Here is a 144,179-nt window from a genome sequence, read left to right as displayed (position 1 = left end):
CTACAACCTCCGTTCAGGTAGTTGTAGAGAGCAATAATGTCTCCCCTGAGCCTCCTCTTCTCCAGGCTAAACAATCCCAGCTCCCTCAGCCTCTCCTCGTAGGGCTTGTGCTCGAGGCCTCTCCAGCAGAAGAGCGAGGGTAACACAGAATCATGGAATAGCTTCATTCTCCAGTAGCCAAACTGAATTTGGATATGTAGATCTTCCTGGATTTAAATACACAGAGGACTTCATTTCTTGATAGTTTTGACTTTGAAAAATCTGATCTTGCTTACCCACTAATATTTGACAGATAGTTGTAAAGGATTGGAAAAGATTAAGAAACAAGATACAAATCCAGCTATGCTTAACTAATTGCAGTTATTCAACTTAACAAGAACCAGTAAGTGTTTTCCAAGAGGTGGATGGGTGTGTGACATACAAATCAAACAGCAGGTGAAAGCTAAGATTTCACCATGCAGAACAACAAAACTGAAAATGAGCTGCTGGGCTACCATGTGGTGCTGGAAAATCATCTGGCTTACTGTGAACAAGGCCTTGACACTGCAAAGTTAAAATCTCTAAGTGACTCTTACATGAGGGGGCCTAACTGTAGCTGACTGGCTTATGTGTTGAACAGGCTGACTTGGCACTATGGGAAAACTGCAGAAGGGTGTCCTCCCACCACAAAACATGAGTAACCACCCTGATGCTTTAGGATGACTACATGAGGGAAGTCATATGCCACAGTGAATTTTTATTTTGCTGAAAGTGATGTGTTAATTCACAAACACGTTTTCTGATAGTATCTCCTGTGTAACAAACATCTCTGCAATATCACCCAGTGAAAGACCTAAAATGTCACATGGAAACCGAGAATGAAGTAGGAGTTCAAAAAATGCCAGCTAATTGCAATTATGCAAAGTATTTGTTCTAACATTTCAGGGACAATACATTCTGAAAAAAACAAACATGAAAAAAAAAAAAAGAGAGAGAAAAAAACAGCAGAATAGAATAGAATAGACCAGACCAGACCAGGTTGGAAGAGACCTTGGTGATCATAGCGTCCAACCTATCATCCAACACCATCTAATCAACTAAACTATGGCACCAAGAACCCCATCAGGTCTCCTCCTAAACACCTCCAATGATGGCGACTCCACCACCTCCCTGGGCAGCCCATTCCAATGGGCAATCACTCTCTCTATGAAGAACTTCTTCCTAACATCCAGACTAAGCCTCCCCTGTCACAGCCTGAGACTGTGTCCTCTTATTCTGGTGCTGGTGTCCTGGGAGAAGAAACCAGCCCCCACCTGTCTATAACCTCCCTTCAGGTAGTTGTAGAGAGCAAGAAGGTCTCCCCTGAGCCTCCTCTTCTCCAGGCTAATCAACCCCAGCTCCCTTAGCCTCTCCTCACAGGTCTTGTGCTTCAAAACCCTCACCAGATTTGTTGCCCATCCTTGGACATGTTCCAGCAAGTCAAGATCTTTCCTAAATTGATGGGCCCAGGATAGGTGTTGATTATATTAAATTATTTTTGGCCATATATTATTGATACAAATATTTCAAGTTTAGGTATAATTAATTACATATGACCTGTATCCGGGCTTCCAACGTGTATTCTGATCTCAAAGGTCTCTTCTGACCTGGTTAAGTCTATTCTATTCTATTCTATTCTATTCTATTCTATTCTATTCTATTCTATTCTATTCTATTCTATTCTATTCTATTCTTATAGTTTCATAGTTTCATTCAGGATTGGAAGGGACCACAAGGATCATCTAGTTCCAACCCCCCTGCCATGGGCAGGGACACCCCACACAAGATCAGGCTGGCCACAGCCTCATCCAGCCTGCTCTTAAACACCCCCAGGGACGGGGCCTCGACCACCTCCCTGGACAACCCATTCCAGGGTTTCACCACTCTCATGGTGAAGAACCTCTTCCTCACATCTAGCCTGAATCTCCCCACCTCCAGCTTCATTCCATTCCCCCTATTCTATTCTATTCTATTCTATTCTATTCTATTCTATTCTATTCTATTCTATTCCTTTCCATTCCATTCCATTCCATTCCATTCCATTCCATTCCATTCCATTCCATTCCATTCCATTCCATTCCATTCCATTCCATGCAGTAGGTCTTGATACACAAAAATTCCTGACATGCAGCAAAATGTACACCTGCAAGAGATGTTTCACAGCTACTAAACTAGGGACATCATTCATTTTTTTGTTGATTCTGTGATTCATCCACACATTCCATGAAAACTCTACCTCTCCATTGCCTGACTCACACTGAAGTAGAATGACATTTTTTCCACACAAAAATTATTTCCACACCACAAATTATTTCAAGACAAAAAATGATTACTTGTTTTTCTTTATATCTTAAATTGCCTTCGGTTAAAGCCTGTCTATAAATGCCATAAAGCTATTAATTTCTCATTTTATCTATGGAAAGCTTCACATTTTCCAAACTTTCTTTGCTTCACCTGAAAGTGCGTGGCAAATTCGGCTAGCTTCAAAAACACTTTCATCCCTTCTGTGCAGCAAGCTTTCTTTCTCTGTAGCTCCAGCATGTTTTACAGCCATTAATTTAAAAACTTTTAGAGACCTACACATTGCCACCATGTAAATACCAGAAACAAATTAAATCACAGTCCCTTCTCGACACATTCATCAATATTTATTACATAATTTATATCCCCAAAGAATTTGTCTCCCAATTAGAAGAAAGCAAGTAATAAGCTCCTTTTATAAGGCCAGTATGTCATGATAGCTGAACTGTTTTCAAAGATTTGCACTTTTCATAAGCTTTCTGGTGCTTGTCTCATACTTCACCTGTTCTACACTGAGCTCCTACATATAGCTGTTTTATTACCTGCTAAGTATTTTGATTACAGATTCTAATCTTTAAAATAAAGCAGTCTCTCCTGATACCTTCTAGTCACAGTCTCCTAGCAACGAAGCTTCCTCTTACCTCCCTTGATTCTGAGTGCAGAATAATTTATGGGTACTTAAGCTTTTTTGTTTTATTTCATGAAGTCTGACTTTTTCTGAGGAAAGGCTTTGTCTCCTTAAAAGTGTAAATCAATACAAGAACATGATCAGGCAGCTTTAAACATTGTTCATTAAGCAAAGCAACACCTTAACACACTTGCAATCTCATTTGAATTCATCTGGGCAACACATACTAAGCTTTTATTCTCTGGATGTAAGTGTTAGAGTTTGAAACAAAAATTTAGTTGCAAACAGAGTTTTTCTGAGGTTTTGGACAGTTTGAGAGGGGTGGACTCCTCAGAGTTTACATTATAAGTATGATAGCTCCATCTAATTCAGTTGTTCTGAAGAATAATAACAATAGATAGGTTAATATCATTCCATAGGACTATTGAAAACCTTGCAGCAAAGTTGTTTTGTGCTCTCTTGTGTGCTGGATCTCGCTGCTTCGTTTGTGGGATTCAGGCTGTGCTATATTTCTTCTGACTTCAGGCATTTTCTCCTTGATTTCTGTACTCCTGTGTCCAGCTCTGGGCCCCTCAGTTTAGGAAAGATACTGAGTTGCTGGAATGCCTCCAGAGAAGGGCAACAAAGCTGGGGTGGGGGTTGGAGCACAAGCCCTATGAGGAGAGGCTGAGGGAGCTGGGGTTGCTTAACCTGCAGAAGAGGAGGCTCAGGGGAGACCTTATTGCTCTCTACAACTACCTGAAGGGAGGTTGTAGACAGGTGGGGGTTGGTCTTTTCTCCCAGGCAACCAGCACCAGAACAAGAGGACACAGTCTCAAGCTGCACCAGGGAAGGTTTAGGCTGGATGTTAGGAAGAAGTTCTTCACAGAAAGAGAGAGTGATTTGCCATTGGAATGGGCTGCCTAAAGGGGTGGTGGAGTCACCATCACTGGAGGTGTTTAGGAAGAGATTGGATGAGGCGCTTGGTGCCATGGTTTAGTTGCCTAGTGTTGGATTATAGATTGGACTTGATGATCTCGAAGGTCTTTTCCAACCTGGTTAATTTCTATTCTATTCTATTCTATTCTATTCTATTCTATTCTATTCTATTCTATTCTATTCTATTCTATTCTATTCTATTCTATTCTATTCTATAAGGGGAAGTGAGAGGCTGAGCTTTTCTTGGGGGCCCTTTGGCTCTGAAGTGGGGGACAAGGGGAATTTGTGTGAGCTGTTAAACTGTGTATGCCTGTTAATACATTTTGTACAAATTTGTTGCATTTTATATGGTTATATTTAGCTTCTTTTATAAATACAATTCCATTTTTACTTCCAAATTCTGAAGTGTGGTGGATTTGCTCTTTGGGGCAGATTTACCAAAAGATAAATGGTTGGGGGGATCTAATTCAGCTCATAACAGTAAGGCTGGCAGAATTACATAGCAAACGGTGAAAGAAATGTTCCATTCTTAAAAGCACAAGAGAAGATTGTAGTTGATAAAAGTAGTAACTCTCAAATTCCCATCTCCTTTGAAGCACAGCAAACATATATTTTTTTTAATTCATTAAATATTTTGTCATATAAGACACTCTACTAAACCTTTATTGATAAAATATTATTCACCATTCATCATCAAATATTTGGTTGAAGATTTGACTTCTTGAGTCTAAGACAAGGTCTTAAATGAAACATTTGGAAAACCCACAAACTGCTTTCTTCCTGTCTTGTGGCCTTCACAACAGCTCTGTGAATTCACACAACACTGAGCACTGTCCAGCTCATTAATTTTCTGTGCTTCTTCCTGCTACTGGGATTTAATACTAATACCTGAGAGATCAGTTCAGTAATTCTCATCCATTTATCAGATCAAGTTCATAACAGATTTGAGCTGTATTTGGTAAGCTTGAGGATATCAAATACTGTTATATTCATCTTGCAAGATCTTCCTGCTATCTACAGAAGGTGTATTTAATACATGGTAATCTCCCCTGTAATCTCAGTTCAAAGGCAGAAAGCTTCTCAACGCCTTTCTTTCTTAACGCTCAGGCATAGGGGGAGATGCCTAAAGAGTGGGACTGACAGTTTACCACAACTTTTACTTCATGTTCCCTCAAGTATGATTCTTTTGAGATTATTGTTCTTTGTTCTTCTAATGATCCAATCAAAGCAAAGCAAACTTGTGAATCTTCATTTAAGATTTATTTCATATACTGAAGATTTATTAAGTGTATGAGCTGAAGAAGGTTCTGTAATGTCTTTGTCTGATTTTCATATCTAAGTCACAGTAAACAATTTACTCTACCATATGAGAAAGAAAGACACCACATTTCTGTTAAGATTCTGTATTGACCATGTAACATTTTCATCCGTTCTGGTCAGGTGTGTGAACGTCTAAGATTTTTCCACATTAGTCTGGTGCCTTAGTAAAATACATAGGGACTTCAACTAGACTTAACCTCTGAACTTGTCAGAAGCAGAAGACAAGGCAATTTAAATATGGGTTCCATGATTCCATGGAGTATTGTGTCCAGTTTTGGGCCCCTTAGTTCAAGAAGGACAGGGAATTGCTTGAAAGAGTTCAGTGCAGAGCCACAAAAATGATTAAGGGAGTGGAACATCTTCCTTATGAGGAGACACTAAGGAAGCTGGGGCTCTTTAGCTTGGAGAAGAGCAGAATAAGTGGTGACCTCCTTAATATTTGTAAATAAGTGGGGAGTGAGTACAAAAATGATGGAGTCAGGTTCTTCTTGGGGATGCCCAATGACAGGAAAAGGGGCAATGGGTGGAAGTTTAGGAATAGGAAGTTCCATGCAAACATGAGGAAACAATTTTTCACTGTGAGGGTGATGGACCACTGGAACTGGCTCCTTCTTTCTAATAGAATAGAATAGAATAGAATAGAATAGAATAGAATAGAATAGAATAGAATAGAATAGAATAGAATAGAATAGAATAGAATAGACCAGACCAGACCAGACCAGACCAGACCAGGTTGGAAAAGACCTTTGAGATCATCAAGTCCAACCTATGACCCAATGCTATCTAATCAACTAAACCATGGCACCAAACACCCCATCCAGTCTCTTCCTAAACACCTTCAGTGATGGTGACTCCAGTAACTCTTCAGTGCTTTCTGGTAGTAATTTCTACCTTGTTTCCAGTATATACAACTGTTACCCTTCAAGGATGATCATCTGCCTCATGTGTCATCCAGGCCCAGGCTGGATTTGGGATTCCCCCTATACATGGACAGTGCCTGCCAGCACTGCAGAGCTCTGCCTGCACCCAGTGCCATGATGCAGGCATGTGCTCTTCACACTGCACAAGCTCAACAGAGTGTTCGCTTGTCAGAGGTGACTTGTTTCAACAACAAAATTGTTTACTTAAGCGTTGGGTGTAGATCCCACAATTAGACCTAGCTCTTAACAGCCCTTTCTGGAGGCACTAGAAAGAAGATGAATCAATTAACAATTGCCTGAAGCATTTTTTGAAAAGTCAATCTCATCAACAAAGTAGTGACCTGCATTTTGAAAGCTTCTGAATATTGTGATTAAGAATCTTACAACCACTCAAAAGTGGCTCATATAAAATGACAAACAATACATCACAGTACTTTCTTCTGCTAACTTTGATAGTCTGCTGGTTCTAACAATTCCACCTACAACTGCAGAATATAATGTTTTCTTGTTTTCTGCACCCAGAGATTCCTTGTTTCAATGGCAACCTTTGAACAATAAGAATAGAATAGAATAGAATAGAATAGAATAGAATAGAATAGAATAGAATAGAATAGACCAGACCAGACCAGACCAGACCAGGTTGGAAGAGACCTTCAAGATCACCACGTCCAACCTATCATCCAACTCCACCTAATCAAATAAACCATGCAACCAAGAACTCTATCAAGTCTCCTCCTAAATACCTCCAATGATGGTGACTCCACCACCTCTCTGAGCAGCCCATTCCAATGGGCAATCACTCTCTCTGTGTAGAATTTCTTCCTGACATTCTGTCTGAACCTCCTCTGGTGCAGCTTGAGACTGGGTCCTCTTGTTCTGGAGCTGGTTGCCTGGCAGAAGAGACCAGCCCCTGCCTGTCTACAACCTCCCTTCAGGTAGTTGTAGAGATCCATAAGGTCTGTCCTGAGCCTCCTCTTCTCCAGGCTAAGCAACCCCAGCTCCCTCAGTGTCTCCTCAGAGGGCTTGTGCTCCAAAACTCCTCACCGATTTTGTTGCCCTTCTCTAGACACACTCCAGCAAGTCAACATCTTTCCTAAACTGAGGGGCCCAGAACTGGACACAACAGACAAGGTGTGGCCTAACCAGTGCTGTGTACAGGGGCAGAATGACCTCCCTGCTCCTGCTGGCCACACTGTTCCTGACACAGGCCAGGATGCCATTGGCCCACTTGGCCCCCTGAGCACACTGCTGGCTCATGTTCAGCCTACCATCGACCAGTACCCCCACGTCCCTCTCTGCCTGGCTGCTCTCCAGCCACTCTGACCTCACCCTGCAGCACTGCATGGGGTTGCTGTGGCCAATGTGCAGAGTCTGGCACTTGGACTTGTTGAATGCCATCACATTGGACTCTGCCCATCTGTCCAGCCTGTCAAGGTCCCTCTGCAAAGCCTCTCTACCCTCCAGCAGATCAACTTCTGTCCCCAGCTTGTTGTCATCTGCAAACTTACTGATGATGGACTCAATGCCTTCATCCAGATCATCAATAAAGATATTAAAGAGCATGATATCTGTGAAAGGATCCTAGCCAACATAGTAGAGCCCAAATTAGATTTCTTTCCATTTATATACACTCAGAATGCTTCACAATATTTCAGATTTGTGTGGGTGCCAAAAAAAAAACAACAAACCCTGAGAAAATTATGTGAAAAAAGTTTTTCATTGTTTTCTTAATTGTTGAATACCATTTCAAGCTTTGTTTATGACGTCTTCTAAATGTATAATCTGTCCATTCTTGGGAGCTGGAATATATTTAAGGTTTAATGACATAATAAAGCACTTGACAGACTAGTTCTGTCTGTTTAATGCATTATCTTTTGTCACAATAAAATGCAATAAAAGAGCAAATCTTTCTTCAAGACAGTTTACATTTATGGAAAACGGTTGTTATATTCTTAATATTAGTGATTAGTGATGTAGGCTGTGACAGCTGAGCTATCAGTGAAGTTTAATGATGGTGTGATGTTGTTGTGTGACTGAACCTTAGCTATTTGTTCAAATTATATTCACAAAACTATGATTTTTTTTTTTTTCCATGCTGTGTGTAAGTGGAAAATGAGAAGTCTAGGAAACAAATCAATGAAAAGTGACAAAACCAAAATATGCTGCATACATCCCCCTAACATTTATGATGAGTTAAGCTCTGGTTTAATAAAAGTTCTACTGTGATATTCAAGCTGTTAAATCAAAGATCACAAAAATGCCATTCTGACCCATTACTTAACAGGAAACTCCTACTGCTGTGATTTCCAGCCACACCAGGGTATCATTAAACCACTGAGAGAATAGAAAATGACCTAAGCACTTGGGGACTATGTGAGATTAAGGGTCTTAGAAAGCACAGAGAGAACAGATTTTGGTCAGAAAGCCAGAGACAGAAATGAACAGCAAAACAGATCATGATACTGGAGTTGTGATGGATGACCACCAAGATTTGGACTGGAGGAAGAACAGTTGCTGTACTTTAAGAAAGACATACAAGAAGCAGTGGATTCCATCTGCTTTCTCCTTCAGGGGACTATTTTAGCACTATTTTAGCAGAAGCTGGTGACATATTTTTGTCTCCTGGAAATCAATTGGAAGAACAGCAACACAGGAGCAAGTGAAAGCAGAGGACACACTGAGATCTCCGTCATTCGGGTGACTGGTGTTATTTGCATTGTGTCTGCATTACATTGGATTGTTTCCTTGATCCTTACCTCTGGCAGAAAATAACTTAGAAACTTCTGATGCACACAGAACTTTAATAATTCCCACTGAAAGCTACAAGCACCCTACAGTTAAAGCAGAGGATGAAGAGTACATCCATATCTCTTACCACACAAGAAAGATTAAGACATTCTATATTCTTGAGGAAGCTTTTTAGTCCCTGTCAGTGAAATTATTGTTTAGCTTGGAGCTATTTAGTGTTGGAAATATATTTCATGTGAGACAGAAAGATTTCCAATAGCCACAACTGAATATATTTATTTTCACCCTATCCTGACATACTCAACAGTTCAGGGACAAGGCCTGAGAAGGGATGAGAAGCCTGGATGAAAATAAAAACCTGTCAAGCAAAGCAGCCACCTAAATCTAAGATGTCCTTAACCTCAGGAGTGCCCTAGATACAGAGCAATTGGCAGATGGGCAAGTTCACAGAAGTATTTTGGACTGAGACAGAGATCTTAGACTTGCTTTGAAAGGACCAAGCAGATGAGGCCCCGCAGGCAATAATATGATGAGTCTGGAGAGAGAGAGTCCTTTACCTTCTTCCAGGATCAGATGACATTTTAGCAAAGAAAGAGGGGTTAGAAGGATTAAGATAATGTATCCAGCTGAGATCCAGTCTGTTTGCATTTTGTTCAGTTTAGGACTGGCTTCGAAGCACCTGCTTAGGTAAGAGTGGATCAGTTTTCCAGCAATCCTGAACTGGTATTTTGGGTACTAAAATGTCTTCCTTGTGGAGTCCATCATAACACTTTCATATAGGTATTTAGTATAGGTGGCTTAGGTGGCTGCATAGTCATGACATTCAGTTCACTTTTAAAAACCTTATTTGAAAGAAAAAAGATTTTTAAAAATAATCAAGAAATAAAGTATTGGACATCAGATTTTTTCCCTGCCTGGCTGAACTACTAATTCCTAGTTGACTGGATCAGGCTATCTTTTCTTCAGGATCATCAGACTCTCCAATATGAATGTTAATGTGATGCTTTTAGCTCTAATCTGTGTCACTATTACAATCATAGAATAATAGAATCAATAAGGTTGGAAAAGACCTCACAGATCATCAAGTCCAAACTGTCACCCAACACCTCATGACTACTAAACCATGGCACCAAGTGCCACGTCCAATCCCCTCTTGAACACCTGCAGGGATGGTGACTCCACCACCTCCCTGGGCAGTCCATTCCAATGGCAGACAACTCTCTCTGTGAAGAACTTTCTCCTCACTTTGAACTAAATCTCCCCTGGTGCAGTTTGAGACTGTGTCCTCTTGTTCTTGTGCTGATTGCCTGGGAGAAGAGACCAACCTCCTCCTGGCTACAACCTCCCTTCAGGTAGTTGTAGACAGCAATAAGGTCTGGGAATTCACTTTTTATAAAGGCCAAATTTGGCCTTTTCAAGCAATTGCTGGAAATCTCATGGGACAGGGTACCAGAAGGCACAGGGGCCCATGATAGTTGGTTAATATTGAAGGACTTCCTCCAAGCTCAAGATCAGAGCATCCCAACAAGCAGGAAATCAAGAAAGGGAGCTAGGAGACCTACATGGTTAAGTAGGGAACTGCTAAGCAAGGTCAAGTGGAAGAAGAGACTCTACAGATCATGGAAGGAGGGGATGGGCACTTGGAAGGAGTATAAGAGAGATGTCAGAGGATGTAGGGAGGCTACTAGGAGGGCTAATGCCATGCTGGAATTCATCCTTGCAAGGAATACTAAGAAGGGCTAGTGAGATGGAAGGACCTGAGTGAGTCTTAGAGTGGGAGATAATGAATCAGCCCTGGAGTTAAGGAAGCTGGAGGACTGAACAACGAATCCAAAATGCAGGTTTTTCTTGCTGGGAACATTTATTGTGAAAGATTGTACATTCAGGTAAAGTAGATCAGCTCAAGGAATTGAATTGAAATTGAGCAAACTAACAGAGCTTTGATTGTTTCCCCATCTGAATAAAGCAGGAAAAGTGAGGCTGAGTATTTTCAGAATTCTCAGTCCTATAAGCAGAATAAAATTTGCAGCTATATCAGAAAGACACAACAGTGAGTTTTCTGAGCAAATGGAGTTTCTTGGATTTGGTGTTTGTTTTTTAATCACTGTGCAGTTCTGAAAAGTAAGCAAACCATTTTCAGAGACTAACAAACATCCGAGAAGAATCAAGCTGCAGTGTTGAGGAGAGATCAGTAATTTCTCTTTCAGTGTTAACTTTGCAAATCAAAATCTGGAGAGAACCTCATATTGTGTGGATTGTTCTCAGACAAACAGTAAGGCTAAATTGCAGCTCTGAACAGGGAGGTGGAGGTATTTAATTTGAAAAGAACTGTGAATGATTGCCTTATCTCCTTCAGAATCAGTAGGTGTTAGAACTAACTGCATATTTCAGATGACTCTACTGTTCCACTGCATAGTAAGTACATGGAAATACAGACTTAAACACTAAGATTTAACTGCTGTACTGTGGGGAATGGGGGTAGTTTAAATTCCAGTGGTAACCAGAGGACATTCCAACAGATGCTTAGTGTCTGTAATTAGTGTGGGAAGCAGGCTCTAAGCAAGAGTCTTTAAGGTTTAAATCTCACAAGGGAAATATAAAGACTTAATATGAGGGAGGAAAAAAAATTGTATAAAAGGGAAGATCTTACATGACATACTTTTTTTGTTGTTGTTAAATGTAAATCTGTCCTGGCTTAAATGTTCATGATGGGATTTTTGGTACCACAGTTTTACCTGAGAGAGATCTACATTTTTCTATGAAGCCTTGATTTCCTGTGGTGTGACTGTGTACTCTTGACAAAGAGGCATTTTGTGATGACTGAAAATGTATATTGCAATCGTTTTCATGGGCTTCAGACCTCTTGTACAGCATACCTCAGAAGATAAATTGGCCATTGTGCTATCTGAATGCAGTCTTAAGAACTCCAGAAACACTCTTGCAGGTGCCTCTGATAGCAGCCCTAGGCTCATCATTAAATAGCTGTTGTTGATAATGATGAATTTAGTGCTGCTGTCCAGCTCTTCAGAATCTGAACACCCTCCACATACAAAAGATGCCACTCAGCACTCAAATTCTTTTTCTCTAATCTTTTGGGGAGGCTTTTGGGTGGGGTTTTGGGGGATTTGGTTTTTCATTTGTTTGGGGTTTGGGTTGTTGTTTTTTTGTTTGTTTTGTCTTCATTTTGTTTTGTCTGCATTTTGTTTGATTTTGATCTTTGGGGTTTTTTGTTTGTTTTATACTGAATGGAATGGAATGGAATGGAATGGAATGGAATGGAATGGAATGGAATGGAATGGAATAGAATAGAATAGACCAGACCAGACCAGACCAGGTTGGAAGAGACCTTCAAGATCATCGTGTCCAACCTATCAACCAATCCAACCTACCTAATCAACTAAACCATGGCACCCAGCACCCCATCAAGTCTCCTCCTGAACACCTCCAATGATGGTGACTCCACCACCTCCCCAAGCAGCCCATTCCAATGAGCAATCACTCTCTCTGTATAGAACTTCTTCCTAACATCCAACCTAAACCTTCCCTGGTGCAGCCTGGGACTGTGTCCTCTTGTTCTGGTGCTGGCTGCCTGGAAGAGACCAACATCCACCTGTCTACAACCTCCATTCAGGTAGTTGTAGAGAGCAATAATGTCACCCCTTCATCTCCCCTTCTCCAGGCTAAGCAGCCCCAGCTCCCTCAGGGTAAAAGTCCAATGGGGGGTGGTGAGGTGGTGTTGACTGGTAGAAGCTTATTGTCAGCATGTAACTCAGTATCATTCCTGATCTGTTCCACTTACAAGGTTTCTGGCTTTGCCTGGCTTGATGTCCTTGACTGTGTCCTTGCTATCTTCCTCTTCCTGCTGGACATAATTTGAAATATTTAGGAGTTTAATGTTTTGGGTTTTTTTAACAGAGTATTCAAGGTTAATTTTTGGACCAGGATATGCATATCTGCAATACAAGATAGTTGCTTGGTCATAAGTCCTTTTGTTCAGTCATCTAAGGACTTGACTTAATTAAATACCATTAGTTTAGTACTTTATAAGAATAGAAAGATTATATTCATTGAATCTGCCCTGGCAAAAAATAATAGATTCTATTCAGCACTTTTTAACCTTCAGTTTGAAATAGCTTGTCGCAGATTTTTGACCACACTGCAGAGCTTTCATTTATGAGGTCCACTGCAGCAACCTCTATTCCTCTCTTCTGCTGTTTGAGCAGTATAATTTGGAAGAGCTTATACATTCCTTGAGTCCAGTCTGGAGGACAATGCATTTTCACAACAAAAAAGTTTTGATCCATCAAAGTATTTCAGTTTAAATAGGGCAAAGAGGAACAAAAATATGTGATATAAATAAAAGATTTGTACAAGAGGATGAAGAGGAAAACAAAAGTAGGATGAGTAAAGATCCAGTATTTCACATTCTATCATTCTGCCTTCAAAAATCTTCATCATTGCTACATGGTTTTGCTGCCCTTTCTGAAGTCTATCTGCAGAACCCTCCACCATCTGCCACTAACCTTCCTTCCCCCAGGGTCAGATTCTCAGCTGATGCAAACAAGTGCAACCCCAATGATTCCTTTACATGTGACCTAATTTTGATTCAGACTTTGCCTTAGGGTTGCTTTGTCTACTGTCATCACTCCTGTTGTCAGACCTGACACAGGCTGAATTTATCCCAGAGGCTTGGCAGTGAGTGACCTTGGCATCCTTGCAGAGTTCTATTAACTTCAAACCAGGCCACCCTGTAGGACCTGGTTGTAGTTCTGGGACTTAAGATGAAAGCTCTTCAAGAAAAATAGTTAATTTCTTTGTGTTTTGAGACTCCATCTACAGGAACTTCAAGGTTAAATGGAGGTTGCACTCACACAGCAGTGCTCATTGTTTCTGCAATGTTGTCATTTTCATGGCTGCCACTTCCAGAAAGTTTAGGCTACCCTAATCCTTGAAGAATGTTCAAGATACTGTGTGTAGAATTTTAACTCAATTTTCTAATGTATTCTTATCTTTCAAGCAATATGTTTTCTCAGGAGAAATCCACCTTTTGATAACATTGGTTTATTGCACTTAGTGGATCCATGGTTGCATCTATTTTTAGCCAAATTATAGATTTCCCTGTGAAATTTGCATTAACGAATGTATTCGCCAACATCCACTGCTTCAATATTCTTTTGCAAATACTATGCCCTAAAAATAGCACCTTCAAATATCTGTAAAGAGGAACTGAAATGTTTTCAATTTCTAAAATTCTCTCTGTTTCTTCACTCTTTCATCCCCTTCCTCTACCCTTAGGCTTTCCTTACCTCACACCATCCTGGTTTAGATTGTCCCTGGGAAGAAAAATGTTCCTGTGAGAAAAACCCCCTCCCATAGGTATCCTATTTGTAGGTGTCTGACTCAGAGCAGGAAGGTCCTCCATTCCCCCTGGAGGGGGCAAAGATGATACAACAGATGGTTCTCTCCCCTTTTTTTTTTTCCTTTTTGGACTATTTATTTGGTGAGATCTGCAGTTTCTTCTTGGAACTCCTTTTTGATGAGTTAGAAAAAAAAATGCCTTAAGTCTGCAATATGGTTTACTTTCTAAAGTGGGTTTTCTCTGACAACCCCAGCTGTAGCACTCATACTGCTTTTCTCCTTACTCAGTTTTAAAGAGATAAATCTTTTGGGTTTGGGTTTTTTTTGGGTTTGTTTTTTTTTGTGAAGTCAGCTTGGCAACAGTGCTTAGTCACCTTTCCTTCATTTGCTGGCTATTTCTCATTACTTGTCTGTCTCGGTCCGGAGAGGGAAAGAGACTCAGTTCTTTTGAATATTCCCGTGTTATGAAATTAAAGGCACAAACGAGGCCAAAATATCAGCAGCTAGACTATTTATTACACCAATAAAATGGATGGATCAGAAGGGGGGAGAGAGAAAATAGAGAGGGAGAAAGAGAAGGGGAAAGGAATTATATTACCACACCCCCCCACCCCCCTTCTGTGCAGGAAAGGTGCTGCAGCTTTGGATGTAGAGTAGATGTTGGGTCTGTAGAGGAAGGGTGCTGCAGCTTTGGTTGTAGAATAAGGGTGCTGCAGCTTTGGCTGTAGAAGAAGGGTGCTGCAGCTTTGGCTATGTGGTCCTCTGAGCAGCCTCTTCAGCTCCATGAGTTGCGGCAGGTGGAACTTAGGACGCAGAGAGAGGGTTCCTCTTGGTCTGCTTCTTCCAAGCTACACGGTGATGCCTCTGTCCTGGTATTCTCTCTGTTTTTCCCTCTTTGCAGCATTGTCCAGGTCTTTTCCTCCTGTGTTTTCCTTCTTGTGAGCTAGTAGTTGCTTAACTCCTTTTATACAGTTTTTTTTTTAGTCCTTAGGTATGTGTCCAAGTGTTGTCCCCCAGGAAATCATCCTTAGGTAAGTGTCCAGGTATTGTTCCCCAGGAAATCTTCTTGTGTATTCCTTTGTGTTTGGACAGGGGTCTGGAGGAAGGGGGTGGGGGGGGGGGGGGGGGGGGCTCCACCTCCTCCTTCTCCATTTACCTGCCCACACACCCAATATCCATTGTCTCACCATCCTCCCTTTCCAGGTTCCTGATGGGTGGAGATGATCTTGTCTTATGCGTATTCCTGAGGGTATTGATAACAGTGGCCTCAGTGCATTGTGGTCAGGACAGCTGCAGCCCAGTGAGCAATCCTTATCTATGCGCCTTCCGGAGAATCCTTCCAGTGGCTCTGCGCAATACACATCAGCTATTGTCTGGGCAAGCAGCAAAGGTGATTGTATCTTTGTTGAGTCATATCAGGAGAGACAAGCTTTAGTCTATCACATTCTCTCATTACAGAATGGTGAAGGCACACACAGCACCCTTCTTTGGTCAAAAAAACAGCAGCACTAACAAAAACACACCAGCAGGCTGGAAAAATTCTAATACTGACACCTTTCATTAGCAAGCAAACAAGAGACAAAGTAGTCACAGGAGCCATGAATACAAAGCAAGATGCACTATGAGAAACCTGGCAGTAGAGAGTCATTACCTATAGGCCCCAACCTCATAAATGAACAAGCATTTACTTACTACTGTTTGTAGTACACCTGAATTTGCTAAGTAGCAATAGTCATTCTCATACCTTTTTCTTTTCATTCTTCAATAACCATTAACATTGTATCTATCTGCTACCAGAAAACTCAAAACACAGATTTGATGCACACTGGAAGCAGAGAAGGGTAAGAGGGGCTTGCTGGCATGTCTTCAAATGAGCACTGGAGCATACAGCACTGTGTTTAACATCTTTTTATTCAGGCATGTAAGAAAACAGATAATACATTGAAACCTATTCCAAGAGAAAGCCTAAAAACCTCAAAGTTAGCGCAGCAACATCTTTTGAACAGAACTGACCATACAGAATGAGTTTATGTAGGCTTCCTTCTGTGCATCACAGAGTTTTCTTTTGATCTCATAGCACAAGACCTCAAGACAGATTTATTCTATGATCAAACTGGAGCCTTAATCCACTGACTAGTGGAGAGGTTGCAAGGATACTCTCCATTCTAGGAAGCCCTAATCTCCTGTGAACAACATAAAGAATTAATTTTCTGTGGATTTGTGAGGGAAGAAATCTTGCAAATTATCTTAGAAATATTGCCTTCTGGGTGTTAAGAGAGAATATTCCTCATGTACAGCATTTGGCACATTTTTGCCTTCAGTAGGCTTTGCCTCGCTTTCTTTATGTTCGGCTCCAACAGGTACCAGGGGATCAACTGAATATGCAATAAACAGCTTCACCTGGTTATATTCTTTCCACCTGAGCTTTCTCAATGAAAAGACTATTGACAAGTTACCCTTTTTGCAGAGAAACCTTTCTTAAGTTTTGAAATCAAAGAATAGTAGGGCTATGAAAGAGTTGAGCAATATTTTTGTTAAGGCACATTCTTTCCCCCTTTGCTGTTAAAAAGAAATATTTCTGAGACAATATTTTCTTCAACACACAGATTTTCATGATGCTAGCCATAGAAAGGCTTCTGCCTTCCAAAGCAGACCCTCTGATCATTTCTGGAGAGACAAGGAGGGGTCAAAATGAAAATGTGAAACAAAGTAAATGTTTAGACATCATTATTTTTTTCCAGAAAACCAGGAATTTTTTCCCTCACTCCGAACTTGAACAAATTGGAATGGCTGGAGAGCTGCCAAACAGAAAGGGACCTGGGGGAACTGATTGACAGGTGGCTGAATATGAGCCATCAGTGTGCCCAGGTGGCCAAGAAGGCCAATGGCATCCTAGCCTGCATCAAGAATAGTGTGGCCAGCAGGAGCAGGGAAGTCATTCTGCCCCTGTACTCAGCAATGGTTAGGCCACAACTTGAGTCCTGTGTCCAGTTCTGGGTCCCTCAGTTTAAGAAGGACATTGAGATACTTGAACGTGTCGAGAGAAGGGCAACAAGGCTGGGGAGAGGCCTCGAGCACAAGACCTGTGAGGACAGGCTGAAGGAGCTGGGGTTGTTTATCCTGGAGAAGAGGAGGCTCAGGGGAGACCTTATTGCTCTCTACAACTACCTGAAGGGAGGTTGTAGACAGGTGGGGGTTGGTCTCTTCTTCCAGGCAACCAGCACCAGAACAAGAGGACACAGTCTCAAGCTGCACCAGGGGAAATTTAGGCTCAAGGTGAGGAGAAAGTTCTTCCCAGAAAGAGTGATTGGCCATTGGAATGTGCTGCCCAGGGAGGTGGTGGAGTCACCATCCCTGGAGGTGTTCAAGAGGGGACTGGATGTGACACTTGGTGCCATGGTTTAGTTGACAAGATCGTGTTGGGTGATAGGTTGGACTTGATGATCTCAAAGGTCTTTTCCAACATGGTCTGGTCTATTCTATTCTATTCTATTCTATTCTATTCTATTCTATTCTATTCTATTCTATTCTATTCTATTCTAAAATATAAGATCCACTCAGTAACTAGTGTAGCTTAGGAACAGATGAGTAGCTCTTCCAAAATGTTCCTCACAACTCTTAGCCTCTGTGCTGACTTTTGTGGAGGCTTAACCGTTGTCTTTCTGCTCTGATCGGTTTGCTTATTCTCACAAAATAGAGGTCAGCAGACTGTAAGGTCAGGGATTTCTACCAATACCAAAGAACTGCGGAGACCTGAGCATAAAAATGACCAAACCAGCATCTGAGTTAGTGTTGTGCAGTTACAAGTATGTGGCAGTAATCCAATCACTCAGAAATCGTCTTGCTTCAGCTTCAGACTGCTTGGTGCACAGAAACAGTACTCTCAGTAAGACCTGGACACAAATACCTGTAGTCCTTTCCTAAAATTGCCATGCTGCAATCCTTCCCCAAGTGCTTACATTTGCAGTTGTGCAATGTCCTCTCTGGAGAATCAGCTTCAGCTCCTACTCTTATGGGAGCTATTCTTGTCACATGAATGCTTAGGCATTGCAAACTTTTGTACTGACTGTTGAAAGGCAATTGCAGGCAGTGCAAAACAAAGCTCTGATTAACACAGTTGCTATGATTTGAGCCAAGAAAGCCTTCTGGGAACTTTCCTCTTACATTTTGTTCAGTTTTGGACTCTGTTCTTAAAAGACACAATCACCATTTCCAGTATGTGCAGAGGAGACCTATATTTAACACTTCTGTCAAACTGCTGCATTGAGATCCCTACTCATTCTAATTGCTTACACAGCACACATTATTGGGCATTAGGTGCAAGATAATAGGTATTTTAAACAGATTAAAACAATACCATCTCCTTTTACTAAATAAAAACTCTGCAAAACAGCACTCACAAATGAGCTCTGAATCTCAGCTGCCTGATTTTTTCAATGCACAACCGTATATGCAATACGCCAACAGAGGTTCAAAATCAGCTGATGAAAATCTAAGCCAGCCAATTCTTTTGTAAGAAGTCTTCCTAAGAAAATTCCATTTAATGTCCTTTGCAGAAATAAAAAGCCAAAATGTTAACCACAGTCAGCAGGAAGAACAGCATTGACAAATCCTCTTCACCTGACGTTTTCTCAGTTTTGGATGCGGTAAGAAGAGAATCTAGCAGAGCGTCGAAGAACACAAGATTGATTTATTTCACAAGAATTGATTGAAATATTACACAGAGATCTCTGTAGCAATATATTATTGCAGTCATTTAGAAACATGAGACTAACAGGTTGTATCTAATGAGACTGAGACATCAGTGTGCTACCAAAGTGAATTTCCTGCTGTTCTCTGGATTCTGGTTCACATCACAGTGGTCTTGTGATCATGAACTGTGTACTCTTAGCTGAAACTAAACTGGCCAGGCAGCCTGAGGAAGAGGACTAGTGCACTCAATTAACCAATGGTCCCTCAATCTATGGAACAAAAGTAGAGTTAGTATAAAGTAATCAAACACACAAACACCAAAAAAAAACCTCACAACCTTCAGAACCACATCACCAATTGTTTTCTTATGGGTTGATTCAGGTCTTGAGTGCAGAACCTGTAGGCTTGAGGTGAGGAGAAAGTTCTTCACAGAGAGAGTTGTTAGCCATTGGAATGTGCTGCCCAGGGAGGTGGTGGAGTCATTTTCCCTGGAAGTGTTCAAAAAGGGATTGGATGTGGCACTTGAAGCCATGGTTTAGCAGTCATGAGGTGTTGGGTGACAGGTTGGACTTGATGATCTTTGAGGTCTTTTCCAACCTTATTGATTCTATGATTCTACGATTCTATGATTCTTACTGCAATTGGTCTACCACTACAGCCATAAAGAATCTATTGGAGTAGTAAGTTCAACTCCCTTCATGAGAGCCTTAAGGCACTTAGTACATTGCTTCGTACCTACATGGGATGTATTTTAACATTGATTTGATTTGGGCTAAATTAATAAAGCAGGAATTACAAAACTATAGTTATCTTTATTTTTCCCCAAAACCCCACTCTTCATCCTGCTTGGGTGGTCTACAACAGAGTCTCACCAAGATATCTGCCATGTTGGCCGTCCCTCTGACTCTTACCCATAAACACTCAACCCTCTCATCACCATCATTAATCTCAATGCAATCAAAACACTCCGTGACATAGAGGGCCACCCTACTGCCTCTCCTTCCTTGCCTATCTCTTCTGAGGAGTTTGTAGCCAGTGATCTCAACATGCTAGTTGTGTGAAACATCCCAATATGTTTCCATGATGGGTGCTATATTGTAGTTTTCCTGATGCAGAGCTGCTTCCACTTCCTCCTGTTTGTTTCCCATGCTGCATGTACTAATGTAGATGCACTGCAGCTGGCCAATGGTCCTGCCACATTTTTGCAGGGAGAATTCCTAATTCCTACCTGGCTGTTCTCAGATGCATGTAGTATACTGTTTGAGGAAGCACTTTCTTTTTTCCCTCTTATTTTCATTTCAGCAATCAAGCTCTAAATTGCAGCACTCAAATGGAAGTCAAGGAACTTGGCGTGTGATGGAGGAAGCAGTAATCACTTAGAAAAGTTGTTGAATCTCTGATGAGAGTTGAATATGTCAGATTAAATTATGTCCTAGAGAGGGAGGTTCCCCGAAAAACTGCCAGTCACTTTAAATTTTTCTGCATTTCAAACAGGAAATCATCCAATTAGGCTAACAGCTGCAGAGATTGGGATAAGCCTTACATATCAGAAAGAAAATGCATCTGAGTGCTATGTAAAGGAGCTAAGGTAAGTACTTGTGCCTCTGCTTTTCTGCAATAAACCTTAATTTCAAGGACTATTAGGACAAGGCAATGCCTGCTACATGTGATTAAAGCAGGGGGGAAAAAAACCATTTACCAATCATTGTACAGGATAATTTTAGCTGACCCTTCATATGAATGTACTATTTGGCCTAACCTATCCGCTGTTTCTTTCAAGGTGGGTGGAGTCTTCTGTATTTCTTCTTCCAGGTCAGTTCAAATACCATCACTATTCCTTCAAAAGTTTTAAATGAGGATGAGCAACACTATTACATTGGAATGACTCTCTACTTGAAGAGTCATCTACATCTGAGGACAGTACAAGACTGAACACTACAAACTGTCTAGAAAAGGAAAAAGCTGAGGTTAAGAGAAACAGTAACTCAGTGTTGTGGGTTTAAGACTGTTGTGGGTTTATGGTTAAGACAGGTTGTCTTAACCGTAGAGTAGAGTAGAGTAGAGTAGAGTAGAGTAGAGTAGAGTAGAGTAGAGTAGAATAGAATAGAATAGAATAGAATAGAATAGAATAGAATAGAATAGACCAGACCAGGTTGGAAGAGACCTTCCAAGGCACTAGATAAGCACAGGAAATGGTAATAATTTGTTTTTTTATCCCATAAGCCCTTCATTTACTATATAAATTGGTTGCAGAATAAATTAATCCCTTTTTTCAGCATCTCTCTCCCTTTCCAGTGCAGATTTCTTATCTCTTGCAATGTGCAGGAGGTTTGCTGCCTGGCTTGACCCTGGCAAAGCTAGTTTTGTAGCTGCACTATTTGGCTTATCTTGCAAGGATTGGGAGGAATGGTGGGAGGACTGGGAGGTGAGAAATTGAAGCCTGGGTTGTTGGAAGATTTTTGGCTTAATGAGGCTGTTGACAGCTGAAATGTGACTTTGAGTGTTTTGCATTAGTGTAAAAAGTGTAAATATTTGTAAATAATATTTCCATTTAAATTTACGATTCCGTGAGGAGTGTTTTTATTTTACTCCTTTTGGGAGGGGTGAATCATAGAATAGAATCACAGAATCAATAAGGTTGGAAGAGACCTCAAAGATCATCAAGTCCAACCTCCCACCCAACACCTCATGGCTACTAAACCATGGCACCAAGTGCCATGTCCAATCCCCACTTGAACACCTCCAGGGACAGTGACTCCACCACCTCCCTGGGCAGTCCATTCCAACAGCTAACAACTCTGTGAAGAACTTTCTCCTCACCTTGAGCCTAAACTTCCCCTGGCGCAGCTTGAGACTGTGTCCTCTTGTTGTGGTTGTCTGAGAGAAGAGACCAACCCCCTCCTGGCTACAGCCACCCTTCAGGTAGTTGTAGACAGCAATAAGACCTTCCCTGAGCCTCTTCTTCTCCAGGCTAAACAACCCCAGTTCCATCAGCCTCTCCTCATAGGGCTTGTGATCGAGTCTGCTCAAAAAACTAACATTAAGATGCTCAGCAGGTAGAAGTGAAATTTTATATTATAAAATATAAAATAATAATAATAAAAAAAAAATAGCAATCAGAATTTTGATGCCAGAACAAATAGGATGATAGAAGAAAATAATATTGAAAATGCAGCACACTGTTTATATAGTGTCCTATTAAAACATCTAGAGCATTTTAATCTGAGGAAAGAAATAAAAACAATATCCATTTGCCTAGGCATTCTTCATGTAGTTTCAGAATCAGAAGATGTAAATGTGCTGCCCAGGGAGGTGGTGGAGTCACCATCCCTGGAGGTGTTCCAGAGGGGACTGGATGTGGCACTTGGTGCCAAGGTTTAGTCATGAGGTCTGTGGTGACAGGTTGGACTTGGTGATCTTTGAGGTCTCTTCCAACCTTGGTGATTCTGTGATTCTGTAGGTCAAAATTCTATTTATGGTTTAATAACTAGGCTAATATTATATATCAGTCTCTAAAAGGACAAAACCAATGCAGTAGTGAAGTGTCAACCATAAATGAAACTGCAGTTATTTCTAGTTTATTTTTGTGATTATAAGTGTTTTAATCCAAGAAAAAAATATTTAGGTGGTAGAGTTTTATATTTCCCTAAGGAATCTTCTCGACACCTACAGATACCCCACTAGTGTTTTTGGCAGTGTACATCCCATAACTGGCCTTCCAGAGACATTCTACATTCCTGAAGATGTTGTTTGTTAAAGATCATCAGGTTAGATAAGGACTTTGCTTTTTTTTAAGCACTAAATGTCAGGGCACATTCTCCTGCTCTATGCACAGTTCTGCCTACAGATTTTGTTCCTAAGTGTTTTGCCTGGGGTCTCTGTACATTTAATACATAAACAACATCTTGTAACTTACCACAAGAGTTCATTGAAATCATCACTGTATCTCTAGCAGGCAGAGACAGAGCCTTAGAGTGCTGTAATTCTTCTTCGCTTGCTTTAAAATGTTTCATTCCCCTGATGCCTTTTAAATGAGCTTCAAACTATAATTAGGAGAAAGTTTGAAAATTGTCCTTAATATGTAATTTCAAATTGCTTTCTTCAGAAGATCTTTAACTAGTATTCAGGCTTTGAAGGTCTTGTTAGGATCAAAGACAAATTCATCAGGAGGAATACATAGAGGAAAGTGATTTATTGTATATTCACCTCACATCAAGATTTAGCTATATCGTAGTATCAGTATCAGTCAGGGATGGAAGGGACCACAAGGATTATCTAGTTCCAACCCCCCTGCCATGGGCAGGGACACCCCACACTAGATCAGCCTGGCCAGAGCCTCATCTGGTCTTAAACACCTTCAGGGACGGGGCCTCAACCACCTCTCTGGACAACCCATTCCAGGGCTTCACCACTCTCATGGTGAAGAACTTCCTCCTCACCTCCAGCCTGAATCTCCCCACCTCCAGCTTCATTCCATTACCCCTAGTCCTATCACTACCTGATATCCTAAGAAGTCCTTCCCCAGCCTTCTTGTAGGCCCCCTTCAGATATTGGAAGGCTACAATTAGGTAGCCTCGGAGCCTTCTCTTCTGCAGACTGAACAGCCCCAGCTCCTTCAGTCTGTCCTCATAGGAGAGGTGTTCCAGCCCTCTGATCATCCTCATGGCCCTTCTCTGGACATGTTCCAGCACATCCATATCCTTCTTGTAATAGGGGAAAGATTAGAACTGGATTTCAACTGAGGTTGTGTTTGGGCTTTTTTAAGTTAAAATTTATACTTTCACTATGAAAGTGGAATTAAAGGAAATTCAGGAGTCATTCTTATGCTTGCTGATAGACAAAGGATTCAAAGACTGAGTTGCTTCTAAGGAAAATAATTTCCCTAGTCCTACAGATGCAATCAGTCAAAAAAAAAAAAAACTATATCCAATTAATAATTCTCTAAGCCAGAATTGTGTTCAAAACAGATGGAATGGAAGTATGTATTGAAATGGTTGATGGAATCAAAGGTTGAAATATGCTCAGATGAAAGGTTCAGGTATAAAGCCTGTTGCTTTTAGTTTACACCTAAGATGCTTGTCCTTGGGAAAATCAAAATTTGCATTAAAATGTTGAGTTTAATATTCATCAATGTAGCAGAGTAATTATCTAATGTATTGGGACTGAAGATTAGCATAGCACTGCATTAACTCAGACTCAGGATTTTTCACCTCCTGTCAAAGACTGTTTCTTGTATTGCTTAATAAGGGTCACTTAATTCGACCGTAGCACATTTAGTGTATGAGAGCTGGTGTAATCATGATAAAAGGCTCATGGAAAATCAGATGTAAATTCTCTTGTGCCTTTTTTTTATAGCTCCTCATGCTCTGATTTGAAGGGACTAGTTACTGGAGAGGTTTTTTTTCCCCTCTGGTCACTAAATATTGATTTGATCTAGCAATTACAGTTTATATGCCCCATGTATCTTGGTGTGCTGGCTTTTTGTTGTATTCTCAGATATTTTAAACTGTTTCAATGACTGTTTCTTCTGACCAGTTGTATTAAAACTGTTTCTTTTAAGCACAGGAAAAGTAACTGCAATACTCAAATTTAATCTAATCTAATCTAATTTAATATCTAACCTAATCTCATCTCATCCCATCTCACACATACCAGGAGCCTAGACTTCTACAGGTGAGTCCCCAGCTTCACTTTAGTCATAGCATTTGAAAATAATATGCATTTCAGAGATCATCAAGTCCAACCTATTACCTAATACACAATACCTCATGACAACTAAACCATGGCTCCAAGTGCCACGTCCAATCCCCTTTTGAACACTTCCAGGGATAGTGACTCCACCACCTCCCTGGGCAGCACATTCCAATGGCAAATAACTCTTTCTGTGAAGAACTTTCTCCTCACCTCGAGCCTAAACTTCCCCTGGAGCAGTTTAAGAGTGTGTCCTCTTGTTCTGGTGCTGGTTGCCTGGGAAAGGAGACCAAATCCCACTTATCTGCAACCTCCTTTCAGGTAGTTTTAGAGAGCAATAAAGTCTCCCCTGAGCCTCCTCTTCTCCAGGCTAAGCAATCCCAGCTCCCTCAGCCTCTCCTCTAGGGCTTGTGCTCAAGGTCTCTCCCCAGCCTCATTGCCCTTCTCTGGACATGTTCAAGTGTCTCAATGTCCTTCATTGTTCCAGGATATTATTAGAGCGAGCAATTCCATATTTTAACTGGAATACATGTACAGATGTTCATTCTCTGAAAATTATCATAAATAATCCATAAAGCTGTAGGCAACTGTGTATTTTAAGAAACTGGTAAGCATTCTTAAGTAGTTCCCAATAATTATTCACGTTTTTCTCTTCAGTTTCTATTTACTGACTGACTAAGCCCAAAATTATCTGTGTGTGCGTGAAGCTAGCTCCTGGTATGCATTGGTTTCCACATACACGTAATGAAATCATGATCACTTGTAGTAATCACCATTCATTTTTAGGTTTGAATTAGTTCTTCATTGCCTCTGGAAAAATAAAAAGTAAAATTGGGAGACTAAACTAGAATTTACTCACTCAGAATGTTATTTTTTAAATACTAGAAAACTGTGACTAATAGGTTAAAGAAATTATTTTTCTCTTTATACTGAAGGAAAAAATTAACTCTGGTATGTTTCTGTTTAAAGTCCTTACTGTGGTTTGGAGGGGTTTTTTATTATTATTTGAAATCTTATTTTCTAGTCAAGTTTGACCATGTATCTTATTCTTCCTGTTCTGCTAATGCCTTCTTCAGCCGCCTTTAGAGAGTGCCTCATCTTTTTCTGTATTAGATTACTCTTAAGGCCAGCAGGATCATAGAATCAACAAGGTTGGAAAAGACCTCAAAGATCATCAAGTCCAACCTGTCACCCAAGACCTCAGGACTACCAGACCATTCACTTTCACCATGTCCTGGATTCAGAAAAAAAGGTCACAACACATTTGACTCCAGTTCTGGGCCCCTCAGTTTAGCAAGGACATTGAGACACTTGAACACATCCAGAGAAGGGCAACAAGGCTGGGGAGAGGCCTTGAGCACAAGCCCTATGAGGAGAGCCTGAGGGAGCTGGGATTGTTCAGCCTGGAGAAGAGGAGGCTCAGGGGTGACCTCATTGCCCTCTACAACTACCTGAAAGGTGGTTGTAGCCAGGAAGGGCTTGGTCCCGTCTCTCTAGCAACCAGCACCAGAATAAGGGGACACAGCCTCAAGCTGTGCCAGGGGAAATTTAGGCTCGAGGTGAGGAGAAAGTTTTTCACTGAGAGTCGTTCGCCATTGGAATGTGCTGCCCAGGGAGGTGGTGGAGTCACTGTCTCTGGAGGTGTTCAAGAGGGGATTGGATGTGGCACTTGGTGCCATGGTCTAGTCATGAGGTCTGTGGTGACAGGTTGGACTCGATCTTTGAGGTCTCTTCCAACCTTAGTGATACTGTGATACTGTGACTCCCTTTTGCCCTCTTGTATGTTTGACCCTTATTAAATGCATTTAAACCTAGTCATTTTGACATTCTAACTGAGGAAATCTTCCCACCAGGTTTCAGAAATATCAGCTAAATTACTGTGCATACATCAGCAATTCTAGCTTATTACCAATGATTCTGAAATCAGCGTATAAGCAAATAAGATTTTTTTTCTCCAAGGCCTTATTGCTGAAGATATCATTTTACTGACATTTTAATTTTCTACTGAATTAGTATTCTTTATCTCCTCCTTTTTTTTTTTCCTGTGCATGAACATAATTTTTAATCAAACCTATATGAGAAAATTACTTTACTGAGATGGAACCAATGTAAATTATTCTTTACATTGATATTTATTTGAGTGTGTTTGTCTATTTTATGCATTATTGCTCAGCACTGTCCTGATGCTGAGCTGTGGAGGAGCTCATGTGGGCCACTGCCACATCAGCAATAAGATGCAAAAGCCAAGAACTGAGTGGCAGAGAAGCTGCTCTCCACAACTTAGGAGGATGCTGATGGCTGTAGATCTCCAGCCACGTTGCTTGCTGTAGCGGATGCTTTGTTTTGCTTGCTTCTTCCAAAGCCATCAAGTTTTATATAGTGGACAATAAGAAACGGATACTTAGGGATGTTACTGCTGGGGCACCGCCCCTGGAGGTGTTCAAGAGGGGATCGGATGTGGCACTTGAAACCATAGTTTAGTTAGTCAGGAGGTGTTGGGTGGCAGGTTGGGCTTGATGATCTCTGAGGTCTTTTCCAATCTTATTGATTCTATGATTCTATGATTATTTTCCTATTTCACAATATCAGCATTTTTGATAAATTAAAGCTTTTGGGTGCCTTGTACACCTAACTGTTACAGTATTTCTTAGCTAAAATATATTTATCTATTTGCGTTGTTTTCTTCAGATACATTCAGAGAAAATTTTGCTCATGATTATACTTTTGCTTCTTTGTTTGTTTCTTAATTTGATAAGAAAGAAAACCACCAACTGAATTCAAGGTAGAGTTATTATTTATCACCCACTCTCACTTTTCAAATCAAAACTAACAAATCCTGACATTCAATGCTACGAAGAAAAGCTGAAAAGCTGCCCTCTTAAAAGTCCAAAATAAAAATGTGATCTTTTCCAAACAACCCCTATTAAAAAGTGATTGGGAAATTTCAGTGACCTCAACGCTGCAATTTTAGTGAATTAACTATTCATTTCATTATTCATCTTTGTTTCTGGAGCTTATCTGGATAGATTGCTCATTCCTCTTCCATGGGAAAAAAAAAAACCAAAAAAGACTTACTCATTTTTCTTGGCTGATGTTGCAATACATCTTTCCCTAAAAAGACTGTAGGACTGGCAGGAACAAAAAAGGGAAAGATTAACTGTCTTGAAGCTATACATTAATGCTTGGGATGCATGAGAAGAAAAATGGAATGTTTTTCTCTTCCCTGTAGGTCTTAAATTGGTTAGTATTAGTCAAGGTTGCTCACAAAAGTAATAACTTTTTTTTTTTATTCTCCCTGTCATAAATTATTTCTGTTTTGAAGGGGGTTACAGAAGGCACGGAAATTTGCTCTTTGACAAGACATGGTCTTTCGCAGAGCTTATTTTCACTGGGTCAGCTCTGGGAAACCATAGAAACTAGGAAACTATCCTGCAAAGTTGTTTTTCCTTGTTTTCCTCAACTTAGATGACTTTTTTTTTTCTCCTTTGGACCTTTAAAAATAATGTGAATTTAGCGGTCTTGTTGTGTTCATTATATTTTTGATCCAGATATAGTGTGAAAAGCATAATCGATTTGCTATCATTTAGTTGGATAACTGCAAATCTTAAACAGGATATCAAGAATGTGACCAACTATATGCACACAACTGTTGTAAGAAATTTTGCATGTTTATTCAGTAACAGAAATGAGAATGGTCTGGCTGGATCAGAGGCAGTGTCCTGGTTTGAGGCCAGGCAGATCCTCTCTTGCCCGTGAGAGGGGCAAATGAATGACACTCACACAAATGGATTGTGAAGTGATGGGAAGTTTAAATGGAAAAGCAATTAGTGTTTTATAGAAGCTACAAGCACAGTGGCAAAAGAATCCCAAAGCATACAGAGTCTCTTCCAGCACACCCAAAGGTCCTCAACCTTTCCCATCTGCCCACCTGAGGATATACCCAAAACCCCCAGGGCTCTTTCTTCCCTCCCCACTGCTAGGCTAGTCTCAGGCTGGCCAGGTCTGAGACTGCCCCTCTACCCTTCTCCTCCTGGCATTAGGCCACGGGAGCAGAGAAGGAAGAAAGAGGAAGAGAAAGACTTTGAAGATGGATTTATAGGGCACAGAATATTATGGGTATGAAATACACTAGTTCCAGTGTCCACATGCTGGGCTGGACACTCAGGACATGGAGATGTGACTTACGTGGCAGTAACAGGAGGCACCCAGCCTAAACTGTCACACGCAGACATTGCCTTTATCAGTGAGCAGCAAGGGCTAACTGCTCTGTAAAGTCAGGTGAGCTGAAACAGGTGTGTTCACGGTGCTGACAGGGCAAGGCATACTCTAACAAGGGCACAGTGTTGCAGTGCTTGAGCTGCAAAGAGCAGACCAGGCTAGAAACAGTGACCAAACCAGCCATGGTCAAATTTGCCAGGTGCATCTACAGGCAGGGCTGAGGTCAAGGCATAAATTCAGGGTCAAGATAATGGTACAGACATCACTCAGCGATTGCCATTATGGGCAAACAGACTCAGTTTAGGAAAATTAATTTAATTTATTGCTAATTAATCAGAGTAGAATAATGAGAAAAAAGAACAACCTTTAAAATACTTTTTCCCCACCCTCCCCAGGTCTAGCTTTGCTCCTGAACCTTCTACGACTTACCTTGAGCAATAGAGGAGGATGGGGAACAGAGAACTGCAGTTTTGAACACTTTGTTACTCCTTACTTCTTACACTCTTCTCTTGCTCTAGTGTGGGATCTCTCCCATGGGAGGCAGTCCATCATGAACTTCTCCAGTGTGGGCCTTTCCCATGCCCTGCTTCCCATGGGTTTGTAGTTCTTCACAAACTGTTTCATCTTAGGCCTTCTCCACAGGATACTTTCCTTCAGGAGTGGGCTCCTCCAGTGTGGTTCCCTCATTGGGTCAATAGAGCTGCAGAAAACCTGCTCCTGCATGTACTATTCTACAAGGGCCACAGGCTCTACCAGGAGCCTGTTCCAGCACAAGCTCTCCATGGGCTGCAGAGTGTGTATGTGTCCCAACATGAATGTCCATGCTCATCGTCACTCGCTGCAGATGAATCTTTACTCCAGTGGCAGAAGCACCTCCTCCCCTACTTCTTCACAGACCTTGGTGTCTAAAGGGCTGCTTCTCTCACGCTCCTCTCTCCTAGATGGTGTTGCTTAGCATTTTTTACCCTTTCTTAAATATGTCATCACAGGGATGCTACCAATGGGCTCATCTTTGGCCAGTGATGGGCATATCTTCGAGCCAGCTAACATTGGCTGTCTGACATGGCAGCAGCTTCTGGTTGAGTCACCAAACCTGGATGTGTTTAAAGGTTACTTAGATGTGGTGCTTGGGGATATGGTTTAGGGGTGAGCTTTGTAGAGTAGGGCTGTCAGTTGGACTTGATAATCCTGAGGGTCTTTTCCAACTTGACTGTTTCTATTATTCTGCAGTTCTGTGATTTCAGTTGATGTAAATGAACTGTAGCTATTTTTTCTAATCTGAGTTAAGACAATTGGAGACTTGAAAATCAGAAAGTGGTCAAACCCTCCATTAGAATCACATGACTGAAAAACCTTTGCTTTACTCATTTTCCAAGTCTTATTAAGAAATTCATGTGTTTGTTTCTTGGTTTGTCTTTTTGGGTTTTGTTTGTTTGTTTGTGGGGGTTTTTTGGTTCATTTTTTAACATGGAAAAATAAACTGTTTAAAAAATCTGCAGCTAAAACTTCCAATGCATTGAAAATTAACCTAACTTTTTCACAGTACGGTCACTCTTGCTTTTTACACTCCTTTGCTCTTTCTTCCTTAGGTTATGTTTTGCATATTAAAATGATGTCAGCACACTGCAGTGTCGCAATACAATTTATACTATTAACATTCAAGGGTCTCTTCAGATCTGGACCCCTTTGCACTCAACTGAATTTGCTCCAAAGCATTTCACAGTATCACAGTATAACTTAGGTTGGAAAGGACCTCGAGGATCCAACCTATCAACACAGACCCCATTTCCATCCTCCCTGAGCTCACCTTAGGACATTTGAAAGCTACAAGGAATAGTTATTATCTGCCTTTTACAAAAATGGGATACACTGTTAAGGTATTGCTATCTAGAGAGAATGCTTTGGCTCATTAAGTAAGATGAGGATAAATATAGGACCTTAAATCCAAGACAGCAATTCATGAAATTTCTCTGCTTTGAACAAAGCTTTATGGCAATGATTCATAGATTCACAGATTGTATCGCGTTAGAAAGCGCCCTCAAAGGTCACCTTGTCCAGCCCCCCTGCACTGAGCAGAGACTCAAACTAGATCAGACTGCCCATGGCCCATCAAGTCTAATTTTGAATGTCTCCAGGGATGGAACCTGAACCACATCTCTGGGCAACCTGTTCCAGTATTTTACTCTCATTGTAAAGAACTTCTTCCTTATGTCCGACCTGAATATACTCTGATCCAGTTTAAAACCATTGCCCCTCATCCTGTCTCTACATGCCTTTATAAACAGTCCTTCCCCAGCCTTCCTGTAGGTCCCCTTCAGATCTTGAAATATAATTTCAATTGTCTCCCTGGAGCCTTCTCTTCTCCAGGCTGAACAGCCCCAATTTTCTCAGCCTGTCTTTGTAGGAGAGGTGCTCCAGCTGCTCTGGTGATGTCTTTGCTTTGTCCATCTTCCTGTTCTGGAGGTTCTGGTATGTCCTCACTGTGCCTTTCTTTTATCAAGCAACTAACAATAGAAATATATAGCAGAATATCACAAATGCATAGTGGGAATATGAGAAAAGAAAAAATAAGGGCACAAAACTCTATTGAGAGAACGATCACGATCAAGAAGTGGTATCTGTCTCCTCACAGACCAGCAGTACATCTACTGGGCCATAGAACCTTCCTAATTCCTCTTTTTCAGACTGATTCAAGTGTTCTTCAGCTGTTAGGGTATTTTAACACATAACTCTGGCTTTATATTCTGAGTGTGCAAAGATCAGTGTAACACTGGATACAAAATTCAGTGCCAAACCACTATGCATGAAATGCTTCAAATGCTCCAGACGTGAGGAATGTTTTTAACATAAAACTATGCTTAGTGTCAAACTGCTCCAGGGAAAGCTTAGGCTTGAGGTGAGGAGAAAGTTCTTCACAGAGAGAGTTGTTAGCCATTGGAATGTGCTGCCCAGTTTGGTGGTGGAGTCACCATCCCTGGAGGTGTTTAAGAAGAGACTGGATGGGGCGCTTGGTGCCATGGTTTAGTTGATTAGATAGTGTTGGATGACAGGTTGGACTCGATGATCGCAAAGGTCTCTTCCAACCTGGTTAATTCTATTCTATTGTATTATAATGTTATCCTGAAAAGCAGTGACCAGATTGACCAAAACAAGGTAAAGAAGTCAATACCAGTGTCTGGAGATTAGTAACTGAAAGGTGTGACTCTGTGTGTGTATGTGTCTTGTTAGCATCCATTGCTGTTCCGTAAGTAGCGATAGTTTATTTTCATTATTTTACTAATTTCAGATGTTACTATTTGTTAAATATAGTTAGTTAAATAAGTATTATAAGCATTTAAATGAGTCAAAGCCTTTCTGTTTCTCTAGCATAACCATATCCAAGCTAATCAATCAACTTCCATAGAATACTGTATGAAATTTGATGAGAGGTGTGTGGGCAGAAAGCATTGGATTCACTGAGAACTGTGAATCTGTGTTTGAGCACCAAGCTCCTCTGTGACAAATTGCTGAAGAAGAGACAACATATGAAATCCTAAATCTGTTTTAAGTATTCTTGTAATGGTTATTTTAATTAATACCTTTATATCTCTTAACCAATCTTTCAAGTTATTTATTGCACTCAATCTCAAACAATTTATCTTAGTTCTGCATTTATTTTAGATTAATTATTTTTTAATAGAATTGCACATAGTTATGCCACAGCAGAGTGATATTGGTCTGATAAACAAATTCATAGAATCATAGAATCATTAAGGCTGGAAAAGACCTCAAAGATCATCAAGCCGAACCGGTCACTGAACACTTCATGACTACTAAACCATGGCTTCAAGTGCCATGTCCAATCCCTTTTTGAACACCTCCAGGGACAGTGACTCCACCACCTCCCTAGGCAGCACATTCCAATGGAAATAACTCTTTCTGTGAAGAACTTTCTCCTCACCTCCAGCCTAAACCTCCCCTGGTGCAGCTTGAGACCATGTCCTCCTGTTCTGGTGCTGGTTGCCTGGGAGAAGAGACCAACCCCCTCCTGGCTACAACCTCCCTTCAGGTAGTTGTAGACATTAATAATGTCTCCTCTGAGCCTCCTCTTCTCCAGGCTTTTCTACATGAAATTAAATTTCTTGAATTTCTATCTTTACAGATGGAGCAAAGAAAAAATTCTAGCAGCACTCTGACACTTGCATATTGTTTAAATCCATGTGTAACTCTGCACATCAATCTTAAAAATGTTGGGTATTGCTATTACTGAAAACACTAGAAAGTTTGGGTGGGAAGGCAAGGTTGGAAATCTTACATAGTTCATATAGATGTGTTTCAGTAGGGCAGCAGTTTGACCTGACCTCACTGTATGTTGCTGCAGAACAAGAGTAAATACTTCTTCTGAGTCATTCAGAGCTGCTAACCTTAAAACACTCAGAGAAGTGTTGGCAAAAAGAATGAGATTTTAACTTGAGTCGACATTGCCGTCGCAAGGCATGAAGAGATGACAGGTTAGCGTCCTTCTAAATGTACATAACCATATGCTTGAGTAGAGTTTTGTAGAGCTTTGTCTTCTTAGAGTCTTATGTTCAAATAATTCAACTGGATAGTTATGCCTGTTTATGTTATGGATCTGACTCATAACTGGTGCTTATATTAGCTGATTGCAGAATGAGGAAATCACAGCCCGGTTTCAAGTGAAAACCACAGAAGATTCTTTGAGAAAATGAATGTTAATCTCTTTTTAAAATGCATTATGTCTCCTATCTCTTTTAGAGTTGAATGGCCATTTCATTAGCAGGTGGCTTTAGCACTGTATAATTGATATCACACACATAAGGAACTGAAGTCTTATGATAAGAGAGTTTCCTAGAGGGAATTTCTGATTTTACTCTTTAACTACAAGTTAGGCATTTTCCCTGTATAAAGGCAGTACTGGTTGTAGGTACTATAAAGCACTAATTCAAATGCCATAGTGTTATTTCTATCACCAAGACCTTACCTTTTGCTACTAATTTTCCTCACAGACATTTCCAATTGAAATACCACAAAGAGAAGACACCAGGCTCCACTTTTCATTGAATGCAGTGCTGAAAAGCCAGCTGATCACAACAGCATGAGACAAGGCATTCTTTTTTGGGTACTGGTTGACAGTAGGCTGAACATGAGTCAGCAGTGTGCATAGGTGGTCAAGAAGGCCAATGACATCCTGGCCTGGATCAGGAACAGTGTGGCCAGCAGGAGCAGGGAGGTCATTCTCCCCCTGTACTCAGCACTGGTTAAGCCACACTTTGAGAGCTGTGTCCAATTCTGGGCCCCTCATTTTAGGAAAGATGTTGAGTTGCTGGAATGTGTCCAGAGAAAGGGAACAAAGCTGGGGAGGGCTTTGGAGCACAAGCCCTATGAGGAGAGGCTGAGGGAACTGGAGTTGCTTAGCCTGCAGAGGAGGAGGCTCAGGGGAGACCTTCTTGCTGTCTCCAACTACCTGAGGGGAGGTTGTAGCCAGGTGGGGGTTGGTCTCTTCTCCTAGGCAACCAACACCAGAACAAGAGGACACAGTCTCAAGCTGTGCCAGGGGAGGTTTAGGCTGGATGTTAGGAAGAAATTCTTCATAGAAAGAGTGATTTGCCATTGGAATGTGCTGCCCAGGGAGGTGGTGGAGTCACCATCACTGGAGGTGTTTAGGAAGAGACTGGATGAGGCACTTGGTGCCATGGTTTAGTTATTAGATTGTGTTGGGTGATAGCTTGGACTCAGTGATCTTGGAGGTCTATTCCAGCCTCGTTAATTCTGTATTCTTTTGCCATGCAACAGGAGGTATTTTGCATAGCCAAAAAGTCAATCTACCCTTGTCAAGCTGAAGAATTTTTTAATTATTAAAGCAGTGCAAACAAACAAAGTTTTGTGTATTAAGACCTGTCTGTCTGTATCTATACTCTCATTTTTTAAATTGCTGTGGCACTGCTTCATTTCTGCTTCTGGCTTCAAGATTTATTGCTTTGATCTAGTTGAAAGCTGTTCTTACTGCACTACAATGAAACCTGAAAAGCATGTCCTTTCACATTGTGCTGTCTCATTTTAGGTTTGTCTCATATTGTTAGCTGAGCTGATGCACATTCTACATACAAGAAAGCATCAGTTCATCAACTGTGTTATTTTTGTTCTGTGTGGCTAAAGTGCTGTAAATGTTCACAAACCAACCTTATTTTCCTACACTTTTATTTAGTTACATCTAAAGGACTAAAATTTTGCTCTCTAGGATACCAGAAACTCAGAATATCATAAATGTTTATTATAAGTATTAAATATGACAGCTAAACACAAACATTTTTGTTCAGGCTTCCAAATAACTGAAGATTTAAATACCTATAATTTCTTGAAGATTCTGGTCAAAAATCTCTTCTAGATTTATGAGTTTTAGTCACTAAATTTTTTGTATTTTAACTTGGTGGAACCAGAAAGCCCCCACTGTTACTCATACATATGAAGGGTGATTGTAGCCAGGTGGGGGTTGGTCTCTTCTCCCAGGCAACAAGAGGACACAGTCTCAAGCTGCACCAGGGGAGGTTTAGGCTGGATATTAGGAAGAAGTTTTTCTGGGAAAGAGAGATTGGCCATTGGAATGTGCTGCCCAGGGAGGTGGTGGAGTCACCATCCCTGGAAGTGTTAGAAAGAGGATTGGATGTAGCACTTGAAGCCATGGTTTAGTTGTCCTGAGGTGCTAGGTATTTGGCAATAGGTTGGACTTGCTGATCTCTGAGGTCTTTTCCAATCTGGTTGATTCTGGGATTCTATGAACCATGTCCCTTCTTTCACTTATCAGATTTATGCAACATGTGCCTTTTTTTTTTTTTTAACCTTTCTGCTGGTTTTGTAAGCATGTGGTCCCATTTCACCTCTATTAGCATGCATCCAAAGATTTCTCTCACTTCCTATCTTTAGAGACAGGGGAGTTTGCAGTCCTGAGAGACAGAAAGAGTAGACTAAGGATCTGGACTGCATCAAAAGTGTGACCAGCAAGATGAGGGAGGTGATTCTTCTCCTCTACGCTGCTTTCATGACACCCCACCTGGAGTACTGCATCTAGTTCTAGTGACCCCAGCATAAGGACATTGAACTGCTGTAGAGCACCAGAGCACTGCAAAAATGACCAAAGGACTGGAGCACCTTCTCTATGGCAACAGGCTGTGGGATTTGGGACTGTTCAGACAGCAGAAGAGAAGGCTCCAAGGAGACATTATAGCAGTCTTTCAGAATCTGAAGGGTACCTACAAGAAGCCTGGGCCAGGGCTCTTCACAAGGAATTAATTGAAGCTTGAGGAGTATAGATAATCTAAATATTAGGAAGAAATTCCTTACAGTAGGGGCAGCAAGACACTGAAACTTGTTGCCCAGGAAGGTCATAAATGCCCTCTCCCTGGAGGTGTTCAAGGGCAGATTGGATGAGCACTTGAGCAACCTGGTCTAGTGGAAAGTGGTCCTGCCCATGGCAGGGTGGTTGGAATTAGGTCACAGAACATTAGGGGTTGAAAGGGACCCCTAGAGATCATTGAGTCCAAACCCCCACAGGAACACATCCAGGTGGATTTTGAAAGTCTACAGAGAAGACTCCACAAACTCTCTGGACGGCTTGTTCCAGTGCTCCATCACCCCACAGTAAAGAACTGTCTCCTTGTATTGAGGTGGAACCTCCTGTGTTCTAGATTCTACCCATTGTTCCTGGTCCTATCACTGGGCACCACTGAAAAGGGACTGACATGTTCATCTTGACACTCACCCCCCAGATATTTATAGACTTTGATAAGATCCCCTGTCAGCCTTCTGTTCTCACAACTACACAGCCCCCAGATGCTCTTTGAGGTCCCTTCCAACCCAAACCATTCTATGACCTATTTGAAACCTTTGAAGCATTTGTGTTTTTCTTACTACTTTGAACCATGCATTCTTTAAAACTCACTGCCCTCAAATATGACAATGCCCCAAGAATCTACCAAACCTTTGGGGACAAAAAGACTTTATTGTAGTTGAAAGTATATTAGCTGTTATGCACAAATGCAGTGAAACCACCACCAAAAAAAACCCCAAACAAACAAAATGAACAAGTCTGTTCTATTAACTTAAAATATCATTATGTAGAAAGGCTTAAGAAAAAAAATAATCACATCTTGCTGAAAATCTGTGTAGAAATTAAATTCTTCCTGCACTATAATGACATTTCAAGACAGGAATTATCACTGATGCTAAAGTATTATAGTTCTGCAGCTTAATTCCTACAGATACCTCTCCATTTGGTTTTAATGTTAAGAGAGTTTTTGGTGCTGCCATAACTTATATCCAGCATTAGGAAGGTTCAGTGAGCTCTGTAGATATCCATTATTGAAGTGGGAAGTGAATAATCTGAACTTTGGACCTTGATGGGCTGAGCTGCATTTTGGTTATTCATAAATAATGCAGATCTGAACTCAGCTGTCATCAGCATTCACTCTATTACACATTTGTTTGAATGACCCACTGTGACCATCTAAATGAAAATACAAGCAGGCAAATATGAGCCTGTCTTGCACTATTTTCACTCTGAAGTATTTTGTAGATGAAGATCCATTCCCACACACCATGAAAACTTAAAACCTCTTCATTGACTTTCACATGCTCCTTTACACAAAGTCAGAAATAAACATCAGAATTACCACAATTATTATGATGAATAATCAACAGTGCTGTTGATTCCTGTATGCATATTCAGTTATTTGAATAGTATCAGTCAGGGTTGGAAGGGACCACAAGGATCATCCAGTTCCAAACCCCTGCCATGGGCAGGGACACCCCACACTAGATCAGGCTGGCCAGAGCCTCAGCCAGCCTGCTCTTAAACACCTCCAGGGATGGGGCCTCAACCACCTTCCTGGACAACTCATTCCAGGGCTTCACCACTCTCATGGTGAAGAACTTCCTCCTCACATCCAGCCTGAATCTCCCCACCTCCAGCTTCATTTCATTCCCCCTAGTCCTATCACTACCTGATATCCTGCTGTTTGAACACATCACTTGACTGCTCAAAGACTGGTGTAAGGACACTTGAAATCCTTACTTCCCTGCAGTATAGTAGGAAACACTTGAGGAATTCTATTGGAAACCATCTGGCAGCAAATAAGTAAGAAAAATTAAAGAGCCTATTTTCAGTCCTGGGTCCTCTTTTAGTGTCTGCTGTCTGTTCATGTTGTTCACCCAGCTGCCAAGTGGAACAAAATGTACTGCTGCTATTCTAGGGTTACAAACAGCATTTTTTTTGAGAGTACAGATAATATCATTCAAGGTTCTGCAGATAAAGTTTCTGGAAAATTTTAAGGCACATAACACTTTAACCTTCTTCTGTCAAAAAAAAAGCATTAAAGAAAAAAAAGTTAGAAAATAGTAAGTATTCCTGTTTCTGCAGAGATCTGTGAACAGTTATTAGCAAGAGTAATTCAGAGATTGAAAAGACAAAGTTTAATGAGGCAATCCAAAAGACCAGACCTAGATAAGTCACAACAACTTTGCTGAGGATTTAGAGGAACAGCAAGGTTTGTGACAGGATTGCTATCAGTTTGTTTTACTAGACATCACATTTACCCTAGGAGAAAACTTAGGGAAAATGTGTTTCAGGGAAAGAGGTGTTTCAAAAAGCAGTCAGTGTGCATTGTTTTGGAATACTGCAAGTCTGGAAAGATGTAGTCATCCCTTAGGTGAAACTTGCATTTGATTTATACATCTATGCAAGATCCAAAGATCTTTCTCACCCTCCTAATCATCCCCAGAGATACCAGACTTCAGGAAAACTCAGTCTTTCTGTTTACCTTGTAAAATGCTCCATGGGGAAATGCAGATGAGTGTGGATCTTGCTGAACATTCCTGAGTTCTAAGATAATGATTTATTTAGGATCTGATCCTTTATATCAATACTATCTCTATGTTAGTAAACAAAGTAGGCTGGGACCACCCTGAAGGCAAGTGGAGGACCACAGCACCAGCCTACATGATTAAACCCTCTCTTGTCCTCTAAGTAAGATGGCCTCATGTTTGCTGCTCATCAGGACCAGACCCCTTGGCCAGTATTATCCTTGGGTCTTTCTCTAAAGTACCCGGGCCAAAACCATACCAACATGTTGATACAACAGTGTTGCTACTCAAAGTGCTTAGTCTGATTTAGTTTTCAAACACAAGTATGGGATGTGAGTCCACGTTAATCCATCACAAAGGAGTCAGCATCCTGAAGAATGGGAAAGGGAAAAGGGGAAAAAAAAAAAGAATTAAAGTCAATCATAATACCTGGCATGAAGCCTGGAAGATCCATAAGGCTTGTCTGAACTAGCTGAACAGATTCCAGACTCAAGTGCTATTCTTGTATAAGTCAAGTAAATAGGATTAGGGAACCTGCCTGGGTACTGGAATTAGATCATCCACTCTGCACAATTGTTAGTGTGGACTCTGGCAAGCTTTGCTGATTTATACTCTTTCACACAGCCACAGAATTATTCTCAGGTGCAGTGAGAGGGCTAACAAGATTAAGGAATCATTCTCAACAGGTAAGAGGGTAGGTGCAGGCTTTTCTATTCCAGTTGGCCTCAACACTCAAGAGCAAACCAACATATGTCTAATTAGTTTAGATAAGACCAGGCTATCCTATTTTTAAAAATGGTAGAAAGGAGGACCCTGGGAACTACTGACCTGTCAGCCTCACCTCTGTGCCTGGGAACAGGCATGGAACAGACCACAAGGAGGACAGGGCGGTGATTCAACACAACCAAGCATGGCTTTCCTGGGGGCAGATGCTGCCTGACTAAACTTGTGGCTTTCTATGACAAAGGCAAAAAGGTACCCAGGGGTACTGATTGACAGTAGGCTGAGCATGAGTCAGCAGTGTGCCCGGGTGGCCAAGAAAGCCAATGGCATCCTGGCCTGGATCAGGAACAGTGTGGCCAGCAGGAGCAGGGAGGTCATTTTGCCCCGGTACTCAGCACTGGCTAAGCCACACCTTGAGTCCTGTGTCCCCTTCTGGGCCCCTCAGTTTAGAGAAGATGTGGAGTTCCTGGAATATGTCCAGAGAAGGGCAACAAAGCTGGGGAGGGGTTTGGAGCACAAGCCCTATGAGGAGAGGCTGAGGGAGTTGGGGTTGCTCAGCCTGGAGAAGAGGAGGCACAGGGGAGGCCTTATTGCTGTCTCCAACTACCTGAAAGGAGGTTGTAGCCAGGTGGGGGTTGGTCTCTTCTCCCAGACAACCTGTGACAGAATGAGAGGACACAGTTTCTATCTGCACCAGGAGAGGTTTAGGCTGGATTTTGGGAAGAAGTTCTTCCCAGAAAGAGTGATTGCCCATTGGAATGGGGTGCCCAGGAGTCACCATCACTGGGGGTGTTTAAGGAGAGACTGGATGAGGCACTTAGTGCCATGGTTTAGTTGATTAGATGGTGTTGGCTGATAAGTTGGACCCAGTGATCTTGAATGTCTTTTCCAACCTGGTTAATTCTGTATTCTGTAATTAGGATAATATCATATGGCTAAACAGCTGCTGCTGCTGCTCCACCACCACTTTTGCTCCCATCCCAGAGCCAGAGGCAGAACCTTCACCAGCCAAGATACCATTCAGAGAAGCTCAGCCCCAGTAAGGAAGCCCAGCCAGCACCTGTGGATGATATTGAAGTGGTCATCAACTGTCTTCCTACCTAACCGGGGGGCCACCAGGCCCCCCGGCCTTTGTTGTCACCACCACCAACACCCAGTGTGCACCATGGGCACTCACCAGAGATGAGAGGAGGATCCTCAGCCCAGATGGGCTCAGCTTGGAACTAGTGCCTTTCCTGAGGGGGATTAAATAGGAGAGTGGGTGGGTAGGGCCAAGTGGCCACACCTGGGATGGGAGGAGACTCCAACAGAGCCCAGGTGCTCTGGGGAGGGGGAAAAGGGAGGAAATGGGGCAGGTGAGGGACTTTAGGGTGTCAAGTAATGATAGGACTAGGGGGAATGGAAAAAAAAATAGAAATGGGCTGATTCAGATTGGATGTTAAGAAGTTCTTCAGCATTAGTGTGGTGAGTCTCTGAAATGGCTTGCCCAGGGAGATGGTAGAATCCCCACCCCCAGGTGTTTTTAAGGGCAGGCTGGATGTGGCTCTGGGCAACCTGATGTAGTGTGAAGAGTAACTGCCCATGACAGGGCAGTTGGAACTGGATGATCTTTGAGGTCCCCTCCAACCCCAACAATTCTATGATTCTAAACCAATTTTACAGTTTAGGCTAAATGTTAGGAAGAAATTTTTAACAGAAAGAGTGATTGGCCATTTGAATGGGCTGCTCAGGGAAGTGGTGGAGTCACTGTCCTTGGAAGTGTTGAAAATAAGACTGGATGAGACACTTAGTGTCTTACTTTAGTTGATTAGATGGTGTTGGGTGATAGGTTGGACTTGATGATCTTGAAGGTCTTTTCCAACCTGGTTAATTCTGTGATTCTGTGATTCTGACCTTTGGAAGTTTCTTACAGCCTGGACCATTCTATGATCCTTACAAATAATCTCTCTAATCTCTTAGAGTAATTTAAACCACAAAGAAGTCCTGTGATTCAAGGTGAGGCTTGATAGGGCTCTGGGCAACCTGATCTAGTTGAGGATGGCCCTGCTTACTGCAGAGGGGGTTGGACCTTTGGAGGTCCCTTCCAGCCCAGACTATTTTATGATTCTATGATACTATAATTTGGTTTTGCTCAGAGTAGATACAGATGCATCAGGCTTCTCAGGGACTTGTTTAATGGAGTTTTTCATACCTTCACAGATGGTAATATACCTATACTGTTAAATGAAAGACTGAATTGGAATATTAGGCCTTCATCATCCAGATGATTGACCTAACAGCTCATCTCCAGGTTTCCACAATATAGCTTTTTCACTTCTGGACAAATGCCGTAATTATTATGGTCACAGGCTAGGTAACACACTTGGCTGTGGTAGTTATCAGTCCCAATCAGCCTTTCTTTAGCAGTGTAGACATAATCAATATGGTCACATATGCCCAGTCTGTTGCCCAACCTAAATGGGTCTTACAGACATGAGATACATAGAGCCCACTGTAGTGTCTGCATCCATGCCATTACAAAACAGTAAACTCAATAAATCAACAGGGAATTAGCAAAGGAGCTCATTGTGTTTATTTATTCATTTCAGTTTAATATAATAAAGACATTATATAAGGCTCTAGGCAGTCTAATATTTAATTATACATTAAATATGACTAAATTATATCTCATCATCATTTAAATAGGTTCCCAAAGCAGGTAAACACTTATTCCCTCTGTGTACCTCCTACTCACATTCAGCTTTCTCCAGAGTATAAATGCAAAGAAAATTTGAGCATCTAAGAAATGCTGTGGGAAATGTTCTTCTGGGTGTAGTCTTTCCTTTAGAGTAGAATAAACCAGGTTGGAAGAGACCTGCAAGATCATCACGTCCAACCCATCATCCAACACCATCTAATCAACTAAACCATGGCAAAAAGCACCCCATCAAGTCTCCTCCTAAACACCTCCAGCGATGGCAACTCCACCACATCCCTGAGCAGCCCATTCCAATGGCCAATCACTCTTTCTATGAAGAATTGCTTCCTAACATCCATTATGAACCTCCCCTGGTGCAGCTTGAGACTGTGTCCTCTTGTTCTGGTGCTGGTTGCCTGGGAGAAGAGACCAACTCCCGCCTGTCTACAAACTCCCTTCAGGTAGTTGTAAACAGCAATAATGTCTCCCCTGAACCTTCTCTTCTCCAGACTAAGCAACCCCAGCTCCTTCAGCCTCTCCTCATAAGGCTTGTGCTCCAGACCCTAAAAGGCGTGGGAAACAGCTTAATCATTGCTGCCACACATACCAATAGCAGGGAGGGTGCCATAGTCTCTCAAGTGAATTGGTCACAAGCCCTGTAAGATTTTATAAGCCACAATTAATACCTTACATTTCAGTAGGTCATCTAATGAATTGGATTTCCACAGATACTCCCCTGTGTAAAAATCTTCAAATCCTGAATAATTTCTATGTCTCTCATTCAGACACTATCATGCAACTGTGTTATAAAATGACTAAAGTAGGGGTAATAATAGTATTCTTTGCCCCTGAAACTAAAAGTTAGAAGATGAAAACTGTATGAAAGAAAAGGATTTAATGGAAATTAAACTTGTAAAGGATGAGCAGTGTTTCAATAGGATTTCAGGTTTGGTTGTGATCAAGTTCTCTGTCCTTGTTCTCTGCAATTCCAGTTTCAAATGGAAGACTATGTGATAGTGTATTTGATTAAACATGAAACCTCTCAGGGCTTTACATAGTAGGCACATTTGATTATTTATTTTTTTTAGGGTGGATTTTTGTTGCTGGGGGTTTATATTGTTTATACCTTCTGCCATCTTCAGCCACCTAATGAGAACCGGACTCTTCTCATATGTGTATCATGAGAGGACAAGAGACAGCAGACAAAGCAAAAATTTCAATAAGATATTAGAGAAGAGAAGAGAAGAGAAGAGAAGAGAAGAGAAGAGAAGAGAAGAGAAGAGAAGGAGAAGGAGAAGAGAAGAGAAGAGAAGAGAAGAGAAGAGAAGAGAAGAGAAGAGAAGAGAAGAGAAGAGAAGAGAAGAGAAGAGAAGAGAAGAGAAGAGAAGAGAAGAGAAGAGAAGAGAAGAGAAGAGAGGAGAAGAGAGGAGAAGAGAAGAGAAGAGAAGAGGAGTAGAATAGAGAAGAATAGAAGAGTAGAATAGAATAGAATAGAATAGAATAGAAGAGAACAGAACAGAACAGAATAGACCAGACCAGACCAGGTAGGAAAAGACCTTCGAGATCATCGTGTCCAAATATGATCCAACACCTTCTAATCAACTAAACTATGGCGCCAAGCACCACATCAAGACTCTTCCTAATCACCTGCAGTGATGGTGACTCCACCACCTCCCTGGGCAACCCATTCCAATGGCCAATCACTCTTTCTATGAAGAATTTCATCCTAACATCCAGACTAAACCTCACCTGGCACAGCTTGATACTGTGTCCTCTTGTTCTGGTGCTGGTTGCCTAGGAGAAGAGACCAACCCCCACTTGCCTACAACCTCCCTTCAGGTAGTTGGAGACAGCAATAAGGTCTCCCCTGAGCTTCCTCTTCTCCAGGCTAAGCAACCCCAGCTCCCTCAGCCTCTTCTCATAAGGCTTGTGCTCCAAACCCCTCCCCAGCTTTGTTGCCCCCCTCTAGACACGTTCCAGCAACTCAACATCATTCCTAGACTGAGGGGCCCAGAACTGGACACAAGACTCAAGGTGTGGCCTAACCAGTGCTGGGTCCAGGGACAGAAAATCCTCCCTGCTCCTACTGGCCACAGTGTTTCTGATACAGGCCAGGATGCCACTGGCTTTCTTGGCCACCTTCTAGGCCATCTTCTTGGGCACACTGTAAGCTCATGTTCAGCCTACTGTCAACCAGTACCCCCCAGTCCCTTTCTGCCTGGCTGTTCTCCAGCCACTCTGACCCCAGCCTGTAGCACTGCATGGGGTTGTTGTGGCCAACGTGTAGAACACTTTGCTACAATTAAAATAATCAGATACTGGGAAAACTTGCTGTGAATATTCAAGTATTCAAAACTCCTCTGAACATTCCCCTGAGGAACTTGGTCTCATATGGCCCTGCTTTGGGAAGAGAAAAATATCAAGTGGCCCCTAAAGGTCTAATCGAACTAAAATAATCTATGATTCTGTGATTTAATTGTTTTGTTCCTTGTGGGGGTTTAAAAATTATTTTTATGCTATATGCTTTATTATTTATGTGATACATGAGGAAATAAATTATAAATGGAACATCATGATAAATCTGTAGAAGAATATTATAGCCCATTAAAAATACATAACTGTTACTTCTAAAACTTCTCAGTAATTTCAAAATATGGTGGAGTCACAAGCAGCCATGGGCACAGGGCTGTGTTAGACTGGCTGGATCATTTGGCCAGATAGAGTTATGGACATAAATCTAGAAGTGAAGAATGTAAATCTCATAGGTAAGGAAGGATCATGCTCTGGAAATGAGTGATACTGAAGAGGATCCATTGTATCTAGATATGTGGTAAATACTAAGGTAATAATGATAAGATAGGAAAATTATTCCCTTATATATATATATAAGAAGAAAATTACCCAGTGTGAGCAGAGCAGCAGAGGGGTCATTATTAATGAGATATCAATAGAATATGGAATATCCTATTTAAGCAAGACTGTCACAAATTGAGAAGGGCAACGAGGCTGGTGAGCGGCCTCAAGCACAAGCCCTACGAGGAGAGGCTGAGGGAGCTGAGATTGTTTAGCCTGGAGAAGAGGAGGCTCAGGGAAGACCTTATTGCTCTCTACAACTACCTGAAGGGAGGTTGTAGCCAGGAGGGGGCTGGTCTCTTCTCCCAAGCAACCAGCACCAGAACAAGAAGACACAGTCTCAAGCTGGGCCAGGGGAAGTTTAGGCTCGAGGTGAGGAGAAAGTTCTTCACTGAGAGAGTCATTAGCCATGCTAATGCTGCCCAGGGAGGTGGTGGAGTCACCATCCCTGGAGGTGTTCAAAAGGGGATTGGATGTGGCACTTGGTGCCACGGTTTAGTCATGAGGTCTGTGGTGACAGGTTGGACTTGGTGACCTTTGAGGTCTCTTCCAACCTTGGTGATTGTGTGTGATTCTGTGAGAAAGAATTATAAGAACAGTAGATTTTTATATATCTATAGCTATAGCTATAGCTATAGCTATATCTTGTCTGGGTAGTACATTTATTTTTTTGTGGGAAATTTGAAAAAGAAAGCTTTTTAATAACCTTCAAAGAAATTATTTTAATTCATTTTGCACCTGAAAATTATTCTCCCTGAATTCTACGATCTATCACACTGCAATTTTCAGACTTTATAGACTATAACGGTACATAAACTCCACTCTCCTGCAAAGGAATAAGGTTTGATTGTACACACGAAAATCCACCAAACTGCAGCAAAGACTTTTCATTTATGACATGACTCCACTGACTTCTTAATCTTGTCTTATGTCAGTGCTGCATTTCTTGACAAATTCCTTTGTGTTGTAAAACATCATTTTGTGCAAACCAAAACAAAGCAATTATTTCTGTCAGGCAAGACAAAAGTTTTGGTTAATAATATTTTTTTTTTCTCAGTTTGTAAAGGCTGCTAAAGTAATCACTTCCTATGCAGACATTCTGCTGCAGAATCTTTGAGTGAAGCATCTTACAAATGGGGGCAGCACCCATGAGAATATCAATCAGGAGTACATGTTTCTATAAACACCTTTAGCACTTTGCTTGCATTTGATTTTAGCTTAACTGTGGGATGGCAGAGCTCCAATGGTTTCATTAGTGGGGACTTTGAGACCTGAGCCCATATTTATTTTATTATCTGTGTTTTCTCCACCTTCAGTCAGCATGTCATAAGCACTTCATAAGCACTCCTGGCTTGTGGCAATCCATGAGACGCACATGACTCTCTCTGTTAACATCCATAAATCCAATATCTGCCTGAACTTGAATTCGTTAAACTCACGCTTGCAGCTAACCCTTGAGCCTTGTACCAATCTTATTGATGTTTAAATAACATCATGTGTCTTTACTTTTTCCCCTGGTGCTTGCAAAAAGTTTTCATTTCAGTCATTATGGCAGGTAAGGTGAAAGCAGCAATTGCAGAGGATCTAAAGGTGCCAGATAACAGCCTATTCCTTAATGCTTTCCAACTCAATGTTTGTCTTAATTTTCAGTGACTCCCCAACATTGTATAAATCTGTTTTAATCTCAGTTATCATTATAAATCAAAACCACATTTACTCAAACCATTGTTGAGATATTCTAGAATATCCTTTCAAGGTAAAACAGCCTAGGGTCAGAGCATTTTACTTGTTTTACTGTCAGCTAGCAGCAACCTCCCTTAGTTGATTTGAGTATTAAATAACAGAAGAGCACAATAAAATAGGCAAGGACTTGCACACATATCTATCCTCCCTCCCCACCACCATAACTTTTCTGATTTGTACCATGGATTGCACTCTGAGGAGGTTGTGAGCAGCACAGCAGCTTGAGTACTTGTGATGGTTTGTGCTGCCTATATGTAGCAGGTTTCTTATTGCTCTGTAATGGGTTTTGTTGCTTTATTCCTTTGTATCCTTAATACAGTGTGGGTCACTCATGGGCACAGTCCCTGAAGGGTGTTCTTAGTTCTTCTGGCATGGAATACCTCCTTAAATGTATTATCTCTGGTCACGTCTATTACTCTGAATACAGTTTAGGCCATCCCTCAATGGCTTGCTCTCTGCCAGTGTTGTTTCATCTCAGAATAAGGCCTACATCCATCACCTGCACATGTGTCACTCCATCTTTGCCTGAAGGTGGTGACTTTGGTTTTTGAAACAAACAGACCTGGCAAACCAACATTTAGTAATTGCTAGAAGGAAATAGCCTAAACCTCCCCTGACACAGCTTGAGACTGTGTCCTCTTGTTCTGACACAGGTTGCCTGGGAGAAGAGACCAATCCCCACCTGGCTACAACCTCACTTCAGGTAGTTGGAGACGGCAATAAGGTCTCCCCTGAGCCTCCTTTTCTGCAGACTAAGCAACCCCAGCTCCCTCAGCCTCTCCTCAGAGGGCTTGTGCTCCAAACCCCTCATCAGCTTTGTTGCCCTTCTCTGGACACATTCCAGCAACTCAACATCTATACCATTATAAGTATTTAGATATTTCTTCTTAGTTCAAGTTATACATCCCTCAATTCTGCTATGAATATTTCTGAAAGCAGTTAATTCTCTTAATACCTTCATATCTACATTGCTGGCAGCCATGGTAGCTGTTAGCCAGATGCTGAGTAGTATCATCTAATCTAGGTGGAATATTTGCTTTTGCCAAAGTCATATAAGTGATATATTTGTTAATTAAATTAAGTCAGAAAATTCCCTTGTCAGGCATTTTCCATAAACAAAAATGTTCAGAGTAGTTTCCTTGACATGAAAGCACATTAGAATAACAAAATCTGTCCCCACGTAGAGGGGTGTTTCATTTTGTTCAGTTTCAGGCTCAGGACAATGTTATTTCCCATATCTTGATAAAGTTATGTTCTCATAAGAAAAGAAAAGTAAAGAAGAAAAAAAAAAAGAGAAAGAAAGCTTCTTATATTGAGTGGGAAGAACACTGCATATGGAATAAACTGTTCAAAAGACATGTAAGATAGGAATCTCATGTTCTCTAATATATCTGCCAAAAGCTCCATAAGTGTCTCAACAAATCAAACCCAGTCCTGTACATGAACAGAAAACCACTGATCAACATTTTTACAAACTAGAGAGATATATATATTTCTCCTTAGATAGGATAGCTAAAAGCAGATTATGAGAACCAAGTCTTGGCTCTTGAAAGCTGCTCTTTGGAAAGGAAATTTGGCTGCAATTTCTTAGAGGTAAATTCAGTTATTAAATTGCACACATACTCTTGCTATCTATCTTCAGCTTTTAGACCTGATGATTGCTGCTGATGCTGCTTATTGCTTAGTGCTCTAATACATCAGTGTTAGGCCTAGGGTCTGTTTTGCCAATGAGGGAAGGAGAGGCCTTCTACTCCTTCAAAGAGTTGCTTATCCTTCTCAGAAGGTGGTAAAACACAAAACCTAGCCTCCTCTGCATCGTCTTCAACTATCACCATCTAAACCCCAATAGCATTCAGATCTTAGTTCTCATTTTAAAAGTGTTTTCTGACAAATGGTGCTATGCTTGCACACAACAGCATGAAGTGAGACCCTCCAGAGTCCTTCTGGGATTTATCTTCAAATCTCCTACCTTAATTGTACAATTTTTTCCACTACAGATATTCCAACACAGAATTTTCTATCCACAAATATTTTCTAAAGTACTTTCAGACCTCTCTGTTCTGCTAGTAATCAACATTTCTGAAGAGACTCTAGCACTGTGAAAAGACTTGAAATAAGGTTGCTACAAATGGAATATGACTACAGACTGGAACCAGATTATATGGAATTGATCTCTTGTGGAATTAAGGTATTCTTTTTAAACTAGTCATCTGTTTTCCAGTTCTCCAAAATTCTGATTTCACCTGACTTTGATGTCTATAATGTAGTTACCTCAGCTATGTAGAACACTATGACCTTACAGTATAGTTATATCAGAAGGAAAACACTTTCACCTTACTTATGTCTGTACTTTAGTGTGTGATGAATGACACTGAAGAAATGCCCATTCATCCCCATTGACTATATAGAAGGTGCTGCTGAGATGTAGACATGTATCTATAACAGGAGGATTTTCTTTGGGAAAGATGAATCTGACTTCTAATCTCCCTCCAAATTCACTGCTGAGAATTACATGAACCCAGAAGGTGATTGATATAGATAAACAACTTCCCATATTGCAGTGTATTTGTTTAACTGCCTGTCTTTCTCCATTGCCTGTAACAAGCAAGTAGAAATATAGGTGAAATCATATGGCTAAATCATAGAATCATAGCATAAATAAGGTTGGAAAAGACCTCAGAGATCATCAAGTCCAACCTATCACCCAACACCTCATGACTAACTAAACCATGGCTTCAAGTGCCACGTCCAATCCCTTTTTGAACACCTAAAGCTAGATCAGATGAAAGCCATTGAAGCTCATATTCACGAGTGTGATCAAGTCTAATATACTGTCCATATGCATCCCTATCAGTTTGAAATCCTTTTCTTAAAGCCCCAACAGAAAGGCAGTGAAGGAAATGCAATCTTTTTTTCTCAAGCTACATTAGCAACTGATGCAGCACAAAGTGGGAAGTGCTAGAGTTTGACTTGATTGTATGCATTCAGCGTGACTCCAAGTATAGGCTCAAGGTAAGCTTGCACAAAAGAATCACAGTATCACAGTATCACCAAGCTTGGAAGAGACCTCAAAGATCATCGAGTCCAACCTGTCACCACAGACCTCATGACTAGACCATGGCACCAAGTGCCACGTCCAATGCCCTCTTGAACACCTCCAGGGATGGTGACTCCACCACCTCCCTGGGCAGCCCATTCCAATGCCTCTCTCCATGAAAAACTTTCTCCTCACCTCGAGCCTAAACTTCCCTTGGCACAGCTTAGGACTGTGTCCCCTTGTTCTTGTGCTGGTTGCTAGAAAGAAAAGACCAACCCCTTCCTGGCTACAACCACCTTTCAGGTAGTTGTAGAGAGCAATGAGATCATCCCTGAGCTTCCTCTTCTCCAGGCTAAACAATCCCAGCTCCCTCCTCCCAGTCCACCAAATTGTGGCTTAGAGACACCTCTAAGTTATGGTAGATTCTCATGTTTGGGGTCTGTATGTGTGACATCTTTTTTCCTTTTTTTATACAGTTTAAGATTCTACAAATTCTACAAAACCTGAGAATAAGAGTAGCTTCTTTCTCTCCCTTCCATCACAACCAGTAAGAAAGACTATACAGGCCAGTCTCAGCTCTTGTTGACAGCTGTGAAATTGCACTGAATGTTCAGAGGTGTAACTATGGAAATCATTTGGCTTGCAAGGATCTTATTTTTATTTTAAAACTTTTTTTACACCTCCCTCTGAAATTACCATCTCCTGGATACTGTTAGCAGAGGAGATGCAACTTTCCCAACCTATCATTTCGTATCAGTGGTAATGATGATTGATAAGCAAACAACCCAGTTTGTCTATTAGCACCAAATTGAATTTGCAAGGATGCTAGTGAAATTATATAGTTATGCATCCACATGTGTGAACAGATATACATACATGTCTAAAATCAACATATCCAGCACAAATCAATGAATCTAACATTTCTGTGCCATTTAAAATGAACCTCAGGATGGGATATATTTTTTTTGTAAAAGAAAGCTTTGTTATTCTTTTCTCCATGAGGCATGATAGGTATTATACAAAGAAATGAAAAAGTCTGTGGAGAAAGCTGGATAAAAGGGGTTGGACTAGGTGACCCTTAAAGGTGCCTTCCAAACCAGGTGATTCTATGATTCTGTGACAACTGACTTGTGATCCTCCACATCCCCTAGTCAGCCTGCTATCTCACATCTGTTTTGTTTGTGAAAATTTGTACTCTGCCAAATAATGCCCAATGGATAACACATAACAGACCCCCATTCCCAAAGGGCAGTTAGACACCTCATTGTGTGGAAGGGCAGAGGCAGCAGCTTTGTGAATGCAAGTTCTGCCATTCAACTCTCTCACAGCTCCAGAGCTTTCTCTGCTCTGTGTTAGGTAGTAGAATGGATGTATCCAGACAGATCCAGGCTGTGACACCAGGCAGCAGCAGCAGCCAGAGGAAAGAGGAGTGAATTTTTAAGTAGGATCCATCTTCTCTGTAAAGATGTCTCCTAAGACAACCTCATTATTGTATTAGAATAGACTCCCTAACCCCATTTCCTGCTTTTTCTTTGCAGACAGCAGTGACAAAGAGCAGAAGAGGTTATAACTTAGTAGTTGTGAAAATTTGTACTCTGCCAAATAATGTCCAATGAAGAACATATAACATCCTCATTAACAGACCCCCATTCCCAAAGGGCAGTTAGACACATCATTGTTTGGAAGGGCAGAGGCAGCAGCTTTGTGAATGCAAGTTCTGACATTCAGCTGTCTCACAGCTCCAGAGCTTTCTCTGCTCTGTGTTAGGTAGTAGAATGGATGTACCCAGACAGAACCAGGCTGTGACACAAGGCAGCAGCAGCCAGAGGGGAGAGGAGTGAATTTTGAAGTAGGACCAGTCTTCTCTGTAAAGATATCTCCTAACACAACCTCATTATTGTATTAGAATAGACTCCCTAGCCCCATTTTCTGCTTTTTCTTTGCAGACAGCAGTGACAAAGGGCAGAAGAGGCTATAACTTAGTAGTTGTGAAAACTAGTACTCTGCCAAATAATGCCCGATGGATAACATATAACAGACCCTCATTAACAGACCCCCATTCCCAAAGGGCAGTTAGACACATCATTGTTTGGAAGGGCAGAGGCAGCAGCTTTGTGAATGCAAGTTCTGCCATTCAACTGTCTCACAGCTCCAGAGCTTTCTCTGCTCTGTGTTAGGTAGCAGAATGGATGTACCCAGACAGATCCAGGCTGTGACACCAGGCAGCAGCAGCCAGAGGGAAGAGTGGATTTTGAAGTAGGACCAGTCTTCTCTGTAAAGATGTCTCCTAACACAACCTCGTTATTATATTTGAATAGACTCCCTAACCCTATTTTCTGCTTTTTCTTTGCAGACAGCAGTGACAAAGGGCAGAAGAGGCTATAACTTAGTAGGTATTTTCACCTGGGACCACTTAGAGTTGAGGTTTTTTAGGCATTATTTTTTTTCTCAGAGGTGAAAGATTTTCTCCTTACTAATATTTCAAAGACTTCAGCCATGTAGAAAGTCAAAATAAAAGCCACCAAGTTCAGGATTTTTTATCAAAATATCTGCTTCTATAGTGCTTTAGGTTTGTGTTTACATCCCATGGACAACTCTGCTGTTCCACGATCGAAAGATTGAAGGGAGGTAGGAGTGCAGCGGAACAAATATAGAAACGAAAAACTAACGAAGGGGTACTAGGAGGCACAGATCTTAATAAACTTCTAAAGAAATCCATAGATCACATATATCTAATTTTGCTGAAAACAATAAAAAGGTGGGGTGTGAGGCAGGGGGTGGTGGGGTGGATTAGGAGGATGAAGGTGGAAAAGCAACATTTCTAAACTGTTAGTATGGCTACAGGATGTTGGTACCCTGATCACATTTTCTGCAACACCAGAAGTTCTGTTGCTAAGTAATTAACAGAGTCAAAGAAAGAAAGAATAAGTAAGAGAATATCCTGTTTCTAAATTCTCTTTAAGTAGCAGTAGATCCAGCTAAAACTGTTACTCTAATATAATGGAACTCACACTGAAGGGAGCACCATGAAACTGTTGCATAAGACATTTGGGTTAAATGCCTTCATTTTGCAAAGTTCCTATCCATTTGCCCTGGACTTTGGCTAATACTCACATTCTTCTGAAGAATATTTCCTTGCTCCAGGGTGATGTGATATTTAGACCTGACCCCTGCTTGGACTTGATGACCTGGTTGGACTTAATGATCATTGAGGTCTTTTCCAGCCTTGTTGATTCTATGATCTATGATCCCCTACTTAAGGCTGAGAGCTCCTGAGTACCAGCCTTCCTGCTCATTTCAGTAGAACACCTCTTTTCAGCATTGCAGTGAGATTCACTCCACAGCTCTGTCTAAAGTTACAAGACAATACACTGATGAATATAGGGATGAATTTCAGCCACTCTTTTCTTATGAGGATGCTTTCAGAGCGGTTTCTCCTAACAAACTGCTTTAATTTGTAAGCAGAGATGAAACAGAAGTAAACAGTCTCTAGCTGTCTGCATTCAGAGATCCAACATAACCTTACCCTGGTATCAAACCTGACATTTATTGTTTCAAATGAATGAGATATGCTCTTCAGTATGGAAAAGATATTTTGATTTCAGCCTTGTTCAAGCCCTGCACCTCAAGGCACCCATCCATCTTATTGTAAAATTGAATAAGTCATTTATTACTGGGATCTTTAATTTCATCAGGATTACTAGACTGCAGGTATCTGACTACTTTATGATCTTGTATTTACCAAGAAAAAAGGCTGCTGCTGAAATGACAGAGATGTAATAGCATGAATTCATGGCATGTAACACAACCGTGGAAGAGCTTGCCACACAATGTGACTCAGATTTGTCTGCTTTTTGACATTCCACAGTAACACTGATGAAACATCACTGAAAAAAATGTCACCACTTAATCACCATGTTGAGGTGGGGGGAGAGGGTGTGGATTGCCCTTCTCCATATGTTTTGATTCAACATCATGAAACAAATAAAGAACAACAACAACAACAAAAACGTCATTTAAATTTCACTGTTCTATATCATGCATCAAGAATAGTGTGGCCAGCAGGAGCAGTGAAGTCATTGTGCCCCTGTACTCAGCACTGCTTAGGACACACCTTGAGTCCTGTGTCCAGGTCTGGGCCCCTCAATTTAAGAAGGACATTGAGACTCTCGAATGTGTCCAGAGGAGAGCAACGAGGCTGGGGAGAGGCCTCGAGCAGAAGCCCTATGTGGAGAGGCCGAGGGAGCTGAGGTTGTTTAGCCTGGAGAAGAGGAGTCTCAGGGGAGACCTTATTGCTGTCTACAGCTACCTAAAGGGAGGTTGTAGCCAGGAGGGGGTTGGTCTCTTCTCCCAGTTGACCAGCACCAGAACAAGAGGACACAGTCTCAAGCTGAACCAGTCTCAAGGGAAATTTAGGCTGGAGGTGAGGAGAAAGTTCTTCACAGAGAGAGTTGTTAGCCATTGGAATTGGTTGCCCAGGGAGGTGGTGGAGTCACCGTCCCTGGAGGTGTTCAAGAGGGGATTGGATGTGGCACTTGGTGCCATGGTCTAGTAGTCATGAGGTGTTGGATGACAGGTTGGACTTGATGATCTTTGAGGTCTTTTCCAACCCTACTGATTCTATGATTCTATGATCACTCAGCACAAATGGAGAAACATCAGCCAACGATACAACATAAAGATAAAAAGAAGAGAAAGAATGGTACCAAATTTGTATTCAGATTATCTTCCTTCTCCATCCTGTCCCACACACCATTAAGTAGTCTGAATTAATAGCAATATAAGGATGTTATATTTATTTATGTTTTATATCAAGTATTTTCAAATTTTCTCATTTTTAGAACCTGATGCTGTCCAAAACATTGGTTGTGCCAATCCACACACATTCCAAAAATTATCTTTGTATCCAACAAAACCTGTACAAAACAAACATGGAGAATTACAGCAGCATGCTTTACTGATCACACCTCTGTTTTCCCACGAGGACAAAACTTTTGCATTAATTTATGCCTGTATAACTAGTCCTCAAGAAGGACAAAGCACATTAAAAATTCAGTGCCATAACACTCCTTGAGTTATAGGTAAATATCTTTATAAACCATGAGTGATGAGAAACAAATGTTTCAAAAGATCCCCAGGAGCAACCTAGAAACCTGTGCATAATCCAGGGAGAGAACTCAGATATTCCCATATTATGTTTTGTTTAAAAGACCATGTATTTAAGCCTGTTTCTACTTCTTTATTCATCCATTTTTCTCTTCCCTTCAGAAAAAGTTGGGGAGAAACAGAATAAAACCTAAGGGATGAACTTCGCAGCGCTGTTGCCTGATTGGTAAATCATACTTCAGCAACTGAGCGTGAATATCAACACTTAAATAAGCCTGATCCAGAAGTAATTAGTCATAGCTCCCATCAGGCCAAACTGAAATCTTAGATAAATACATATCCTCTGAAAGTCTGACAAATTGAAAAATTCTCTTTATCTATTCCAGCAACTTTTAAAAACAGAAATTTATGCATGACACTTTTTTTATGGTTCAGGGAGAGCTATCTAGCTACCGACTGTAGGAGCAATTGAGGAAAGAAACCTGCCTATTATCCTCAGTTGTACTGAGAGTCAGTTGTACAGATACTAGTTTTAATCCAGTTATGTGCAAAAAGAATATTGTTATGAGAAGAAGAACACAGAGAGAGTTGTTAGCCATTGGAATGGGCTGCCCAGGGAGGTGGTGGAGTCACCGTCCCTGGAGGTGTTCAAGAGAGGATTGGACGTTGCATTGGTGCTAGGGTTTAGTAGTCATGAGGTGTTGGGTGACAGGTTGGACTTGATGATCTTTGAGGTTTCTGCCAACCTTATAGATTCTATGATTCTATGAGAAGAGTGAAGGTTCAAAGATAAGATGTGAGAACTAAACAAGGAAATATAGGAAACATGGAGGGTGGAAGCAATATGGATAAGAATTCAGGTTTTATTTCGCTTAATGCTGAGAAAATTAGCTAAACCTCAGTAAGATATGAGACAGATGTTCAGGGGACATTTGACAGAGTTTCTTTCAGTATGAAATCTACAAATTTGACCCTATCAACAATTATCAAAGCCTCCAATCTGGAAGCTGTAAGATACAGAAACAATTTTCCTTTCCATCAAAAAAGGAAAATTTATTGAAGTGTTTCACTGTAACCTGCTTTAGCTGTGGGGAAATGTTGATGTTTTTAATGGGAACCACTTCAGAGGGAAAAACAATGGGCTTATAGACTGTGTAATATACGATTAATGGAATGGAATGGAATGGAATGGAATGGAATGGAATGGAATGGAATGGAATGGAATGGAATGGAATGGAATGGAATGGAATAGACCAAACCAGATTGGAAGAGACCTTCAAGATCATTGCATCCAACCTATCATCCAACACCACCTAATCAACTAAACCATGCAACCAAGTACTAAATATGCTTTCTCTATGTCATGCCACATGTGTTTTGATTTATAAATTACTTTTGATCACATTAATAATTTATGTCCAGTGTAAATAATTGCAATAGCTTCTCTTACAGCACTGATGCAGAGACATTTGGTTAGCTCCACTGTTATTTTGTCTATACCCTTTGAGCTTACTATCTTTCAGCTTTCTAGATGTAATTGGTTGAAAACATACTTATGTGGTTTACTGTCTCAAATAAAAATTGCCAGCACTTGTTTGGAACCATATTTGAAAACATTATCAAACATCACTTTTCTTGACACTGAGGAAAATGTCTGTAGGTGTTAATTCTAGCCCTGCCTGCCACCTGTTGATAAGCCAGATACCACATATACCTTGTCACAATGCCAGTATTTGGGACAAGCAAACCAAAGCTCATCCTCTAACTCTCACGGATTGCAAAGTAGAGATAATAGCAGAAGGCATTTTACAAAGTGTTAAGGTCATGGAGTCTGAATAAATATTAGCTTAGGCCCTCTGGAATTTCATTTAATGTTTTTCTAATCTCTTTCCTTTCTTTGGGGATTTCAGATGTTCACACACATGAATTATGAAATGTCAGCTGAAAACAAAACTTATATTCTTACACGCTGCACATGCTGAAGTTGCAAATGAATTAAAAATATAAGTGAAGGATTAAAGTATATAAATGACCAGGTTTTATCAATCTGTTGTGAGGCATCATACTTAATATTATTGTTTTACAGATACAAAGAGATATCTTGAACAAGTTTGCCTTCTTTTTCCAAGTCCCCTGGAGAAAAGCCTTTTCAGCAGAAGGTCAGAAAGGAAAGTGTGGCCTTTAGCTTTCTACTAGTTTTAAATAAAGTGGAAATGGCACCTGCCCTAAATCTGAAGTATGCTCCAAAAGATATTCTTAACAAAGTACAGGGACAAGTCTAGCTTCTTTTTCCTTCAAGCCAAGAGAGAAATCTGGCAATTAAACAAAGTGTTGCAGGCTGAAGCTGGCAGACAGGAAAAAGAAATGGAAACTCAGAAGCAAATGAGAGTATGAATATGACTTTGAAGTTGTGTTTTGTTCACTGAAGTTTGATTTAAGGAGCTTCTTCCTGCACTTTACCCTACATTCCTCATCACAGAAAAATCTGGAATAAGGTGGAAAATTATAAGAGAAAATAGAATAGAATAGAATAGAATAGAATAGAATAGAATAGAATAGAATAGGGTAGAATAGAATAGGGTAGAATAGAATAGAATAGAATAGAATAGAATAGAATAGAATAGAATAGAATAGAATAGAATAGAATAGAATAGAATAGAATAGAATAGAATAGAATAGAATAGAATAGAACAGAATTAATCAGGTTGGAAAAGACCTTTGAGATCATCGAGTCCAACCTATCATCCAAGACTATCTAATCAACTAAACCATGGCACCAAATGCCCCATCCAACGTCTTCCTAAACACCTCCAGTGATGGTGACTCCACCACCTCCCTGGGCAGCCCATTCCAATGGGCAATTACTCTTTCTATGAAGAACTTCTTCCTAACATCCAGCATAAACCTCCCCTGGTGCAGCTTGAGACTGTGTCCTCTTGTTCTGGTGCTGGTTGCCTGGGGGAAGAGACCAACCCTCACCTGGCTACAACCTCCCTTCAGGTAGTTGTAGAGAGCAATAAGGTCTCCCCTGAGCCTCCTCTTCTCCAGGCTAAGCAACCCCAGCTCCCTCAGCCTCTCCTCATAAGAGTTATGCTCCAGACCCCTCACTGGCTTTGTTGCCCCCCTCTGGACATGTTCCAGCAACTCAACATCTTTCCTAAACTGAGGGGCCCAGAACTGGACACAGGACTCCCAAGTGTGGCCTAACCAATGCTGAGTATAGGGGCAGAATGAGCTCCCTGGTCCTGTTGGCCACACTATTCCTGACAGACGTCAGGATGCCATTGGCCTTCTTGGCCACCTGGGCACACTGCTGGCTCATGTTCAGCCTACTATCAACCAGTACCGCATGGTCCCTTTCTGCCTGATCACTCTCCAGTTTGGACCTTAAAAAGCCAGTTGGACACATACTTTCTCCCTGCTAATCCATTCCCAGCCTAGGTGATCATCCTGCTTTTAACTCTCTGACCTATGAAAGGACAAGCCTGGAAGATATGGATACAGACAGCTGTAGAAAATTGATGCCAGCATGAGTAGCAACACCATGTATTTACTTTACGCTCCCACTGATGAGAAGCATCAGACGTTATTCCAGGACATTTTGGTTTTGTTATGGGATCTCAAAAGCACAGAGAAGCAAACATAAACCATCATGAAACAAATAGATATTTATGAGGAATGAAAGCTAGCCCAGTGAAAAGTTCAGTGGATAAATCAGAGCACTATAATGACATGCTAGTTCCAGAGATGTGAGTTACTATAAGAAACTGAGATTTATAGCAAAAAGAATCAAGTAACAGCTATAACTCCTTAAAAAATAGTAGTGAACCCTTAAAAATATTACTTGTCCTGAAAAAGTAAAAATCTCTTTGAAAGAAAGAGAAAATATCTTTGTTTTTTTCTCAGCTGGTTAAAAGAAAAAAAAATTAAAACCCCAGAAAAACTTCAACTGGGAAGAAAGTCAATAACCACACAATCTTATTTGCTCCTGTGTGACTGCTCGCTTAGAGAGTCTATTGAGAGCCATAACGAGCACATACAGGCAAGAGTATAGACTAGAATAGAATAAACCAGGTTGGAAGAGACCTTCAAGATCATCGTGTCCAACCTATCATCCAACACCACCTAATCAACTAAACCATGCAACCAAGCACCCTGTCAAGTCTCTTCCTAAACACCTCCAGTGATGGTGAGCCCACCACCTCCCTGGGCAGCCCATTGCAATGGGCAATCACTCTCTCTGTGTAAAACTTCCTCCTAACCTGCAGCCTAAACCTCCTCTGGTGCAGCCCCTTAAGGTAGTTGTAGTTTCAGTCTGGCATTGTTTCTTTCTCACCATTCTCTTAAGGTCCTGCTTAGGCTTGGAAAGTGCTGTGGATTTTACACTAAACTGAAATAAAACCCTTCCTCTTCCCTGAGAAAAAATAAGAATCCAAATTAAAAGCCTGAACATTGTAAGCCACCCTCTATAGGACAAATTTCCACCCAGTGTACTGCAATGTGGGCCAAGTAGTGAGTGGTTGCTGAAGACATTCTATCAGCTTGCCAGGTTCTTTCAGAAGGAGATAGAGAGAGCCTGTGCAACAGATGGGAGCCATTATAAATATACATACAACTGAAGGATAGGTGGGAGTTGAGGAGGCAGCAAACCTCCTCCTAGTGAGCACAAGACATTGAATTTTCTGATTCTGCTGTACCTTCCAATAGCCAGTGCTGACACAGGTAATCCCTCCTTCTCTTATTGCTTGAAGCTGATCTTTTTCTCCTTAATCTCCAGGTTATTCCAACCTTTCCATCATGTATATCCAGCTGTCCACAGCAGAGGTAGAGGGGAGTCTTTGTGTACCACATAAAAGATGGGCTTCAGAGCCTCCTTTTTCTGGGCTTCCTCCTATCTCTGATTTTTCCATTTCTCTAAACCTAGACTCTTGGCAATGGCAGAAATCCTTTTTTATCCTACCTCACATCTCTTGCATACACATAACCCAGAAATACTGCTAGTCTTTACTTTCTCTGGAAGGCAAAAACTCCTAAATTTCTCGTGGCTGAACTTCCCTTCATTTGACCACTGAGTCTGAGAGCAGAAATCTGGCATGCAGACTGGTGCTGGGATCTTACAGAATGCAGAATTAACCAGGAGAGAAAAGACCTTTGAGATCATCAAGTCCAACCTTTCACCCAACACCATTTAATCCATGGCACTAAACCAAATAAACTATAGCACTGATTGCATCATCCAGTCTCTTTTTGAACATCTTCAGTGATGGTGACTCCACCACCTCCCTGGGCAGCACATTCCAATGGCAAATCACTCTTTCTGTGAAGAATTTCTTCCTAAAATCCAGCATAAACCTCCCCTGGTGCAGCTTGAGACTGTATCCTCTTGTTCTGGTGCTGGGTGCCTGGGAAAAGAGACCAACCCTCACCTGGCTACAATCTCCCTTCAGGTAGGTGTAGAGAGCAAGAAGGTCTCCTCTGAGACTCCTCTTCTCCAGGCTAAGCAACCCCAGCTCCCTCAGCCTCTCCTCATAGGGCTTGTACTCCATACCCCTCACCAGCTTGGTTGCCCTTCTCTGGACACATTCCAGCAACTCAACATCTTTCCTAAACTGAGGGGCTCAGAACTGGACACAGCACTCAAGGGGTGGCCTAAGCCGGTACAGGGGCAGAATGACCTCCCTGCTCCTGCTGGCCACACTGGTCCTGATACAAGTCAGCATGCCTTCTTGGCCACCTGGGCACACTGCTGGCTTGTGTTGAGCTGGCTGTCAACCAGTACCCCCAGGTCCCTCTCTGCCTGGCCACTCTCCAGCCACTCTGACCCCAGCCTGTAGCACTGCATGGGGTTGTTGTGGCCAATGTGTAGAACCTGGCACTTGGGTGTGTTAAATCTCATGCCCTTGGACTCTGCCCATCTGTCCAGCTTGTCAAGGTCACTCTGCTGAGATCTCTCACCCTCTAACAGATTAACACCTGCCCCCAACTTGGTGTTGTCTGCAAATTTACTGATGATGGACTCAATCCCCTTTTCCAGATCATCAATAAAGACACTGAACAGGAAGGGGCCCAACACTGATTCCTGGGGGACACCACTAGTGACTGGCTGCCATCTGGCTACGGCACCATTCACCACCACTCTCTGGGCTTGGACATCCAGCCAGTTCCTAACGCAGCACAGAGTGCTGCTGTCCAAGCCAGGGACTGGCAGCTTGGCCAGGAGTTTGCTGTGGTGGATGGCGTCAAAGGCCTTGCTGGAAACACTCTTGCTCGTCGTGTGAAAGAACACTTATGCCCTAAGACAAATACGCTGCCCAAGGCAGAATTTAGTCCATAACCATGTAGATATATAATGCAGCTCCAGAGTGAGAAGTTCCACTGGAATTAATCAAAGGTATCCTGGAAGCAAATGAAAACATCTGAACCCTGTCAAAAGAACTAACAAACATAATTTTGAAAAGAAAAGATGAACACTTCAGAAGTTCCCAGGTTTATTTAGTAGGAGTTTGAAAGTTGTTTCTAGGAGCTGGCAAAGCAAAGTGCTGGTTCACAGAGGTCTCTGTCTCACATTAAGAGCATTGGATCCCAAATTTAAAGATGATGTAGGCAGGAATTTGTTTGCAGGGGGACTTGGACTTCCTTTCTGATCACAGCAAATATTAAATGGGCTTATCTGCATCATGTAACCCCAAACTCTGAACAGATTCAGACACGTGCACTATTTACACAAAGGTAAGGACATCACAATGCATCAGCTGAACAGCAGTAAGGTGCAATAAGTTCAGGGTTGAGAGCTCTGCATTGTTTCCAGTTATTTGAATAGTAACTCTCTGGTAAACACAACACTTGAACTTTGACCACCTGAAGGGTGGTTGTAGCCAGGAGGGGGTTGGCCTCTTCTCCCAGGCAACCAGCACCAGAACAAGGGGACACAGTCTCAAGCTGCGCCAGGGGTAGTTTAGACTCGAGGTGAGGAGAAAGTTCTTCACTGGAACGGGCTGCCCAGGGAGGTGGTGGAGTCGCCATCCCTGGAGGTGTTCAAGAGGGCATTGGACATGGCACTTGGTGCCATGGTCTAGTCATGAGGTCTGTGGTGACAGGTTGGACTTGATGATCTTTGAGGTCTCTTCCAACCTTAGTGATACTGTGATACTGTGATTTCTGCTGTATCAGGGAGATAACTTTCTCTGTCTTAAACACAATTCCTCTGTAGTTATAGTTTCCCAAGTATATGCAAATTGAGGCAAGAAACTTGCTCCAGAGTCCAAAAGGGGAAAGTATTTAAAGATGAGTTTTTACACATAATTTTATACATGACATTATATGGCACAGAGATATTTGATAAAGTTCAATGAGGGCAAGCGTAGAGACTTGTACCTGGGAAGGAACAACTCCATGCACCAGTATAGGTTGTGGACAGACCTGCTGGAGAGCAGTGAAGGGGAAAGGGACCTGGAGGTCCTGGTGAATAGAGGGATGACCATGAGCCAGAAATGTGCTCTTGTGGCCAGCAAGGCCAATGCCATTCTGGGGTGGATTAGAAGGGGTGTGACCAGTAGGTCGAGAGAGGTCTCCTCCCACTCTACTCTGCACTGATGAGGCTGCATCTGGAATGCTGTGTCCAGTTCTGAGCCCGTCAGTTCAAGAAAAACAGTGAGATACTTGATAAAGTCCAGTGCAGAGCCACAAGGATGATTAAAGGAATGGAACACCTTCCTTATGAGGAGCAACTGAGGGAGCTGAGGGCTCTTTAGCTTGGAGAAGAGGAGACTGAGAGGTGACCTCATCAATGTTTATAAATACATAGAGGGTGAGTGCCAGAGGATGGAGCCAGGCTCTTCTCAGTGGTGCTCAATGGCAGGACAAGGGGCAATGGGTGGAAGTTGAGGCATACTAAGTTTCACATAAATATGAAGAAAACAATTTTCACTATGAGGGTGACAGAGCAGTGGAAGAGGCTGCCCAGGGAGGCTGTGGAGTCTCCCTCTCTGGAGATATTCAAAACTTGCCTGGATGTGTTCCAGTGTAATCGGGTATAGGTGATCCTGCTCTGGCAGGGGGGGTTGGACAAGATGATCTTTTGAGGTCCCTTCCAGCCCCTTAAATTCTGTGATTCTGTGATTATTACTAACAGTCAATATTGCTGAAATATAGGTAGCACTGGCTAGAACTTGGCCGTCACTGTGTGCCAAAAGCCTTCTGTTTTGCCAATACATGAAGCTTCTATTTCACACTGAAGATCATGGGTTATTTGGGGGAAAAGATTGAATTGGTAATAACAAACTGTTCACTTTATTTGCAAGTTAATAAATACATGATCTCTTCTCCCTTCTAACCATATTTCAAACAGCAAGATGGAGTACTGCTATATCCTTTGGAATCTTTCATCACTCAATTACATGTAATGATTACTGTCAGCCCATCAAGCTTCAGGTGAAAATAGATTCTATATAAACTCCTTTAAGTCACATTTGATTAGATCTGGTTTTGTGTGAGTTTGACATGGCTTATTACTTCTTATCACTGCTTCTGTGGCGGCCATCCCCAGAATAACTTCTGTACCACCATAACTGAAAAACAAAACCTGACTGTACAGTGAATGTGAAGCAGAAAGTATCCTACCAAATATAATAAATAGACAGTATGCAAACTTAACTGAGCAGAAACTTTATTGTAAGTAACATTCCAGGCCAAGCTGGCAGCAGGTTTTAGACAGGCAGGGGCTTGTCTCTTCTCCCAGGCAACCAGCACCAGAACAAGACGACACAGTCTCAAGCTGTGCCAGGGGAGGTTTAGGCTGGATGTTAGAAAGAAATTCTTCATAGAGAGAGTGATTTGCCATTGGAATGGGCTGCCCAGGGAGGTGGTGGAGTCACCATCATTGGAGGTGTTTAGAAGGAGACTGAATGGGGTGCTTGGTGCCGCAGTTTAGTTGATTAGATGGTGTTGGATGATAGGTTGGATGCAGTGATCTCAAAGGTCTCTTCCAACGTGGTCTATTCTATTCTATTCTATTCTATTCTATTCTATTCTATTCTATACTATTCTATTCTATTCTATTCTATTCTATTCTATTCTATTCTATCAAGAAAAAGCCTGTAACGTTTACCAGACAAGAAAAGATAGGAAGAAACCACTGTCCTGGGTAGAGGTGGCAGAGAACCTATGAGAAGATAAAGGCATGTGACGGCAAAAAGAGGCATGACCTCTAATAAATAAGGAGAAATGGCTATAAATTTCACCAGCTGTATGATGTAAACTGCAATCAAAGGAAAAAACAAAGATAAATAAAACTAACAATCAATCTATGTTTGAAATTTGTAAACATTTAATTTAGGCACGTCATAAATAACAATAATTACAAGACACAGTTGGAAACTTTATGTGCCTTTCCTGGCAGAAGTGAGGTTTGGAAAATGAGTACTATGCCAGATTTTTGCCTATTTCAGTAAATTTCTTGCTATCTTTCCCTCTCCTCCCAAAATACATAAATATAGAGAGGTAAAAGCCCTCCTATAATGCTTTGTGGGCAGGGAACACCTTTAGTTCTTCTCTTTTACATGGTAAAGGGACAAAACAAGTGTATTTTTATTCCATTGTTTTCCTTCAGTGGACACATCTGAATTAAAGTAGTTTGGATTATTCTATCAATGGAAAAGTCAAAGGCAGATTTCACTGGCATATGATCAAACACTTCTACTCATTGCTACACAGCGAGGGGCTGTTCATCAGAGATTTTAAAAGTCCCTCCTGTTTGTATTCTTTCGTCAAAATGTCAATAAAAGGCTAGTTAAGATGTATAAAACAACTTCCAGTTGATGTGGGGAATAATATGAGGAAAATGAAGATTCAGTACTCTTCCCTGAGCCAGGAGGTTAAGTTCAAGGACTAAGTTACTCCTAAAGCTTCCACAAGTTATGCATATTTTCTGCCCTTGGAACTGCTTCAATTTCACCAGTATTTCTACATGACAGTGGAAGAGACAGGTCTGTGCCTCATTACTCTGCACTGGTGTGGTGGTTTAGCCTGGGTGCTGGCCCAGATGCCACTGCACAGAACACACCTGGGAGGTCCCAAGAGATTGGCCCAGCCCAGGGGGTGGTCACAGGCAGGTATTTCATTCCCATAATGCCCTGCTCCCCTATAAAATGTCCATGTGGGGTCTTCACTTCCTCTTTCATCCCCAGCTGCCGTCTAGGTAAAATGGCATGAGCTGCCTCCCTTGGGCCTGCCCAGGCCCAAGGCTGGGTTGGGGGGGCAAGGAAAGAGCCCTGGGGGGTTTGGGTGTACCCCCCAGGTGGGGATGGGATGTTCTTGGGCATGTTCTGGGATCTCTCTCTTTGTCACAGTGTTTGTGGTTCTCTGTAAAGCTTTCATTGGTGTTTGTTTTTAAATTGTTTTTCTATTTAAACTTTCCATCGCTTTTGCAATCCCTTTGTCTGAGTCGTTGTTTCTGCCCGTGGTGGGGAGGGGGTCTGCCCCAACCCATTACAACTGGTAAGGCTCTGCATTTTATAAACTCTTTCCAAAATTCAGCATTCACAACACCATCCTTGTATCTGCTGGCCTGGTCACACCACCAAAAGCTTACAATAAGAACTGTCATCTAGTCCAAGGGGGAATTTAGTAGCTTTCTCTTTCTGTGGAAGGATTGCACAGGCAGGCATGAATATACACAGTAGATTTGAAAATACTAGATGCCAGGATGACCCAGCAGAGTCACAAATGTGCCTGGAAGCAACGCTCCATGCTTATTATTGTTAGGCACTCTTGTCTTGGAAAACTCAAATTTCAGAAACCCCTCTGTAGAAAGTTCATGGCTGAGCCTGTAATAGTAGATGACATGTCTCCTCAAGGATGTTGAATAACTCATCACCAACCAGAGAGCAATCAGTCATTCAACCACAAGGATCTGACTGATAAGCCTGGTAGAACAGCAATGAGGCTTTATTTCAACCTGTCAATAAGCCATCCCACTATTCATAAACCAAACCTTAGCGAGACAGTTTATGGGATAGGGAAACAAAAGGAAGATTGTGTACAAAAAATAATGTCAGAGAGCCATGAGTGCTAGTGGCTACTGAAAGGACAGGTAGTTAAGAGCCAAGCACAGTATGATGTCCAGCAGGGAGTGGCATTTAGGGTTAGTATGGAGCCAGCTAAATCCATAGTGGTCTTACAGGTTTGAGAACAAGCCATGAAATCAAGCCAGAAGGTCATACTCAGATCTGGTGATAGTAACTAGAGTCAGATATAGCTTGGCAGTAGTCAGGCAAATCTATGGTGACAAGGCAGGTCTTGGCTGAAGCTAGAAGTCAAGCTGTGGATTAGAGTCAGGGTCTGCATCAGTAGGTGCATAGCAAGGAACTGGCATGGCTGTAAGGGACCCCAAACTTCAACTCAGGCAGTGGTCAAAGGCTAGAGTCTCAGATTAAAAGCATATCCTGTGTGAAGAAAAATCAGCCTACACTAAGACTTCTAGCTTTCTTCACTCAAGCATTTCACATCCAAAGCCACCTGCTGTGCTTTCCCTAGTTGTCCTTGAGCTCAAGCAGCCAAATTCAAGGAGAGGGGATACACTCAGGGCTCTGAAGAAGAAATTTACTTTCAATAAAGCAGGACCAAGTTGCAGGACATCTTGACATGCATGATTCTAGAAGTGAACATGCTATCTGTTGCTGTCTCCTCAGAGAAGCAGGTTCTTGCCCTTGCTGCCCCCACCACTCTTTATTGCAGCCAAGATGATGTGTTCAATAGCATTTATTTTAAGCAATAACTTTCCCATCATCTTCTGGGTTCTTTAACTGACTCTCCAGAAAAAGTTTCACTTCCTCAGCCTATGTCACACTTCATTGAAAGCACAGAGCTGAGGTGAGATGAGCTCAGATTCTGCCATTTTTCTCCATGAATGGAAAAACATCTGCCAGTAAAGCAGTGGGTGGCAAGAGGGTGATCCACTGAGGAAGCCTAGTCTCTCAGAGACTTTAGGCTGATCTCAAGGCATGTAGCAGGTTAGAGATGGTGGAAAGTGTATAACTGTATTGAGGGTCTCACTACTGCAAGCCCAAGTTTGGGAAAACTATCCTCTGTGTAATTTACTCAGTCCACAGCAGAATTTGGACTTGTCTGTTGTGTGCATTTAGGTGTTTATTCACACCTAAAGAGTAGCACTCAAGCAGCAGACATAGCTATTAATCCTTAAGGTTCAGAGGCAGACAAGTTTGAAAAGCCCTTCCAGAGCTTGTCTTCCCAGGTTGGCACCTTTTGTTACAACTTCACTGACATTCTGATACTTGGAAACATAAAATACCCAGCAGAACGTTTCATAAGTGAACAGAAAATACGTTTACCAGGTACCATAAGTAGGGAAAGAAAATCCATGACTGCAAACTCGATCCATGTTTCTTCATGCATGATCTAAGGCCTTTTCTTTCTCATATAAAACTTCTAGCAAACAGGACGAAGAGTTTATTGTTTTTAATCCCAGGATATCTTGGGGATGAAGGTGGGGGGGAGGATGGGGGTTATACATGCTTACTCCCCAGGGTACTCTTCAGCTATTCACAGCTTCTTTTATAAGCATTATAAGAGCAATTAAAAGTTTCAAGGATAGAGTAGAATAGAATAGAATAGAATAGAATAGAATAGAATAGAATAGAATAGAATAGACCAGACCAGGTTGGAAGAGACCTTCAAGATCATAGCATCCAACCCGTCAACCAATCCAACCCACCTAAACAACTAAACCATGGCACCAAGCACCCCATCAAGTCTCCAAATCACCACTGGCTAAGAGAAAAATCTGATGGACATGTAGATAAGTCTACAGTTAACATGCACAGAGAACTCACATCTGTTAGAAGTGTAGAATTGCTTTTGTCCTGTTTTCTTCATAGAATTCTGTCTGACCAGTGGCCTCTTGAAGCATGAACTAATATACCCATCTTAATATCTAAAGAAAAGGGGCAAACATGAAAATCTGGGAGGTGGAAAGCCTCACACTTGTAGAAAGGGCACATGAACTGTTACAGGTGCCTGATGGATAGTCTTTGCCTCAAGGTGACAAAATACATCTTCATAGGCTGCTATGAATGATTCAGTGCTTAAAAGGAGATTTCAACATTGGAATCAGCAGTACATTTCCAACAGGAGACTCACTGAAATAAAAGATGACTTTACTCCTGAAGACATATGTTAATTTCAGAAAAGATATAACCCACAGATCTTATGACTTTGGTTGCTTGCCATGTTCCCAACCTGTGTTCTTGGCCAGCTCTTCTGATGGAAATCATAGTGCAGAGAGATCAAATATAAGGACATGACTGTGAGGTTTCATTTCAGGAATTAGAATGTACTTATTAAGCTAGTGGGCTGGAAAGAACTCCTCATTTTACCTTCTCCTGTCCTGCCTGTTTTTCTACCTGATCATCATAAAGTCTAATCAATAAGATCAATATCAACAATGAGGGATTAAGACAGGTGGTTGTCTTATATAGTGTGGTGTAGAGATTCATGTGATTGTGGTATAGACACCTTCTACATAGCATTTTTGCTGGAAAGTCCCATGTAGATTTACAGCAGGGGCTTGTGGAATAGGCACTGTTAGTGAGTGTCCCAAAGTGCAGGCAGCCTGAGCGCATAGAGCCACGTTGACTGTGTGCAGCTATGGTGCAGGTAGGCTCTGATGTTGAAATAGCTCTGAGAGTTTTAAATCTGAGTGGCTTTCTGGTTCAAAGCCAGTGGAACTTTCTCAGCTGTTCAGAAGAAAGTGGGTCTGATCCTGTCATCCCAGGGTTTGACCCTTTCTGCTTTCACTATGAGTATATTTTACTTGGAAGTTCAGTCACCATTTCCAATGGAAGAATCTGGAGCTGGGGAGTCATTCCCCAACTATCACTCTCAGTAATTACCTCCTTGACAAAGAAGTGTTTTAAATATTGTTTCAACACTTAGAGGTTGAACAACCAACTTTAGATTTAGTCTTGAATTTTCTGGTTTCAGGGAGTTATGAGGTTGAACAACAGTCAGGAGTAACATCCCACCTTTGATAAATCAGGACTTCAATGAATATTTTACAATTTACCTATGCAAATGGCAAGTTGAGGACGAGATACTAACTGTGGTGGGCTATGCCCATCCTGAAAACAGGGGGGGAAGGGCTTGTGAGAGTTTTTTGCCCTCCTTGGAGGGTGTTTTCCCCCCTAGGAAACTGACTTGGTCTGTTCCATTCCCCCCAGCCCCTTGTCCAGCAGGGGCATAAAAGAGAGGACATTGCAGCCATTGCCCTCAGTTAAGGAAGGATGTTGTCTTGCTGGAAAGTGTCCAGAGAAGGGTAATAAAGTTGGTGAGGGGTTTGGAAAACAAGCCCTATGAGGAGAGGCTGAGGGAGCTGGGGTTGCTTAGCCTGGAGAAGAGGAGGCTCAGGGGTGACCTTATCACTCTCTACAGCTACCTGAAGGGAAGTTGTAGACAGGCGGATGATGGTCTCTTCTCCCAGGCAGCCAGTACCAGAACAAGAGGACACAGTCTCAAACTGCGCCAGGGGAGGTTTAGGCTGGATGTTAGGAAGACGTTCTATACAGAGAGAGTGATTGCCCATTGGAATGTGCTGCCCAGGGAGGAGGTGGTGGAGACACCATCCCTGGAGGTGTTCAGGAGGAGACTTGATGGGGTGCTTGGTGCCATGGTTTAGTTGTTTAGGTGAGTTGGATTGGTTGATAGGTGGGATGCGATGATCTCGAAGGTCTCTTCCAACCTGGTCTGGGATGGTCTGGTCTATTCTATTCTATTCTATTCTATTCTATTCTATTCTATTCTATTCTATTCTATTCTATTCTATTCTATTCTATTCTCTCTCTCTTCCTTCTGCTTTTCTGCTTCATGGGAACGAAAGAGAGTTGCTGCTGGCTTGCTGCTTCCCTGCCACTTGGTCCACCCTGCTGCTTCCACACTTTGCAAAGGACTGGTACTGTATCTCATATTTCTTCTCCTTTTCCCATCCATCTTTGTTCCTTACTCTTGTGAACCCTAACTGTCATTGTTACATAACTATATATATATATACTGTTGAAAGAAAAATTCTTTGTCTCTCTACTTCCAAGCCAAACCCAAATTATTTCTTATTGGATTCGCTCCCCTCCCTTTTTTTCTCTCTCTATTGGGAAAGGGGTGGGGGAAGCAGGGGAGGGGTTCTCAGCCTTGCCCCCATCTAAGCTTTTAAGCCCCAGTTAGGGCTCAAACCACCACACTAACCTATACAACTAAAACCACTGTCTGCAATGAACATTTGCTCACAGTAACACAACTGCATATAGCACACAAGTGCAGTGCTGCAAAATTTATTCAGATAGGCAGAAGATGATTATGAAAAGTTATTCCTATACAGAAGTATACAGTTATCTAAGCCAGGTCTTCTATTTTATGGTTCAATGCAATTATTTCCACTAAACACATATTCAGCCAGAGGTTAGAGAGATTTTAGAGATATGACTTTATGCTTTACAGCTAATTTATCAATTTGCTTCTGTGTTAGATCAAGCTAAACTTCTTTACAGCTAGGAGACAATTTTCTATAAACTTTCATAGAGGTGCACACATTATATCAGATGTTGTATATTTAGGGCTTTGCATCTGTAGCCTGTAACAAAATGATTTTCCCCATTGGTTGATACTTCTGAGCAAGGGGATAATTCGATAAAAATAAACACAAATAAGCAAGAAAAGAAGCTAGCTTCTTTGTTTCTATTTTGGGAGAACATGAACATCATCTCTATATTTTTTCTCTCTTTCAATATTAGAGAGACTCTCAAAAACAGAGATATTCTGTAAAACTATTAAGTAACAAGTGGAAATATTCTCTAGTAACTCTGAAACTATTTTTAATAAATTTAAAAGACTCCTATGATATAGAATAGCCTGGACTAGACTAGACTAGACTAGACTAGAATAGAATAGAATAGACCAGACCAAACCAGGTTGGAAGAGACCTTCGAGATCATCGTGTCCAACCCATCATCCAACACCACCTAATCAACTAAACCATGGCACCAAGCATCCCATTCAGTCTCCTCCTAAACACCTCCAGTGATGGCAACTCCACCACCCCTCCAGGCAGGATAGAATAGGATAGGATAGGATAGGATAGGATAGGATAGGATAGGATAGGATAGGATAGGATAGGATAGGATAGGATAGGATAGGATAGAATAGAATAGAATAGAATAGAATAGAATAGAATAGAATAGAATAGAATAGAATAGAATAGAATAGAATAGAATAGAATAGACCAGGTTGGAAAAGACCTTCAAGATCATCAAGTCCAACCTATCACCCAACACCATCTAATCAACTGAACCTTGGCACCAGGTGCCTCATATATTCATTAACTGTGATGTGATCAATGCATTTCTAGAGCTAAATACAATCACTGTAATAGTTTAAGCAAAATCCTCAGAAAAAACACTTTTGTCACAAAAACAGCACCACAGAATGTTGCCTTTGAGTCAAACAATATGCAATTCAGATACAGATTACAGATTTAACCAAGTTGGAAAAGACCTTTGGGATCATCAAGTCCAACCTATCACCCAACACCATCTAATCAACTAAAAAATGGCACCAAGTGCCTCATCCAGTCTCTTTTTAAACACTTCCAGTGATGGTGACTCCACCACCTCCCTGGGCAGCCCATTCCAATGGCAAATCACTCTTTCAGGCTGGAGGTCAGGAGGAAGTTTTACACAGAGAGAGTGATTGCCCATTGGAATGGGCTGCCCAGGGAGGTGGTGGAGTCACCATCACTGGATGTGTTCAGGAGGAGGCTTGACAAAGTGCTTGGTTGCATGGTTCAGTTGGTTGGGTGGTGTTGGATGATAGGTTGGACATGATGATCGTGAAGGTCTCTTCCAACCTGGTTTATTATCCTATTCTATTCTATTCTATTCTATTCTATTCTATTCTATTCTATTCTATTCTATTCTATGAAGAACTTCTTCCTAACATCCAGCCTAAGCCTCCCCAGGTACAGCTTGAGACTGTGTCCTGTCACAGGTTGCCTGGGAGAAGAGACCAACGCCCACCTAGCTACAACCTCCCTTCAGGTAGTTGTAGGCAGCAATAAGGTCTCCCCTGAGCCTCCTCTTCTCCAGGTTATGGAATGTATCTCTGACCAAAAAGTACAGGATCAAAAGGGAGTAGAGCAATTTACAAATGTGGGGCATCCATCCAGCTTTTACCACAGGCTCAGTTCCTGTGGCTGGGCTGGAATGAGGGCTTTGGCCATTCCATAGATTTACAAGGAATGCTACTTTTACAGGGTGAATTCTGTTTTTCACAACCAGCTGGGACAGACTCCCTTCAGCATATTCAGCAAATGTATGTGCTAATGGGGGATTTTTCACAGCCATTATAGCCTGCTTGGATTTCCAAAAGGACACAATCAGTCATCAGAATAGGAACTATTAGAAAAGGGGTTGAGAACAAGAGAGGAAGCAATTACGTTATTGTATCAAGCCATTGTTCACTCTTACAGGGAATTCTTTGTATGATTCTGCTCTCTAGTCTGGAGTAGGGAATGACAAAACCTGAAGAAACTCAGAGAGCAGCATCAAGGGTGATCAAAGGCTGCTTTTGTAAGGGCAATGGCTGAGCAGGAAGTCTTGAAGTAGCATGAGAAGGGGGCTCGTCCGCAAGGAGATAGGAGCAGGAGCTAAAGGAGAACAGGATGTTGTCCTCTCCAAGACATGGAGAGCAGATTTGGTGACAGTAACCAGGGTCTGCCACAGTACAATGATCATCAGGCAAGCCTGTAGTAGTAAGGTATGTCCAAAGTCAAGCCAGGAAATCAGACTATCAAGGAAAGGTTTAGGACCTGGCAGGGCACAGACATCCCAACTACATAGCCTGGAGCAGTCCTAAAGGCAAAGGTCTGAGCTTATGTTCATCTTCCTGGTGAAGGAAGGAGCCTCTGATGAATCCTCATATGGCTCTTTCTCCCTTTGATCTTTCCTGATCCCAAGTTGTAGCTGTACATGTTGAAGTTGGCCAGCTATGCAGGCAGGCAGAGCTTGGGATGAGGGGAAGGAGATGGCAGGACCTGCTGGTGCACATGTGGTGCAGAGATTCTTTTTTTTCATCCTGAAGTGCAGGGGATACAAACACACAGCTATACAGTCATAATGATATGGAAAGAAAAGACCCATTGGTTTTGGTGTCCTCCACCAACAGACAGACAAGTTCAAAAGAAACAGGAGGAGGTCATTCCTTGTGTAGCAGGTAACAGAGCTACTGATTCCTTTCCAAGGGCATTGTGGATGCAGTGAGTGTCAGGGGTGCAACTGGATAAGTGTTTCAAGGATAAATCTGTTATGAGTCACTAGAGAGATGACTCACTACAGGCTTAGGAAGTCTCCCGGGAGAGTTAGAGCGGGGGAAATACAGCAGCTGACTTTTCCATTCCCATTAACTTTTGGACAGCATTTGTCAATTCATGTTGCAAGAGACCATAAAAATAGAACCTCTTCTCCACAGTTTCTCACACTTGATGGAGTCAGAAGAACCAGCACATCCAGACCACAGGATCTTAGCCTCACTCCATGGAACACCTTCCTGGTAATCACAGAATTGTAGAATGTTACAGGTTGGAAAGAAGTCCAACGCCCCTGCCAGAGCAGGATCACTTAGGGGAGTCCGCACAGGAATGTATCCAGGTGGGTCTTCAAAGTCTCCTGAGAAGGAGACTCCACAACCCCCCTGGACAGCCTGTTCCTATGCTTCATCAGCCTCACTGGAAAGATCAACACATTTCTAGAGCTAAATACAATCACTGTAACAGTTTTGTCAAAATCCTCAGAAAAAAACCCTTTTGTCAGAAAAACAGCACCACAGAATGTTGCCTTTGAGTCAAACAATGTGCAGTTCAGATACAGATTACAGAATTAACCAGGTTGGAAAAGACATTTGAGATAATTGAGTCCAACCTATCACCCAACATCCATCATCTAATAAACTAAAACAAGGCACCAAGTGTCCCATCCAGTCCCTTCTTAAACATCTCCAGTGATGGTGACTCCACCACCTCCCTGGGCAGCCAATCAAACTTTCTGTTAAGAATTTCTTCCTAACATCCAGCCTAAATCTCCCCTGGTGCAGCTTGAGACTGTGTCCTCTTATTCTGGTGCTGGTTGCCTGGCAGAAGAGACCAACCCCACCTGTCTACAACCTCCCTTCAGGTAGTTGGAGAGAGCAAGAAAGTCTCCTCTGAGCCTCCTCTTCCCCAGCCTAAGCAACCCCAGCTCCCTCAGCTTCTCCTCACAGGGCTTGTGCTCCAAACCCCTCACCAGCTTTGCTGCCCTTCTCTGGACACGTTCCAGCAACTCAACATCTTTCCTAAACTGAGGGGCCCAGAACTGGACACAGGACTAAAGGTGTGGCTTTAAGTGCTGAGTACAGGGGCAGAATGACTTCCCTGCTCCTGCTGGCCACACTGTTCCTGATGCAGGCCAGGATGCCATTGGCCTTCTTGACTGCCTGGGCACACTGCTGGCCCCTGTTCAGCCTACTATCGACTAGTCCACCCAGGTCCCATTCTGCATGGTCATTCTCCAGCCACTCTGACCCCAGCCTGTAGCACTGCATGGGGTTGTTTTGGCCGATGTGCAGAACCTGGCACTTGGATGTGTTAAATCTCATGCCCTTGGACTCTGCCCATCTGTCCAGCTTGTGAAGGTCCATCTGCAGAGATCTCTTACCCTCTAACAGATCAACACCTGCCCCTAGCTTGGTGTCATCTGAAAATTTACTGATGATGGACTCAATCCCCTCATCCAGATCATCAGTAAAGATATTGAACAGGATGGGGCCCAGTACTGATCCCTGAGGGACACCACTAGTGATTGGCTGCCAGCTGGATGTGCCAGCCATTCACCACCAAACAACTGAAATAGTTGTGCACCTTCATTGGTACAGATGGTGTTAACTGGAATAACTAGCCCAAGGTGACTTGATAAGCCAGTAAAGTCATGTTACATGGAATTGGTGGCCTGAGGTGAAGAAATGACAGACTATTATATTTCAGACCAACTGGCTACCGATGATTTAGTGCCAAATCTTTGTTCTAAACAAGAACATGATGCATATAGAACACTGTAAAGGCTTAGCAGGAACATAATGCATTCAGATATCATGAGCCTCAAAATGCACAAACTATGACTTCCAGTGCTCAGGGAAGGAGAGTGAGGGATTGGAGTAATAACCTGTACAACAATAAGTAATGCATTTTTATATCATTAGCAAAGGCAAAATGAATGTTCTATTTGTATAAGCCTACACGTGGCGAAAGAAACTGTGATCACGTCATATCTATCAGGCTTGAGCTGAATTGAATCATTCTGTCTGATCTGAGAGCTGTCTGCAGTGGATTTCCTGTTGCTAAAGCAACAGCTAAGTTAGCTGTGAAATGAATGGACAAAATAATCCTTAGGCACTTAAAAATACGTGCATTTTAATCTGTACTGTATTCCATACACACAAACATACATTTGAATATGCTTTACCAAAGCAACAGTAAATTCTTGTGTTATGAATATATATGCAGGGTAATCATGACTCTGAAATATGTTTTTGCAAAATATTTCTTAAGTAGTTCAATTTTCAGAATTAGAAGTTATTATGAAACAGCTGTGCTAACCAAACATGATGTAGATAGATGTGATCCTGAGGAATAAGCAGGGATTGAGTAATCCTATTTGGTATCTTCAGAGTGTTTTTGCAGTCTAGACAAAATATGTATGTTTTATCCTCATATGAGTTCCAGCTGAAGTAACAGACATGCTAGGACAGATGCTGTACATCCTGAGCAGGGTGCAAGTTCTTCCTCAAAGGCCATGTGGTCCAGCTAGACAAGACAGGTGAGATTTGAGAGGAATACTGTGAATATTCATCTGGTAAAGTAACATAGCAGTGACAAAACCAGATAAGTATTTTGGAATGGAATGGAATGGAATGGAATGGAATGGAATGGAATGGAATGGAATGGAATGGAATGGAATGGAATAGAATAGACCAGACCAGACCAGACCAGGTTGGAAGAGACCTTTGAGATCATTGTGTCCAACCCATCATCCAACACTACCTAATCAACTAAACCATGGCACCAAGCACCCCATCAAGTTTCCTCCTAAACACCTCCAGTGACGGTGACTCCACCACCTCCCCAGGCAGCCCATTCCAATGGCCAATCACTCTCTCTATGATGAATTTCTTCCTAACATGCAGTCTAAACCTCCCCTGGTGCAGCTAGAGACTGTTGTGCCATTTGTGCCAGTCTTATCCTTGTCACAACAGTTGATGCCAGAACTACTTTTATTAGATCCTAACAGTATACATCCTCTCACAACTTGGAAGAACAACTGTCATTGTGAAGGAAACTGGTGTTTTAAATGCTGGGAATTAGCTCATCTTATGGATTTAAATATGTGACAGTTTAGGCTGTGCCTTTAAGAAAGGATAGCTGCAGAATTCTCTAGCTGAATGTTTGGGTGTAAAAAGGAAAACAAAAGGAAGGTAATTCTAAACTAATTTCATTGGTAGATGAGTGGGATGTAATTTTTTGATCCTACATTCTGTTCTCACTCTGGCTTCAGTCTGTTTTCTGTTTCTTGGCCAGAATGCATGCATGCTGACCCTGGACAAAGTAGATTTCAATTTCCAGCCCTAAGGAAGGGCAGGGGCTAGCCATGTTCTTCTTGAAAATGGAGTGTGGCAGCAGAGGGAAAGATCAGAGGTGCAAGTGAACAAAGCTGACCAAGTAGAGAGAACAAAGCTCTCAGAAGAGCTGAAAAATTCTACATCCATAGTCTACAAAAGCACCATTTCCCATTGTTCTTTTGGGGTTTGCTGCTTGGGTGGAATTATCTTAATCTTCTGTCCAACTACAAATAAAGTCTGAGAGACTTTGCCTGATAGCGGTTCTGGTACTCACTGTCCTAAACAACAGGAGACAAGAGGAGTCTGCGGCTAACTCTGCCAACTCTCTTACTACTGAAGAGTTAATAGTGCTGTGTAACAGTTGGGTTTATGATTTCCAGTACTTTCAGATGACTGTTTAATTCTGTTGTAAAATACTTACAAATTGCTAGCGTTAATCAGCCAATGTCAGTGCAGCTACCTACGCAGCCAATTACAAGGTACAAATTGCTTACTATTTATATGCCATTTATAAACTCTGTAAGATAAAATATATACAAATATATGATGTACAATATGTACTGAAACAAGAAGATAAAGTGATTCAAGCTAATGAAAAAATATCCATGCTACCTTCATCTCAGTATATCCAGCTCTGCTAGAATGGGCAGTGACTGGCTGGAAAGCAGCCCTGAGGAGAGAGACTTGGGGGTGCTGGTGGACAAGAAGCTCAACAGGAGCTCTCAGTGTGCACTTGCAGCCCGCAAAGCCAATCAGATCCTGGGCTGCATCAGGAGAAGTGTGGCCAGCAGGTCAAGGGAGGTGATCCTCCCCCTCTATTCAGCTCTGGTGAGGCTCCACCTGAAGTACTGCATCCACTTCTGGAGCCCCTATTACAAGAGGGATATGGAGGTGCTGGAACATGTCCAGAGAAGGGCCACAAGGATGATCACAGGACTGGAGCATCTCTCCTATGAGGACAGACTGAAGGAGTTGGGGCTGTTCAGTCTGCAGAAGAGAAGGCTCCCAGGTGACCTAACTGTGGCCTTCCAGTATCTGAAGGGGGCCTACAGGAAGGCTGGGGAGGGACTGCTCAGGATCTCAGGTAGTGATAGGACTAGGGGGAATGGAATGAAGCTGGAGGTGGGGAGATTCAGGCTGGATGTGAGGAGGAGGTTCTTCACCATGAGAGTGGTGAAGCCCTGGAATGGGTTGTCCAGGGAGGTGATGGAGTCACCATCACTGCAGGGTTTGTTTTGCAGCCCATGATTTTAATGGGATTATGCCCAAGGGGTACACCAGGCCCTGTGCTATGCTGACATCACCAGTGGTCCCCAGAAATTATTTCTTCCCCAAGTTACCTGCAAACATGTGCCTGCTAAGAGGAGCTGATACAGCTCTGGAATTTTTTGTTCTTTGCACAGAGAATTACAATATTCTCCTCTTTAGACAATGTTATTTTAACTCATAGTTTTTTCTTCTCTGAGCATTTACAGATCTGTGACCGTTTGAGGTGGTGCCTTTAACAAAAGGACACCATGGCCGAATGTTTTATAAACAAGACAGGTCTAAACTAATTTCATTGGTGGATTGGTAGAAAGCAACTTCGATTCCCAGTGAGACTAGTCTCAGTCTTGCACTCTTCCCCCCTCCTTCCCGCAGCTCACAGCTTCTGGGCTTTCGGCCAGACTGACCTTGGAGCAGACAAGGCCTCTTCTAACACAAAACTGCTTTTAATTAATATTTGCTCTTTTTTCTCTCTTTCTGACCCTCTTTGGGGAAAAAGGGGAGAGAAGGGGGTACAGGGGGAAACCCTTCCTCCAGACGGGGGAAGGGAATCTCATTCTGTGTTACTTTGTTGTATATTTCTGTGTATCTATTGTAAATATTGTAAATTCTGTATATAAACCTGCATTCCCTAAAGTGCTTTGTAAATACAGCACACAATCCCTTTGCTAATCCGGCTGTGGGTTTTTTTCCTTTCAATTTTCTTCCCTTTACTTACGGGGGGGGAAGGCGGCTTGCAGCCTTCCCCTTGACCCTTGACAAGATCTGAGGGTTGCTTTCAAAAGTCAAGGCCCACACACCATATGTGAGCTGTGGTGGGGGAGGGAAGGAGGCAATTAGTGTTTGCTGCTTTTAGAAGCAGCAAAACATCTTTAATTTCAAGGTCTCCCATTCCCTGGCCAACACTAAATGGCTGTGTATATGGAGAAATGCTTTACATGAGAAACAACAAATAGGACAGAAAGTTGAACCGGGTTCTGATGACTGTAACAGCATCAGAAGGTAGTGGAAGATATCAAAAATACTCCAGGACTGGACAAGACTGAAGATTCTCCTTTAAAGAAAAGAGTTGCATGGTCACAATCATCCACTTCTAAAGACAAATGACATCCATTCTGGTCACTGGTAATTGCAGCACTCATTTGAACTCCTGTTAAGGACCTGAGAGTTTCCCCTACCAGGCTGATCACTAGACTGCAGACAGCACTGTGCATTCAAAGAAGAAACTGATATAGCCTGAAGAATGATAGAACCTCTAAGATACTACTAGTAATTTAAGAGACTTAGCATCAAAAGTAGCACTAGTAATTGAGGACAGACCTCGTTCTCCTCAATTGCTCAATGGTTTCCAGTATGACACAGAAACTGTTTAGATTTGTACCCTATAATTACTGGTAAACATCTTATTTTCTATATCTCTTATTAGAAGCACAGTATAAACACCTCAGCCTAATTATGAGTGACTCATTCATGAACGCCTGCTTCATTGTTCTAAATGAAAACATACTCTTAGAGAGCTAATACAACTAGCATCAGAATCTATCCAGAAACAAACTGATCAGTGGATGCTCATGGCAGTGAACGCTGAAGTCAGCCAGAGCATGTATGAGTCTACAAGAACTCTCACATACTGCTCTGCATACGCTATATTCTACAGCCCTATTTCACACAGGAAAATAGTCTATGATTTGATTGAATTTGAACTTGCAAGTCTCATCCTCAGCTGATTAAGTTGCACAGATACATAGACTAGCATAGCATAGCATAGAATAGAATAGAATTAACCAGGTTAGAAGAGACCTTTCATAGTATCATAGTATCATAGTATCAGTCAGGGTTGGAAGGGACCACAAGGATCATCTAGTTCCAACCCCCCTGCCATGGGCAGGGACACCCCACACTAGATCAGGCTGGCCAGAGGTCATCCAGCCTGGTTTTAGACACCTCCAGGGATGGGGCCTTGACCACCTCCCTGGACAACCCATTCCAGGGTTTCACCACTCTCATGGTGAAGAACCTCCTCCTCAGATCATCTCCTTTGAGATCATCGAGTCCAACCTATCACCCAACACCATCTAGTCAGCTAAACCATGGCACCAAGCACCCCATCCAGTCTCTTCCTAAACATCTCCAGTGATGCTGACTCCACCACCTCCCTGGGTAGCACATTCCAATGGCCAATCACTCTCTCTATGAAGAATTTCTTCCTAACATCCAGCCTAAACCTCCCCTGGTACAGCTTGAGACTGTGTCCTCTTGTTCTGGTGCTGGCCACCTGGGAAAAGAAACCAAGCCCCACCTGGCTACAACCTCCCTTCAAGTAGTTGTAGACAGCAATAAGGTCTCCTCTGAGCCTCCTCTTCTCCAGGTTAAGCAACCCCAGCTCCCTCAGCCTCTCCCCATAGGTCTTGTGCCCCAGACCTCTCCCCAGCTTTGTTGCCCTTCCCTGGACACATTCCAGCAACTCAGCATCTGTGTTGTTCAATGCCAGATCAGGATCTCAAACCTCAGTTGTATTTCAGCACCACAAGAAACACAATCACTATGCTTAGAAACAAAGTCACTATCCATCATGCAGACAAACTCCATTTCTCAGAGCAAACATTTACTATCCTCCTTTCTGAGAAGAAAATTGCACTGTACATTGCAAAACACTTTTCCTAAAATGCATCAAATGAGTAATATCTGAAACAGGCTTTTAAGGGATAAAGACTCAAATACAGCTTCAACGCAGTAAAATCAAATACAGTCATTTGGAGGATTCATTTGCCTTCACTTATATCCCACACTTTTAATAAACATGCTACTAACCTATTAGCCAGCAAAAGAGTCCATAATGAATTTAACCAGGAGAATATTGTCTGAGTATTATGGCTCTGCACATAGGAAGCAATGTTTCATCACATGTGGAAGAGAGACAGAGCCGAGTATGAGAAAGCCACCAGAGCTTCTGAGACAGATGCTCTGCTCTAGCTATTCAGCACTCCATAGGGAGCAGCTGTAGTGAATGGAAGATGGATTGTACTTCCTGTTGAACAGGGATGAGTTAGACTCTCCTAACAGCAATTTCATCTGTTCTAATGGATTCATACCCTTACAGGATTCCTTGCTCCAGTTCTTTGTGTGTTAACCAGGAATGCAAATCCATGACTCAAAGGCAGGAATCTCTATCAGTTACGAGAGTCTTTTCTCAGTTGGAAGATGGCTCAAAGGACACCAGGAAAAAGTCTGATGTAAAGAAAGTAGTGTCAAATTCTTGTGCTAAACCATATAAAATATACTTACTTCACATAGAAAAATGTCACATGCAGTATGGATACAGCCTTGTTGGTCACCTAACTTGCATGAGATTATTTTGTTTCACAGCAAAACAATGATCACATTGCTATCATTAAAAGTTGCTTTTTCACTCAGTTCCTGGATCAGCTGAATTATTTCATTCTTCAGACACATTATCTGGGATGCACTGACCTGATCAATGCATAGCAATAGGATTTTTATTCTTGTAGATAAATAGACCATGGCAGTTTCCTTGCATCATATAAAAATACCTGTGTTAAACCCATGGCAGATGCCAAACAATCACTCTTGTGTGTGTGCAACCTCCAAACTGCAGCTGAAGAACAGACAGGATGATATCCTGTTTGGAATCCTCTATAGCAAGCAGTTCTGTTAGTTTCTAGTCATACTTGACACACATGACATAACATGCTGATTACACTGTATATGTACTAGCAAAATATAAACATATTTGGAACATGTAAGAAAGCTTTATGTTTGAAACTGTGTCCTCTTGTTCTGGTGCTGGTTGGCTGGGAGAAGAGACCAATCCCCTCCTGGCTACAACCTCCCTTCAGGTAGTTGTAGACAGCAATAAGGTCTCCCTTGAGCCTCCTCTTCTCCAGGCTAAACACTCCCAGCTCCCTCAGCCTCTCCTCATAGGGCTTGTGCTTGAGACCTTTCATCAGCCTTGCTGCCCTCCTCTGGCTGTGCCAGGGGATGTTTAGGCTCAAGGTCAGGAGGAAGTTCTTCACTGAGAGAGTTATTAGCCATTGGAAGGGGCTGCCCAGGGAGGTGGTGGAATCACCATCCCTGGTGGTGTTCAAGAGGGGACTGGATGTGGCACTGGGTGCCGTGGTTTAGTCATGAGGTCTGTGGTGACAGGTTGGACTTGATGATCTTTGAGGTCTCTTCCAACCTTGGTGTTTCTGTGAAAGAAGCTCTACAGCAGAATTTTCAACTCAGATCAAAATTATTATCGTGGAGTTTCTTGTGCACAGTGAAGGTAATTTGAGTGTAGCTGATGTCTACTGAAAGAGTATCTCCTTTGATTAAAAAATAAAATTAAAAAAGGTTAATCTTAGAGTGATATTATTGATTTAATGCTTTAAATTCTTTTTTGTATCCTGGTAGACCTCATCTCACTTTCACAAACATTTTGAAAGGTAATGTAGTTTTTGTGTTGTAAAGCACTAGCTTGTCTCTCCCTGGAACAGAGGATTTGTTGCAGACTGCTGACCTGAAACTTAATTCACAGAAGGAAGGAGAGCATTCTAACAGTATCCTACTTGTCCTTAAGTATATGCTTTCACTCTCAGCTGCATTTTCATTTTCTGTCTTGGATTCTGTGGGGAAAAAAAAAAAAAAAGCAATAATATTCTTCTCAAGTGACACACCTTTGCTACTTCCAAGGCATAATACCAATAGTGTAATGCAGATAGGTCACATTGTTTTCTATATGCCAGCGCAATTAAGGCCCTAAGGCATGTCTTGGCCTTTTCCACTCTTGACTACACAATGAATTCCAGTTTTGATCTGCCAATTGCTAATCTTAGTTGACTAAAACCACAGCCAAGCTCTCCTGAGAAACAGTTAGATTGCATTACCCAGTACATTACTCATAGTTTATATAGCGTTCACTCACTACACTGAACTGCAGTTAAATGATACATAGATTCTTTATTTTTTTAAGGGAATTAAATGATACTGGTTGGCAGTCACGTAACTTCACCTGTGGCACAGCTGCTATACATCTTTATGACCTCTTGGTCCTTTATGGTTTTTAATGTGCCCAGAGCTAGTGGATAGAAATGAAGTAATGTCATAATGCCATCTACAGGCTCTAAAGAGTCCCAGTTTCTCTTGGTGACCTTGTCTCCCATTTTCCACCAAATAACTAAAAGTAAAGATCAGTAGAAAAGCAAACCACCACAAACCTTCCAACAGAGAGTCAAATCATAGGTGATTTGAATAAAACACCACACTATGACTCTCTGTAGTGAATTTTCTTCACATCATTCTAGAAATCTGAAGACACCTTTTACAGTAGCATTTACCAGCTCAAGTCATGGCCAAGCTAAAGAGTAAGATAATCTGAAAACAAGACTTGAATGAGTAGTCCTGAATGTTGCATTGAAATTGCTTTATGCTCAGTTCTAATAATCACTAATTAGCTCTTGGTCTGTGACGATTGGTGCTCCAATAACATAGATGTGTCCAACCTTCCTAATCTCAATAGTCAACCCTCAAATCTTCAAAGCTAAGAGTCACAGGGCAGACCTTGCGTACTCTGGAGTTCTCAGGGCATAAGGAAGCTTAAGCTATGGTTCTCAAAAGATCCCAAGGGGGTCCTTCTGTTCCACTGACCTGGGGGTTGTCAACCTCAACATGTCCTAATGATTTGCTTCCCAGAGATTCATATTACCCAGAAGTTCCCAAGCCAGCAAAGCTTCCAGCTTACTCAGGTGACACAATTTAACACATGACTTGAACTTCTGATGGCCCATGCAGCCGAAGACCCACTTTTGCTATCCTGTTAGACTTCTCCATGGCTTTAAGAGAGTACAGACCTTTTTGAAGCTGGGTATGCTTGCCAGTCTTCTGTCAGGTTAAAAGGGGAAGAAACAAAACATTAAAAAGTAAACAAACAAAACCCCAAAACACCAAAACACCAACCCTCCTGCTACAAGACAAAAAAGACCCAAAACAAAAGGGGTTGTGTCTGTGTTTCTCAGAGAGGCCAAGAGTCACTGAAATTACTCACATGAGTGCTGTGTTTAGGGTATACATACATGGGAGTTTTTGGAACAAGATCCTAGGTGAGCCCCACTGCAGAACATTATTTGTACAGAACCAAATCTCCAGTGAGGAGATATCTACATACAAATAGTAATATTTGGGTCGGTCATTGACAGCCAAAACCAATGAGTCTCTTCTAATTAAATCCTGCAAACTGCAGGAAGAATGAAGAGCTACAGCCGTGTGAAAAGGAAGGTTTTCCAGATTTTACAAGCCATAACATTTTGTCAGTTAACAACGCTTTAAATGCTAAGGTTTTTCTGTGCTGCTGGGAAAATGTACTGATAGTTAAAATGGCTGTTTTAAATGCTTTCATATAACAAAATAAAAAACCCAGAGAAACATCTCAGAAGAAGAGGCAGAGTAACAGTTTGATGAAAGACATCAGAGCAGATTGCATTTTGCATGCACTCTTACTGTAACCCTTCTCAGGCAGTGGAAAAAAAAATGATGTATTATCTGAAATTCTTGTGCCTCACATTTGTTGTATGCAGCTATGATTTTACTTGGCTTTGATGTTTCACACGTTATTGAAGCAAAGAATCTTCTGTGACAACGTGACATTTCCCATATGCTCTCTTAGCTCTATGAATGAGAAAACCTTGGCTAACCCTAATTAGCATTGGTGCTGTTCTTTGTAATCCCTGCACTGTTTTAGCAAATTATTAGAGTTTTTGAAAGGTTCTACCTACTGTGCACAGGACCAAGAGGAACATGCTACATTGCTGGGGACAGGTGGCAGTCTAGCTCTCACACTTTGGCTCACCTTCCACCTCCTAAGTAGGTGGAGGTTAAGGGAGGTTATGGTCCAGGTGCACACAGGTGGGGATTGCCTCCAAGCAACTTTTTCAGCTCCACCTGTTTCATTCTATGGGGTGAAGGAAGACTTCAATAGAGCTGATTGGTCAACAGATGGAGGGGTGAAAAATAAAGGCTTACATTAATTGCTTTACATTTTGCCTCCAGTCATAGGGAGGTGGTTCTGTCTTGTTGGCTAAAAATTCATTGCCAGAAGCCAAGATGGAACTGAATCTCCTGCAGATTAAATGCAGTTAGACCTAGTGTTTTACATACATAAATACATGAACATCTAACCTTTGCATGCAACATGGTATGCCAAAGAACATATCCGGCATACTCAGTTAGAAACTGGTTCAGAGCTAGACAAAGAAGAGTGATCCTTGTCTACCTCAGCTACCTTCAGCTGCCTGAGATTCAATATTCAGCACAATTTTAGAAAGCAGGCTCTTCTTTTGGTTACCAAGAGAAATTATATGAGAGGATCACACTTGCCAGCCAGTGGGACTTCAACAGGGTGGAGAAATGAGCTGGCAGGAACCTCATGAATTCAAGGAGGGAAGTGTTAAGCCCTGCCCCTAGAGAGGAAAAAACCCTGGCACCAGGACGTGCTGAGGGCAGGATATTATTTGCTTTCTTTGGGGCAATAGCACATTGCTTAATCATGTTCAACTACCATTCCCTGCACAATCCCTTTCCACCCAGCTGCTTTTAGCCTACCATGGTGTCTGGTATTATTTATGTTATTCTTCTTTAGGGCCAGGACTTATTTGCCTGTATTGAACTTCATGCAGTTCCTGCCAGCCCATTTCTCCATCTACTTGAGGTCCCTTTGAATGGCAGCACATCCATCCAATGTGTCAGCCAGATACATGATTTATTTGATTAGATAGTGTTGAATAATAGGTTGGACTCGATGATCTCAAAGGTCTTTTCCAACCTGGTTAATTCTATTCTATTCTATTCTATTCTATTCTATTCTATTCTATTCTATTCTATTCTATTCTATTCTATTCTATTCTTAGTCTTTTCCATTCCATTCTTCTCATAATTAACTTTGTTTGTTTGGGGGCTTTGGGTTTTGTTCTGTTTTTCCAAATTCTTTAAGTGTTTTTGGGCTTTTTGATTGGTTGGGTTTTAAGTAAATAAATAGAATCATTATTTCCTGCTTTAAGAGCTTTCCCATTAACTTAAATCTTTATGTTCTCACATAAACTTTATTTTTATTTATTTTAACCTGAGTATTGTTCTATTCTATTCTATTCTATTCTATTCTATTCTATTCTATTCTATTCTATTCTATTCTATTCTATTCTATTCTATTCTATTCTATTCTATTCTATTCTCCTCTCACTGATTCCAAAGATGTTCAGGTTTGGAATTCTCAGAGATTCTGAGCAAGTACTCAGCAACTAAGCCTATTATAGCACGTGTTGGGTTTAAGCCAAGTGTTTTATCATTAAAATTCAGAACTGCTGCAGTAATAAAAAAAAAAAAAACAATCCCACAAAATATATGGAGAAAAAGATAAAAGGAAAAAAGCAATAGAAAGTGCTCTTGCTGAGGGCTTTTTCCCTCCTCCTTTAAAAAAAACTTACTATAAAAATAGCAAGCGACTGAACTGTTAAAAGAAAAAGAAGCCAACTATGAATAACAAAGGCCAAAAATTTAGGCAAAAGTAATTCTTGATAGAATTGTATGAGTTTATCTTCTCTATTTCCAGTCCTTTCTCCCTTTTATTCACTGTTTGACTACTTGTTCACGTATTTCTCATTTGAACATAGCCTTCTTCAGCTTCTTTTAGATCATGCATTATCTTTCTAAGCATTGTATTAGCAATCTGAGAACTAGTTTTTCCTTTCTCTAAAAGGATTCAGGTAGCACAAAGTCAGTGTTATAGATTTGTTCTTTCACTCCCTATATGTAAAGCTCATCCAGGAAGGAACTCTTTTATCTCCACATTGCTACCCAAGATATAATAGATATAACAGATATAACAGATAGTCTACATTTAGCCTGTATCAGGGGCTAAACCACAGCACCCAGTGACCCCTCCCCAATAAAGAAGAGGGATCAGGAAAAGGAGAGAAGTCACACAGCTTTTCATAAATCATAAATGTAATGAAATAGCCAATCTAGTACCAATGCCAAAACAAAGTATATGAAGTTACACTTTGTTCTCAGAAGTGCACCAGTCACAGTCAAAAGCATGAGAGGTATGAGAAGGAGCCAGCAGAGGAAGCCCAAGCAGCAGGTTTTAGAAGGGGCCTCCCCTCTCCTCAGCAAACACCTCCATTATAATAAGTGTGGTACTCATGGTCTGGAACACACCTGTGAGCCAACTCCAGTCAGCTGTCCAAACTGACTCAGAACTGCTAATGGCCTACAGCCCATGGCTGGCCTGGAGTTCTGTCCCAGCAGAACCACCACACAGATAGAGAATGTGATGTTCACTTCTAAACAGTGATACAATATTTCTATTAGAATGGGAGATCTTGGAATGTTGTTTTTTCTGTCAGACACTGATTTGTTCCTTTGTTCCTATTTATTTATAGATTCTTGTTGTTCCCCTTTGTACGAGAAAATGTATTTCTTTGTTTTCATACACATGCATCATAATCACAGCAAATGCAGACAAGAATCAAAGGACTTTTGATAGCCATCTAGCTCTGACACTGAAGGCTTAACACAAGTTAATATCTCTGATGAAAGTGGATAAATGTCCTTTGGTTGATTACTCCTTATTCACTAAGGGTGATTCACCAAGGTATCTGTACTACTAGGATCCATACAGCCTTTTCAAGAGATGTCTCTCACCTCTGGACATGTCATTTTTTACCAATCTGTGAATGTCTTGTAATCAATTAGACTCCTCCAATTATGTTTCCCTGAGATTAAAGTCATAGAATCATAGAACCATAAAATCAATAAGGTTGGAAAAGACCTCAGAGATCATCAAGTCCAACCTATCAACCAATACCTCATGACTACTAGACCATGGCTTCAAGTGCCACGTCCAATCCTTTTTGAACACCTAAGTCCTCCTCTGGAGCCTCTTTCAAGTGACTATTTGACACATCTATCTTTTAATTTTTAAGGCTATCTTTCATTTGGGAGCAGCTAGGAAGCTTTCCCTGTTCTTCCATGTGTATAGGCAGAGTACATGAGAGTTTTCCACATCTTCAACATTACACTTATTTGGTAAAGACCTGAAATAGTATGCATGCCCTATAGTTTTAGGTATAAAAGTTAAATTAGTCTCCTTTGAGCAGGAATTCTTTGCTTCCTCTTGGTGGTTTTTGTTGTGTTTTGTTGTTGTTGATGTTGTTAAAAAGAAACAATAAGTTTTCAATAGCATAGAGCAGCTCTGCGCCATTTAAAGGAAATAGAAAACAACATTTTTGCAACTAGAATTATTTTTGCTGCTATACCTTGTGCTAACAATTCAAGACATGATCCCCTCCCACTATAGAGTCTGACATTTATTGGGCAAATAAATGAATCAGAAATTACATATTCCATTCTTCTGGAAACAGACAGAATCATAAGGATTGGCATTTTTAAAAGCTATGTGCTGCACAGCTTGTTTTACGTCCCTTATGTATGTTGCATTCTGGTAACAGTGTGTGCTACTATTTGTCCTCCTCCAAATTTCAAACAATTGTTTTATTCAGAGCTATGCTCCCATCTTGCTATTTAAACTTCTAACTTTCATGCACAAACTTGCTTGAATAACCCTTAAATTTATTTCCAACCCTGTTTCTTCTATAAGACACTCCATTTGTTCCATCTATTCAGAGTCTTCTTGTATTGCTACAGTGTTTATCTGTCCCACTTTTTCTTTAGGAAAGTAGAACTTTAATTACTTTATCCACAGCTGATAGGTCCTAAAAATCTATATGTTATTCTACACCTCTTGGCTTTCTTCCACTCTAAAAGTTCACTCTTGACCTTGACTTACCACCAGTTTGGTCCTCCCAGCAAAGTCAGAAAGGTAGTGATGTGGAGAAGATTATGAGAAACTGGATACTCAGTTTCTCTTCCACCACGTGAGCTAGAACTCATCAAAGTTAGGAAAAAGAAAAAATGAAAAAGAAAAGAAACTTAAAGAAACGAAACTAAGATAAATGAGAAGAGAAGAGAAGAGAAAGAGAAGAGAAGAGAAGAGAAGAGAAGAGAGAAGAGAAGAGAAGAGAAGAGAAGAGAAGAGAAGAGAAGAGAAGAGAAGAGAGAAGAGAAGAGAAGAGAAGAGAAGAGAAGAGAAGAGAAGAGAAGAGAAGAGAAGAGAAGAGAAGAGAAGAGAAGAGAAGAGAAAAGAGAAGAGAAGAGAAGAGAAGAGAAGAGAAGAGAAGAGAAGAGAAGAGAAGAGAAGAGAAGAGAAAGAGAAGAGAAGAGAAGAGAAGAGAAGAAGAGAGAGAAGAGAAGAGAAGGAAGAGAAGAGAAGAGAAGAGAAGAGAAGAGAAGAGAAGAGAAGAGAAGAGAAGAGAAAGAGAAGAGGAGATGCACCATATGGTGAATGTCTTGTCACCAGTTACTGCTCCTCTTGATTTTACTTGAGTTCAGGAAGAGTCCAGACACATCCAGTTCAGGAAGCCTATGAGTTACAAATATCTGAGATTACAATCATATACATGATACTAGGTGATAATGAAATAAGAAGCTCTTTTACAAACAGCTGGAGAACTTATTGAGAGAGTGAGAGATCACTCTTAAACTATGGGACAAATCTGAAGTCATATCACATTCAGCATTTATGGGTAACTCCTGAAATAAGGAGTTTGAAAGCAAAGTTTGGATGAGATGATACTGACATTTTATTTTGCAAGTTGTACCTGATACCAATACTCCAAAACAAGCAATGGCAGCTCAGTTCTTTATCAGGTTCATGCTAGAGTATAATAATGACAATAATAATAATAATAATAATAATAATAATAATAATATAATAATAATAATAATAATAACAATAACAATGATAATAATAATAATAACAACAACAATAATGGTAATTATATTAATAAAAATTCCTTTTCATATTGGAGCACACTGACAGAAACTATTGCCAGGCCTAAGAATGGTTTTTCACGTTTCAGTTTCTGCTATTCCGCCAATGTTTGTTTCTGCCTTACTAAAATCAATTCCTTAGTTACTGCAATCACCTTCCTGCAGTACTGTTTGTGATAAAATTACTGTAACAGCTTCTGCTTTGCACAAGATATACCTAAGCTTCCAGAAAACTATACAATGCTCATCTCTTGTATTGATTTTTAACTGAATACAACATTTGAAAATGGTAACTGTGATTAGACAAAATTATGTCTTTCTTTCTGTGGGTCCCTTCTCTGAAAAGGTTCTGTCCCAAAGCTATCATCATCTAAATTCAAAATGAGTATTTTAAACAGAGAATAGTGCTATTAAAACTGAAATAATAGTCTCTCTATTTTGTTCTGGAAAAACTGCTATTGCTTCTGATTTTAACTGACATGACACTAGAGCTCTATTGATTCACAAAGCAAGTAAGTATGAATAGAATAGAATAGAATAGAATAGAATAGAATAGAATAGAATAGAATAGAATAGAATAGAATAGAATAGAATAGAATAGAATAGAATAGGAGTAGAGTAGAATAGAATAGATCTTTGTTCCTTTTAGTGTTAGACTAAAAGTCTTGTTCAAAGGTAGCTACAATATTAACATATGCAATGTGCAAAATGGATTGCCTATTATTGCTTCTACCTGAACATTTTTATTCTGTTTTTACAGCAGAAATTATCAGAAAAATATTCCCACTGATCTAAAACCACACAGTAGTAGAGATAAGAGTCACACCCTCAGTCATAGAATAGACTAGAATTAACCAGGTTGGAAAAGACCTTTGAGATCATCGAGTCCAACCTACCATACAACACAATCTAATCAACTAAACCATAGCACCAAGCACACGATTCAGTCTCTTCTTAAACACCTCAAGTGATGGTGACTCCACCACCTCCCTGGGCAGCCCATTCCAATGGCCAATCACTCTTTCTATGAAGAGCTTCTTCCTAACATCCAGCCTAAATCTCCCCTGGTGGATCTTGAGACTCTGTCCTCTTGTTGTGTTGGTGGTTGCCTGGGGGAAGAGACCAACCCCCACCTGGCTACAACCTAATGAAAAAAATATTGCTTCTGCTCCATGTAGCAACAATTTCATCAGAAGCTTTTCATATATATATATACACACATATATACACACACACACACATTTCATGTGCTTAAATCATTCATATCTCTCCATTTGTTCTGCACGTATAAGAAAATGAGACAGAGAACAAAGCTGGGGATTTAAAATTTTGCTTGAATTAAAGATGCTGAAAAAATACCACACAAGTGGTAGACAATTTTGAGTAAATCAAGCAGAGAAAAAAAATAATTCTACATTATCTTACACACCTTGTCCCTTTTTAGGAAATAAAGCACTTGGCTTTTGCATAGGAAGGAAATTTCTTCAGGAGCTGTTTAGTTCCTTTTCAATATTTATCCTTCTCTAAGGAAGAGTGACCCTAATACAGTATAGAAGAGGAAGCAACTTTGTTTTTCATTATCAAAGATAAATCAAACATTTATGAAGCTTAAAAACTCTTAGTAAATGTTCTATATTTAGCCATAGGAAGGAGTGAGGACAGAGGAGTTGAGATGCAAGCATGCCATGCCTTGTCATCCTTCACTATGCATCACACAGTTAATGGAAGAATAAGTACTGGGAGCTGGTCTTTCTTCAACGTGCTTAGCAGCTGCTTTATTTTACTCTTCAAAATATTTATATTTTATAGGTAAAGGCAGACTTTGAGCCTGCCCTTCTCTGTAGTGTCTTGGGATATTTTATCATGTCTGAGCATAATTACATAGACTGAGTTTAACTGATTGACACTAATGACTGCCCAGATTGCCCTGCTCTGTGTCCCCCATCACTTGTGATCAACTTGTTGGCTGAATGTGATTAGAGTTTAGTTTGTTTCACGTCTATCTGTCATGATGCCAAAACCAGGTGTATTCAGTCAGAGGTACCGGAGCACACACCACCTGCAGTCAGCTCCCTGAAATGAGTTAAACCTGTAAATGACTTGGGTGTTATAGCAGATGTACTCGTGGGCTGTAAAAATCACTACGCTCTGACTCTGTGCAAACCAGCAGCAAAGTCACTGACATAAAGCCCTTATCAGAAAAATCCCCAGCGGCCATTTATTCCTCCTCAGGCATATCTGCTGGGGTAGAGATTTTCCGTTCTTCATCATCCTGAAGGCAGTCAATCGCTTAATTTTTCTTGGCTTTATCTTCCTGAAGTACGCCCTTGGCACAGGAGGCAGGAGCGCAAGGTGAGTCATGTGTCCTCACGCTTCATCTATTGAGCGATGACACATCACCCAGTCCTGCTACGCTCCACCTCATGATGGTTCTGCACCATCGTTCAGAGGCAGGAACAGTCTCACTTTTCCAGTTCAAGCTGATAACAAGATGTGTTCGTAATTATCATGGCAATAAGTTTGATATTAAACACAGCAAAACAGTTTCCAGTCTCCTCAGAGTGTAAGCAGTTTGGGCATGTATTTGTTAATCAAATGCTGAGAGGCGTCAGCTAAAGGTCTGTACACCTCTATCTGATTATGTTTATTTGAGAATTGTGCTTATTTGAGAATTATACTCATTTGAGAGCTGTGCTTATTTGAGGATTATAGTTATTTGAAAACAATATAACCACCCAGGAAATGATGGGGAGGTGTTTAACTTCTTCCCTGCATGCAACACAGTATTGTCTGTAATTGCACACTCTGAAGAAAGTGAAGTGAGTAAACATGCAAGTTATTAGCTTTGAATCCAAGAGGGACTGAAACCCAGGAGTGATTTTCCATCTCTAACTGCATTACTATAGCTCCTGTTCAACTGCCTCTCGTTTCAAGTGCAGTGTGCCAAAAGGATGCTGGGGTTTTATTGACTCTTGCTGTAATTAGCCACTGTAATGGAATTAAGTGGGACCACATCTTGCATGGACTTGTACATAGGAGTTAAAAAAAGGCCAAAACACAAACAAACTCAATCAAAGGATGTTAAGGAATTTTTGCTTGATTTAAGCCCTTTGAGGAGGGAGACAGACACAAAGGGAGGGACAAAGGAGGGAAAATGTACAAATAACATTATTGAAACACTGAGTTGGTGTCCTTAGACATTTGGAGAAATTGCATTGCTGGGAGTGGGCTTAGAGGATATTTTCTGGTGTAAGTGTTTATGATTGCAATCTCAAGAGAGTGTGCCTGTATTATAAGATGTTACATGAAACTGCACAATAATTTACATGGTAGGATCACTCAATAACACAATCAAGAGAAATAAGGTTAAATACTCGGTGTGATGAAAATGTGCACTGTAAGTCTTACACAACTGTCTGAATCTTTCATCTCTGTAAGTTATAGAGGACTTTCAGTCATGTGGCAGCCATGTGCACTGATAACCTACATTTTTGAACATTTAGAGTGCAATCACTAAGAATATTCTTAATACAAAACTCAAAGCAAACTAAAGATTAATTAATTGGGATTGTCCTCTTATTTTTCATAATTAGCAAGGGGGGACAGCAGGAGCAGGAGCAGGGAGGTCATTCTGCCCCTGTACTCAGCACTGGTTAGGCCACACTTTCAGTCCTGTGTCCAGCTGTGGGCCCCTGAGTTTAGGAAAGATGTCAAGTTGTTGGAACATGTCCAGAGAAGGGCAACAAAGCTGGTGAGGGGTTTGGAGCACAGCCCCATGAGGAGAGGATGAGGGAGCTGAGGCTGCTTAACCTGGAGAAGAGGAGGCTTAGTGGAGACTTTATTGCTGTCTACAAATACCTGAAAGATGGTTATAGCCAGGTGGGGGTTGGTCTCTTCTCCCAGGCACCCAGCACCAGAACAAGAGGACACAGTCTCAAGCTGCACCAGGGGAAGTTTAGGCTTGAGGTGAGGAGTAAGTTCTTCACAGAAAGAGTTGCTGGCCATTGGAATGTGCTGCCCGGGGAGGTAGTGGAGTCACCATCAGTGGAGGTGTTCAAAAGGGGACTGGATGTAGCTCTTGAAGCCATAGTTTAGTTAGTCATGAAGAGTTGGGTGATAGGTTGGACTTGATCTTTGAGGTCTCTTCCAACCTTATTGATTCTATGTTTCTACAGTTCTATGATTCTACGATTCTATGAATTGTTGGGCAGTGAGAGATTGAAGAGTTCTATCACACCCCCTGGGTTGTTGGGGTGGGTTTTTATTGTTATAGGGAGGTGCAGAATGTAAGAAAAATTAATAACCACAAATAATACTTTTAAAGATACCAAAATATTTTTTTGATGATTCATATAAAATTTATTTCTATTAAAATCATTAATGGCCTGACAGGTCCCATAACAATTGTCTACCCTCTTTCTCTTTTGTCCTTTATGTTACCTAGCTACCTCTTCCTTTGAATTTTAAAAGCTCCTTTGAAGCATTTATAACTTAAGGCACACTGAACTTCAGTGACTGATTATTACAGGTACATTTGGACTTTCTATCATGGGAATTTTCCTCTCTTTCTTTTTTCCTTTCTTTAGCTCTTTCTTTCTCAAATGCCAGGTACTATGAGCTTCAGGAATGCATTTATTTTCAAAGGGCATTCAAGAGAGTATGAAGTTTTGGCACAGCTCTTGCTTACAGCAAGGACTGGCTGATTGAATGTAAAACTGTAGTTTATCAGTAAGAAGGATACCATAGAATCATGGTTGGAAAAGACCACAAAGATCATCAAGTCCAACCTGTCACCCAATGCCTCATGACTACTAAACCATGGCACCAAGTGCCAAGTCCAATCCTTTTTTGAACACCTCCAGGAACGGTAACTCCACCACCTCCCTGGGCAACACATTCCAATGGCTTACAACTCTCTCTGTGAAGAACTTTCTCCTCACCTCCAGCCTAAACTTCTCCTGGTGCAGCTTGAGACTGTGTCCTCTTGTTCTGGTGCTGATTGCCTGGGAGAAGAGACCAACCCCCACCTGGCTACAACCTCCCTTCATGTAGTTGTAGAGAACAATAAAGTCTCCGCTAAGCGTCTTCTTCTCCAGGCTAAACAACCCCAGCTCCCTCAGCCTCTCCTCTTAGGGCTTGGGCTCGAGGCCTCTCCTCTGTCTCGTTGCCCTTCTCTGGACACATTCAAGAGTCTCAATGTCCTTCTTAAATTGTGGGGCCCAGAACTGGACCCAGTACCCAAGGTGTGGCATGTTTTATAAGACCTGCTGTGACTCACTGCCTCTCAACTGAAAGAAGGAGAAACAAAAAAAAAATTCCCATTGTTTTCCAGGTAATAGTTTTGTATGTGTAAATATAGTAGAATTATCCTTTTCCTTTTTAACTTTCCTTTTTTTTTTCCTGGCAGTTACCTAGATACGCTGAAAGGGGACAGAGAGAAATGTCACTCTGAGAAAATTAGAGAATGAGAAAGCAAGTGTAAAAATGCTGCAAAAGTAGATGCTGCAAAAATCAGTAGTGGACCTAGAAAACAAGAGCATTCCAGTAGCATCCTATGAAAGGAGATATTCCCACTCGTCCACCATATCACCTCGTGTTTTGGAAAGCAAGCAATAGTTTTGTGTGTTAGTCTCAGTACTCTATCTGGATGCGAGCACTCAATAATCAATTTTGGAATCATCACAGTATCACAAAGGTTGGAAGAGACTTCGAGGATCATCAAGTCCAACCTGTCACCACAGACCTCATGACTAGACCATGGCACCAAGTGCCACGTCCAATCTCCTCTTGAACACCTCCAGGGATGGTGACTCCACCACCTCCCTGGGCAGCACATTCCAATGACAAATGACTCGCTCGGTGAAAATGACTCGCTCAGTGAAGAACTTTCTCCTCACCTCGAGCCTAAACTTCCCCTGGCGCAGCTTGAGACTGTGTCTCCTTGTTCTGGTGCTGGTTGTCTGGGAGAAGAGACCAACCCCTTCCTGGCTACAACCATTGTCAGGTAGTTGTAGATGGCAATGAGGTCACCCCTGAGCCTCCTCTTTTCCAGGTTAAACAATGCCAGCTCCCACAGACTCTCCTCATAGGGCTTGTGCTCGAGGCCTCTCATCAGCCTTGCTGCCCTTCTCTGGACACGTTCAAGTGTCTCAATGTCCTTCTTAAACTGAAGGGCCCAGAACTGGACACAGTACTCAAGGTGTGGCCTAACCAATGCAGAGTACAGGGGCACGATGACTTCCCTGCTCCTGCTGGCCAGGATGCCATTGGCCTTCTTGGCCACCTCATTTATCTCTGAATGTGCGATGCCTTAGTCACTCTCTTTTCACACAGAATCACAGAATCATCTAGGTTGCAAGAGACCTCAAAGATCATCAAGCCCAACCTATCACCACAGACCTCATGACTAAACCATGGCACCAAGTTTCAACGAGCTTATTAATTTTAACGATGCTGTGCTCCTTTCTCAAACATTGTGACATGTACAGATGCAGGGGTGGGGGCGGGAAAAGCACCATATAAAAGTGAGGTATCATTATTTTATTAATGGTCATAATTTCTCTTTGAAAACTCCTTGTCACGAATGAAACTAAACACGTAAGTCTGGTTCTTCAGCTGTAAGGTAGCTGAAATGGAGTGGATATTTTTATCCCGTATTTATTGGATGACAATGAATTAGAACACCTTTTTTTTTTTTTTTTGGGGGGGGGGGTGTGGAGAGATCATGGAGAATTTTCTAAAATAAATGAATTGTACACAACTTTTTAAAATCACATTGTTCAACTCATGTCCCTGGCATCACACTTTAGTGCATAGTATGAACTTCTTGACCTGAATCATCCAGCTTTAGGAGCTGGGGAACTGGAGTTGCTTAGCCTGGAGAAGAGGAGGCTCAGGGGAGACCTTATTTTTCTCTACAACTACCTGAAGGGAGGTTGTAGCCAGGTGGGGGTTGGTCTCTTCTCCCAGGCAACCAGCACCAGAACAAGAGGACAAAGTCTCAAGCTGTGCCAGGGGAGATTAAGGCTGGATATTAGGAAGAAATTCTTCATAGAGAGAATGATTGCCCATTGGAATGGGCTGCCTGGGGAGGTGGTGGAGTTACCATCACTGGAGTTGTTTAAGAAGAGACTTGATGGGGTGCTTGGTGCCATGGTTTAGTTGATTACATAGTGTTGGATGATAGGTTGGACTCGATGACCTTGAAGATCTCTTCCAACCTGGTTAATTCTATTCTATTCTATTCTATTCTATTCTATTCTATTCTATTCTATTCTATTCTATTCTATTCTATTCTATTCTATGCTATGCTATGCTATTCTATGCTATTCTATTCTACTCATTATGTTTGGGGGTAGGGGGGAGGTGTTTTTTGGGGGGGATTGTTTGTATTTAACAGAAGCTATATTTTGTGCCAGTTGTAAAGGTCACCCCCAAAAGCATTCTCTTCTTTACAGGAGGCATAGAGAGGACAATGTTCTCGTTCTTCTGTTGCCCTGGTTCCTTGGGTCACGACATTTCTATTTCACCAGTGTCTCTATTACAAAGTTTCTTTAGCTTGCCTCCTGCAGTGTTGTTTGCAGACCTTGACATAATATAAGGACGATAAACTCCCAGTCTTCCTCCATGTGACTCATTCCCCAGGTGAATAACCTTTCTCTTCATGTTTCAGCTCTGTTTGCATAAGTCAGTATTTCGTTTTCATCCCTGAGCTTGATTAGGTTTTAAAGGCATGTATGTGAAATGCACACACACTTGGCTAAAGCAGCAGTTTAGGAGCAACAGGTGCTAAAAGGGGCAAAGATGTCTATTGAGGCACTACGGAAGAGGCTGTGCCCCAAAAAATCATTCTTCTTCCCAGATGTTCTCACCAAAACAAGTTCTTCCTATCGTGCATTTCAGGGAGCAGCTACAGGGAAGCTGGTGCTTCAGCCAGAGGAAGTGCTTGAATGAAGCAGAAACAGGCAGAAATTACATGAGCCAAGAGCTATCTCCAAGTCAAGACACAGAAAGAAAGAGACAGCTGAGATGACTTTGACTGAGATGAGGATATTCTCCTCATTCCACTACTCCAGAAAGCTGTGAAGTGTGCAGGCTCATAACCTTTCTCCCTTTTTTCCACCTTGCTGTGAATCATTTCTAAGATGGACTGTTTTTTGAGGACCAACTTTGACACCATCAGTTAGAAGTCAGTACAACTAAGCCAGTTTTACAGTCAAAAGGTGCTGAAAAATGGGTAAAATGAAAGGATTGGCAGCTTGTGTGAAATTCTTCAGAAAACATAAATCAGTCCCACGTTCACTGTGAGCGCTTAAATCCATTTCACTATAGCAAGAAAGATGGAGTGATTTTCTGGTAGGCATAGACACATTACCTCCATGTCTCTTTATTCAGACACTGCTTCTCCCCATAAGTCAAGTCTTCTTCCATGAGCTAGCACCATATTCACCTATGGGTCTTGAAGCATTCCAAACCCACACTGCTTTAAATCCCATATGGTCCTTACTCCCACAGTTCAAGTCAGAGCTTTAATCCCAGATCATCACTGCAAGAGCAAAATGAAGGCAGTCACCTGAAGCCTATTTGAAGGGGACCTGTCCCTATTACAAACATGCATATCACAAAGCACAGCATGCATCTTGAAGTTTTCATCCTGAGCCAGTTATGTGATTTCCTGACAGCTGTCAGAGTGGGGCCATCAGAAGTTCATAGAATCATAAAAGGCACTGATAGAAGGGACCTCTAGAGGTCGTCTAGTCCAACCCCCCTGCAATAAGCAGGGACATCTCCAAAATACATCAGGCTGTTCACAGACTCATCAAGCCTGACCTTGAATTAATGTCTCAGGAGGTGGGGCCTCCACCACCTTCCGGGCCATTCTGTTTCAGTGTTATACCATCCCTCCTAGTAAAGAATTTCTTGCTACCCTTCTCTAGTTTAAATCCATTGCTCCCTGACCTAGTGCTAGCAGCCCTTGTAAACATTACCTCACCAGTCCTCCCATAGGTCCCCTTCAGGTACTGGAAGGCTGCTATAAGGTTTCACTGGAGCCTTCTCTTCTCCAGACTGAACAACCTAACTATCTCAGCCTGTCTTCATAGGAGAGATGTTCCAGCCCTCTGACCATTTCATGGCCTTCCTCTGGACCTGCTCCATCAGGTCCATGTTCTCTTGTGTTGAGGACCCCAGAGGTGGGCACAGCACTCCCAGTGAGGTCTCACCAGAACAGAGTAGAGTGGCAGAACCACCTCTCTCAATCTGCTGGCCACACTTCTTTTGATGCAGCCCAAGATGCAAGTAGCCTTCTGGGCTGCGAGTACACAGTAGTGGCGCATGGCTAACTTTTCATCCAGCAGTACCCCAAGTCCTCTTCCACAGGGCTGCTCTCTCTTACATCCTCTCCCAGCCTATATTGATAACAAGGATTGATCTGAGCCAGGTGCAGGACATTGCCCTTGGCCTAGTTGAACTTTATGAGGTTCACCTGGGCTGACTTCCATAGCTCATCCAGGCCCCTCTGGATGTCGTTGTGCCCTTCTGTATCAGTAATGAGCATCTTAAACAGCACTGGTCCCAGTATGGACCTCTAAGGGACACCACTTGTCACCCATTTCCATCTGGAGAACAATTCATTGACCACTATTTTCTGGATAAGACCATCCAGCCAATTCCTTATCCACTGAACAGTCCACCCATCAAATCCATATCTCTCCAACTTAGCAACTTAGAAGAATATTTTTGGGAGACTTTTGACTGTGAACTTAGCCTCTCTAAAATGATAGTGCAGACACATTAGTGTAACAAGCAGAACTGAGGAGGTCATCTTCACAGTTTTTCTACCCAGGAAGCAATCTACTTTGGTACAAAACTGGGGCAACTAGGCTAGTCCTGAATTGCAGAGTCAGTTGCTAATTCAAAGCTAGCTAGGCACAAAATGATTCAACTGTTTTCAAGCTTGTTTCTTAAAGAGAAGATGGCAAAGACACCAATGCAGAGCTAAGAACTTAGCCACAAATATTCTTACTTTGGGACAAAATATACCTGGCTAAAGACTGGATGGCAGGTTGTAAGAACCTCAGTAAATTTACATGAGTTTCCATGAAGAAATGGATATATGGAGTTACTTGACCCTTTAAAGGGTTCATAGCATTAACTTTTTCACAACTTAGGATCAAAATCCAGATTTTCTGGAGTCAGAACTGTCTTCCTGTGCCTCAACTTCCACTCATTGACCCTTGTCCTGCCATTGGGCATCACTGAGAAGAGTCTGGCTCCATCCACTTGGCACTCACCCATTACATATTTATAAACATTAATAAGGTCAATCCGTAGTCTTCTCCAAGCTAAAGGGACCCAGCTTCTTTGGTCTCTCCTCATAAGGTAGAGGTTCCATTTCCTTAATCATTTTTGTGACTCTGTGCTCAGTTCTTTCAAGCAGTTACCTGTCCTTCCTGAAATGAGAGGCCCAGAACTGGACACAATATTTGAGATGTGGCCTCACCAGGGCACAGAAGAGGAGGAGGAGAACCTCTCTCGACATACGAACCACACCCTTTCTAACACACCCCAGAATGGCATTGGCTTTCTTGGCCAGATGAGCGCACTGCTGGCTTGTGGTCATCCTTCCAGCCACTGAGACCCCCAGGTCCTTTTCCCCTTCACTGATCTCCAACAGGTCAGTCTCTGATACATGGGGTTGCTCTTTTTCAGGCGCAAGACTCTACTCTTGTGCTTCTTGAATTTAATTACTTTCCCCCCTGCCCACCTCTCCAGGCTAAGTCCAATGGGGATGTATTATGGTTTTAGTGCAAGAGTAAAAAACTCCCCTACTTCCCTCTCCCACCACCTCCCTCTCCTCTTACCAAGAGATAAGACAGGTATGAAAAATAAAGCAGAGAGAGTTTTCTTAGTTGGCTTACACAGAAGATTTTACTCCTCCACTATGAAAGTATCAGGTAACATCAGTGTATATATAAAACAGAAAGAAAGAGAAAGGCAAAATACCATACAGAACCTGAAAACGAGCAAAGCTGCACCCGCATGCTCCAGACTCAGAAAGCAAGAGAGTGACCGAGAATCTGCTGTCCAGGATGGTAACACCCTACAGCTGTAAAATGTCATAAATTCATGATTTCAGATAGTGGGGAATATTAGTGTGTTGCAAACCACTGCAGGATGTGAGCAACCTCATCTAGGTGAACACATCCCTGCTTACTGCAGGGAGGTTGGACTAGATGACTTTTGAAGGGTCCTTCCAACAGTACTCAGCACTGGATAGGCTACACCTTGAGTACTGTGTCCAGTTCTGGGTCCCTCAGTTTAGGAAAGATGTTGAGTTGGTGGAACGTGTCCAGAGAAGGGCAATGAGGCTGGGGAGAGGCCTCGAGCACAAGACCTGTGAGGAGAGGCTGAAGGAGCTCGGGTTGTTTATCCTGGAGAAGAGGAGGCTCAGGGGAGACCTTATTGCTGTCCACAACTACCTGAAGGGAGGTTGTAGCCAGGTGGGGCTTGGTCTCTTCTCCCAGGCAACCATCACCAGAACAAGAGGACACAGTCTCAAGCTGTGCCAGGGGAGATTTAGGCTCAAGGTGAAGAGAAAGCTCTGCACAGAAAGAGTTGTTGGCCATTGGAATGTGCTGCCCAGGGAGGTGGTGGAGTCACCATCCCTGGAGGTTTTCAATAAAGGATTGGATGTGGCACTTGAAGCCATGGTGCAGTTGTCAGGAGGTGTTAGGTATTAGATAATAGGTTGGACTTGTTGATCTCTGAGGTCTTTTCCAACCTAGTTGATTCTATGATTCTGTATGTATGTGTTAGGAGTATATAGATACAACACGAGTACTGGATAGTAAAGCTAGGACTTGAATAGCCAAAGAAGGAAACACTGAGAACAGAGTAATTGAGTTAGAGTCTGCTGGAACTGATCAAACCTGCAAAAGATTTCAACAGAGAAAACTTGCAAATAAATGACAAGAAAAAAAAATCTTTCTACAGTGACTCAAAAAAAATTATTAGCTCTGACACAGTCTAGGAAAAGACTTCATTAGGGCTAAGCCTCACAAAGAAAGTTCCCTACAGCTATGTAGCATTGCTTTTATTAAAGTAAATCAGTTGTTACTGTACTTTCTGTGTGGAACGCCACTATGCTACACTGCAAATATCTGTATAAAAATACAAAGAAATGCAATTTATTTTGTTCTCAAGGGTCCCAGTGTCTTGAAATCTGCTGCCTGGAGTCTTTTAAACAGGATAGTTTCTCAGGCTTCATGGTAAACTGCAGTATCAACTAAATTATTTGCATCATGGTCATAACTGTTTAACATCATGGAAGTCACGGCTGCATCATGTTTCTGTATGGAAGATTTCATTAAGTATTCCAAGAGTCTTAAGTATTCCATTGTCTTGTATCTTTGCTATTTTCAAGCCCACATTCTTCAGCCCAGCACCCTCTTATCTGAAAATGTTCCACCTCAGTATGTCAAGAGAGTATCTGAGAGTACTTCAACAGTTAAATAATGTACATACTGAAAACTCTGCCCTGAAGTTGACTTGAGGGCTACTCCTGCATCCCAGAGTTGCTACAGCTAATGAAATGAGCCTTACTGAGCCACTAGCCTCTTATTCATCAGGGCCTGAAAGGGAAGAAAATCTGACAGATCTGGCACAGCACAGGAGGCAATAGTAAATAGAGCAAAGGAACAGAGAAAAAGGAATCCTGGTGTGCAGGAACAAGGATTGGAGAGAGAAATTTGGCACAGTTCTGCCCCGTGTCAGCTATTATTTGCATAGCATTCATGTATGTACACTAAAATGATACATATATGTGTAATATATATTAAACCAGAAATAATGTCATGAGACAAATTTGTCTTACTGTATTTGAATTATTTTTCCCTAAGAGATATTCTGGGAAAGGAAGTGGGGGGTTTTCTGAGATGGAGAGAAGGAAAGGAGAGCAGCTTTTCTGTAGAATAAGAGCATTTTTCAGAAATGTTGCAATTTATGTTATGCATACATGAAGCTGTTGCAGACTAGGAGAACATTTTAACTTTCTATAACTATCTGTTTCAGTGTTTATGTGGCTATAACTTTGCATATGTAACAAGTTATAAAGTATATGTAGAGATAGATTAGAAGAATGGAATGGAATGGAATGGAATGGAATGGAATGGAATGGAATGGAATGGAATAGAATAGAATAGAATAGAATAGAATAGAATAGAATAGAATAGAATAGAATAGAATAGAATAGAATAGAATAGAATAGAATAGAATAGAATAGAATAGAATAGAATAGAATAGAATTAACCAGGTTGGAAAAGACCTCAAAGATCTTCAAGTCCGACCTATCACCCAACACTATCTAATCAACTAAACCATGGCACCAAGTGCCTCATCCAGTCTCTTCTTAAACACCTCCAGTGATGGTGACTCCACTACCTCCCTGGGCAGCACATCCCAATGGCCAATCACTCTTTCTGTGAAGAACTTCTTCTTAACATCCAGCCTAAACCTCCCCTGGTACAGCTGGAGACTGTGTCCTCTTGTTCTGGTTCTGGTTGCTTGGGAGAAGAGACCAAGCCCCACCTGGCTACAACCTCCCTTCAGGTGCCCCCTCTTCTCTAGGCTAAGCAACCCCAGCTCCCTCCTGGTATATATAAATAACAATATATACAATGTGTATATATAAGTAACATAACTAATCTACCTATTGATTTATATCAAGATATAGATAATGATGATACATAGAGATAGATACATAGGTACATGTACATCCACATATTTCTCTTGTTTAAAAATCCATACTCACAGTCTTTAAAATAGATTGTAAAAGTAAGGCAGGTTACCTTTACAAAGATAGGAATGGAATGGAATGGAATGGAATGGAATGGAATGGAATGGAGTGGAGTGGAGTGGAGTGGAGTGGAATGGAGTGGAGTGGAGTGGAGTGGAATGGAATGGAATGGAATGGAATGGAATGGAATGGAATGGAATGGAATGGAATGGAGTGGAATGGAGTGGAATAGAATAGAATAGAATAGAATAGAATAGAATAGAATAGAATAGAATAGAATAGAATAGAATAGACCAGACCAGGTTTGGAAAAGACCTTTGAAATCATTAGGACTAATGTATAGACAAAAGCAACGCTTTCTATCTGAAGCTTTTCAGTATTCACCCTCAAAACATCTTGCACTGATAACACTTAGAAGGAAAACTTCACACAATAAGATAAAAAATAGCTAGAACAGTTTATAGCCATGGCTCTTCCTTTCTAGACACAGTGTGCTTCCACGAGCATAAACCAGAAGGCATCCTTTGATACTTGGTCCATGCTTTTTGCAGCACTCTGCTCTCTGACATGGTAGTCTGAATTGTCACTGGAACTGTGTCTAAATTTCACTGAAAGGACTGCTAATATTAGTGCGATATTGGTGCTTCTATTTACTTTCCTTACAGTGGCAATGTTTTCAACTGAATACCCTTAACGGGCATAGAACCAATTTATTTTGTTATTTCCTCTGAATGCTATGCATGATTACTTTCTGAAATGGAAAATAAAACCATATCAAACAAAGGCAAAAAACTCCCAAACAAACAATCAAGCAAACAAACAGCCAAACAAAACATAACTAAAAAAAAAACCCAACCAAAAAACCCACAACCCAGAAAACAACTGCTGATTCATTTGACTAAAGAGAGGAGTTTTCCACTTTTAAGCTGGTCACACATTAGAACAGCCACTCAAGACTCGGAATTTTCTGCAGCTCTTCCACATTTGCATTTAAATCTGCACGAAATAACCAAGAAGCACCAGGAGAATTTGAAATAGGAAAATGCAGTAGGAAACACTCCCAAGTTTTGTGAATGTTGTTCTTTATACTAAAATATTATGCACACTGTTCTCTTTTTTTTTTTAATGGCTACTAGAAGCACCTTTAAGGAGAGCCTTTGATATGGCCTCTGACTGCTCGTTTGTTCCATCGGTTCTGTCGCTACAGGTCAGCTACTGGGCAGTAAGCTTGGAATGAACTGAAAGGTTGAAAGAAACATATCAGCTTTCAATGTCATGGTGGGACTTCTAATTTTGGAATGGAATGGAATGGAATGGAATGGAATGGAATGGAATGGAATGGAATGGAATGGAATGGAATGGAATAGAATAGAATAGAATAGAATAGAATAGAATAGAATAGAATAGAATAGAATAGACCAGACCAGACCAGACCAGACCAGGTTGGAAGAGACCTTCAAGATCATTGCGTCCAACCTGTCATCCAACACTATCTAATCAACTAAACCATGGCACCGAGCACCCCATCAAGTCTCCTCCTGAACACCTTCTTCATAACATCCAGCCTAAACCTCCCCTGGTGCAGCCTGAGACTGTGTCCTCTGGTGCTGGCTGCCAGGGAGAAGATACCAGCCCCTGCCTGTCTGCAACCTCCCTTCAGGTAGTTGTAGACAGCAATAAGGTCTCCTCTGAGCCTCCTCTTCTCTAGGCTAAGCAACCCCAGCTCCCTGAAACCATGCTGGCTGGGCCTGATCCCCTGGCCATCCTGTAAGTGCTGTGTGATTGCACTCAAGATGACCTGTTCCATAATCTTGCCTGTCACTGAGGTCAGGAGTCAGAGTGGTGTCTGATGTTGCAGGTATAATTTAACTAGTTTCAGATACCTCTGTGTGTATTTTTAACAAGAGGTAGATTTGTTCATTAAATAATTATGCTTTACCTAAGAAAATAATTGGCTGTTGGATCACATAAGGCTCAAGAAAATCTAGCCCATTAGCAACCAAGAAGGATGCTAGAAGACATACATTAAATGGATTTTGAAATTGGGTCATAAATAACTAACAACAAGAGATTCCTGGAAATTTTGAACAAGGAGGTTTCTGTTCTGGTAATTTATTCTGTTCTGGATGTGTGCCAATAGTGTGTTAGATGTCAAAAAGAGAGAGGAGAGGTCATTTAAGAACCAATGAGTGAAGAATAATAAAGAAAGGGAAATGAATTTTGAACAGCATGGATCGAGATGATGGAGCACATCTGAAGAAGAGCAACTAAACTGATGAAGGGCTTTGAATACAAGTCTGATGAGGAGCACCTTAGGGAACTGGGGCTGTTTAGTCTTCAGAAGAGAAGGCTGAGGGCAGAGTTCATAGCTCTGTACATCTACCTCAAAGGAGGTTTGAGCGACGTGGGGGTCAGTCTCTTCTACGTGAAATGAGTGACAGGACACAATGAAACAGGTTCAAGTTGTGACAATGGAGGTTCCAGTAGAACATTAGAAAAATTTTCTTCACAGAATGGGTCATCAGGTATCAGACCAGGCTGCCCAGGGAGGCAGTGGGGTCACCATCCCTGGAAGTATTTAAAAGACATGTGGATGTGGTGCCAAGGGATGTGGTTCAGTGGTAGCAACTTAGCAGTAATGGTCAGATTGTGAGCTATAGATGAGCTTGATACTATCAGAGGTCTCTTCCAGCCTCAACAGTTCTACAATTCTATGAGTACCACAGCTGGTAAAGAAAATTTGTATGGATTCTCAAGGGAGATTTGGTGGGTAAAGTTAATCACATTACAGGAGGCAGGAAAGAAAAACAGCCATGAAAACAGCCAGCTCATAAAGTTCAGAGTTACTTAGAAGTTCAACTTCCCAGTAAATTCAAATGTCAGGCAAAAGCCTTCTCATCAGCAAGGAAGTCCATGGGCGCTGGTGTGGTGAAAGATTTCACACCTAATCTCATCCCATGCATGCACTCACTGTACTTCTTACCTTTGCTCCCATTCCAGAGCACAGAAGATGTTTCTTTTATGTTTAGTTGCCTTTTCTGATAAAACTTGGAAGACATACTCAGGGCTCTACCTTCCTCATCAAATTACCTGAAGTTTGCTAGAGATTCCACAGGGTTACACAGTTACTGAGACAGAATAACTGACTGTGCTTTACTTTCTCAGGAAATAGAAAGACACAAGAGAATTGCCATTAGTTGGAATCAGTGGGTCACATACTAAAGGGTTAACAACTAATTAAAAAATGTCCAAAGCAGCAACCACTATGACAGGGTGACTGGATGGATACACTTCTGGTACATGCATCATGCCATGAATGTAGTGGACCTGAATATAAAGCAAGTGCTGTCAACGTCTATGAATGATGGAAGCATTGGCAGACCTGGAAACAAGGAAAGAGCAGTCACTGAGCACAGTCACTTGGCTCATTGGATTCATTCCTATAAAATGTGTTTTAACACCATTGAAGGAAAGAATGCAGGCCCTGCCAAGAGAAGGGAGAATTGTCTTCTGGAAAATAACAGCTCTAAGGAGGAGATATTCTGAGCAGCATAATGTGGTGCTAAAATGGGCAAATGTAATCCTGAGATTTACAAACTCAAACACATTTAAGTGCTCTACAGAATGTCAGAGCAAAGAATAGCAGAAAATAATTGCTATTAATTGGAACAGAACTAAATTGAGCCAAAGCAGAAATTTGGAGCATATTTTCAATAGTAAGGATGATCAGCAACTAGAATAAAGTAGCCAGGTCTTATGTTGGAAAAACTTCTATAGCTTCAGGGAAATCTTTGCATTTGATTACACTAGATTTCAATTAAAATTAATCATTATATGGAATTTGTGGTAAGGCAGAAGGAGAGTTCTCTTAGATGATTTACATGGAATATTTTACTCCTCCAGTACAAAAGGCTGCAGTACAAGAGCCTGCAGTGCGCCCAAGAAGCCAAGAGGGCCAATGGCATCTTGGACTGCATCAGGAACAGTGTGGCCAGCAGGAGCAGGGAGGTCATTCTGGCCCTGTACACAGCACTGGTTAGGCCACACCTTGAGTCCTGTGTCCATTTCTGGGCCTCTTAGTTTGGGGAGGATGTTGACTTGCTGGAAAGTGCCCAGAGAAGGGCAACAAAGTTGGTGAGGAGCACAAGCCCTATGAGGAGAGGTTGAGGGAGCTGGGCTTGCTTAGCCTGGAGAAAAGAAGACTCAGGGGTGACCTTATTGCTCTCTACAACTACCTGAAGGGAGGTTGTAGCCAGGTGGGCGTTGGTCTCTTCTCCCAGGCAACCAGTACCAGAACAAGAGGACACAGTCTCCAGCTGTACCAGGGGAGGTTTAGGCTGGATGTTAGGAGGAGGTTCTACACAAAGCCAGAGCTCTCCAGTTTCTAAAACATTGGGAGGATGTCCTCAGGACTAAGGGGGGTGATGTAGAGCATCACATCTGCACACAAAGTGGTTCAAAATCATTCATTGAATTTCTGAGAATGGAAAGAAAATGGCATCACGTCTTGGGAAGGTTGTCTATGGGATGTTGGTGCCAGGGTGCTTCCGGGATGGTCTCTGGAGAGAGGTCAGAGCTGCAAACATTTCCCCATGTCTCTGCCCATGGAAGAGCTCACACACTGCAGAACATGAAGGAGCAGCAGAAAAGAGTTGTTACAGACTGATCACAAGCATCATATCCATTCCCTTGTCCCACTGGTGTAGGAGGCAGAGGTGTCAGGAGCAAAGGAGTGAAGCTGAGCTTGAGGGGAGGCAAGGCAAGGGAAAGGTGCTGTTCTTTTCTGTCCTTTGTTTCTTGCTAACCAAGTCTAGTCCGTTTATCCATGACTATAACTTGAAAGGGATCCATCTTTATCTTGACCCATTTTCACTCTGTCCTGTGGAGAAGGAGTGAGCAGCTTGGGTTGGAGTTTGACCCATGGCCAAGGTTAACCATCATAGCTATTCTTTTTAAGTAAAATAAAAATTCACATCTTTACAGCTCTGAGAGAGCTCTTCTCTCACGCTGAAACAGGACTTTGATGATTTCCTGAAGCAAGCAACCTAGGGATGTGAGCAGAAGATGGAAAAGAATCAAAAGTTTTCCACCTTTTTTTACATAGGAATGTGTAGAATCTTTGATGATTAAAATTCTGAAACTCCCAGAATAGAGAGGTATATTTGACCATCAGACTTGTGAAAAGGTTACAACGTGAAATCTTACAATTACTTATACGTGTAAAAAACACATCACACCTGCATTGCCCTACAAACAATTAAATTTTTCCTAGTTTCAATTAATCATAGAATCAGTCAGGGTTGGAAGGGACCACAAGGATCATCTAGTTCCAAGCCCCCTGCCATGGGCAGCGACACCTCACACTAGATCAGGCTGGACACAGCCTCATCCAGCCTGCTCTTAAACATGTCCAGGGATGGGGCCTCAACCACCTCCCTGGACAACCAATCCCAGGGCTTCACTACTCTCATGGTGAAGAACTTTCCCTCACGTGCAGTCTGAATCTCCCCACCTCCAGCTTCATTCCATTCCCCCTAGTCCTATCACTACCTGATATCCTATGAAGTCCCTCCCCGGCATTCTTGTAGGCCCCCTTCAGATACTGGAAGGCCACTATAAGGTCACCTCAGAGCCTTCTCTTCTCCAGACTGAACAGCCCCAACTCTTTCAGTCTGTCCTCATAGGAGAGGTGCTCCAGCCCTCTGAGCATCCTTGTGGCCCTAGCAAGGAGGAAAGAAAATGGTAGTAGACTGTGACTGCAAAACATTTTGCATTTTTAATATATCTAGACATTCATAGGATCTGATTGCCTCTAACCTTGACACCAATGGTTGTCATAACTAATCTCACAAGTCTTCATGAAAAAGCACCAGTTGGCATTTAAAAGTAAGGACACCACAGTAATTTGTTCATCTTCCCTGTGTCGCAGCAGTGATGTTATTCAGGCAGCCTCTGTTTTCCATCTTGAACGTATGTTGATTGCAGCTGTAATGCATGGGACAGGCAGTAGACTTCAAAAACACAACAATCCACTTCCCTGTCTCTTCTCTGTAACTACCAATTATTTTCGGTTTTAGAAAGTGCATGAAGATTACATTTTTATGAGCAATCAAGCAATTCAGGTTGTCAAAAAAATTATAGTAACAAAACCGGAGAGAGGTGGACATTGTCCAGACTGCTTAGACACAAAGTGTGCAGATCTGATTAGGATTTGTCAAAGGTGAAAGTTTAAAACAAAAAAACACTTGTGATGGGTACATTCTTACACTTTTCACTGGCATCATCTAAGTAATAAATATATTCCACACTTGGAAGGCAGGAGAGAGGGAAAAAAAAAAAACATGAATCTGGATGTGAGGAAGAAGTTCTTCACCGTGAGAGTGGTGAAACCCTGGAATGGGTTGTCCAGGGAGGTGGTTGAGGCCCCATCCCTGGAAGTGTTTAAGACCAGGCTGGATGAGGCTCTGGCCAGCCTGATCTTGTGTGAGGTGCCCCTGCCCATGCTGGGGGGGTTGGAACTGGATGATCCTTGTGGTGCCTTCCAACCCTGACTGATTCTATGATTCTATGGTTCTAATACAGACAAAATCATTATTGGTTGCATGCTAAGAATGCACTCCACTAAAGTACACAGTAATTGGCCACTGGAATGGGCTGCTCAGGGAGGTGGTGGAGTCACCATCACTGGAGGTGTTTAGCAAGAGACTGAATGGGGCACTTGGTGTCATGGTTTATTCGATTAGATAGGTTGGACTTGATGATCTCAGAGGTCTTTTCCAACCTCGTTAATCCTATTCTATTCTATTCTATTCAAAGTACTGACGTTATACTTAGCAAAAAACTCTCATGAGGTACTGTCCCACTTTGCTGTGACATAGACTGCTTGCTTTTCATGAACAGATTCTTGGAAGTACAGGTATTAGCAAACTTATTGGTCCTATGCAATGAAGATAACTTTCATTTTTGCCCATATTTTCAGAGGGAAGGTCATGTCTATCAGTACACCAGTTTAGATATTTTAATTGCATTGTTTTTCAAAATGGAACTGTGCAGTGTTTTCTGACAATTAATCTGCTTGAATGTAGCACACGTTCAAGAGCCAAAAGCAAGGCATTTCACTAACCTTTCCAGGCAGTAATGCTCATCATTGATGAACTATTTCAGCAACTCTATTCCTTCACTCTGTATCAACTACTTGATACAGATATCACACAAATTAATAAATTAACCTAAGAAAAAAGGTCAATTAAAGTTATACAAGAAAACCAGTGTGAAAAAAAGGGGTGCACAAAAATTAAATGAAATCTAATCACGATAGAGAACCTCAATACCTTGTAAAATGGGCCTACAGTTCATATGCAAGCATGGTGAATATCTTAGAGCCTCAGTTTCACCTCAAAATCTCAGACAAATCAAGATATCAATAAGTAGCTTTTCAAATTCAAGAGATTCTTCGGCTTGAGTTTGTGTTCCAAAATTTGACTAATCCATTATTTTTCTCCTCTCAGTGTATCAACATTTCCATTAATAGAAAATTGCAGTAGCTCTACATTGTAAAGAACAAATGCCATTAATCCAGACTCTCCTTAACGTCCTCCACTAAGTTCATGTGCCTGGGCATTAAATTGGGAGAAAACGACATCTGACTGTGTCAATAGAAATGAGTTTAAATTGAGCTATCTCCCTCTACAATCCCTTGACTGTCCTTAGGTGAATTGCAATAAATGATGATAGGGCAATTATAGCTCACTGTTTTACCAGATGTCTCCATTTGTCTGAAATACTATTTTGCTCAGTTTTATAACCTCTGGCTCTCTAAATACCAAGAAGAACCAATGTGGCTAGTTACTCTCTCTTCATTATTGCAAGAACTATTCCCATGTGACATTTTATATTAGCTATTGCAGTCCTTACAGGAAATTGTTTCTGTTAGGTAATAAAGATAACAATTTTATTCAACTGTAAAAGACTTAACTGTAACTGTAAGAATATTATTTGGTTCTATTGAATGATCCAGAAGGCACAGTACATGTAAAAGATCCCTCCTTTCTTCTTTCCTGAAAGTAGATGATTTCCAATCATTGGTCTGTTTCTTCTGGTTCTACCTAGGAAGATTCTACCTAATGGAAGACTACTAAGTACCTTTGAACTGAAGGCAATATGCTGGCTACTGTTATGCCTTGTCTATATCATCATATCAGTCATTTCCCATAAATATTTGAGAGATACAAGTTGCAGAAATGCACTTCCCATTATGGGTCAGAGAATTAACTCATTTATTCATAAGTTACAATCAGTGTTAGCAGATGAAATTCCTAACATGTAATATCCTGAGTTAAGCAAAGAAGCTTTGAAGTAATCAAGAAAGGAGAGAGAAGGAAGGGAGACAAGGGTCCTGAGATGCTTTCTTTACCCTGAATCAATGACATTTTGGGGAACTGAATTTGGGACACCATATCCCAAGAAAATTTGTTTACATATCATGGCATTTTAGGTGGTGTTGGATGGTAAGTTGGACACGATGATCTTGAAGGTCTCTTCCAACCTGGTCTGATCTATTCTATTCTATTCTATTCTATTCTATTCTATTCTATTCTATTCTATTTCAAAGCACAAAATAAGGGAGAAGCGCTGCAGAGCATTCTCCTCTGGATCCCTTCTCTTCTACTAAATGAGCCATGGCACAGTTGCGACAGCTGTGTGCTGAGATATTCTTTCTTCTTTTGCCCTTCCCCTTCTTTCATTTTTATTTTCCTCTTTTGTATTTTTCTTTTCCTTTGAATTTTATTTTTTAATTTTAATTACATTTGCACTTCTCTTTTGCAGTTATCTCTCTCTTTCCTTGGCCCTTTCTCTACTTTCAGGGCTGGAGGTGAAAGCCTGGGCAAGATGCTTTGGCAATTCGTCCCTCAGAAGAGGTTTAAGAAACTCTTCAGTATGGCTTGCATAGTAGCTTAGTGGAGCTTTTGAGAGTAAGTTGTTGCTTAAACAGGTAGTAATTAAGTGGTCTCAGAGAATCCTCAAAAACTTGGTGTAGTAAATGAAAGCATCTGCAAGTAGAGAACCAATGCTATCGAGACTAAAACCATGATTTCCGTGAAGGACTTCCAACAGTGACAGATATCTAGTTTCTCCAAAATCAGTCATCATTCTTTCACAGAAGTGTTGATGAAATAAATCTGTGTTAGTGTTGATGAAATAAATCTATGTTATTTTCTGTGCTCAGGAAACAGAAGTCATTTCCCTGATGCTCTCTCCACAAAGCATTTCTGGGCAGTGGTGTTTGTTCAAACACGTAGTAATTGGCTCATGTATTTATGAACCTAGAGACCTAAGAAAGAGTACAGCAAAAAGCATTTCTGCTTTTGCCTATATCTCAACTTTTATTTCAATTGTTGTTTGAAAAACAGATAGACTGTCCCTTAAACACCTACAATCACCCTGGAAATATATGGGAATCTTATTTACATCAAATAGCCCAATTTCTACAGTTTGTTGCAGCCACAATATGTGGGGGACTCGGACTGAAGATTAAACTGGCATTTAAACCATAAGTCTGCTGTACTGTCTAACACAGACATGAGTTTATTTGTGTTTAACACTGACACTGTACAAACTTGGAAAAATACCAAGATACCCTGACCTCTATAGATTACATCTGTAAAAATGTTTATATTATTGTCTGTGAAGTGTCGTTATGTGTGGGGATGAAATTATTTGCCAGCAAATAGCTAGCTTTTTGTCATCTAAATTCTGTGCAAGTATGCTGATTCTGAGATCAGTAATCTTGTGTTTGTTTTCTCCAAGATTATTTATAATCATCAGACTTTGTGATTCTGCAATGGTTGTATAAACTGTTTGAACAGACCTTTTACATACAAAGATTGAACCATGGAGGAAGTTTTATGAACACCTGTACTTGAGATATGAAGTCCTAATCCCCAAAATCCCATTAATTTAGTAGGACAAACAAATGTGTCCGAAGTCTTGTCATTCCATGCCTCAGTAACACACATAATTTGCCTCCAGAAATACTTGAAATACTACCTAAAAAAAAAAAAAGAAAAAAGCAGCCATGCCTGCAGTAGAGCTCAGAGGAGCAGCCTGACTGCTTTGAAGAACTTTTGCCCTCATGAAAGTAGGTGCTTTCACTGCCTACAAAAACCAAGTGCCCAAAATAAAACAGCATCACTTATGTGCAGCCAAAGTTTTCCAAACACAGATATCCTGGCCAGTAGAAAGAAAAAAAACACTACTACTAGTAGTTCTTTGTTGGTACTACTTATTTCTGCATCAGCTCCTTCATGTGCAAGAAGGAGCTCACAGCAGCCTTGGAGTCTGTTTTATTAAATTCCATAAAGAAAGGGAAAGGTAGTGTGAGGGAACAGTGCACAATAGATACTGCTAAATCATCCAAGTGTGGGGTGACTTATCACTGCAGCTTTAAACCTTGGCATTTAGCAGGACTGAGCAACCATCATATGTAGCTCAAGTACACAGGATTTATTGTTTTCTTCTACTTAGGTTCCCTCTTTATGTGAGTCCCTTATTAAAATCTTACTGCAAACACATAAAGCTTTTTTTGAGATATCTTCTTGGGTTTTGAATATCTGCTATTTAAGCGCAGTGTTTGGTGTACAAAATACATCCTACCCAGAGATGCCTTTTCTCTACAGGTTTCAAATTTTAACCTATTTTTTATTTACTGACACACTTACTTCCTGTCTCCAGAAAGGGAATGCTTCACAGAAGTATAAGCCATCATTTTTATTTCAATGGCAAGGCCTCGTATTGATAACACATTCAAACTCAGCAGGAATACCAGAGGGGACTGCAAAACCCTGTGGATCACTCCTGTAATACCGACCTACAATGCATTTTCCCAATAAAGAGGCTGAGTACCAAGTGTATCTTTTTTTCCCTACTTTCTCCACAAATCAAGCATACAAAGCCATAAACATTAGCCCAGTTTTCTCTCTCTTTTACTACTCCACTAGAAGTTTAGAATAAACCAGGTTGGAAGAGACCTTCAAGATTATCGCATCCAACCTATTATCCAACCCACCATTTGAGAGCACAAAACCAGAACTATGGCTTTTCCAGGTTAGGCCAGGCACCCAGTACCAGAACAAGAGGACACAGTCTCAGGCTGCACCAGGGGAGGTTCAGGTTGGATGTTAGGAAGAAGTTCTATACAGAAAGAGTGATTGTGCTATGGAATGGGTTGCCCGGGGAGGTGTCATTGAAGGTGTTCAGAAGGAGACTTGATGGGGTGCTTGGTGCCATGGGTTAGCTGTTTGGGTGGGTTGGATTGGTTGATGGTTTGGACACGATGATCTTGAAGGTCTCTTCCAACCTGGTTTGGTTTATTCTAATAAAGGTTTTTATTCTAATAAAGGTCTGTTAAACTTACCATCTGTGGAGTTTTAGGCTATGCCCTTAAAATTAAGCTGCAGATGGGGCCCTCAGTTGGTTGTCTTCAGAGAGAACAGAGTGAGCAGTTCACAGCTGGTCTTTGGTCCTGTGCTGAACTCTTTGGCTCTATTTTTCTTAATTTTTAGCAACATTAATCACAAGATATCTTATTTCCCTTTTTCTTATTTCCCTTTTTCTCCATTTCCTGTGGTTCTCAGCTTTTATTGTAAGGAATTTCTATTTCTTTTTTGGATAGCCTTGTTCACTCTATGGCACTCAGCAGGGATGAAGGATGCTTCAGAAAGATCGTAAGAGCTTAAACAGATAACAGTACTTCCTTGGGATTTTCTCCAGGAGTCTGTCACAGAGAAAATGTCTATCCTAGAGATAGTATCTTTGCATTTTAACTCAGGGCAAGCTTTTTTTCCCACAAAGCTGACCACTCTCTTCTTAGAAGGTACTGCAGACTGTGCCTCTAGTCACCAGAACATGAATGTAGCTTGGATAGAATTGTAATATATGATGCCTGAGGAAAGAGTGTAAAAAGGCATGGAAACAATTAGAGGTGGTCACCAAACTGAGGCAGAGACTCACATCTACTGCCAACTACTCCCAAAGCAGTACTCATGAATCTCATTCAATTTATATTCTAATTATACTTTTTAGTTCCAAATCTGAACTACCTGAATCTTGAAAGAGAAAAGGTAATCCAAGGGTAATCACTATTTCTTTTCAGTGTAAGACACCAATACAATGGGACTAAATAGGAGCTCTCTGCTAAAATCTTCTCTGTAATTCAGTGATATAAGAAGCAAATGCTGCTACACTTATTTTGGGAAAAAAATGTACCCAATCTGGTAGGCAGACCCTGAAATATGGAGCTTTTGAACAAGGGACACCCACTTAAATTCAAGAAAATGTATTACTATAATTTCTTGTACCTAAGCAGGTATCCTGCTTTTTAGGTCTAAAATATGTGGAAATATCACCAAGGCTTATAATGACTCAATTACTTCACAAAAGAAACTAAGTCCTTGCTGCAGAGCTGGTTGCTATGTATCTTCCACTGCAGTAGAGTGAGAAAGATCAACAGAAAGCATATGCATTGCATGGAATCTGTGTTTTCAGGTGTCAGCCTCATCCTGAAGAAAAAGGACATTTTGGCATTGATGTAGAACACACAGTAACAGTGGAGGAATCAATATCCAAAAGTGCTTGTTTGCATTTGTACTGATGTCTGTGTGAATGGAACACATGAGCCTAGTACAGTGAATAGGATAGACATTATTAAGCTATAAATACCAGTACTGCTGCTCTGTATATTTGAGCTCATCAGCCTAAACTTTCTATTTTACTAATAATAAGAGAACACATTTGACATATTTACACACCTACATTAGACTGAGCTAAATTGGGTTTCAGAGGGATTACTGATGCAAATTAAATTTTAAGAGGTAACAGGCCATCAGGGTTTCAGTGTTCACCTTAGAATCATAGAATCAACCAGGTTGGAAAAGACAACAAAGATCATCAAGTCCAACCTATTACCTAATAGCTAACACCTCAGGACTAACTAAACTATGGCTCCAAGTGCCATGTCCAATCCTCTTTTGAAGACCTCTTCTCCCAGGCAACCAGCACCAGAACAAGGGGACACAGTCTCAAGCTGCACCAGGGGAGGTTTAGACTCCAGGTGAGGAGGAAGTTCTTCACCGAGCGAGTCATTCGGCATTGGAACGGGTTGCCCGGGGAGGTGGTTGAGTCATCGACCCTGGAGGCATTCAAGGGGAGATTGGACGTGGCACTTGGTGCCATGGTCTAGTCACGGGGTCTGTGTTGATAGGTTGGACTCGATGATCCTCGAGGTCCTTTCCAACCTAAGTGATACTGTGATACTGTGATACTGTGATACATTCAGGGATGGTGACTCCACCACCTCCCTGGGCAGCACATTCTAACAGCTAACAACTCTTTCTGTGAAGAACTTTCTCTTCACCTCAAGCCTAAACTTCCCCTGGTGCAGCTTGAGCCTGTGTCCTCTTGTTGTGGCGCTGCTTGCCTGGGAGAAGAGACCAACCCCCACCTGGCTACAACCTCCCTTCAGGTAGTTGTAGACGGCAATAAGGTCTTCCCTGAGCCTCCTCTTCTCCAGGCTGAACAACCTCAACTCCCTCAGCCTCTCCTCATAGGGCTTGTGCCCGAGGCCTCTCCCCAGCCTCATTGCCCTTCTCTGGACAAGTTCAAATGTCTCATTATCCTTCTTAAATTGAGGGGCCCAGAACTGGACACAGTGCTCAAGGTGTGGCTTAACCGGTGCTGAGTACAGGGGCACAATGACTTCCCTGCTTCTGCTGGCCACACTATTTCTGATGCAGTCCAGGATGCCATTGGCTTTCTTGGCCACCTGGGCACACTGCTGGTTCATGTTCAGATGGCTGTCAATAAGTACCCCCAGATCCCTTTCTGCCTGGCTGCTCTCCAGCCACTCTGTCCCCAGCCTCTAGCACTGCATGGAGTTGTTTTGGCCAAAGTGCAGTGTCTGGCACATGGACTTGTTAAATGCCATCATGTTGGACTCTGCCCATCTGTCCAGCCTATCAAGGTCCCTCTGCAGAGCCCTTCTACCCTCTAATCAAACAACACCTGATCCTAGCTTGATGTCTTCTACAGACTTACTAATGGTGGACTCAGTCCTTGAAAGAATACAAGGAAGAGAAAACCAAAAACTGGAATGGGCGTTAACAACTGGAGGGAATTTCTGTCAGCATCAATCGTTTCCATAATGCAAGGAGGTTTCTGCAGCAGGAAATAGGCACAGTTTCCATTAAGAAATGGTGGGTTGGTTGAACAGAAACATTGTCTCTACATAACCGCTTACATGCACATGCATACATAAGCCAAGGATATATGTCATTGATCTGAAGAAAACTAGGGTGTACTCCTGTGAGTTTTGATTGTTTTGATAGGTTCACCTTCTTCCTCTATTAGGTACAAATACTTATTACCTATTATTTTAGTTTATCTGGAACACACCTCTGGTTTGCCAGTTGGCTCTTAGTCTTTTCTTCACTCTGCATTAAATCCAGTGAGATCATTTCACTTTTGCAGAGTAGGTTTGAGACAGGGCTGTCTTTTGCATGTTCTTTTCATAGCTTGTCTGATTTGCAACCCACATTTCCAGTCCAGAATTTTCTTGCCAGAAGGGACTTTCCTAGAATGCCAGATCCATGAGATCATAAGAATCCTGGTGGGAGCTACTTTTAAACCACACCCTTCGGTATCATATTGCCAATTTCCCTCTGGAGCCTTCTCACAATGACAACTTCTTCACATGATCCCCTGAAGGAGATTGGCTGGTTATGTGGGAATGATGTGGGAACAATGTGGGAAAACTGTTCCTACAGCTTTGCTCTTTCTGCAGAACTGACTCAAAGAAACTGAAGACACAGAATGATTTGAGAAGTAACCACGGGAAGCAAATGATGTTTCCAGCCACAGAGAGGAAGAGTTGGGCATTTGAATGCATGAGGAATTGGTGCTTATCCAGCCTCAGGCTTCTGGAGACTTAATGTTCTTTGTAACTGCCATGTGAGTTAGTGAAACAATCTAATCTGTCGTTCTATGAGTATTGCCACTGTTCCTTGTAATTAAATGAGGTTTGCTTCTCTCTTCACCTGTTCTATCTTTGGTGCAATCAGCAAGAACAACGCAGATGTTCTAAAAAATGAAACCCAGATTGTCTAAGTTTGACAAAAAAATGAAATTATTCAACATTTTTTGGTCTTGTTCTACCGTTAAACTGATGAAAAAGGACTCTCAAGACCACATCTGGAATTAAGAATCTGACTTCAAGTCTGCTTGTTTGATGTCAGATGTTAAGTCAAACCTGACACCACTAGTCTTTCATACAGCACAAGTTTAAATTTTACAACCTTTGAATGCAGGTTTTCCAGTTCATTCTAATCTCTGCAAGAAGTTTAATGTTTTGGGAGTATCAGATTGACAGTCTTGGAGATTGCAGTCCAACCCAAAGCACAGCAATTGTTCTCAACTAAGTGGTAGAAAATTGACTTATTAAAACTTACACTTCTGCAGCCGCACAAGCTTGCCCACAATCTTGCTTTAATGTAGCTCAGACCTGTGCTGGAGGGAAGCATTGGTCCTTCTGCCAATTGCAATGACCATACTGATGGTTCAGTGATGTGAACACCTGTTCCTTTGCAAACTGATCGGCAATATCCAGTTCATTTCATTTAATGACTTATGGGCACTACTAAACACAGCCGGATGCAACCAGTGATCCAGAAACAAAAGATTTTCTATCCTTGTACCAACAGCCTGAGGTGCCCTGTTCTTTTTGGCAATGTTTGTATAACTGTAAAATAAAGTTCTGTGTTCAGTACTATGGTTCTTTCACCTCAAACCACTTCACTGTGCAAAGCATAACTCAAAACTCAGTCCCTTTAAGTATTTTATAGGAGTTTTAATGTTAAAACTAGGACGACATCATGTAATTTCCTAAGCAATAACACTATGCATGTCAAAAAATAAAACCATCTGGAAATAGTGTTGGGAGTAATCTTGAACAATATTATTTCTTTTTCCTTTAAGCATGTTTTCTTGCAGAGAGTTTCAGGTTCTCTTTAGAATAAAGCCATTTCCAGACTGCAAATATCTGAATTGTCAGTTTCTGCAGCACCAAATGAAAACTTGAAGTAGTCATCAGGATTCAGCTAAGGCAGAAGAAGGGTTTCATTAAATCATAGAATTGTTAGGGTTGGAAGGGACCTCAAGGATCATCTAGTTCCAACCCCCCTGCAATGGGCAGGGACATCTCACTCTATATCAGGTTGCTCAGAGCCACATCCAGCCTGGCTTTAAAATCCTCCAGGGATGAGGCCTCTACCACCTCCCTGGGCAACCTGTTCCACTCTCTCAATACCCTCACAGTGAAGAACTTCTTCCTAACATCCAATCTGAATCTTGATAGTGCCTCTTAAATTCTTGTTTAATATGAGCTACATAAAAAAAAACCTTGAAAAAAACAACAGTTACTGTCTCAAAACCAATAAAGGACCTCTAAGCTATGTAAAAAGGTATGTAAAAAACTTAGTTAAATAATCCACTCACTAGAAACCTATTCTGAAAATTATGTAAATGTCATGTCATTAGTTTCTGAGTTTCAGGACCCAAACATTTGGCAGAAAATACATCCCTTAAACCAAACAGACGATGGACACACACCAAAATGTAATCAGCTACAAATCTCTCTTGCAGGAGCCATTTGTTAGCAGTGGGAAGGGACACAAAGCAACTTCAAAGGGTGAGATTTCCATGTTGTTCTCTTCTATCTACTGGTACATTTTTCTTTGCTTTCCCACAGTTCTTTCCCTATCACAATATTACATCACTTTCAAGAAGTGTGGAGCTGTACAAGCCCAGGACTGTGTGTTACAGTCAGCTGACAAGTAAGAATTTACTCTGAAAACCAAACAGGTTTTGGTCTTTATCTGTTTCCATTTCTAGTAAATTTAGGATTGTGTCATTGTGATAAAACCTCTGAAAAAGGCATACAAAGCTAAATGTAAAGTATTACAGAACTTGCACATGGACTAGCAACTTACAGATAAAACCTATGGAAAACAGTAAGTGGTTTATGGGATCGTTTTTCTTTCTCACTTCCTGGATCACATTGTAAAGAGTGTACACAAAATGGAACTGTTTAAGCAGCAGTCTTGCCTCTGAAACTTCCTTGGTTACAGCTGTTTACTAGGGAATTTATGTCCCTATGGTGGGTTGAAATTACCTTCCAAGAGTAGCTTGTTAGTGGAATGGAATGGAATGGAATGGAATGGAATGGAATGGAATGGAATGGAATGGAATGGAATGGAATAGAATAGAATAGAATAGAATAGAATAGAATAGAATAGAATAGAATAGAATAGAATAGAATAGAATAGAATAGAATAGAATAGAATAGAATAGAATAGAATTCAATTAACCAGATTGGAAAAGACCTTTGAGATCATTGAGTCCAACCTATCATCCAACACTATCTAATCAACTAAACCATGGCACAAAGCAAAGTATTTAGTTACAAGAATGCAGCCAAGGTCAGAAAGCCAGTAGAGGCTACCAGCTAGTATCTGTTACAGTGAAGAGACAAGAAAGAGAGAGAGTTAGTTTGTACAACTAATTTGATGTTAGTTATCAGACCAATGGGATTGTTCAGACCTTATCATTATTTTCCCTTTACATCCAATGGTAATTTATTTACATTCTATCACTTTCTAGTCAAGATCTGTGGAAAATTTCCTAGGCACCAGCCTAAAACTGCCACAGTCTCTGATGTGGAGGATGATACCAAACCTTTATCTTGCAGAAAAACATACATGAGAGTGGGCAAGAGCCCATTTCTGAAAGGGCTAAGGTGCTTTCACGTGGCTCTTCAGGAGGACAAAGTATCAGGATTGTGATTTCCTTTAAGCAGACAGATGTATCTAAGTGCAGTATTGCTGTCCTATGACCTTGAGAAACTGCTTTCATCTACACCTAGTCTTTTACATCTGGAACAGAAATAACTGAATTTGATAATTATGACTAGGTAAATCAGAGACACAAGCTAAGGTGAGCTTCCAAATAAACTAAAATTAGCAAACAGCGCCCTGGGCCTAGGGCAGCATTCAGCTGATGAACAGAGACAGCTGGGACCTCATCCTTACTCTACATTCTGTTATCAAAAAATAAAAGTAGATGTGCCAGTGCTGTATTAGTAGGGACAACATCCACTTTCTGTATCACCTGCACTGCCATTTCTTTGTGGGTTTGTGGTTTTGTGGTCCTAGTCTTCCTGCCTGGATGTAATCATCAGGAGATTACAGAAATATTGGAAGAAAGTAGTGGAATAACTGTTATTACATCTATCACTGATAATCCATCTAAGACTCTTGCATTTGCTCTTCACAGGATTTATAAAGGCATTTTAAAGGATCTATATAGCCGTGTTTTGATTCATCTGTTCCCCATCAGCTTTTCAAGCTTTTCTTGCTTGCCAGAGATTAACACTCTCCCTCTCCTGGCTGTAAATGCCACAACATAGATTTTTATAAACTAATCAATATTTAATCATTGTAATACTTTGGAGGTTAAGAGAGGTTCAGACATGGAAATTATATTGCACTTTCCTGATATTGAAAAGACCTCACTTCAACTCTCTGGGATTAATAAATCATATTATTCCCATTATAACAAGGAATCCAAATTACATGTAGGCTATCTGAATTAGCCAAGGTTATACAATGTATCAGTAGCAGAGCAAAGAATCATACTGGCAATAACCTGTCCTGCAGGCTTTTTTCAGTGAATTAGACCAATCCTATCTGTGTGTATGTTTCAAGTGGTATAATCTCATATATAAACTGTTACTGTCAGCTGGATATTCCTTCACAGCCCACAATCATCCTTCCCTGCTTTTTTGTCCATGTAATATGACCTAGTTCATCATATTAATTAAGAAGAAGAGCTGGAAGCACTCAGAGAAGTGTGTTAATCTTGCTGTGCATGAACTAATCAAGTAATGGTGAACATCTGGTCAAATGACCAGAATTTGACTGACTCTACTGTCACCAAGTGTCTAATGTTGAAGAAGCAGCATGGAGTCTTTAGAAGAAAAATCGCATAATGGTAGAGTTTGGAAAGGACCTATGGAGGTCATCTCATACCAATGCATTGTTAACCACACCTAGAAAAAAAAAAATGTCAAAGTTTCAGCATCAAAAAACCTCACCAGCCTGACCAAGGGACTTTTTTTTTTTTCATTCCATGATTATATGTACAAGTCATAATCTTATCTTGGATAAGTGTTAAGTTAAAGCATTCCAAGTAGAATAGAATAGAATAGAATAGAATAGAATAGAATAGAATAGAATAGAATACCACACCACACCACACCACACCATACCATACCACACCATACCATACCCTACCATACAACACAATTAACCAGGTCGGAAAAGACTTCTGAGATCATCAAGTCCAAACTATCATCAACTAAACCACGGCACCAAGCACCCCACCAAGTCTCTTCCTAAACACCTCCGGTGACTCCACCACCTCCCTGGGCAGCTCATTCCAATGGCCAATCACTCTTTCTCTGTGAAGAATTTTTTCCTAATATCCAGCCTAAACCTTCCCTGGTGCAGCTTGAGACTCTTTCCTCTTGTTCTGTTGGTGGTTGCTTGGGAGAAGAGACCAATCCCCACCTGGCTACAACCTCCCTTCAGGTAGTTTTAGACAGCAAGAAGGTCTCCCCTGAGCCCCCTCTTCTCCAGGCTAAGCAGCCCCAGCTCCCACAGCCTCTCCTCATAGGGCTTGTGCTCCAGCTCCCCAGCTTAGTTGCCCTTCTCTGGACATGTTCCAGCAACTCAACATCTTTCCTAAACTGAGGGGCCCAGAACTGGACACAGAACTCAAGGTGTGACCTAACCAGTGCTGAGTACAGTACGTTGGCCAAAGGACATGTATCCAGTTTTCACCACTGCTTCATATTTTCTTCAAGATTCTCTGGAATGGAAAATCATGAGCCTAAGTAGAGGTTAGGTACCTTTCTTTGTGAATCTCGGCTTTAGGCAATAAGTAGGAAAGTTGCTTACTGATTCCTTATATGGTTTCAAACTTAGCTTTGAAGAGCAGGAAATGCTACTTAATGCTTTGTTACTAACCCCCAAATTGTATATTAACAGATAAGATACTGCTCTTGTATTAGAGCTCATGGTTTGTTACACAAAGTATAGTTTTAGCATGAACCTGCTGTTGAATTGCTGGAATATGTCCAGAGAAGGGCAACAAAGCTGGTTAGGGGTTTGGAGCACAAGCCCTATGAGGAGAGGCTGAGGGAGCTGGGGTTGCTTAGCCTGGAGAAGAGGAAGCTTAGCAGAGACTTATTGCTGTCTACAACTACCTGAAGGGAGGTTGTAGCCAGGTGGGGGTTGGTCTCTTCTCCCAGGCAACCAGTACTAGAACAAGAGGACAGTTTCAAGCTGTGCCAGGGGAGGTTTAGCCTGGATGTTAGGAAGAAGTTCTTCATACAAAGAGTGATCGGCCATTGGAATGGGCTGCCCAGGGAGGTGGTGGAGTCACCATCACTGGAGAGAGACAAGAAACTGAATGAGGCACTTGGTACCATGGCTTAGTTGATTAAATTGTGTTGGGTGATGGGTTGGACTTGATGATCTTTAAGGTCTTTTCCAACCTGGTTAATTCTATTCTAGTCTAGTCTAGTCTAGTCTAGTCTAGTCTATTCTAGTCTGGTCTAGTCTGGTCTAGTCTACTCTAGTCTATTCCTCTTTTCAGTTGGTCTCAGACTGGTTTAATACAGTGAACACCTTACAAAAAAATACTAATATATTACTCCAGTCTTTTGGAGATGTGTTTCTTTTTCAAAGCTCAAGTGAAAGGGGAAGTAAATGATTACATGATAGATGTGCAAGATTGTTTATATTTTCCTTTTCTTCTTGCCATCAGTTCAGGAATAAATGGAGGAAATAATTTCCAATAAATGCTTAAAGAAACTGATTTTTAAATACAGACACACAAAGACTTTATCTGCAGTGGTGACAAGGTGGGGGCTATACAGCTATAACAATTCATTCAGGAATAAAATCTTCTTGGAAGCTTTCCTGAATAGCTATGAAAAATAAAGTGTATGTGCAGGAGGAAAAAAAAAAAAAAAAAAAAGAACATTAAAGCCCAAATTCTCTTCAACATTTTATTTCAGTAGGTTCCTCTGCCTCCTCCTCATTAGAAAATGTCACACTATCTGAAATTTACTGCCTCCCTCAAGCAACAGAATTTCAAAATTATTCTGCTGAAGGATGGAAGTATTCAACATTCTGAATAGACAGCCTGCTGCTTCGTATTGATTTGAAGTGGTGTATTAATATCGCCACACTGGAGAGTACGTAGGGTTCTTTAGGCTTAAAACTGTATTGTCTCCTAGGACAATATTTAACTAGCCAAAAGAAACAACTTGTGTTCCCGTCTTATTTAGTCTTCTTTTGATGATAAGACTTCTTTTCCTCTTTTGCAACCAGCACCAGAACAAGAGGACAGAGTCTCAAGCTGTGCCACAGGAAGTTTAGGCTCCAGGTGAGGAGAAAGTTCTTCACTGAGAGGGTTGTTAGCCATTGGAATAGGCTGCCCAGGGAGGTGGTGGAGTCACCATCCCTGGAGGTGTTCAAGAGGGGATTGGACGTGGCACTTGGTGCCATGGTTTAGTCATGAGGTCTGTAGTGACAGGTTAGACTTGATGGTCTTTGAGGTCTCTTCCAACCTTGGTGATTCGGTGATTCTGTGATTTGTACACTCAGTTTGCTGGTGGTGCATAGCTTTCCTCATGTGTCCATCATTTTGCTCAATGCATGTTCTCTTTAACTTTTTTAACACTATGGAATTAGCTGAGGAGGGTGACAAGACCTTTATTTCCATTATTTGGACCTCTTTGATTTTTCTTTTTTCTCACAGAAATGTGTTTAACAGCTCTAAGATGACTGGGCTCTACTACTGAATGGTATCTCCCTTAGTGTACAGATAACTAACTAACTGCATTTGTATGATACCTACACAATGAAGTAACCTTTAGAGATCAGTTTCTTAAAATTTTCCCCAGGAGTTTCCTCTGAGTGTTTTGGAATAGTTTAGTGTATATAAAAATACATGGAATAAGATTTAGGGGAAAGAGGAAATCTAAGGGGAGTGAAGACCATCACTGAAAATTAAATGGAGTATTGTTGGTTGATATTTTGAAGCACAGTTGTGAGCACCAGCCAGTATGTCCAAGAGAATGAAGCTATTCAATGCGAAGCTATTCATCTTGTGAATGCCACATAACTAGAAGTGTTCAAAGCCAATGTCAGTGATGTTGGACTCAATGATCTTTGAGATCTCTTCCAAACATATTGATTCTATGATTCCATCATTAGAAGTGTTCGAAGTCAGGTTGGATGAGGTTTTGACCAACCTAATATAGTCAAAAATGTTCCTTGCTTGTGACAAGAAAGTCAGAGTAGATGACCTTTAAAGGTCTCTTCCAGACCAAATTATTCTATGAATCTTGTAGAGCTAGATGGTGGTTGGACTCAATGATCTTAAAGGTCTTTTGCAACCTAAATGATTCTATGATTTTACATTCTAAAACCTGAGCTGCAAAATTCACATAGGATTGATTCTGACCATTCTTTCTTGTCAAGTCTTATCACCCAAGCATGGACAGAAACATATTGAAGAGTGAAACAAACAACAATTCAGCTCCTAAAATAAATGTTTTAATATGCTAAATACCTTCAATTTCACAAACTTTTACCTTCACTCTCCCCTCTTTGTGCCTTTTCTTCCCAGCCCCAAGACAAGAGGATACTTTCTTTCTGGTAACAGTGCTGGTCTTTTTCACATTTGCTAAGGATATTCTTAAATCACAGATACTGAAGATATTCTCTAAATCCTTTCCAGACAGAAAACAAACAAAATAATTGGAAAAAAAAAAAAGACAAAAAAGAAAAAAAGGGGGGAAAAAAGACAGTATTGCTTCTGCAAAGTTCAAATGTCTTACATGTAATACATCGTTATCAACATTACTGAAGTCCGCTACAGATAGAAAGTTGTTTCGAAAGATATTGAATAATGTGGTTGCCTAGACAGCAGGAACAGGACTGATCGACCTGGGAGTTCTTATTCAGTCTAACATCCTCCAGTCCTATGAGAAAGGGATCATTAGCAAATGAATGTTGAGGTGTCGTTGTGATTCAGAAGTGCTATTGCATCTCAGTAAACCAAGACAGCAAACATCTTACTGAAGTGTCCTGAGTTATAAAACATTCTATGGTAGTTCCTGGGGTTTCTTAGAACCTTGAGCAGATGTTTATTGAGCTGAACTTGCTAGGGTAAAAAAACCCAAACAATTAAATGTGGCAAATGGAACTAAATTTCTGACTTTCCCTTTCCAGTTGCTTAGAAGAAATTAATTTATGTTATATTAAGCATGGTGACCACAAGAAAGGGGCTATAACACATAAATCTGCTAGGATATTCAGTTCCAAGCAGATACGTTTTCATCACAGAGAAGAATTAATGCTGAGGCAGGCAAGATAGACTGAGAAGCCACCCATGCAAGGATCACACCAACAGACATACTAGCATTTTGCCTGCTCAAAAAACACAGGCAGAAAAGATGAGAAATATTTACAATGTTTCTCAAACACGAATATTCATTCCAGAGTAACATATTTTTCATTTATAATTGCAACTTCCTTTACAGCTAATTAGTCAAATTCAAGCTATCGAGACCTTCGTAGTATGAACACAAGTTTGCATCCCTCAGTTACATTCAGAAGAACAGTTCAAAAAAAATATTACTACAGCCTAAACATAGCCATATATTTTTTAATAAATAATGCTGCCATGTTTACAGACTAGAATAGAATAGAATAGAATAGAAGTAGAGTAGAGTAGAGTAGAGTAGAGTAGAGTAGAGTAGAGTGGAGTGGAGTGGAGTGGAGTGGAGTGGAGTGGAATGGAATGGAATGGAATGGAATGGAATGGAGTGGAGTGGAGTGGAGTGGAGTGGAATGGAATGGAATGGAATGGAATGGAATGGAATGGAATAGAATAGAATAGAATAGAATAGAATAGAATAGAATAGAATAGAATAGAATAGAATAGAATAGAATAGACCAGACCAGACCAGGTTGGAAAAGACCTTTGAGATCATCGTGTCTAACCTATCATCCAACACCATCTGATCAACTAAACGATGGCACCAAGAACCCCATCCAGTCTCTTCCTAAGCACCTCCAGTGCTGGTGACTCCACCACCTCCCTGGGCAGCCTATTCCAATGGCCAATCTCTCTTTCTATAAAGAACTTCTTCCTAACATCCAGCCTGAACCTCCCCTGGTGCAGCTTGAGACTGTGTCCTCTTGTTCTGGTGCTGCTTGCCTGGGAGAAGAAACCAGCCCCTGTCTGTCTACAACCTCCCTTCAGGTAGCTGTAGACAGCAAAAAACAGGGTAGTACTGAAGAGACAGTGAAAAATAATTTCATCTTTTATCTCATTAATACTGAGATCATGCTGGAATAGTGTTTGCAGTTTTACTCTTTATAAAATAAAAAAATTGGAGGGATTTTCTATGAAATTTATTTGAGGAAAGTGAAAATTAGTTGTGTAACAAGATGTTGAGCTCCATCAGGAAGAGTATTTGCGAGCAGGAAAGTCATTGTGCCCCTGTACTCAGCACTGGTTAGGCCACACCTTGAGTACTGTGTCCAGTTCTGGGCCCCTCAATTTAAGGAGGACATTGAGACTCTTGGACATGTCCAGAGAAGGGCAACAAGGCTGGGGAGAGGCCTTGAGTACAAGCCCTACGAGGAGAGGCTAAGGGAGCTGGGATTGTTTATCCTGGAGAAGAGGAGGCTCAGGGGAGACCTTATTGCTGTCTACAACTACCTGAAGGGAGGTTGTAGCCAGGAGGGGGTTGATCTCTTCTCCCAGGCAACCAGCACCAGAACAAGAGGACACAGTCTCAAGCTGCACCGGGAGAAGTTTAGGCTGGAGGTGAGGAGAAAGTTCTTCACAAAGAGAGTTGTTAGCCATTGGAATGTGCTGCCCAGGGAGGTGGTGGAGTCACCACCCCTGGAGGTGTTCAAGAGGGGATTTAATGTGGCACTTAAAGCCATGGTTTAGTAGTCATGAGGTGTTCGGTGACAGGTTGGACTTGATGATCTTTGAGATCTCTTCCAACCTTGGTGATTCTGTGATTCTGTGGAGATGACCAATATACAGAGTCAATTCCCAGATTAGGCTAAATCACAGAGCTAATGATGACATCTGGTTGATTATCCTGGTTTCAGCTGCAGCAGAGTTAATTTTCTTTCCACTAGATGGTACAAGACTGTGTTGTGGATTTAGGATGAAAATAATTTTAATAACATACTGATATTTCAGTTATTGCTGAGCAGTGCTTACACTGAGTGAAGGATTTATCAGCTTCTTATGCTGCCCTGCCAGGAAGAAAGTTTGAGTGTGTACAAAAGGTAGGGCCGGGAAACAGCCAGAAAGCTGACCCAAACTGGCCATATGATGTCATGCTTACCATATGAACCAGGAGGAAAGTTGGCCCAGGGTCCACTGCTCAGGAACAAGTAGGTTGGTATTGAGCAGTTTGATTGGTAGTGCCCAGTGACAGGACAAAGGGCAACAGGTAGAAGCAGATGCATTGGAAGTTCCATGTAAACATGAGGAAAAAGTTTTTTCACTGTGAGAGTAACAGAACACTGGAACAGGCTGCCCTGGAGGTTTGTGGAGTCTCCTTCTTTGGAGACATTCGAAGCCTGCCAAGATGCACTCCTCTGTCATCTGCTCTAGGTGATGTTGCTCTGGCAGGGTGGTTGGACTAGATGATCTTTTGAGGTCACTTCCAACCCCTAACATTCTGTGATTCTGTAACTGGTTTTCATTTGCATCATTCATTTTTCTTGGCTTTTATTTCTCTCTCCCTTTTTGTTATTTTCCTTTTCATTACATTATCATTATTATATTACATGTCCCTATCTCAACCTGTGAGTTTTCTTAGTTTTACACTTCCAGTACTCTCCTTCATCCCACTGAGGGTGGGATGAGTGAGTGGGTATGTGTCTCTGTCAAGAGAGGGAAAGAGACTCAGTTCTTTTGAATATTCCCGTGTTATGAAATGAGAGGCACAAACGAGGCCAAAATATCAACAGCTAGACTATTTATTACACCAAAAAAGTGGATGGATCAGAAGGGGAGAGAGAGCAAATAGAGAGGGAGAGAGAGAGAAGAGGGAAGGAATTATATTACTGCACCCCTCACCCCCCAAGACAGTTTGAGTCTGTGGAGGAAGGGTGCAGCAGCTTTAGATGTAGAGGAGATGTTGGGTCTGTAGAGGAAGGGTGCTGTAGCTTTGGCTGTAGAAGAAGGGTGCTGCAGCTTTGGCTGTGTTGTCCTCTGAGCAGCCTCTTCAGCTCCATGAGTTGCAGCAGGCAGAACTTAAGATATGGAGAGAGTCTTCCTCTTGGTCTGCTTCTTCCAGGCTACGTGAGGATCTCTCTGTCCTGGTATTCTCTCCATTTTTCCTTCTCAGTGTCATTGTCCAGGTCTTTTCCTCCTGTGTTTTCCTTCTCCTGTGTATTTCTTCTTCTGAGCCAATAGTTGCTCAAGTCTCTTTGTACAGTCTTTTAGTCCTTAGGTATGTGCCCAAGTGTTGTCCCCCAGGAAGTTGTCCTTAGGTAAGGTATTGTTCCCCAGGAAATCTTCCTGTGTATTCCTTGTGTTTGGACAGAGGTCTGGAGGAAGGGTGTGGGGGGTACCTCTGCCTCCTCCTCCATTTACCTGCTCACACACCCAATAAACATCAGGGCCCAGGTGGTGAATCCATTATCTCACCATCCATCCTTTCCAGGGTACCTGATGGGTGGAGATGATCTTGTCTTATGCATATTCCCAAAGGTGTCAGTAACAGTGGCCTCAGTCCACTGTTGTCAGGCCAGTTGTAGTCCAGTGAGCAATCTTTATCCTTGCACCTTCCCGAGAGTTGCTCCAGTGGCTCTTCCCAATACACCTCAGCTAATGTCTGAGCAAGCAGCAAAGGTGATTTTATCTTTGTTGAGTCACATCAGGAGAGACAAGATTTTTAGTCTCTCACAGTATGTGGTGCTTAATTGCCAGCTGGTATTAAACAACTAAGTGGTCCAGCCCCCATACCCCAAAAAAGAAACCCCAACAAAATAAAACAAAAACCTCCACTTTGATCACAATGAACATTTTCTTATGTCTGAAAAAAAATTAAGATATGTCATTGAAAAAATGTTGAAATACATTCAGCATTAAAAGAGGAAAAAAAAATAACAATAAAAAAGAGCATCTGCCTCTTGTTCTTTCTATTGACCTGCACAGTTTATACATTCTCTCCAGAACTCCACTTTCACTAGTTAGAAAGGATAAGATAGTTAGAAAGGATAAGATACTACAGTTGGTACATCACTCAGAAGAAAAATTTGTATCAAACTGTCCTGGAGAATGTGGCATCATCTGTGCCTCTATGACTGTGTTTGGGGGAGAAGGGGTGATGGGTGGTGGAGGTGGGTGAAGTAGTTGTCTTTTCTTTTGTATCCTTGTTACATGATTTTGACATGTGATAATGAGAACTTTTTCCCAAATCCCACCTTTGTTAAGACTGGCATTAGACAAAGAGTTCTTGGAACAAAAATGGACTTTTGTGTGGTTCATCTCTAACCAAACCAGTCTAAAATTATCCCAAGAGTTTCAGATTCTGTGACAATAGAGACTGAAACACTAGTTAAGAAAAAGCAGAAAATATTTACCAAAGCTGTGCTCCCCCACAGATGGTTCTGTGCTTTGCTTTCTTTCTCACAACCTTGCCAAGAGATTGACAGCATGGTAACTAAATATTGCCTTGAGGGGTGTTCCAAGAAAATAAATCTTCAGTATTTGTTGCTCTAATATCCTTTTTTTCCCTCCCCTTTTCGCAAAACATTTGCTAATAATATCAGATAATGCCATGTTCCATTTGACCAAAGGTAAATGCCTACAGCATGTACATCTACATCCTAGCTAAACACTCAGGGTGGTATATAATGACTAAAAAGAGAGAGAGGACCAGAGCAGCCAGAGAGAGAGGGACCTAGGGGTGCTGGTTGATGGTAGGCTGAACATGAGCCTGCAGTGTGCCCAGGTGGCCAGGAGGGCCAATGGCATCCTGACCTGCATCAGGAACAGTGTGGCAAACAGGAGGAGCAGGTCATTCTGCCCCTGTACACTGCACTGGTTAGGGCACACCCCAAGTACTGTGTCCAGATCTGGGCCCCTCAGTTTAGGAAGGAGGTTGATTTGCTGGAAAGTGTCCAGAGAAGGGCAACAAAGTTGGTGAGGGGCTTGGAACACAAGCCCTATGGGGAGAGGCTGAGGGAGCTGGGGTTGCTTAGCCTGGAGGAGACTCAGGGGTGACCTTATTGCTGTCTACAACTACCTGAAGGGGGTTTGTAGACAGGCAGAGATTGGTCTCTTCTCCCAGGCAACCAGTACCAGAACAAGAGGACACAGTTTCAGGCTGCACCAGGGGAGGTTTAGGCTGGAGGTCAGGAGGAAGTTTTACACGGAGAACGTGATTGCCCATTGGAATGGACTGCCCAGGGAGGTGGTGCAGTCGCCATCGCTGGAGGTGTTCAGGAGGAGACTTGACAGGGTGCTTGGTTGCATAGTTTAGTTGGTTGGGTGGTGATGGATGATAGGTTGGACATGATGATCTTGAAGGTCTCTTCCAACCTGGTCTATTCTATTCTATTCTATTCTATTCTATTCTATTCTATTCTATTCTATTCTATTTACAAACACCATGAAAAGAAATTATGGATCTTTGAAGCACAGTTCACACTATCCCAAAGCAGAAATTAAAACAGGACAGCTGCATAACATGGAGAACTACCTGAAGGGAGGTTGTAGACACACAGAGGCTGGTCTCTTCTCCCAGGCAACCAGCACCAGAACAAGAGGACACAATCTCAAGCTGCACCAGGGGAGGTTTAGTCTGGATGTTAGGAAGAAATTCTACATAGAGAGAGTGATTTGCCATTGGAATAGGCTGCCCAGGGAGGTGGTGGAGTCACCATCATTGGGGGTGTTTAGGAGGGGACTTGGTGGGACACTTGGTGCCATGGTTTAGTTGATTAGATGGTGTTGGATGATAGGTTGGACATGATGATCTCAAAGGTCTCTTCCAACCTGGTCTGGTCTATTCTATTCTATTCTATTCTATTCTATTCTATTCTATTCTATTCTATTCTATTCTATTCACTTCCTCCTTTTGAATAGTCTAAAGGTAACTGTCTTGGAGATCGACATGCACATCTTAGAGTTCTAAAATTAGACGAGATGAATCCTACCTTCAGTCCCTAATTTCTACAGGCTATGCAAATGTCTCCATTATGTGTGTTATGTTCACATTAGCAGTTGCTATGCAATTACTATGGTTATACTATTATTAAAACTTCAGCATGGAGCTGGCTTAACAAAACGCCCTGTATCAAAACAGTTCCAGGCTCCCAGCCTTCACATTTCAGCTAAACAAGAAAATCATACCCTTGGTTACCTATGATTTTTCTGAGCAAAGATGTAATGATAAATTAGATATTTTTTTTTTTCCAAGCAGCAAATCTCATAATTAATTAGGCTCTTTGGGAATGTAATTTATCCTGTGTGAATTTCTGCAAAGCTCTCTTTATGAGCCATTGACCGAGCTGCATGGTTGTATCTCACTGTACCCTGAGAGAAATACTGGAATTCCTCAAAACTGACAGAATTTCAGGGGTGCTCCAACTTCTGGCACTCCTAATCTGACTAAATGATTTATAGCACAGTTTTTAATCCTGTTTTCAATTACCAAACCCTTCTCATTTGCTGTACAGAGAGAGGTGTGTCACCAAATTTTCCCTGGCTTGGATTTTTTGATCTTTTTTTTTAATCTAAGGAACAGCATTGAAATTTTAGGTTATGCCGTTGCTTATTGTGTGCTTTATTGGAATGAGCACAACATCCAAGTCCTTTCTGGAATCACACTCTTTATCCTCTTGCCTCAGGGTCAGGGTGACTGCTACTCTGCATATTGGCCACAACAACCCCATGCAGTGCTACAGGCTGGGGTCAGAGTGGCTGGAGAGCAGCCAGGCAGAGAGGGACCTGGGGGTGCTGGTTGATGGTAGGATGAACATGAGCCTGCAGTGTGCCCAGGCAGCCAAGAGGGCCAATGGCATCCTGGCCTGCATTAAGAACAGTGTGGCCAGCAGGAGCAGGGAGGTCATTCTGACCCTGTACACTGCACTGGTTAGGCCAAACCTAGAGTACTGTGTCCAGTTCTGGGCCCCTCAATTTAGGAAGGGTGTTGACTTGCTGGAACGAGTCCAGAGAAGGGCAACGAAGTTAGTGAGGGGCTTGGAACACAAGCCCTATGAGGAGAGACTGAGGGAGCTGGGGCTGCTTAGCCTGGAGAGGAGGAGACTCAGGGGTGACCTTATTGCTGTCTACAACTACCTGAAGGAGGGTTGTAAACAGGCAGAGGTTGGTCTCTTCTCCCAGGCAGCCAGCACCAGAACAAGAGGACACAGTCTCAGGCTGCACCAGGGTCAGGAGGGAGTTTTACACAGAGAGAGTGATTGCCCATTGGAATGGACTGCCCGGGGAGGTGGTGGAGTCGCCGTCACTGGAGGTGTTCAGGAGGAGACTTGACAGGGTGCTTGGTTGCATGGGTTAGTTGATTAGGTGGTGTTGGATGATAGGTTGGACGCGATGATCTTGAAGGTCTCTTCCAACCTGGTTTATTCTATTCTATTCTATTCTATTTCCCAAGGTACTCTGGTGGTAAATACAATGCAGATTAAGTGTTAGGTCCAAACTGATGTTTTAGGAAGCAGAAGGCTGGCTATCCACAGACACAGGCAATGTGCAGATGTTTACTGAGACTGCCTTGCAGAAGGGGTCTCAAAGTGAAGAATCTGAACCCTAGCCAAGAGGGAATGATTTCTGTTGTGGTGTTTGGGATCAATAATAAACAGACCTATTCTAATTGTGTTGTTCAAAGTGTCACTTTACATACTAGTTTATGCTTTGGTGTCCTTGAGGTGCAGGCAATTAGACCACAGCCTTAACAGAGCAAGACCTTTATTGTTGTTGCTGTTTGTGACGCCATCATTCTGTGAACAAAGGTGGGATCTAACTCATCTTAACAGTGCATTCCCAAACATGTCAAGTTGCTACACTATGTAATGACATTAGACTTGTTCCTAAGCATCCATTTCCTAAAAATAAAGGTTTATATTCATAAATATACCTATGTTGATATTTACTCCCTTACTGGCATAACAGGATCTGTTACATCGACACTAATAGTTGAGTTTATGTGTAATTTGCTTCACTTTATGGTTCCAAGACACAAGATATTAAAATGAAAAGGATAAATACTGCATCTCTCATTTTCTCATTTAGTTCTCCTGAAACATGCTTTCTCATCTGCACTTTCAGCCCTACACATTCTGTTGTACTGCACTGCAGGAGGTGACAGTGTTGTGTTCTTTGCTAGACACTTTCTGGGATGCTTAAGTATGTGAGGTGCTATATTATATCAAGCATCACTTACAAGAATCATTCAAGAAATGCAGGGGAAGGATATTACTTTAAAAGGGGAAAAATCTCATTACATTCCTTTATTTTCTATATACTCCACTGTGTGTTTAGGAAAATTAGTGGAAACTCAGGATAAAATGTTAACACAAATACATCAATAGTATTCAGAATAGAATAGAATAGAATAGAATAGAATAGAATAGAATAGAATAGAATAGAATAGAATAGAATAGAATAGAATAGAATAGAATTAACCAGGTTGGAAGGGACCTTTGAGATCATCAAGTCCAACCTATCATCCAACACCATCTAATCAATTAAACCATGGCAACAAGTGCCCCATCCAGTCCCCTGAGAAGACAATAACCATCTCCAATAGAACTGAAGCCAGTGAAATGATGGAAATGCACATTCAGAACTGGCAGTGTTTCACTTTAGTGTCTGAGACAATCATGCCTTTGTTTCCCTACACAAACACATATGTGTAAGAGTGTAAGACGGAAGAAAACAGAAATGTTAAGCAATGTTTATTGGGCATAGTCAGAGACTGCCAGGGAACTAACTTCAAGATCAGTACGATCAGTACTAGCAAGTAGCATGAGCTGAAGGGCTTTATTCATTATTCATTTCTGTAGGCTATAGCTGTGTTTTCCAGACATCCAGCAAAATTTTCTTCACTCACAGCATATTCCCTCCTTGTTTTAAGCACAAGCTTATTACCAGTAATCAGGGAAGACTCCATTTAAATGGTGTCTTCAGGATAGTTATTATTTTTACATACGCCTGGATAGTGCCTCAGGATGATGCTTTATGTGCCTTTTAAAAGGAAGCCCATGATATTCAAACCCTTCCTGTTCCAAATAATAGCTGTCAGAAGGCTTGCAGACAGAATTTATTAGTGCTGGCAACAATTAATTTAATCTGTGTGACATGGAAAATGCCCATGATCTGTGGTGTAGCAACATACCAGCATAATGGTAGTATGGTATGGTACAGTACTTTTTAATTCCTATTAACTCATCAGCTTTATGAAGCATTATTTTTTTGGCCCTTACTCGGTATTTCCCTCTCTGCTTCCTCCTTCCATGTCTTTTCTATCATTCCTCATACATAATGTGATAAGCATCTAGCATTCTCGCAGCTTATACAGCTTCCTAGCTTTCACAAAGGGTGTTTGTGTGCTAACTTTATTGCTGCAACACTCATCTCACAGGGAAGTATATGAGAAACATCCATATCCCTGTCGTTCTCAGGGAGTTGCTATACTACTTTTAATTGCCAAATGACAGTCCTCTTACGTGCATATCAGTTTCAATTTTATTTGATGTCCCATTGTTATTTCAACATGACCACCACACCCAGAGCTGCAGGGATGTATCAGAAGACAGCCAGTGTGGGGAGAATCCTCCAGAAAGTAAATTTTTAGAGTATGGTGGTGTTAAAGACAAACATTGACACATCTGAATTTTTTGAGAAGTCATGAGATTTGAGATCTCAAAGCTGTGTTGTTAAAATAACTGTTTTCATTTCCTTGTTTTAGGAAATGAGATCTCCTTTGGAATGTTACCAGGGTTTGCTCTGTGTGTTTGCACACCAGAGTGTATTTGGGACCAACACCACAGCTGAAAGCATGACAAATGCCCTTGCACAGCATGTTTGCACAGGCTGGCTCACATGAGAACTCATCAGAACTTGATATGTCCTTGACAGCATGTAATATCCTGGGGTTTACTCACCTGGAAAGGGAGAGAAGTACCTTAGGCTGGTGGCATTCAGCTGAGACTGCAATGTGTGCTATTTTGAAAGCTGTATATATGTCTTTCCTCTGTTGAGCTAAAATACACTTGATCCATCTTAGAGTGACGTGGAAAACTCAGGCAACCAGCTCTTCGTTGTCGTTCAGCTCTTACAACATGATAGTGCCACCAAGAAGATGAAACATGGGGTAATGAAGAAATCAAAGCTCACAGCTGAAGGAAAGGGAATTGCAGGTGCCCAAAAATCAAGCATTGGTCATAGACATGTGTGCCCAGGCGAACCAAACCCATATGATTCAGACTGCGCTGTGAGAAAATGCTTTTTATTTCTGCTATTCTACACACAACATTTAAAATAGTTTCCTAATAAATTAATTCAAGGAGGAAATATGAATGTTCCATTTGAGTTATTGACTCTTTCAATCATATTTCAGATATTTAATGTACCCTTCAGATGCTCTGGATCAGTAGTTTTTTAGATTGTGTTCATTTTTGGCACATTACTATTTGACCTCCCAAACAAAAACAAGGTTTATTTAGAGTTTATTATTATATAGCATCTGTGCCCATAGAGAGTGGCCATATCTGAATGCAAAAAAAAATCCTTTCCTTTTTATTCTTAACATAAAAATTAAGTCAAAACCAAGCAAACAGATTACAATTGTGAGATTTATGAAGCTACAAATCCATCTGTGTTGACAAATAAAACACCTGGTGAATGTAGAAATGATTAGTGCCACCTATTGGCAGGCAATGTAAACATAGTAAACTATACAGCATAAAACTACTTCAAAAATTGAATGCTAATCGATTTCCAAAATTGAATCTTCCTTCCCAAAAGTCTGTGTTGTTTTGGATTTATTCTTTTTACTGCCATTCTTGTATGTTTTATCTCCCTCCATGCAATTTGCAAAATATTTATAGCAGCAGTGACTTTTAGTAGATAACCTAGATTTTGAAATGACTTTGAAATTATCCATCAAATTGTGAGATACTTTTCTGAAGAATCTCACTTTATGCTAAATGTTTGTTCAGTCATGAAAGGAAATGTATAATGTTATCCACCATAGAATCAGTGAGGTTGGAAGAGACCTCAGGGATCATCAAGTCCAACCTGTCACCCAACACCTCATTACTACTGAACCATGGCTTCAACTGCCACATCCAATCCCCTCTTGAACACCTCCAGGGATGGTGACTCCACTACCTCCCTGGGCAGCACATTCCAATGGCCAATCACTCTTTCTGTGAAGAATTTTCTCCTCACCTTGAGCCTAAACCTCCCCAGCACGGCTTGAGACTGTGTCCTCTTGGTCTGACGCTGGCTGCCTGGGAGAAGAGACCAACCCCCTCCTGGCTACAACCTCCCTTCAGGTAGTTGTAAACAGCAAGAAGGTCTCCCCTGAGCCCCCTCTTCTCCAGGCTAAACAATACCAGCTCACTCAGCCTCTCTTCATATGGTTTGTGTTCCAAACCCCTCACCGGCTTTGTTGCCCTTCTCTGGACATGTTCCAGCAACTCAACGTCTTTCCTAAACTGAGGGGCCCAGAACTGGACACAGGACTCAAGGTGTGGCCTAACCAGTGCTGAGTACAGGGGCAGAGTGACCTCCCTGCTCCTGCTGGCCACACTGTTCCTGATACAGACCAGGATGCCATTGGACTTCTTGGCCACCTGGGCACACTGCTGACTCATGTTCAGCCTACTGTCAACCAGTAACCCCACTGTAAGCCACTTGCAAAAGATCATTTGAATTTAACAGTGAACTATTGAGAAATGCTTTACCAATAAACAAATTCAAATCTTTCTCCACTCACTTACTATAAAGTTTGTTTGGAAGAGACCTCCTTAGCTTTATTCTGGGAATATCATTACACAGTGCTAAATGCCATGAAAGACATCTGATGCTTCTTTTCAATCCACCACTGCTCTCTCACACAGGATTATTTTGATAAAATCTTGTCTTGACAGATTCATCATGAAGCTAATAATTTCTGGCTTTCTTTTGGATGTTTGGAAATAGTTCAATCATTTGCTCCAGTATTTTTTTGGGAACACAGAAGTATAGTAAAAAGAAGGGAAGGGGAAGGGAAGGGAAGGGAAGGGAAGGGAAGGGAAGGGAAGGGAAGGGAAGGGAAGGGAAGGGAAGGGAAGGAAGGGAAGGGAAGGGAAGGGAAGGAAGGGAAGGGAAGGGAAGGGAAGGGAAGGGAAGGGAAGGGAAGGGAAGGGAAGGGAAGGGAAGGGAAGGGAAGGGAAGGGAAGGGAAGGGAAGGGAAGGGAAGGGAAGGGAAGGGAAGGGAAGGGAAGGGAAGGGAAGGGAGGAGAGGAGAGGTTCGGAGAGGTTCGGAGAGGAGAGGTTCGGAGAGGTTCGGAGAGGAGAGGTTCGGAGAGGAGAGGTTCGGAGAGGAGAGGAGAGAGAAGAGAAGGGAAGGGAAGGGAAGGGAAGGGAAGGGAAGGGAAGGGAAGGGAAGGGAAGGGAAGGGAAGGGAAGGGAAGGGAAGGGAAGGGAAGGGAAGGGAAGGGAAGGGAAGGGAAGGGAAGGGAAGGGAAGGGAAGGGAAGGGAAGGGAAGGGAAGGGAAGGGAAGGGAAGGAAGGGAAGGGAAGGGAAGGGAAGGGAAGGGAAGGGAAGAGAAGAGAAGAGAAGGAGAAGAGAAGAGAAGAGAAGAGAAGAGAAGAGAAGAGAAGAGAAGAGAAGAGAAGAGAAGAGAAGAGAAGAGAAGAGAAGAGAGAGAAGAGAAGAGAAGAGAAGAGAAGAGAAGAGAAGAAGAAGAGAAGAGAAGAGAAGAGAAGAGAAGAGAAGAGAAGAGAAGAGAAGAGAAGAGAAGAGAAGAGAAGAGAAGAGAAGAGAAGAGAAGAGAAGAGAAGAGAAGAGAAGAGAAGAGAAAGAATAGACCAGGCAACAACCTATCAGTTAGAATTCATATTACAATATCCCCCAGCAATTATAGTAGGCCCAGACAATACTGGGGAGACACATGAAGAATTGAAGATAAATATGAATCTCTAAGTTCTAATTAAAAGCCAAAAACATTCAGCAAAACAGCCTTCCCAAGGGCTGCCTGTTACAGCATTCAAGGATTTTTCAGTTAGCTGCAGCATGAGTTGGGTTACTTAACTGGTTATTTATGAGATGATCTTTGTGTTGTTGAAAATCAATAGAGTCACTTCTCCTGTTATGTTGGTGAGATAGGTATAGATTTGCATTTAATCAAAAATAAATTCCTTACCTATTAGCCATTACTGCAGCTTACTGCAGTGGTTTTATTTTTGGCTGTCTGAAGTCAGAGGGAATTTTGCTCCTGACATCAGTGGAGAAAGATTTCACCCAAAGCAGTTCAGTCTAATGATTTCTTATTAAAATTCTTGAGCCTAGTTTGAGCTTTGTTACATCAGACAACTGCATTCACATCTCTGTATGACAAAGATCTTCTACTTACAAAGCTGAAAGTACCAAAAGACCACCAACTGTCAAGGTGATGGAATTTATACTTCAGCAGATCCTTCCCTTCTGGAGTAATTTGTATAGAGTTCCATAGCCTTGTGGTTTTGTGATGGAAGATTTTCAACTGTACATATTTCACCACTGCTGGCACATACGATGTAACAGACTGAAGTTCCACAATCAGCTAATTGATTGTAGTCTCTGACTCAGTGCTTGCCACAACCTTCCTTTATTTTTGCCTCTCTGATTTTCACAATATCATTTGATTCTTTATCCTTTCTCTTCTGTTAGAACTATACAAACACTATAAACTACAGAATGCAACTCTTTTGCTTCTTTGCTTTCTTTTTCAGCGGTTTAATATAGAAGGAGACCCTTAGGTGCTGTTGAGTTGTAGCATTATTTTGCTAGCCAACCCAGCAGGACATTTCAGAAGTCATTGCTATGTTATATGGCTCCCTAGAGACACTGGACCACATCGCTCTTGCCTTGCCCATAGCTGCCTGGTGTTACTGAATCTGAGGTACCATCATTACAGTTATGGTGACCATTATATTTCTCCTTTGGGATTTTGTTCTTCCTTGAGAATCTTCAGAAGGATAGCACACTAGCACTGCAGTACACTGGGATAATGATCTCAATGCCAGCAGGAGGCAGGTAGGATGAGGTGGATAAAAATGCATAAAACCTGTGGGTTTTTTTGGTGGCATGATATTTTATTTGGCTTCACAACAAAACAATTCTATGTCCTCATCTGCTTTGTGCAAACAAAAAAATCTTTGATATGAAGAACAGTAATATTGCATAACCCCACCTGAAAAAAAAAAGTCACCTGGTAAGTGGAACACTGCTGTGTCTCAGAACAAACAGCAGCAGCTCAACAACTAACATCTTATATGAGACAATTATAACCCCATCGTTTTCACCACTCTTAAGGTATTAGCTGGTTTTAAGTAATATTTATTTATCTATTTCTATATTTATTTATTTAGTTATTTATCTTCCTCTGGAATTGGTTAAACTATTGGACTAGAAACTGGAGGAAGTGTCCCTGCACCTGCCCTATCCGTATGAACTTTCCTTTCACGTCCTCTGCAGGATGGTTTCATGTGAGAGTGGATTTGATCTGACCTGGTGTGGAAGATCATACATTTTTATGTTGCTGGCAAGTTATTGACCAAAATATTGGATTTCGTACTGCATGACATGTGCTATGAGGCAGACTTAATGTGATTTTTTTTAGAGATAATTCCATCAGGAAAACTTTTGTTCTGAAAACCTCAAGCTGTTTGCTGAAAATGTTGCAGATTAGAGTTTTATCAGGATTTTCTCAGTCTACTGCAGTGAAGTGTCATTTCATTTTCCAGGGCTGATGTATTAATGAATTAATCAGAAAATGTGTTGAAGTAACAGCCATAGAAAACCAAACACTTCCACACTTTAGTACATACTGCTCTTTCTAAATGCTGAAATGACTTCTGCTTACACCTATGAACATGAGCCTGCAGTGTGCCCAGGTGGCCAGGAGGGCCAATGGCATCCTGCCCTGTATCAGGAACAGTGTGGCCAGCAGGAGCAGGGAGGTCATTCTGCCCCTGTACACTGCACTGGTTAGGCCACACCTCGAGTACTGTGTCCAGTTCTGGGCCCCTCAGTTTAGAAAGGAGGTTGACTTGCTGGAACAAGTCCAGAGAAGGGCAACGAAGTTGGTGAGGGGTTTGGAACACAAGCCCTCTGAGGAGAGACTGAGGGTGCTGGGGTTGCTTAGCTTGCAGAAGAGGAGGCTCAGGGGAGACTTTATTGCTCTCTACAACTATCTGAAGGGAGGTTGTAGAGAGGCAGGGGCTGGTCTCTTCTCCCAGGCAGCCAGCACCAGAACAAGAGGACGCAGTCTCAGGCTGCACCAGGGGAGGTTTAGGCTGGAGGTTAGGAGGAAGTTTTACAGGGAGAGAGAGAGAGAGAGAGGAGGAAACTTGATGGGGTGCTTGGTTGCATGGTTTACTTGGTTGGGTGGTGTTGTCTGATAGGTTGGACACAATGATCTTGAAGGTATCTTCCAACCTGGTCTGGTCTGGTCTGGTCTATTCTACTCTACTCTATTCTATTCTGTTCTATTGGTGAGGTCTGTAAGGCCACTCAAGAAAATAGTAGTTTTGCCTTAATACCATTCCATTAAGACTCAACATGTGGAATTTTATGTAAAAATATGTTTTGCAGGTGGATAAAAACATATAAATATTTGTTTTGTAATTACACTGCACAAAAGCCTCTTGAGCATGCATGCTCATACATCTGTTCCTACTGCCTGAATTAGAAAAAAAAAGAAATCCCATATATTTCTTTACTTGAACATGGTGACCATGAGAGTGAAACAAGTACTATTTATGAGCTGAAGTGTTTACATGACAGGGTTTTTTAATGATCCAGCAGTGCTCGTGGCAATAAAATACAAGCTTCATGGGAGGACACTCATGCTAAGTTGCCTATTTTAACAACAGTAAAGCTCTGATGTAGTGGTCTGAGCCTTAACCTGGGACTTAAGAGCTCAGATGGGGGCAAGGCTGAGAATCCCTCACCCACTCTCCCCTCCTCCCTCCCAACAGAGAGGAAATAAAGAAAGGGAAGGAGCAAATTCACCAAGAAATAATTTGGAGTCAGCTTGGAAGTAGAGAGGTAAAGAGTTTTCTTTAAACAATACATATATATAACAATAGCAGGTAAGGTTCACAAGGGCAAGGATGGGAGGAAAAGAAAATCCCAAGAATACAAAACCAGTCTCTTTCTGAAGAGGCACGGAAGCAGCAGGGAGAAGCATTAGGCCTGACCATGTGACAGAGGAGCAGGAAGGCAGCTGCAGTAGCTCTCATCCAGGAAGGCAGGAGCCAAAAAGAGAGCTAATGGCTGCAATGTCCTCCCTTTTATACCCTATCTGGGCAGAGAGCGGGGATTGGAACAGACTCAGTTTGCCTGGGGAAAAACTCCCTGCAGGGAGGGCAAAGCACTCGCAAGCCCTTCCCCCCACCTAGTTTTCAGGATCGGCGTTAACCTATCAGCATTATCCTATCACAACTGAGCACTAGATTTAGCAAAGTGACATATTTAAGGGGAACACAGCATATGAGATAGACAGATGTGGTGTTATGAAGACTTCAGTACATGTAATAACCCACAAAATCTCATAAAATGTTGACTCGAGGGGTTTCTTTGGAGGCTTTTCACTGTTTAACTGAAAGTAAATACTAAACCATCTTCTGGAGGGAAGGTAAGCATTAGCATACAATACCTGATTAAGTGCAGGTTAAAAATAAGTCAATCTGCTCCCTCGGTTCTGTGGATCCTCTCAAAAAAATAAGGCAGTTATATTGCTTAAAGGAGCATCATGTTATTAGTTCAACTCCACAGTGTGCTAAGAATTATGTAGTGCAGTTCTACCACAGCATTCCCTCAAAGCTTTTTTAAAGAGAGTTTTGTTTAGCTTTCTATTTACTTTGTAAGGAAAAGACAGATGAAGATTCTTGGAAAAATATTCTATAATTTAACCCTGAACCACAGAGTCTACTGGTGCAGACTTCTGTGTGATGGGAGCTTTGAGAAACCAGTGGGTAAGCGATGGTTCATATATGCAGCAGCACACAACCCATAGAGTGTCTGAGCTCCACAGAGATGGAGCTAAGCTACTGCAGTGCTCAGGATCCCCACAGGAACAGAGTTAAACAGTAGATTAACTTCAGCCTTGCAGTTGCAGAGCACCACAGGACTGGTGCCTGAAGATAAGCTCAGCGTTTGTAAAGCTTCAATCATAGCAAATCCAGGAGACATAACCTATGGGAGGGCCACAAAGATGATCGGAGGACTGGAGCACCTCCTCTATGGGAACAGGCTGCAAGAGTTGATGATGGTCTCTTCTCCC

This window comes from Melanerpes formicivorus, unplaced genomic scaffold (genome assembly GCF_026170545.1).
Source record: "Melanerpes formicivorus ecotype bairdi unplaced genomic scaffold, bMelFor1.0.p_v2 SCAF_1, whole genome shotgun sequence".
NCBI lineage: Eukaryota > Metazoa > Chordata > Aves > Piciformes > Picidae > Melanerpes > Melanerpes formicivorus.
This window is presented reverse-complemented; position numbering follows the sequence as displayed.